The following is a 143095-nucleotide window of genomic DNA, read 5'->3' as shown; positions in this document are numbered from 1 at the left end:
GCGGAATGAAATTATGACATTAAGTGATGTGCTTCCTCACACTTGTTGCATGCTGCATGCCTATATTTGTTTTTTCTATATGTGGTTGCTTGTCAAACACCAACATAAAGTCACACTGTGAAGGATTTTTCGAGGAATAATATAAAGCTCAGGTTTTGAAAACGGTCACAGTGCGACTTTATCCTGATGTTGTTTGTTCCTTCACGTGCGCCATGTTGTGACATGACCTTTGACCCTCTGCTATGTGGAATTGCATGGTTTCCTCATTGTTTATGTGGCAGTAATATTTTAATCCAATGCGGTTCTGGTAAATGATTACTTCTCCAGTTAAATTATTTTTGCTATTGATTAACCTGCCATTTAATTTATTCAGGTTGATAAAGAAATCTAAACTTGCCTCCATTACTGCCTCATAAAGCCTCACAAGAAACTAAGAAATTAGTGAAACATCCTGTTTACTGACCTGCATCAGAAACACCGCAGTAATTTGATAAATGTTCAGTTTTGTTGTGTTGTATGTTGATCCTATGTGGAGAGTCGACCTTTAACTGTAAACTGAGAGAGACAGTTTTTTGATCTGAAGTTAAGATTTAATCAAACTGTTAAACTGAATTTGTTCACATGCAGAATTTTGACATAACATTTAAAGCTGTGATTAGGTAAAACAACATCTTCCAGTTTAAGGTTCACTCTGATGTTAAATAACAGGGATGGGAATTATTAAAGCCAGTATCCAGAGTCCATGTTAAAGTTGATCTGTCCATCTGGATACATGGAGTTTTGTCAGACTTGGTACAGTTTTTGTCTGCACTGCCATCATTGCCTCATAGAGAAGCATGTGTATGTTATAACTCTGTCTAGCGTCAAATAAACAGCAATTATAAGACTAATATTGTCATTAACAGTTTCCTTAAACAAATGGGCCAGTTTGGTCGTGTGTGAAATGATTCCCATCCCATCTGGAGGCCAAGACAGGCTTGATCTTTCCCGCAAATGAAAACAGCCAATATTTTACTGTTGTTTGTCTCCTCTCCTGTTTTCTGCTCCTTTCCTCCTGAATGTTTTTGGCCAATTATTTCTGTCTGGTTGCACTCTTCCCTTTCTCCTATTCTCATGTTTACCTTCCTCCTGGCACCCTTTCTTTCTCCTCTTCCTCCTCCACCCTGTGTCGTTGTCTTCACTCTTCCTTATCCTCCTCTCCCCCCTCCTGGTGGTTACGGGTGAACAGCTGGCGCTGCTGCAGTACCGCCTCAGTATGTCCAGCATGCCGTGCCAACCCCACGCCCCACCAGGCTCTGGGACCCTCCACACCTACCAAGTACTTTTACCTTTTCATTCACCCCCGCCCCTCTGGGGCCTCCTGGAGGTAAACCTCACTCAGTTAAGGTCAAGTCAAGGGTACTTCTCTCTCTCTCTCTGTGGTGAGACATTGTCCTTCCAATCACCATCCTAATGCACTCACACGTTGGTTTGCATGTTACTTTATCCTGCTTTTCCACATAACCAGCCATCATGTGAATGTTTGTTTTCCAGCAGCTAGTGAGAAGGTGAAAGTGGTTGGTGGATTGTGATGTACAATATATTGTCACCAATACTAAAACAATAAGACAACCCAGACTTTGGCCTGTTTTTGAACCTTTACATCAAGGTTTTATTTGCCTTTTGATGAGCCTGGTTGTTCATACAGATTTTAGAGAGGAGGTTTATGGTCGGCTGGCACCAGTCTTGGTGTTTAACCTACGGATTTTTACAGAGAAGTACCCTTGACAGAAGTAATCTGGAATGAATCTTTGTTACTGCTTTAGCTGTGGCTCGTTTTTGTTTTTTGTTTTTTTTTTTTAAAGGCATGTCTCTTAAAGTATATCTGATGTGCTCTCTACATGTTGCCGTGGTTGTTTATTGCTTCTTTCTATTGCTCTTTGCAAAGCAAAAGACACCACTCACTCACAACATCTTATTTTACATTCCAGTCATCATCCAGGAGATATTTGACAAAGCAGCTTTGCTATGAGCTGGTTACAGAGCATTGAGGTCCCGCAGACTAATTCCTTAAATTATACACTTATTCTTACATTTTAATAAATCTACTTGTGATAATCTTTAACTAACTTTTATATTAGATATCAAAATAATGATGCTCAGCCATTCATTAACCTTTATTTATTCACCATGTAATGTGTTGGAGGTTTGTTGATTCTCTTTAGTCAGTTCTTCAGGCGTCAGTCAGTATTTTGACAGCTAACACGCTAACTGCCAATATTTAGCTCAATCCCAGCGCAGCTAACTGTTAGCTAACTGCTAGCTTGGGTGAGGGATTGAATTCATGAAAGTTCATTTTAAAGTGAAAGCAGCATGTAATCCTGAACGGCTCAGTAGCTCAGCAGTCACTCTCACAGTTTGACAAAGGCAAAATTAATCACACTGAGAAAAGGTGAGCAATGACGCCGTGCAGGATTTTCTTTCATTTCACTAAAGTGAGCAAGAGAACTAAAATAACTCACCACACAGAAATGAGTGTCACTCCCAAGTTTGGCTGAAATAATTCATGTAAAAAAAGGAGAGAAGAAACAACCAGATGTGCTGTTTAATATCTCTCAGGTCAGACGGAGACTGTGACTCATGTGGGACCTCGGTACTGCGTCACAAAGACAGAGCTCTGAGTTGGTGATGGCCGCTTGGCTGCTTTTGGACTGGGGTGCATTAAGACTGGCTGCTTTTGGAAACGGGAGCTGAGATGGTGTTGGGGTGGGATGGGTGGGCGGTCTTGTGTGTTTTGTGTAGCACTGTGTGACCGCTCGTTTTTTCAGGAGCCCTTCACTCCAACAGAGGAGCACGTGCTGGTTGTGCGTCTCCTGGTGAAACATCTGCACGCCTTCTCCAACAGCCTGAAGCCGGAGCAGCTGTCGTCCTCACCCTCGGCCCACTCGCACACTCATCCCAGCCCCCTGGAGGAGTTCAAGAGGTCAGTGCAAACCTCCCTGAATGTGGGGAACGTTGCAGGTTAGCGGCTAGCAACCTTCCCCGCCTCAGGGCCCTTAAATGTTGGTAGCTGACACCAGGCCGACTTTGCTGACCTGTCTGTTTTTCCTCTCAGAGTGGTGGTGCAGCGTTTTGTTCAGCAGAAGCTCTACCTGTTTCTCCAGCACTGCTTCGGTCATTGGCCTCTCGATGCCTCTTTCAGAGCGGTATGTTTCACTCTGCTCTGTTGTTCACAGTCAGAGCTTGTCTGATTCCTTCATCTCCAGCGATTGGTTCAGCTCAGACTTTTCCTGCAAGGATTTGAAACCAACAATGTCTTTTTCCCTTTTAGCAGCTTTGGTTGTTGCATTAGATCCATAAATCAGATAGGTTGCTGCCTTTTTAACAAGTAAATAGTTTATTTAACATATAAACTTACAGAAAGAGTACCTTGGCTCGGTGTTGAGCTTGTTGTGTGTTCAGGTGTTGGAGACGTGGCTGAGTTACATCCAGCCATGGAGATACACAGGGGAGAAGATGAATCCTCAGCCGGACCAAAACCGAACAGTACCTGAGAAATGGTGAGTCTTTTGACACCATTTCCAACATGTCTGCGAGGGTGTGTTCTTAATGACAGACACAATAAAAGGCTGCTTAGGACGACTCCTGAGTGTGACTTCTGAAGTTGTTGTTTTCTGTTGTGCAGGGAAGTATTTGTTCAGGAGAACCTGCTCATGTACACCAAGCTCTTCCAGGTCTTTCTGAACCGAGCAGTGAGAACAGACCTGGTCAACGCCAAAAACGCCCTGATGGTCTTCAGGGTGGCCAAAGTGTTCTCTCAGCCAAACCTCGCAGATATGATCCAGAAAGGTGAGGGTGTCTCTTTTCCTCCAAAGCATCTACCTGGATCCTCAATGTGAGTAAACCAGCTAATAAAGGTCCGGCTTTCTGTTCAGACTGAGCTATAAGCCGTGCAGCAAATTTATGGCTGATCATGTCTCATCTCTGTGAGAGAACAGGTGAAAATTAGTGTGCTCGATCTGAGCTGATCAACACTTTTCTACTGCAGAGTCATGTGACCAGGTTAACAGGTCTGAATGCGAATTGTCTTTTACATTAACAACAAAAACCAAAATGAATGGATTTTATAACCAGGAGAAAAGACGCTTTGCTGTAAGATGGGAAATTCGCATTTTATTATTATTATTTTTTTATTACTTCATTCAAATTTTAGTGCATATGATGTTCGATGATAAATTCGATCTAAATTCAAATATATTTATTTGTCACATGCAGTTGCACAAGAACACTGGCAGTGAAACGAAAAGTGACAGGTCTGACTGAGCGAGGAAAGAAAAAAGAAAAAATACACAAATTAAATAACTAAGAGGGAGGAGAGCAATGTACATTATTATCTTAGTGGACAATTACACAAGACAACAAAGATTATTTGGGCAAAACAAAGAAAGTGTGAACAGAAGGTAACACAATTAAAGCAAGCTGACAGTATTAATGAAACAGGAGAAACGTTTTTCAGGCTTCTATCTGGAATGTTTGACTCACACTAATCCAGTCATCTTCCTCAGGTGAGCAGCGGTTTCTGGAGCCGGAGCACGTCCTCCACCACCGGCAGCCCCGCGGTTACCTGACGCCGACACAAGGAGGCAGCTACCTGTCGTCACGGCAGAAGGTGGTGACTGACATGGTGTTCAGGGTGAAGAGCCACGTTTACGCCCTGGAAGGACAGGACTGTCAGTACAAACAGATGTTTGGCACTGAGCTCAGAGGAGCAGTAAGCGGACCCTTTATCATAGATTTAGGCCAGAGTTGATGATGCAGCAGCACCCAGAGTGTTTGAGATCAGCCACAGAGTAAATGTAGTGGCATAGTTGATGGTGTTTGTGGCTGCTAATCTCTCTCCTGTCTATTTTATAGGTGATGAAGTTGATCCAGATCATTGCGCAAGCCCGACAGACAGCGAAGAGGATATCAGACCACTCCAACGACATGGCAGCCAACACCTCCTTCCTGTCCTGGTTCAGTTTGGGCTCCTCTGACTTTAGTACCTCCTTCTCTGGAGCTGAACTCGACGAGGGCGGGGAGTGTCTGAAAAAGACCCACGAGTACCTGGACCGAGCCCTGGAGAACCTGTGTGAGATCTTCAAGGTCAGGTCATTTCATCTGGAGAGGGTTCCATGTCAGTTATGTGTTTTATTGGCAGCGGTCACCGATTTCAGAATCAGTTCAGTTATTCACTTATTTTCCAGTTTCTCTCTGAAGAATAGAAACATGACAGTGTGAACTCTCTGACTGTTTGTGTTGATGAACTTTGTGTGTCTTTGTGTTGTAGCTGACTCAGGGGCAGCTGACTCAGCTCATATCAAACCTGGGTTCTTCCCAGGACGACGGCAACTGCAAGCAGCTTCCTGACTGCATCCAAGGAGAGAACGGACTCATCCTGACCGATCTGGGCAGGAGGCAGGTCAGTGTTCCAAATGGGAACGTGAGGAGTTAGAGCTGTGGGCCAAGCAGCAAACACTGAAGCCCTGACACCGCCTGTGTTTTGTGTGTGTGTGCAGATCATTAACGGACTGCGCAGGTTTGACATTCAGTATCAAGGAGACCCGGAGCTCCAGCCCATCAGGAGCTATGAGAGCGCCCTGCTGGTCAGGCTGTTCTACAGGATCTCGTCTCTGGTCAATGAGAGGGTGAGTGATGCAGCTCACACATCAGTCTGATTTAGAGCGAGATGCTCTATGTTAATAATTCATGTGTTGGCTGGTTTCAGCTGTAATTTGTCCGTTTTGAGTTATCTGACCTGTACTGCTTGTCGAGCAGATCACCATGTTTAGTATCGTCTGTCAAATCACATGTAGCCACGCCCCCTTATCCATCCCCTGCTTAACTATAAACATGTTGTATTGAAGACTGGAAACTAGAGACTGAGCTGATGAATTGGGGAGGTGGAGGGACATTTTCCCATAGAAACAACAGCTACAACAACAAACAGACCTGTATCAGTTGATAAACAGCACAGCGTGACCTCTCTCTTTTCTCTGTCGTCCTTGCACAGTTCGGCGTGCACATGAGCACCCTCTGCTCCCGGCCGGACTTCCTGGGTCGCCTTTGTCGTCACTACTTGACGGATCCAAATTCCAACACAAAACTGAAGCACAGCCCGATGTCCCGGCGGGAACTGGAGAGGAGCCGGCAGCCGAGGCTGAGCCTGCGCCCGCTGGCCAGCTACAGGACGATACTGCTGCTGCTGCTCCTCTACGTGTTCGGGGCCCTGCTGTCGTTCGGCCCCGTGTCCAGCACTCTGGTCATCCTGGCGGGGGGCTTCCTGTACGGACTGGTGATGACGTTGTTCAGTGACAAACTGAAAACACACTAGCAGCAAAGACACATAAGATGAATCTGATAAATTCCAATGTTGACGTGTGAATATTAACCAACTGACTGTTCCTTGGATCCAGACACACATAATAAATAATGAAATACTCTTTTGGTAACTATTAATTTCATTGTTAATTACTGAATTTAGTGACGCCAACAGTGATGTCATCAAAAGTCCAGCCAATCGTTTACTGAAATGTAAAAACAGGGAAACACAGGAAGTTCTAACATTTGAGAAAATTAAACAGTCTGGTTCTGCTATTCCACTAATGATTCACCAGTTGCCATTAAAGTTTAATTCAGTTAATTCAGACAAATTAATTAATCAACTGATTGTTACAGCCTTTTATTGATCCCAGTAACACGTGATCTGAGCTCATGTATTTAAAAAAGGACGGACTTTCATGTGCAGAGATGCTGTATGTGGAATTGAACTGGCAGCTCTGTGGTTACTTAACATGCTATTTTACTTTTTATCATGATCGCTGTGGAAATAAATACAGCGTTGCTGCTGTTTGTAATGCCATGCTGCAGCTTTGTTTTGTGTTTTTTAAACCAGCATCTAAAATCAGGTGCAGTTCACAACATTTGAAGTTGATTTTTTTTTTTCTCAGTGAGAGCAGATTTCATGTTTGTCCAAAAGGCTCAATAAACTATTTGCACTTGTTTGTACCTCTGTGCTCTGATTTATTTACAGGAAATGAGAACAAGCCCAATGATTAATCCAACATGTCTTTATTGAGAGAAATAGAAATGCATTTCACGTGATAAAAGGTAGATTTGAAAACAAACTTTTAAAACCAAATATTAGAGGCTTTTATCTTGTTTGATTTGTTTGAATCCTGGGGAATTAAATTTTGAATGATGTTCTGTCTCACGTATATTCAGATTTATTTGATATTATGTTATTCGCTTTTCAACCACTGAAAGATTTAAAATAACCCAGTTTTCAAGGTTAAACATGCATTTCACTACCCTGTTAGCTAACTGCCACCAAAAAGGTGTTTTACTTCTAATTAAAATCAGTTTTGGATCCAGAACTCAGATGAGCAAAGGGTACGAAAAGTGAATACTCATTTTGAATAAATATTTTTTCCTTCCATCAGATCAACCAGAGGAGTAAACTGACTTCATGTGCTTGATCATCTACAACTGTACATTATCAGGATTAATATGATTTCAATATCTCCAGTAGAGTTTAATGATAATTTTGATTACTTTCACTAACTTAAAACGTTAAATACAGGACTTTTACTCTGTTACTCTTTAATTACGTTTCATTTTGAAACTCCAGCGATTGATAACTGTCGGCCATTTGTGAACTACAACTCCCATGATGCTGTTCGCCCCCCGTCGTCATATAACGTCGACTGTTGTCCGTTGACGTAACGTGCGGCCACCGGGAGAAGTTTGAAAATAAACGTGAAACTTTTTTTGTTGGTTTTCTCTTCCAGGTTAAACCTGTTAGAGTCCGGAGGTTTTCTTCTTTCTCAGTTTTTCCGGTGAAGCCTGACGGAACTTCTCCGGGGTCCGGCCGGCCGTTAGCCCGAGGTGAGTGGACCGGTTAGGAGCGGAGGGAAGCTGTTAGCCGGAGCTGTTTGTCCGCTGACATGAGGCGGTCGGCTGTCAACACGCTGCTGCCGCCCCCCCACAGAAAAACCAAAACCGACAAACCCCCACCTTATCTCCGGGGACAGGGAGGCGGGGGGCCGGGGAGGGGGCGGAGGGCGAGGCCGAGTCCGAGTCTGGGGACACTTAACGGGACACATGAGGGCGAGCGGAGCCGAGTTAGCTAAGTTTGCTAACTGTCACCTTCTTACCGCGTTAGCTCACACACACACACACACACACACACACACACACACAGCTGTCCCGGGCCGGAGACACCTGTTGGTCCGGACTCTCTCACCCCCTCCCAGCCGTCTTCAGCCCTCTCTGACCGGCTGCTCTCATGCCGAGACGCCGCCTCTCAGTGAGACAACAGCGGGTGAGTGTCAGGAGCCCGAGCCGGTCCGAGAACCGGAGAAGTTAAAGGGAGAGAGTCTCCTCCGTCCTTCATTAAAGGTTTAAATCTGATCCTCTGTGGAGCTGCAGCTTCATTAATCTTCATTATTATCGTTAATCAGTACACAATATTTCCCCCTGAGACCAGAACCAGGTCCAGGATGGACATCGGCTTATACTGCTGGAGTTAAAAGATGGAGAGAGAACAAGAAAGAAGTCCAGGACTGGGACAGAATGGACAGTATCAGCTGAGCTGAGAGGTTCAGGAGATCAGACTCTTTAAAGCCAGAGGCAAAGGGAGAAGCTCATGAGTTGGACCAGATGTAAACTGAGCTTCAGGACAGTTTTCAGTTTCCCCCCTGGGATTAATCAAGTATTTGTATGACCAGATGGATGTTCACCGCTGTTTGTTTTTGGACTCACAACAGGACAATTTACATACAAAACCATTTTTTGACAATTTTTGATAAATTGTGCGAAGAGATCTGAGACTCTGTTGAAAGTCTGAAACAACAGAATGACTGTCCAAAAACAATAGATGACTCTGAACAGGAAAGAAAAACAGTTTTTATTCACTGGTTATAAAAAGTTTTATGGACAGTGAGAAATGAAATTTTTTCTAATGAGGCATCTTGAAATGTCATTTTTCATTTTCTTTCACCAAACACAAAATGTTCACTTTTCAGAAAAGAAAGTCAGCCGATTGATTGATTGATTGATTGAAATAGTTACAGATCAGTTTCATGTTGATTTCATCCTTGCAGCTCAGGAAGCTGATTTGTTTATTCAGCTTCTTCTTCTTCTTCTTCTTCTTCTTCCAGGCAGCGATAATGTCCCAAGAAGAAGAACCGGCAGTGGCTGTGGGTGTGTCAGCTGCACTGTCGTCTGCGTTGTCAGCTGCCATGTCGGCTGCCATGGCGGTGGCCATGGCCGTGGACGCCAAGGCGGATCTTACCGTGTTACTGGAGGAGTGGGTAGAAGCGCAGCGCGGCCCCACAGAGCAGCTGGTGTCCGTCCTGACAAAGTCAGCAGTGATCTGTTTGTTTGTCACTTTTACACTGTGGATAAGACGCTCTGACCGTCTGTCCGTCTGTCTCTGATGTGTCTCCTCTCTGTTTTCTGCAGAATATCTGAGCTGATTGAACGTGAGACAGGAGATTATCACAAATCAGACCCAGACCCGTTTGATGATCGACATCCAGGTTCGTCTCTTTACACTTTCACAACTGTTTGGTGTTTTATTCTGACTCCATCTCTGGCAGTCTTTCAGCATTTTCAAATGTAAAAAAAATAAACCCTGAGCTGAAGCTTCTGTTAATGTTGACACTCTGGTCTAACTGCAGGACGGGCGGACCCAAACTGCATGCTGGGACAACTCCTGAAGATGCTCTTTATGAATGATGACTTCACTAATGCGGTGAGAACAACTCCAGTGATTTAGAGGCCATGAGAAAAAAATTTCCTTCAGTTCTTTACTTATTATTCAGCCGATTATTTTCAATATTGAGATCATGATTATTTAAAAACAATTGATTTCTTTTTGACTTTGGAAAGAGCACATTCTTTTACTCCTCAACAATATGGACACAGATTTCTTTTAAAAACTTATATATATTTCAGATTAATAATAAATACCAACTCAATGTAAATGTGTCTGTCTGTGTGTGTGTGAATACAATTTGTAATCGTTATTTTTCCAGCTGTTGGACACGTACATCATGACCAGCAGAGAGCTGAACCTCAACACGGCCGCCTGCCGTGTGTTCCAGAACATCATGCCGGGTCTGGAGACCGCCGTCATCTTCCAAGAGAAGGTGAAGCTGTCGTTTGATGTGGAATATCCAAATGCTTGTTTGGTACCACAAAAAACCAAAATGACATCATCATCATTTCACACTTTTTAACATTTAAAATAAAACACAAAAACGATCTCTCCGACTCAGACGAGGAATTAGTCGTTGACAGCTACGTTAATAAACGTGATGGTGAACAGCAGTTTTAAAGGAGAGTTCTCCTGATGCTTTCATTGACCTGTGAGGGAGTCTGTTCAAGTTGTGTGTTTGCGTGTGTTGTGCGACAGGAAGGTCTGGTGGAGAAGTTGTTCAGCTGGGCTCACGAAGCCGAGCGCCCGCTGTGCATCTACGCCACGGGGCTGCTGGCCAGAGCCATGAGCAGTCAGGAAATCGCCACCAGCTACAGAGAGGAGAACACTCGGCTGGTGAGCGTCACAAACAAACATTCCGCATTCACACCTTTTTTTACCTGCAACTGTCGGGTCGCTGCGTCTCGCAAGAGAAAACTTTTTGTTTTAACTCTTAACAAAAACATTTTGGTGCTATGACATTTCAGTTGGATGTTCACACAGTGTTGATTTCAGGCATTTTTGAGCTTTCCCCAAACATTTTTCATCATAAAACTAAGCTGATACAATGCCAATTTCTTTTAGCTTTTAATCTGAAAATCTGTCAAAATATAATGACCAAAGAGGTATAATAGCTAAAATTAGTACTTTAAATTAGTAAAAATAAAAAGTTGTTGACAACATTGAACCAGAGTGAACAGAGACATGAATAAAGCATTTATGCGTGTAACTGTGATATGTACAGTATGTGTAGAAAACAATAAATGATATAATAGAATGATATAGTTTTTGAATGAAGTAATTATTGAGAGTTTATTTAAGAGATTGTGGTTTTAAAAACAAAGATGTTCATGAGAGAATATGATTTTTATTTTATTTATTTTTTTCTTTCTCCCCCGTCCAGTTGCCGGTTATGATTCAACGCCTGCATGAGCTGCAGGCAGAGGAGGCCAAGAATCATTTAGCTCCCACAAAGACCCCCCAGAATCTACCTCAGGGTTCTCAGGTTGAAGCCACTCAGACCTCAAGCATCTCTCAGGACCAGCCAGACAAGACAGATGGGGAGGCGGCGGGAGAGGAGGCGGAAAGGAAAAGGAGAGACGGAGAGAGCGGCAGGCCGGCGACGAAGATCAGACCACCGTCCCTGCTCGGGTCAGTACAGAAGAACGGATCCAGCTCCGCCCGACTGCTTCCAGACTTTGTGTGCCAAGCGAGCCCGGACTCTGCCCCGAAAGAGACGGAGGACAGGCAGGGAGGAGGGAGGAGACGGGTGGCCAAGGAGAACGGGAGGAAGGCTAAACAGAAGCTCAACTTCACCTCCTCCTCCCGGACTGACGTGGAGGCAGACAGGAATGACGCCAATGACCCACCGGCCAGCAGCACTTCCTGGTCTGAGATGAGCTCAATGGTGATTGGCTCTGACTACTGCCTGTCGCCGCTGAGCCCGGCCATGGAGCAGAGGCTCATCCTGCAGTATCTGACGCCCCTCGGAGAATACCAGGAGGTGAGATCAGCTTACAGAGCATAACACAACACATCACCAACAACAAAGCCACCACACAGATATTTACACCTTAAGATTTTCTTTGATGCCTGTTCTGGTCTTAGTGGTGACGTTTTCCTTTGATACTGATGTCTTTTCAAAAGAATCAAGTGATGAAGAATTTTTTGTCAGTGATGTTCGGAAAAACAGAGGATGGTTTCAGATTAAAGTTTCTATTTATCGTTTTTATCGTCTCTGTGACTATGAGTTGAAAGCTAATGCTAACCCCTAAATTTAGAAATAGAGCTCATTATTAATAATCAGTAATCTTTGTCTCCCTTCCAGCTGCTTGCCATCTTCATGCAGTTGGACACCCGCTCGCTGCTGATGAATTACATCGACATCAGGCAGATCAGGAACGTCCAGCTCACCTTTGACGCCCTCCTGGTAAGACATCCGTCCCCACAAACCACCAAAGGGGACATTTGATTCTTTTTACCCACAGATTTAATCCAGTCAGCAGCACTGATCTCAAATCTAAAGGAAAACATTGATGTAATCGGATAGTCTGTTTGAGTCAAATGAATAGTGTCGAATTAAAACTTGAGTGATGTTCCTAAATTAAATGTCTGGGGCTCTGACGGAGCCGTCGTTTATCTGAGCGCCCCTCCCCTCACAGGAAGCCGTCTGTGTGCAGAGGATAAGGGGACACCTTTGTGGGCGGAGCCGTACTGAGCTTCATAAATAATGAATTCCACAGCTTTACTCTGCGATGCTTCTTATTTTACATCACAGAACTCATTCAGTCTGAGCTCCCAAGAGAAATATCTGAAGGAAAAGGACACAAAAAAGATATTTTTCCTTTTTGTGCCTCACTGTTTTTGTTTTTGGTTGGATGGGGAAATGTTCCAACACTGGACGCCATCGGTTCAAAGCCCCTTTTATGTTGCAACCAGCTTAGTGTTAATTAATCAAAGTGTAATTGAAGAGGCAACATCCAGATTGTGGAAGATGCATTTTTTTTTTTTTGGTCAATTGCAGTTGAAGTAAAAATGTATTTGTTTTCACTTTTTTATTTTTCTCAATTGAAAATGAAGAAAAAATTGTTGACTTTCATCCTGTCATGTTTCCAGTTCTCCTCACTTTTCCTCACATTAACTTCAGAGAGTCACTGATGATTTGAAGTTATTTTCATAGACAGTTTTGTATTTTGATCAGAATTCATCTCTTCTCCTCATCAGTATCTGGCCTCGCTGCTCCTCCATAAAAAGTTTGCGGCAGAGTTCATCGCTCACAGAGGAGTGCAGAGACTTCTGGAGATCCCGAGACCGTCAATGGCGGCGACGGGAGTCTCTCTCTGTTTGTACTATCTGGCATACAACCAAGACACTTTGGAAAGGGTGAGGCAACACACATACACAAGACACACAAGAGACTTGGTGTGAGTTTATTGTATTGACAGAATAAAGACAATCCGATATTTGTAGCTGATTTTTCATCATTAATGAGCAGAACTCCTGATCAGATAAAGACAGAAACAACCCAAACACATAAGGATTTTTTTTTGTGGTTATTCTGCTTTACACAGTTTATAAAAGGTTTTATGGTCCGTGTTAATTTGTTAATAGATAAACCTCCATGAATTTATTCGAAGTGTCGCTCTCCTTCATCTCAGCTGTGTGTGTTTGAAGGTGTGTATGCTCCAGGACGGCGTGCTCTCAGACATGGTGTCCTACGCTCTGTGGCTGCTGGAGTCGTCCCACGCCTCGGGCGTCTGCCACGCCACCATGTTTTTCTCCATTTCCTTCTCCTTCCGGGTGGTGCTGCAGCTCTTCGACCGCCAAGACGGCCTACGCAGGCTCGTCAACCTGGTCAGGGCTGAATATGTGACCACTGATGATGGTGATGATTTTGACTTTGATAAAAGTCTGAACATTAGTCAACCTCTCTCCCTGTAGGTCAGCACTCTGGAGATCCTCAACACAGAGACGGAGGTGTCCATGATGAGCGACGACCAGGTCTTCTCCAGCCGACAGACGGCCAAGCACACTTGCATGGCCATGCGCAGGTACAGACGCCGCGATAAAAGTTTTTATTAAAAAGTCCCTCCTGTTGTTTTCCAAACTCTGCCTCTTGGTTACAGACATATTGAGCACATTCTTGATTATTGGTCGTGTCTTCATCTCTGTTCAGGTACTTCGAGGCTCACCTGGCGGTGAAGTCTGAACAGGTGAAACAGTCCCTGCACACGTCAGATGAAGGCACCATCGTTCCCCAGCAACCATTTTACAAGGTCTGTGGTGGATTTAAAAAGGTTGTCCTGTGAAAGGCCAGACGGCCTCAAAAAATTAAGACCAATACAAACATTTTCCGAACTCCTCTCTGTGCTGCTTCTTGTAAATCTTTCTGCTCTGAAACAGGAAAAAGAACTTAATAACCAGATAGTCAATTCAGTTTTTATTGAAGTAGCTCCAGTTCACAACAGAAGAATTCTCACCCGCTCAATATAAAATTATTTACAGAGACACAACAGCTCCTGCTAAGAAAAACACATCCAGATGGAGAGAATCACTTGCAGTCATACTAATAACAGTAACAATAATTGTGCAAGTGGAAACTGAAATACTTCATCATACACTAATATAATAAAATGACAGGCAGTAACAGTAGGATCAGTGGGCCTCAGCTGATGTTTGAGTCTGAACTTACACACAAATGAAGTGTGTGTGTGTGTGTGTGTGTGTGTGTGTGCAGGCGTACACGTACACCAGAGAGCAGATTATCGAGATGATGGAGTTCCTCATCGAGTGTGGACCTCCTCAGCTCTACTGGGAACCAGTTGAGGTGTTCTACAAGCTGTCCTGTGTTCCTCTGATGCTGCAGCTCATTTCTGCAGCTTGTGACTGGAGGACTTACTACGGCAGGTAACGTTGGTGATGTGTTCTCTGATTCTGTTGATACGTAAATGATTAAACTGGTCTGTCTGTCCAGGAGCGACACGGTGCGTTATGCCTTGGACATCCTGGCCATCCTGACGGTGGTTCCCAAAGTGCAGCTGGTGCTGGCAGACACTGTAGAGGTTGTGGATGAAAACAGGTCGCCTGTTTCCACTGTCGGTCAGTACAGGTCTTTTGTGTTTGAAAATGTTTGCATTTTGAGCTTTTGGATCATTTTGTCCTGGATGTGTTTCTCTGCTGCAGGTATGAGCATCGTCCTGGGCGTCGCTGAGGGCGAAGTGTTTGTCAATGATGCTGAGATACAGAAGTCTGCACTCCAAGTAAGCTGATGGCTTCAAAGCACAAAGGTCATACTTTATCAGGCCTGTTTAAGGTGTAATCAGGTTCTCTAACCGTGGAGACAAAACAAACATTAAATGTGTCTCATGTGGAGGCTCAACCCAGAAAGTTTGTCACAGCTCTGTCGTCCTCCCATCGTGGTGCTGTGCCCTTAGTATGATTATCCATCTGTATATTCTAATAATGATGATGATAATGATTTTTTTTTATTTATTTAGAGTGCTTCTGCATCCTGCTGTGACCTGCTTTCTTTTCACCCCCCAGGTGATAATAAACTGTGTGTGCGCTCCAGATCGGAGCTTGAGCACCGTTGGGGCTTTTGCCGTCACTCCTCTCAGGCCGTCCCTCCACCCCCAGCAGTCTCCGGCCCCCCACAACAAGGTGTTGGCTCACATGTGGCAACTAGTGCAGAACAACAACGGTATAAAGGTGAGAATGCTTTATCAAGACAGAGACGTGCTTTAGAATTCCCTTTAGTTAGACAATATGAAAACAAACGTTCTTCTGTGCTTCTGGATTTTCTACCTTCAGGTACTTCTGTCCCTGCTGTCGGTGAAGATGCCCATTACAGACGCAGATCTGATCCGCGCTCTGGCCTGCAAGGCTCTGGTTGGACTCTCTCGCAGCTCAGCCATCAGACAAATCATCAGCAAACTACCACTTTTTACCAGCAGCCACATCCAACAGGTGAGCACAAGATTTTCAGCTCAGTTAAAAAAAAACTGCTAACATCTGGGCCCAGATCTCACAGCATGGCTTCGGAGGTGTCGAGGAGTCCAAACACAGATCGGTGCTCAGTCTAATGTCAGCATTCTTCTTCGCCTCCACAGCTGATGAAGGAGCCGGTGTTGCAGGACAAACGCAGCGAGCACGTCCGGTTCTGCCGCTACGCTGCGGAGATGACGGAGCGGGTGTCCGGGAAGCCTCTCCTCATGGGCACTGACGTCTCATTGGCTCGTCTTCAGAGGGCCAACGTGGTCGCCCAGTCGCGGATCACCTTCTCTGAGAAGGAACTCCTCATGCTGATCAGGAACCATCTCGTGGCTAAAGGGTTGCACGACACGGCCAACACGCTCGTTAAGGAGGGTAATTTATCCATATCCTCCCTCTGTCCGAGCTCTTCCTCCTGCGTCACCCCGTCCTCCTCCTCCTCCTCCTCCTCACTGATCCACAGGACTTGCCGGCTCACATGCGGCATCGCAGCTCGCACCGTCGGCCACATCGGTTCCTCTCCAGTTTCCTCAGTCTCAGCCATCTCCGCTGCTGCCACCCCTTCCCCCTCTCGCACCCTAGTCAGTCCTCATCTGCCATGCTCCTCTTTGTCCACCCCCCCTCTGCCCCCTCCGGCGCCACCTCATCCTCACGGGCAGGGGTCACATCCTGTCAGCCGGATTTTGTTCACGCGGGAACGTCCAGTGACGAACTGCAACTCAGGGAAAAAACTTAAAGCGCTGAAACAGAAGTCTGACCACGGGGCTTTCATCCAGGTTGGTGATGGCTTCGGTTCATTATTACTCATTTAATGTAGATACTGCAATTTACCTGCATACCCTGAACGCCTCACATGCTACAGCTGAATATGTACCCTCAGCTTATACACACAAAAGTAATCCAAAGTTTATCAACGTTTAGTTTTTCTGTCCTGCTCAGACTCCAGCCATGAAGAAGCAGCTGGAGCGCCAACTTCCTTCCCCCCCGACCCTCGACAGCATCATCACAGAGTACCTGAGGGAACAACACGCTCGCTGCCCCAACCCTGTCACCACCTGCCCCCCCTTCTCCCTTTTCACCCCCCACAGATGCCCCGAGCCCAAGCAGAGGCGGCAGGCGTCACCCAACTTCACAGCCCGTCTGGGGGGCAGAGTGTTGTACCCGAAATATGGAGGTGTGGACAGGGGGTGTCTGGACAGACATCTGATATTCAGCAGGTAACAAGCAGGCACTCAGCTGTTCGGTCAAAACTTTCACTCACAAATAAAAAGTGAAACTCACCGGTGTCTTTCCTGTCGACTCAGGTTTCGTCCAATGTCGGTCTTCCACGAGGGCGATGGCGACGAGAGCGGGTTCACCTGTTGTGCCTTCTCAGCCCGCGAGCGTTTCCTGATGCTGGGAACCTGCTCAGGTCACCTCAAGTTCTACAACATCTTCTCCGGAGAGGAGGAGGCCAACTACACCTGCCACACTTCAGCCATCACACACCTCGAACCCTCCAGGGTACGTTGTGCTCCGTCCTTTCCAGATTTAGAGTTGGAGTTATGTTGAAATGATATATTATTTTTATCAGATTATTTTATAAATTCATAAAACAGTCTCGTGAATGTTGTGTTTTCCTCAGGATGGAAAGCTGCTGCTCACCTCTGCCTCCTGGAGCGTCCCGCTGTCGGCCCTCTGGAACATGGACGCTGTCTTCAGCTTGAAGTAAAACTCCAACACTCCTTTTTTTTTTTTTTTTTTTTTTTTCCCCCCCTCCTCATTCTCGTGTTTTCATCTTTGATGTTGCTAACTTATTTATTTATTATTTTCATCCCTAGAAACTCATTTGTAGACGATCACTACGTTGAGTTCAGCAAACTCTCTCAGGACCGGGTTATCGGCACCAAAGACCAAGTTGCACATGTAGGTTACCCACAATGCTCCTGTGACAGTTCATTGCAGCTGGTCTCAGGTCTCACTGCGCTCTGTCCTTCTGTGCTGCAGATCTACGACATCCAAACGGGTCAGAAGACTCTGACCCTGAACGACCCCGCCCTCGCTAACAACTACAAGAGGAACTGCGCCACCTTCAACCCCACCGACGACCTGGTGCTGAATGACGGCGTGCTGTGGGACGTTCGGGCGTCACGGGCCATCCACAAGTTCGACAAGTTCAACATGAACATCAGCGGGGTCTTCCATCCCAACGGCCTGGAGGTCATCATCAACACGGAGATCGTATCCTAAGGGATGCAGCTACAGGCTGGGCCGGTGTCTAATGAAACAAAAGTGAAAAGGGGTTTTATTTTCTTCTGCCTGCGTTGATAGTTAAGTTTTACATTTTATCTAATTTACAACTAAATGAACTAATTAACCTGGTCAGATTACAGGATTGGAGTAGTGATTGTGTTGCGGTACAAATACTCGTGCCTGAGGTGTTGTGTAGTTGTGGGCCTTGACAGGAAGTGACAGTGGGACCTGAGGACGTTCCATCTCCTGCACACGGTCCCTGCCCTGGACCAGTGTAGGGTGGTCTTCAACAGCAACGCCACCATCATGTATGGAGGTACAGCTGTGTGGGAGCAGGATTGTGTGATTACATTGTGTTGTACAACAGTAACATGCATCTCACACTCACTCCTGTACAGCCATGCTGCAAGCTGACGATGAGGATGATGTGATGGACCAGCAGATGAAGAGTCCCTTCGGCTCGTCCTTCAGGACCTTCGACGCCACAGACTACAAGCCCATCGGTCGGCTGCACTAGTCTTCTTTACCCACAATCCTTGACTGTCACCTCCTCTCTTGTCCGTGTCGTTGCCAGAATTTAGTTTGAACTTGGACATGTTTGTTTGTTTTCAGCCACGGTGGATGTGAAGAGGAACATCTACGACCTTTGCACCGACAATAAAGACTGTTACCTGGCAGTCATTGAGGTACCTTCATGTTTTTAGTGCAAAATGAACTCACATGTTTGTGTTGTCACAGAAAATGTGACACTTCATCACAGTCAAATATGAGTTAGTTTGTTGATCATTTAGCTCTTTTTCAAATGAAACAGTACATTTTTTTTTTGACTGTAGAATCAGGACACGGTGAGTCTGGACATGGTGTGTCGTCTGTACGAGGTGGGACGACAGAAACTGGCTGAGGAAGGAGACGATGATGATCAGGTGAGACAACACTTTGATCTGTCCAGGACAGAAATAAATCTGAAAGAAAGGACCTGTTAAACTACAGAGGTTGTTGTTCCTTTCCAGGATGAAGATCAGGATGATGATGATTCCTCAGACACAGATGATGACGATGATGACGATGATGATGATGATGATATGGACACAGACCCGCTCATAGAGGAGCTGACCAATAACAGCAACACAGAGAACGGGGACCGAGAGAATTCCCCCACAGATGAAGAGGTACCAGTCCAGTCCTCAGCCTGCAGATGAGTTAAACAGTACTTCCTCTTTGTGTTCTCTGGTTCTGGAGATACTTTCAGTGAAGTCTCTTCTCCGCAGATTGCAGAGCTTCTACGAAACAGCGATGATGACAACAACAGTGACGACGACTCGGTGGACTCGGATCGTTCCTACAGGTCTGATGACGGATCTGATTCGTTTGATCTAGACAACCTGGATCGTGAGTCATGAAGTTCGAATCATAAATATGGGGGGGACAAAAATATCTGAAACAGTTTACTTAAAATAAGTTTAGAATGATTTGCAGATTTTCTGTCTTACACAATGAAAATGAGATCTTTTGATGTCACTTTGGGAAGTAAGTCTTAATCTGAATCTTCCCAGAGCGCTCCTCTGATGAGGAAGTTGAGCTCCTGAGGTCCATGCGGGACAGATGGTTTTCCTGACTCCTGAGACACTCAACTTCATCCAGGACTCTTTTTTTTTTTAAAAAGCATCATTTCTCCTTGAGTCAGGAGTCGACTGTGAATGCACCAACATGGCCGTCGATGTCCAGAAGGAGGAAACTAAACCTTCAGTCTCCCTGCAGATATTTTTTACACTTCAGAGATGATGAATAAATCCTGGAGCGCAGATGGAACCTTCCCCTTCAGCTGTTTTCTGCTTCTTGTTCAATTGGCAAACATTTTGCCTGAAAAGTATTTGATGTTTTATTCTGGAGAGAACATTGACTCATTTAATTTAATTCCTTTTTTCCCATGCTTTATCAGATGTTTTTTGTGACCTCACTGTTTTGCTCAGATTGATTTTGAGCCGCTGAAGAATGTGAACTGATGTCATGGACAGTTTATAAAAGAATTTTGCGGTACAGCTCCACCAGTAAAGAATCTTCTAGGTTCAGTTTGGAAGTCATCGGACTGAGAGCTGAATTAAATTTACATAAACCGACTGTCTGCTTTCTGTGTGCTGCCAGAACATTTTGTGAATGATCAAAGTCAATAATCAGACAAATGGTCAGCATCTCCTCATCTCACATTTATTACTAATGCACAGATTTAAAGCTCTGAACATAAACGGTTTACCCAGAAACAGCAAAATACTTTTTCAAAGCACAAATTGAAAATTCTGCAATGTATAAAAAAAGTTTCGATCTGTTCGTCTGTTAAACAGCAGCAACATTTCTAAATCGCTCTTTTAGAACAGAAGAAAAGGTCGTAGCTGTTCAGAGGAATCATAACATCTGTAAACGTGACAATCACTGCAAGTTCAGCGTTACAGAAAGTATAGAAAACAAGAATCTGTGTTTTCAGACAAAGTCAAATGATTTAGTTTAGCTGATATTTGCTTTTGTTTAAATTATTCAATTCTTTTTCTTTTTGAGAGAAACAAGTTGTGTCATTAGATGTGACACTTTCCGCCCCACGTTTCCTTCCTCCGTCCGTCTCCGGTGAATAAAACCTGATTTCTGTTGGATTAAATTCACACTAAACAGCAGCTGACACTTTAAATGTGAGTCACTTTTGTTCGATCCTTCTGAAAACATCTGCTCACTTAAGGAGGAATAAACTAATTACTGATGAAGCTGGAATGATCCGGTTCATCATCATCAGTCTGACATTTGTTTTGTCACTTTCTGGACCTCTAAGATCCAGATCTGACTGCAGCAGCTCAGGTTAGAGTCCCAGTCCTGGTCTAACTGTCTGTGATAAATACCTAAAGACCGGAGCAGGACGCTGATGCTCCAATGAATCGTGCTTGAAACTGATAATCTGCAGCTGCTTTTGAACACACGTGGCCGTTAATGAAAACATCATGAGAGCAGTTTTACTAAACAAGCTGTTTGTCACTGTGGACAAAAGACGACAATATTTGATTGACATGAGTTCTGTCCAATGTTGTCAGTGATTAGAGACAGTGGCTTTTTACCATTGGTCCATTCCCTCTGATTGCACACTTGATTCAATACGATACCAATACTTTTCTTTTTAAAATCAAAATATCACACTTAAATAAAGATCACATGATAATTCTTATCACAAAGTGCCTCACCTTTCACTATAAAGACAAAAACAGTAAGAGCTGACTTGAGTTCTCTTCTGGTCACGTGACGTGCGGACTAGTCCAAATTTATGCTGCCGGGGGTGTTTTGGCGCTAAAACCAAGGAGAAGGTTAGCCTAAAAGATTCAGTGACACGTGTGGTTTTATTTCTTATTTTAGAATTAGTATTGATACTTTATTACAGTAATCGATACTCAAATGAGAATGACGCCTCCATCACTACTGAACCTCGGAGTTGGCGAACATCAGGCCGAAGTGGAGAAAAATAAAGAAATGTTTATGAAGGAAGCAGAACGACAGATTTGTTGGTCTGACTGGACTCTTTGTTAATGATAATAAAGCCCTGAAGGCTGATGATGTGTTTCCTGTGTTACTCAGATTCAGTCCGATTTTTATTGAATTGGGCTGGAAAACTGTCACAAATAAAAATAAATAAATGATGACTCAAGAAATAAATTCAACTTTCAATAGAAGCACCAAAAATATTTTAAATGTATGTCGATAATTGATCAAATGTGCAAATATAGGCTGCATCGTTATTGGATTTAATTGCACATTCATTTATTTATTAGTAATTTCTGTCTTTTTTGGCAGCATGCAGGCTCATGTGATCGACCTCCTGTGAGCACAGCAACACATTTGAGACTTGTTTGTGTTTTTTCCCCAAATTGCTCAGATTTCTGAGTTAAAACACTTGTAACAAGCTTTAAAGCCATTTTCCAGGACTGAGGGGATCCTCTAATTCCTTCATTTATATTTATTAATATTTTCCCCACTTCAGCATGACGTTACCAAACTCCAAGTCACAGCACAGACATTTCTTTAATTTCCTTTGTTAAGAAAGAATCCCTCCACCTCTCACACCGAGCTGGGCCCTCAGAGGGAATGGACCAATAGGAAAAAGCTTCCATGTCTCTAATCCCTGACAACTTTGGACAGAACCAGTGACAAACAGCTTGTTTGGTAAAATTGCTCTGAAAATATTTCCGGCTCCAGCTCACCTTCCCCACAGGTGTGTTCCTCAGGCTGGGTCCTGTTCTGTCAGGAAGCTGCTGGATCTCCTTCCAAACTGTCTGACCTGTAGCTCCACCGAACGGAGTCTGAACTTCCATCTAAACACACCTGGTGCCATCATCCGGGTCTCTGCTGTCTGACGTCACTACTGACGTACAGGTGAGCCGTGCGTCAGTTTACCTGCAGGTCAATCTGTAGTTCATAAAAAAAAAAAAAATCAGTTCTATATGGTATAGAATTATGGAGATTCTTTTTAAGAGGAGGGAGCTGATTAATTGGACGGCGTTTCCAACTGGGGACTCCAATAACTGTAAATAATAAGAATGATTAATAATTAAAAAAAGAATAAATAACTGGAGAACAGACAGAAAAGGACACAAACATGTGGCCGATGAATTGTGTAGTCTGAATTTAAAAAGTGTGAAATAAATAAAGAGAAAAGCGAACCAGAGGAACCAGATCCATGACGGTCCTCATCAGCTGATCACACTGATGACGTGAACACAGTTAATTCTCCTACACAATAAAAGCAGCTCTTCGCCCTCACTGACATTTAATCTGTAGCTGCCCAGAAAAAAAGCTAAGCTATGTTTCTTACTCTTAAGTGCTTCAAAGGCTTGTCTTTTGTTGTGTTTATTCTCTTGTTAAATGTTCTCTGTATTGTGTTGTGTACATTTATGACATTTTAATAAAGTTCTTTTGAAAAAAAAAAAACTTCCGGTGTGGGCGGGGCCAAATCCAGACTAGCGACGAACTTCAAAACCATCATAGCTAGCTAGTTAGTTAGCTAGCTAGTTAGTTAGTTAGTTAGGCCCCTTAAGGGCTGCTTCTGATAGTTTGACCCGTTAATATTAATTCAGTTTCTTGTTTTGAACTCGCTGATATGAACCAGACTGTCAGAGTCGTTTTACTTTCGGTTTTCTCTGTTAATTAGCTGCTAGCTAACAGAGCAGCTAAAGGTGATGTTTGGTCCGAAGACTCGGACTCTTCTGTCTGTCTCCATCTGTCTCCATCTGTCTCTGATTGGACAGGCTGTGGGACAAAGGCCCGGTAAGAGCGGACAACAGCTCGGACACAGTCGGGACGGGGGGGGGGGGGGGGGGGTGTCGGTTAGCAGAGAGCTAACTCCGGCTAACTGTCCTGAGGAGCTGTAGATAAATGGACATTCACAGGATTTTTAGTAAAATGCTGCTGGTGTGGTTCCTGTTGGAGCTTCAGCACACACAGCCCTGCTGGTGTTAGCTGGTGTTTTCACTGTTTCTGTGTTTCTCACAGTGATGGGAATATTTCCCTTCCCGTTTCAGAGTCCCCCATTAAAGTGATTGCTCCGGGCGGAAATGACGTCATGTTACCCTGCTCTCTCGGGATGGATATCCGGTCACACAGCTTTGACTGGGCCAAAGACGGCCTGAAGGTGTTTGTGTACACTAAATCCGGTTATTACTTAGATATGGATAAGAGATTCATGGAACGGATATCACATTTTAAAAATCAACTTCAGTCTGGAAACGCCTCCATTATGATCCAAAACACAACGATGGCTGACAGCGGAAACTACACCTGCAATTTTCCAAAACTTCCCCAAGGCCAAAAAACATTCCACGTTGAGCTTGTAGTTGGTGAGTACATCACAAATGTGGAGAACTGTGTTTGAACTGATATTGTGTGTTCTCTGAAGTGTTGATCATCTCAATAAATTATGAATATTATTTTATTTTCATGATCACTTACAGATAATGACAACTTAAAATTCAGTATATCAGAAAATTACAATATGAATTTAGGCTTTTTAACACAGAACTCAGCTATCAGTCTGTGGCTCTGATGGCAGCCTTCATCATGCCCCACAGATTCTCTACGGGGTTTAGTTCAGGTTAATTTGTTGGCCAATGCCAGGATCCTGCTGGAAAATGAAATCTGCAGAGGGAAGCATGGAGTGCTCCAACACGTCCTGGTTGAATGCTGCACTGGCTCCAGTATTTAACGTTTTCCTTTCTAGTCAAGAAACATCAAATCTAAACTGCTTTGTTTAAATGAGACAAAGCATCAGTCGGAGTGTGTCAGAGACAGACTGCTGTCAGTCTGACTTCCTGTTTGTCTCCACACCGTTCGGAGTAGATGATCCTGTGAGCCTCCTTCATGACAAACCACTTGGATGTGTCTTTTAATTAGGACATCTTACACAGAGGTTTGTCTCCAGAGACCCGACAGGGGAAACGAAGATGTCATAGTGCTCTGTCTGTGTTTTATGTGTGCCCCTTTTGGCCTGAAAGCTGCAGGATGGTTAATGTGCTCATGTTAACTAAGTACGTGTTTGACAGCAGAGCTTCTGTCTGAATCAACCTCCACCTGTCTGACTGTCCTCTCCTAAATCGGTTGAAGCGTCCTGCTGAGCAAAGTTAAATGTTTGAATGAACATCCTGCCGATCAGATTAGCGTGGTGGTGATTCACTCGTGACCAAACAATAATCAGCCAATAATGTGATCTTTTTTTCTTCCTCTTCCTGTCTTCCTTCCACAGCTGTGTCTCCAAAGCCGCTCATCTCCATTGGTGACATCACAGGCGTTGGCGTGGAGCTGAAGTGTCGGGTTGGTGGTGCTTTTCCAAAGCCGACGCTGCAGTGGCTGGACGGAGATAGGAATCCTCTTCCTGCTAAGGGGCCATTGGTGTTGGAGAGAGGAGGCTGCTACAACGTGACCCTCCAAACTGTGGTGACCTCCCCCCAACAGTTCTGCTGCGTGTCCAAGCAGGCCAACATTGTTGTTGAAGCTCAGTTCTCTTTACCAAGTGAGATCTCAGTGTTTTCACAGAAAGTTCCACATTTCACACACAATGATTCTGAGAGATTTTATCATGTTTCAGAGGAACTCTTTGATCGCGGCCGTGTCTACATGTGGATCCCACTGGGAAGTTTTTTGGTCGTGGCAACAGTTTTAGCTCTGGTTCAGTTCTTTCTCATCAAGGACTCTGAAAATCACAGGAAGAAAAGTAAGCAGAAGTCATTTCAGTATAACTGCTCTCTTGTTTCCTCAGAAATAAAATTGAAAGTTGAATAAATGAATAAATGTCTTTTCTGCAGATCCTGATCAGATGAATTCCTCCAGCAGACCTGCAGAGGAACCACGAACTGATGATCACATCTAACAGCTTCACAAGGGGAGGAAAAATACTGAGAGTTACTGTTGGAGCTAAAATGTACTCTGGTACAAGTACATGCACAAAGATGAAAGTACTGCTCCGGTGAAAGAACCCAGAGTATTCATGAAGATGAAGTACAGATAGTACTGCTCCGGTAAAAGAACCCAGAGTATTCATGAAGATGAAGTACAGATAGTACTGCTCCGGTGAAAGAACCCAGAGTATTCATGAAGATGAAGTACAGATAGTACTGCTCCGGTAAAAGAACCCAGAGTATTCATGAAGATGAAGTACAGATAGTACTGCTCCGGTGAAAGAACCCAGAGTATTCATGAAGATGAAGTACAGATAGTACTGCTCCGGTAAAAGAACCCAGAGTATTCATGAAGATGAAGTACAGATAGTACTGCTCCGGTGAAAGAACCCAGAGTATTCATGAAGATGAAGTACAGATAGTACTGCTCCGGTGAAGGGTACCGAGAGTATTCATGAAGATGAAGTACAGATAGTACTGCTCCGGTGAAGGGTACCAAGAGTATTCATGAAGATGAAGTACAGATAGTACTGCTCCGGTGAAAGAACCCAGAGTTTTCATGAAGATGAAGTACAGATAGTACTGCTCCGGTGAAAGAACCCAGAGTATTCATGAAGATGAAGTACAGATAGTACTGCTCCGGTGAAGGGTACCGAGAGTATTCATGAAGATGAAGTACAGATAGTACTGCTCCAGTGAAAGAACCCACAAGTACTCTAGAAACTTAAATGCAGATAGTACTGCCTCAGTTAAGGTATTAAGAGTACTCTGGAAACTGGAAACTGCAAGTGCAAATATTACTGCTCCTGTAAAGGTACCAAGAGTACAGTAATATATAATGAGAGTAATGTTCAAATTGTATTTTTCTTTCCCATCAATTTCTGTTTCTTTCAAAGTTATTGAGGTTCTTGTTTCCAGAGTTTTGATTAAATCAGATGTGTCTTTGTGTTGCCATCCTGGATGTTTGTGTCTCGTATGATACAGCATGAAGTCCGACAGACTGAGTTTGGCCCGGTGAATTCTGTAAATTTCAAATTCTGGCCATTGGTGTATGACTAACTAAAACAAAAGTGGGAAATTAAGAAAGCCTGGGTTAGTGGTCGCTAACTGTTTTTTGTTTTTTGTTTTGGTGTTGTTGTTTGAGCTGGTTTTGTTTTCAGCTCTGGTTTCTCAGTCTTTGTGCCTGCAGTTAAAAGGAGAAATAAAATGAGGCCGAATCAAATAAAACGTTTGTTTAATGTTCATCATTAATCTTGATTCCACAACACAGCAGTTTGTTTTAGTGAGTACGAAAAAAAAAAAAAAAAAAGAACGTGAGTATTTACATCTACTGTCGTTCACATCACAGTTTATACCCATGCTAACACAATAAAGACTTTTATATACAAGAAAGACTTATTAGCATCATCGTACAAAGGAATATCTCCATAGTAACTCAAAATACACAAAATAAAGACAAACCCACAGCTGCCCTGAAATTATCTGAATCATTAGACAAAAGGAACTTCTTTGTTGTTGTCTAGGTTTAAAAAGAGTTTTACATCAGCAGGTACAAGGCAACACAATCACAGTCTACATGTATACAACGTCTGCCCTTTATGGTGATGAACACACTTTCTCCTTGTATGTACACAAAGTCAGCCCGTCTCCGCCCGACAATCCTGCACCAAAACACAACGGGCTCAGTGTCTCACAGCACTCACTGCATCACCAACACAAAGTCAAAGTCTGCCACGTCGAGCCGCCCTTCATAAATATCTGTTCTGAGCCACCGCCGCTAGAAGACAGTTTAAATCAGTGAAACATCTGATTTTTGGGAGCGTTGCATAGTTTATCCAACAAAAAGAGTCTCAGAATGTTTCAGTGAAAACTTGTTTGGAGGTGAGGACGGAGCGACGGTTTTATCATCAGTCTGCTAAAAACGGTCCATAAAGTGAATTAAGTTTTGTAGATTTTTAGAAAACTTTATCGATCCAAACGGCCAAAAAGTGTAAACTATTTCTTTTCGGTATTTTGGGGCCAATATGACGCTAAAACAATCTTTTACTTTGATTGTGACACTGAAGCAGACTGTCTGTAAAACTGGATCAGCAGGCGGCCAAAACAAGAAGTCAGACTGTATTGAAATCTATGGGAAAACGTCCCTCCTCCTCCCTGATGAGTTGATGGTCTCAGTCTCTAGTTTACAGGCTTCATTACAACATGATTTTTTAAATGATGCTCCATTTAAAGGGAAACAGAGCAGGAAGGAGGGGAGGGGTTAGGAGGGCGGGGCTACTGTGTGATTGACAGATGAGCAACAGAACCAGGAAGTGATCGCAAAGAGGCTAAACCAGACAAGCTAACAGCTGATCCCATTTTAGACCAATAGGAAAGGAGGTGGTTTATAGTGTGTGTGCAGTCTGAGCTGACATCCGCAGTTAAAACGATTTCATATTTAGAATAATAAACACAGTACCGTCCTTCAGTGTGTCACACATGAATCCTCGTAGCTTTAACACTTCCTGCCTCTCACCTGTTGGGTGAACGTGTTTATAAAACAGGACCCTGATTAAAAAATGTAAAGTTTGTTACTTTCATAAAAAATGGCAGAAACTGGACATTTATTATTGTTAATATTTTCTATAAATCATCTAAAGTCTTTCACACATCTGCTGCGTCAGTCTTTTTCAAAATCTGAACCTTAAATAAAATCTTTTCTTTAACTCTCATTTTTCTGGATTTGTGTCGTCACATCAAAAGTCATCATGCGTCATCCAGCACCGACTGGCGGCTCAGGAAGCTGCTTCACTTGCATATTTCTACGGGTATGACCTTCGAACAAAAGCTTCAGGATTAAATATAAATGATATTTACACACGTCTGGAATCTGAGTTACATTTATCTACACGCTTTGATATAAAGTCTCTGCGGTTGTTAATGTGGTCATCAGAATGAAGTGACTTCCTGTCTCCAGCAGCAACATGAAGATGTTCAGGTGGAAGAACTTTAACGTCTCGTGTCTGTGTCGTTGAATTTTCTTTGTTTTGGTCTTTAGTTTTCAGTCACTACATGTTTGTGCGTCATGTAGATAATCCTCTGATTAAATCTTTCTGTATTTATAAAAACTAGATGCTGCTTGTGTTTCCTTCATCAGACGAGGTATAAACAGGACATCGTGTTGTTTCCCTTCACGAGTGATCATCTGGAGGTTCGACTTGATTGATTCATTTAACCGGGCGGATGACGTGAGGTCATGAGGTCACAGCTGAGGTCAGATCATGTGACTCATTAACGTTACTGTTTGGTTGTCGGAGGTGAACCACAGAACTCGTCTTACTCGTCGCTGACTCCGTGCTCCCAGGCCACCTTTGCCTGCTCATCCTTGGTGGCTGCGATTATGGGCTGGGAGATCTTGCGGGGCATTGGCCGGGGCACGGGGGGAGGTGGGGCAGCAGACTGGGCGTTGAGGGCGTCTTCTTCAGGGATACAGCCCTCCCTGAGGTAGGGTTTGGGGGGCAGGGCTGGGGGGGGCTCGTGGAGGTGATAGAGCGGCGGGTGGTGGGGGATGTAGTGTGGGTGGAAGTGGTGGTGAAAGTAGTGGTGTTGTGGGTGCGGCGGCCCGTCTGGCTGCGGTGGTTGTGGTGGTGGAGCGATAGTGGAGGTCGAACCCTGGGGCTGGATTTGTCCCCCCGCCTGGGCCGGAGCGACGCCCCCCGGGGCGGACTGGCTGCGACACGGGGGGGGTTTGGCTCCGTCCAGGACGTCGGGCTCAGAGACGCTGTACCTGACAGGCTGGTAAGGCGAGTCGAGGTCTTCCTGGTCGGTGGTCCAGGCCTGGCTGCTGGGGACGGACTCCAGGGTGTCTGTGCGGCTGGCTGGGGGGTCAGAAGACGAGGCCGGGCCGCCAAAGTTGCTCTCACTGAGGGAGGAGACTCCGGAGCTGGCACTGCCTGACAGGGTGGAGTTACTGCCATCCAGGATGGACTGAGGACTGGTGGGTGAGGCAGGTATAGGGTGCAGGGGAGACTGGGGGGGGGCAGAGGATAGGGCTGTTTTATACATATCATGTTCACAAATATTTAATCTGATATGATGCAAACATTGAACTATCATAAAGCTAAACGAGGACATAAAACAATTAGATCGCTAAAAGACGCTGATATTAAGAATAAATAAATTAAAATAAATTTTAACCAGGCTGATGGCAGCAGGTAAATGTGTTATAGACTAAAAAATAATGGGAGACGATCTGGGGAACATCTGGACACGACAGCTCGTGATGCAAACACACAAGATGTGAGAAATCACAGGCAAGAACCAGAAATCAGGACCTATAAAAGACTGAACGGGAATCAGAGACACGAGCAAAAGCACACAGAGTGTAAAATGGATGACACAGCGATGAAGAGGAGCACGTTGTGTTCATCTTTAACCAAACTGTTGTTTCACTGACACACGCACACAACCTAAATTAACACTATTTCATCAACAAACGTTGTCCTTCCCAATTTTGACGGACGGACAGACAGACTGACAGACAAGCATCCAGACCAACAGCGGGATGAGCATGAGGAGGAGGAAGGGTACCTTTCTTAAGGAGCGCGCAGGGAGAGCTGGAGGGAGGTCGCTGACTTGGTGATGGAAAGCGTCAAAGTGCATCGACAGGTGTTGCCCTACAGGGGGGGACACAGCAGGACTGACTGAGAGAGGCACACTCACACTTCAGACCAGAGAAGAAGAAGAGCAGGAGGAGGAGGAGGAGGAGGAGGAGGAGGAGGAGGAGGAGGTGAGAGAGAGAGAGAGAGAGAGAGAGTGGGGAACAGAAGGAGGAATAAAGGGGGGGGGGGCTCTAAAGTCCTTTAAATAAAATATTGATTGGTTGGTTGTTAATGTAATTATTATTAACTAATTAATATTAATGATTATCACTATTAGGCAGCAGGAAATTGACTTTTGTGTTGTTTTTGTATCTCTGAGATAAATAAAGGTTGATGATAAAACTATTTGTTTCCATCACAACATTTTACAGCAGCTTTCAAAAAACAATGATCAAAAAAAAAATCAGTTCACATCGAAAACACACCAACAGGAGGTTTTCTGACCTGAAATCACAACAAAAGCACAACACACATACACAAATACAAACACATTTCTGAGGGACAAAAGGGGAGCAGTATACACAGACAACATGCAAAAAATGAAACACTTTATATGAAAAACAAAACAAAAGAAGAGACAGACTGACACACAAAAGCATGCACAAACACAAAGACGAACACAGAGGACACACACTGCAGTGTCGTACCATGATGCAGGTTGCGTGGGGGAACTGGAGGCACCATGACACTGCCGACGTGAGCGGAGAGGAAGGGGAGGGCTTCTCTGGTACCGCTGTCCAAACTCCAACTACTGGGGGTGGTGAGGACTTTGGGGGGGCAACAGGTGGAGAGGAAAGGAGGAAAGGAAAGGAGAGGAGGAGAGGAAAGGAGGTGGGGGGGAGGAGGAAAGGAAAGGAGAGGAGGAGAGGAGAGGTGGAGAGGAAAGGAGGTGGGGGGGAGGAGAGGAGGAAAGGAAAGGAGAGGAGGAGAGGAGAGGAAAGGAGGTGGGGGGGGGGAGGAAAGGAAAGGAGAGGAGGAGAGGAGAGGTGGAGAGGAAAGGAGGTGGGGGGGAGGAGAGGAGGAAAGGAAAGGAGAGGAGGAGAGGAGAGGTGGAGAGGAAAGGAGGTGGGGGGGAGGAGAGGAGGAAAGGAAAGGAGAGGAGGAGAGGAGAGGTGGAGAGGAAAGGAGGTGGGGGGGGAGGAGAGGAGGAAAGGAAAGGAGAGGAGGAGAGGAAAGGAGGTGGGGGGGAGGAGGAAAGGAAAGGAGAGGAGAGGAGAGGAGGAGAGGAAAGGAGAGGAGGAGAGGAGGATAAACGGTGAGGAAAGTGAAGAAAGAAATGAGTGACTATTTTTCCACACATTGTGTCTTTTATGTGTGTCTGTTGTGTACCTTTGTCAGCCACAGACAGGTTGGGGTCACTGCAGGGTTTACACGGGCCGATCACTTGGTGGAATAAAGCTCTCTGAAAGTTCACCGGCTGAAGATAAACACAGACAGTCACACAACTCAACACACTTCATGATGTGTAAAGACACACAAAGTAAAGCTATCACACAATTCATCCTGAATCCTTTTCTTCCCCACACAAGACTGTACAACAAACACGCAAAAGAACTGACAAACTCACCAGGCACCACAATATCTGCTGCTACATTTAGACGGACGATAATATCAGCGTTAATATCTAATGCATCACCGCTGCAGCCTCACCTGGCCGTTCTCGGTGATGTTGGTGTACATGGCGCTGCTCGGCCGCTCTCTGTGCGGCGGCAGCAGCATCAGCATCTCTCTGTTGTGTCTGTATTTGTCTGGTAGAGAAGGAGATCCGACTGCAGGAGGTCAGACGAGAGAACAGTCAAACATGTCTGACAGCTCATGTGACCTGATGAAACCTTTTTCTGTGTGAATGGTTTGTGTCCGTGAAAAACTGAACCCATTCACATGTAACGGACGGGTCGGTGTGAGAACGTGTGAGGACAATGGACCTGCTCACCTCTGATGGCGGAGGGGGTGGAGTTTATCATCTGAGAGGGTGCAGAGTGGGTGGAGCTAAGGCTGGAGGAGGAGGGGCTTGCCTGCACAAAGAGCACGTTGTATTTGGTAGAAATCAGCAAAACAAAACAAAAAGCCTGACTGAAAAAGAAACTACCTACAAATTAAACCTACAGCAGTGACATGAAGAGAAAATAGATAAACTCATCAGTCTGAGTTTTTAAAAGCATATTTAAATGTTTCTCAGATGTTTTTTTAAACTACTATATTTTCTTTGTCATGATTGTCTAAAATTTCGTTGTTACAACCTGAATGATGTCTTCTTTTCTAAGTATCATAATTATCTACGCTCGCTGAGGCTATGACCAAAAAGAGAACAAATTCCTCCGGCCTTTTTTGTTTCCTTCTCCTGGCAGGGTGGACGTTCACTCACCTGCATGCGGTAGAAGTCCTCGGCGTGTTCCACCACCATGCCGTCAGCCAGGATCAGCAGGTTTCCAACGTTCCCCATCTCACTGGAGTTGTGAGAGGAGAGAGAGGAGGAAGAGTTTCGTACTGGAGTCAAAACAGCTATGGGACTGGGAGAAGGGAAGGAGGGAAACAGTGGGGAAAAGAGGGAGGAAGGAAAGAGGAGAGGGAGAAGGGCGTAAAAGAGCAACGGAAGAGGAGAGGAAGGGAGGAAAGAAAATGTGCCGAGGGAGGAGCCGTGCAGAGAACATTCCACCCAAACATGCATTGTGTTGTTTATTAGGAATGAGAGTGATGCAGGTGAGAGGAGGCACACGATGGAAGAAGGAAGAGAGAGAGAGAGAAAAATGGGAGAATGTCAGAAAGCATGACATGATGAGTGCAGAATAAACAGAAGACAGAAATGCAGAAAAGACTTTTGTGTAAAATTATTCAAGACTGTAAAGGAGACAGAGCAGATGAACGATGAGTCCAGTGAGATAAAATGTGTGTGACATCGTGAGTATGAATGGATGAATGCTTGTTCATTGCAGATAAAGCAGCACATTCTCTGTGCGTCTTTGTGTGTCTGTGTGAGTGTTGCTGACCTGTGCCGGTGCATGAGTTTGAAGCTCTCGGGGCTCATGGGGCTGTGAGAGGCCAGGATCCCTCTGGGAGTGTTGGCTCCTGAGCCCGTCTTATCTAATCCTGGCAGACCCTGCAAGGCCGCAAAGAAACACTGATGTGAATGTTCCTGCTGCCCACACACAGTAACACACTTCGTGCGTCCAGACTAAAGATGTCAAACAAACAGCGTCCTTTAACACAACTAAGTCTTCGGAGTGTTGAAGTTGAGGTAATGGTGGATAAACTGATGAAGGACGTTAGTTCAGCTCTGATCAGTCCGACTCTCTGACTCCTTCTTTGATAGTGACGTCTGGAGTCACGTCTGGAGTCACGTCTCTACATCGGACACTCTTATTGGCTCTGATGGGTGATGTCGCACAGCCAATCTGTTTCTGAGTCCTGAGTGAGCCCACAGAAGCATATACACCTCCAAATACTACGTTGGAAAATAGACTCTCTGATACATAAATCTACTATGTCAACTGCGTCATAAGTTAAGTTTCCTATTGAGTTCAATTGCGGAGAGATTTGGTGATTTGAATTATTCTCTCACTTGTAATAAAAGAATCTCGAACTACATTCCCGAGTCCAGCTATTGTTTAAATGTTTATTGACAGTTTTTTGTGGCATGCACTCACGTGACAGAGGCTGCTTCGCATCATCTGGAACTGATCGATCAGCTTTTTGTGCAGCGGGCGCATTTCTGGGTGCACCAGCTTTTCGTGCACCGCCAGGCCGACTCCCAGGATGTGAACCTGTGGGAAACAAACATTTATAACAGCTAAAGACAGCCAAATCCCTGAGTTTCCTGGAGAAATCTCTATTTTCTCCTGTGGCTGTGAAAAAGCGAAGGTCCCTGTAGATTTTCTGGGTCTTCACAGAATTAGCCCCTGCAGCCCCTCCAGCAGCACTTCTGTTTAGAAGTGATAAAGCTTGTTTATGTTTCTATGGGGTTACAACATTTTATTTTTCACTGCCTTTATTTGAGAAAAACCTTCTTTAAAGTACAAATTTTGTTAGTATGATGTCACTACAACACAAATACAAAATCACATTTTGTTTTGTGATTGTTAAACATCTCTTTTTCCACTCTAAAGAAAGATTCTTATCATCATTCATAACAGTTCAAATGGTTTAAGGTAGATGTTGAAGCTCCGACAGTCTTTAAGAAAAACAAACTTTTCTGCCACAACAAGGATGAGTTATACTTGATATCTATATATATCAGATTAATTATTTAGACTTCTTTTGTTTTTTTAAGGCTCATTATGATCTGAGTCTTCGGTCAAAACGCAGTCAGGTCAAACTTTTTACCATTAATATGCTTAAATAAAGTCTGACCTGCTCCTGCATCAGGTCTTTGAGCTGTGTGATCTTCTCTGTGTCCTCAGGGTGGCTGGTGATGTATTCTTTATCAAAGAAAGCCTGCAGTCACAAAGACAAGCACAAACATACACATCAAAATACTAAATACCATTTTAATTTGTCATGTTTAACTATGAAAAGGTCTGAACAGTGATAACAGGTGAGCATAACAACTCCAAGCTTGAAATAAAGACTATCCATCTAAAACTGAATGATGCTAAATATAATGTAAATATATAATTGAAAAGGAAATAATTCTCTTTTAATGCAGCTTATTCAGCCTCAACACATTTGATAAAAGAATTAACGCTGCTTTAGATCTGACTGACTCATACAAACTTAATTAACCTCTTGGTATCTGGCGATGCCCCCGTTGACGGCGGCGTCGATGACTCCATTCAGGGTCATGCTGAGCAGGTTGATGTTGCCGTGCAGCTGCTTGTGTTGATACTGGCTGATCAGAGTCCGCAGCTCCTGGTTCTTGTTTTCCACTACGGAGATGGCGTTTTCCAACGGACTCACCTCCACCTGGAGGACAGTTACATGTAAGAATTCTCTGGAGAGCAGGAAATATAACAGTTTTTATTTAATTGTGCAGGCTCACCAGCTCTCTCTTGTCCACCTCAAACCAACGTGAAATCCCGGGCAGAGGATGAGTCAGGATCAGAGTGGTCCTCTCGATCCACAGACTCTGAAACACACAACAAGCAGCGACACACCGTGCTGTTTATCTTTGCTTTTATTACAGAAGCTCCTATATTATCTACCTTGTATTTAACTTTGATCAAACCTGGTCTACCTGGACTCAGGTCGTTCAAACTCATTTCACTGGCACTTTTTTACTCAAACTGTTTATAGAGGGTGAAGTCATCAAATCTGGCTCTCTACTGGATGCTAATATAAAGTGAATTAAAGGTCTGATTCCAAAGTCTTGAAATCAGAACCAACTGGTAGAAGCTCCAAAGAGCAAGCGCTGTCCAGCCCACCTTGAACTCGTTGTCTCTGTCTTTGGGGCCTTTGTGGAAGGGCCGGTCATAGCGGAAACGTCGAACGTTGTTGACTCGATAGAAGCTCTTGATGCGGTCTGGCACTCTGTCCATCTGCAGCACGGTGACGCTATCTGGGACCGGAGTCACTGCGTAGATCTGCAGGTCTGAGCCGAGGAGGTCAAAGAACTCACTCAATAAACTGAACACGATTTCTTTCCTACTCGATAAAACATGTTGATTCTGTTTGGATCAACATCAAACTTGAATTAGTATTCAGCTCAATCACATCGACACACTTTGGAGAAACACCACTTTTCTGTAGGATACACTGAGCGTCACACTGCAGAATGGCTTCATCGGGCTGATTGGGGTGCTGCATCGCAATAGCTTGTGGGAATTCTCCCAGCATCCTTTGCTGAAAAGCCTCTAACCTTTCATAGTCGTGGCCACGGCAGACAAACTCTTTGTTCTGCAGCGAGACAAACACAGACCAAAAAAAACTTTCAGTAACACTTAAGGTCTCTGCTGCCTCAGATCGGCTTTTAGCCTTCAACTGTTTTATTAATTTCATGACTTCAGAGACGACTTTGTGCTTGAATTGTAAATATTTAAGAAACTCTGACCCACATTTTGGCTTTTCCCTCTTTTCATCCCTTTGTGTTTTTCCTTATGAAGCTGTCAAGTTGTCAAAATGTTAAGTCTCCTTTTCTCCCTTTGTTCATTGTAATTGGGGATAGTTACTCATAAAAAAAAAAAAAAAAAAACACATTTTAAAATTATTAAATTATTTTCCAGATAAAAACGGTGTAAAGCAGAATAACCAGAGAAAAGTTCCTCTCGTGTTTGGGTTGTTCTAGTGCTGATCTGAAGTTTCTATCTTTATCTGATCAGGAGTTCTGCTCATTCTTTGGAGCAGTAATGATGAAAAATCAGCTCTAAATATCTGACTGTCTTCAGAAACATACAGGACTGATCCAGAGACTTTGGCAGCTCGGCCTCTGAGTGAGACACTTTGAAGAACGGCTGTCGGAGAACATCAGTAACACCCCAAAGAAAAAGTCACATCTGGAGGTGTGAATTCTTCTGTGGGCTTGAAAAGGTTCACTCACTCTGAGGAAGAAGGGAAACTTCCTGCCGTAGAATCCGACCCTGAAGAACTCTGGCTCCAGACGCTGCTGCTCCATAATGTTGTCATAATAGGCTGCCTCCATTTTCTCCACACACATACACACCACAGCAGGAAGACGATGAGGAGGAGGAAGAAGAGGTCACACAGACACTGACCTTTCTGTATAAATGTATAATTCCTACAACCTAGGTTGATGTCAGCAGTTGTTTCAGTGCTATTAACACAGTGAACATACAGAATTACTGACTCGGATTTCTCATATTGTCGGCTGCTAACTTAAGATCTTTTTGTATAGCTGTGTCCTCTGAGTTGTGATATCATTAATTTTATAGTGTCAACATTTTGTATTTTCATTACCTACAATATGATGAAATGATCTTTTACTCTGAGCAAATCCTGTTTCCAGCCTCAGACTCGCATTAGATTCAGAAGAACGTCTCACAAATCAGAGGGAGCTTTATTCACGTTAGACTGAGAAGACCGACAGAGGTGATGTGACGGCTGTGTGTTAGCAGCTTACCCGAATCCAACTCAGACTCTGGTAGTCATACAGAGACTCATACTGGAAGGCCAGCTCTCTGCAAAGAGGTATTCCATACTCCCAACACTGGAGCGTACGGACACACATAAACACAGACATGCACACAAACACACAGGCAGAGAGAGACGCACACTTCCTTAGTGGCTTTGAGGAACAAAGTTTCTTCATATAATGCATTCCTATTTGAAACAGAAGAAAAATTAACGATGGGAGATAGAACAAAAAATTACTTCAGCCAAAACGTCAAAGAAATGAAAATCTGCAGCTTCACACCAGGCTGCCACCTGCTCCGTCTTCCCTATCGAATGCTGGCTGGCACATTTCCTCCTTCCACCAGCTCAGGTGAGTATGTGGGTGAGCCAACCCTTCAGTTAGTGCTGCCAATTCCCACAAGATACTGCAAAGTTTCACCCCCATCTTCCCACATACTCAGTCCAGTCTCACTGCTAAGAGGTCCTGATGACACACACCTGCCCCCCCAGCAGCTGAACAACCCCCACTAACATAGACAGAGACGTGAAAATATTACAAATAGGCTGAATCTTCCAACATTTGAATAACTGAAGGTGGAATATTATTAAAAACATGAAACTATAATAAGGGAGGGAAAATGAACCAGCCTCTTCATAGACCTTTGTGTGTGTCTGTGTGTGTCCGTGTGTGCGTGTGCTTACCTTCCCCTTGTTGAAGTAGTGGATGACCTTGCGGCAGAGCCCCTCCTTGCGATGCCACTCCGTCTGAGCAGCATAGTGCAGGAACTCTTTAAGAGGCCTCTCATCCCAGTGCAGCAGCTCCCAGTACAACAGCAGAGTGAACGCAGCCTCTGTGCACAAACAAAGGCACACAAAGACAACAGTCATTCGTGTTTTACACCACGTTCACAAGGTTGTGAGTGTGTCTGTGTGTCTGTACCGGTGTAGTTCTCCGCCTGTAGATGCATATCACACAGTTTGTGGATATAGCGGATGTACATCTCCTCCTTGTTGATCTCTGACTTGTAAAAGTTCTGAAAAGACACAAAACAGACACACATTGGCATTTCTGTTGTGAAATATAAGAGTAATTTGTGAGTCTGCGACTGACTGGTTGGTGAGCGAGACATCAACATGACCTGAATCTTACCAGAAGGTTCACAGTGCAGCCAATCTTCTTGTTCTCTGTCTCATCTCCCTTCATACAGTCTCTAAAAACAAATTCAAAATAATCATTTAGCAAACAGCAGCTGTACAGTTAAAAGCATCGACACGCCTCTTCACATAACAAGTCTCAGCAGCTCAGTGTGCTTTTTCACCAAGCATTTCTGTCCCGCCGATTCCTGAAGTTTTATCGTCCTGACTGCCAACTAGAACAGGACACTGAAGACATTTTTCTACTGTTCCAAACATCTAATGATCCTCGATTATCAAGACAACAGATGAACATGTCACATAACTGCTGCTGAGAGAAGAAAGCTATCTGCTAAGTGTGTGTGTGTTGACTACAGAACGTTACCTGTAGTCCAGCAGTCGCTCCATCAGCCGTGTGACCGAGGTAACAAAGGAAATGCCCGTCTCCCTCCACGTTTCCTGCTCGATCTTCTCCAACAGACTTCACAGGAAACAGAAAAATCAGAGGCCAAACACTTTTTTACACAAACAGTCAGTTTGTGCTTAAAACATGTTTACATCCTTAAAACAGATTCACATTGTCACTCCAACGCAGCCGTCTGGATGAAAAGAGCAGTTCATGTAAAACAGAGCTGGTTGGTTAGTAGTTAGTTTAAGAGCTCAGCTGGTATCAAGAATAAACCTGAAAATAATCCATCGTGTAAAAGAAGAAAACTTTCTGTTGATGTAACAGTGACCAAAGTCTACTAAACAAAAATATCAACATTTATTTTGCAATTGCTCCAATTTTTCATGAGTTGAAATTAAAAGCCTTTTTTGTCAAATCTGGTTCACAAATGTCTCTATGAGTCTATGCCCATCTGACAGGGCTGTCACATCCAGCAGCCAATTAAAGCATATGTAATCTAAGGTGTCCACATTAAAGGGCTCAGCAGATGAATGCACAGCCAAACAACTGGACTGCTTTCAGCTTCCAGGAATTATGAATATGATGCTGCCATTTGAAGTGTTAGTGGCAGATGTCTGACAAAATAAGGAGCCTCAGGATCTCAACAGGTGTGTGCGTGTTTTGTGTTTACAGAAAAAGACTCAACTGTTTAATTTGAACGGAAAAATGGAGCAAAAAATCAACCAATTGGTTCAGTATGCATTTGGTAAAACCTCATGAACAGTGTTTTATGATAATGTATGATTGTTTCTGTTTTTATGAATTTTTATGTATTTATATCGAGTTTGGTTTCAGCACATGAGGAAGGAAATCAGAATTTTAGTCTCCTCAGTATAGACAATCTGTCCTGACTGACACTGTCAGGGGCGACATAACCCTGAGCGCTAATATTACGTATCCCTGTGTATGATGTCATAGTGATGTCATACCTGGGGTAGGGCCCAAACAGCTGGGTTCTAGTCCCGTAGCACAGAGCAAAGCAAACAGACAAGAGCAGTGTTAGAGCAGAAAATCAGAGTTAATCTGTTAACAAAGAGAAGCAGAAGGATTCAGATTGGTTCACAGTCAGAGGCAGAAACAGGACGAGGAACCGAAGAACTGTCTGACTGTGTCCTTACAGCAAACCGAAGAGCTCTCTGTAGTTCTCGTCACCTTTCCCCTCAGAAACCAAACTGTCCAGCTTGTCGATCAATTCAGCCTCCACCTGCAGCGCACACCAGGAAAAACGGTCATACACAGGTGATAGGGACTTGAAGTTTCAGTTGTCTGTAAATGTCTGTATGTACCTGTTTGAAGTTTCCGTTCTTACGTTGCTCCCAGTCCATCATGTCATGGAAGATGGGGATCATGATGTTTCGCACCTCCACCTGAGGAACCAGCGTCACTCCCAGAAACGGGCCAATCATCCCAGGGATGAAGTGTATCTTATTCTCACCTGCAGCCAAAGATTCAGCTCATCTTAAATCAATCAACTAACTAATCCAATCTATGTCCAATCGCACCATATCAGCAGAGAAAAGGACTGGACGTACAAAGTGTTGATGTGTAGTGAGAGAGGTAAAATTTCAGGATTAAAATTTGACTTACCCAGGTTCTGCCACATGCTGAAGAGTTCGTAGGTCATCATCACTCTCATGTCACCGTATCTGCACAGACACACACACAAAGTAATAAGTCCAAATCTGGAAAACTACGGAAGTCCAGAGTTCTGGAGCTCCGGTGTAAAAAATGTGAGGCTGGGGAGCATTTGGTAACAAGAAGCTGTTAAAGTTCACACAACTGATTCCTTCGGTGATGAAGAAAATTAATCTGGTTTGCTTCAACGTGATCATATAACCAGGAAATCCATTAATTAGGTGATCCTCCCTCCAGGTACACTGTCTCGTGTGTATTGTCATATTATTGTTTATTATCAGTAACATTATCGTGATTCTCTTTATGTGGAAGCTGCACTAATACTTATGTAAGCTTTCCTTCCAACTGCTCGCCCTTTATCCCTGAATACACCCCCCCACCTCTGCATCTCTGTATCTTTCTCCTTCAACAGATCGATGGCCGCCCACACAGAGACCAGGTCTTCTCAAGGTTTCTAGTTGCCAGAAAATTTTCTCTTGTAACTGTCACCAAGTCGTGCTCAGAGTGAAGGTTGGGTGAATAATATTATGAAGTTTTCAGCATGGACCTGCTGTGCCTGAAAAGTGCCCTCAGATAACTTGTTATGATTCAGCACTGGATAAATAAAATTGAATTCCTTTTCTTTCCCTTTAAACATCGCAGTCTACCAACTGTGAGCTGTGTCATTGTGCGCACCCCAATCCAGGCCAAAACTTTTGGATCTGGAGTTTTCCAAGTTTTCACAATTCTTCAGCCGCAGAGACTCAGCAGGGGTTGTGGGAACTTCAGGTGCCTGAGGAAATTCACTGAGCCTCCGCTTTCCCGGGACTATTTGGTGGAGAAGGCATAGTAGAGAAGGAAATGAGGACTGAAAAAGTAGGTCTCCGACTTTGTGGCGCTGCTGCACTTCAAAGAGGAAAATGGATTCTTTCAACTTTGACTCTCAGCATTTGGCTGCAGATGACGCATGACTCTGACAACGGCAGCGTTGATGGCAAAGTCTCCAAGAGCTTGTATGTGTGTGTGTGTGTGTGTGTGTGTGTGTGTCTTCTGGTACATGCTCTATGTCTGTATGCTCATGTATTCTTACTTGTCTAAAACCTTCTTCCTCTTTGCAGGACTCAGATTTTCTAGCTGTAAACTGGGCTGGTTGATGTACAGCACCGCCAAACTGAAGTAGGAGTTCCACACCTGTAGACACAGACACACAAACTTATCACAGCATATCTGTACCTAATACTTAGTTAGCATCTTTCCATTTTATATATTTGTCTGGATCTTCCTGTCATAAATCTATCCTTTGATATTTCACATTTTGATGCTCTCTAAAGCACTTTGAATTGCCGGAGTGCATTAAATGTGCTGTCCAAATAAAGCTGTCTGGCTTTGCCTTTCTTTTTCTGAATATGTCAAAGAGACTCATGATGATTCACGGTTTTCTCTCTCAGTAGAGAACCAGGCATCGAGCAGTCTGGGATCACACTGTCCCTCATACTCTTATACAATCAGCTCGTTCCCTTAAGGAGATGTTGATGGTTCTTGGTCTGTCGTTGCTGTCTGACTGCCAGCAGCCTGTGGAATGATCTGGTTTTCAGTCTCTTTCTTGTAGCTGAATGTTACAAGCTTTAGAGCGGGAATGAGCATCAGATTTTTGTTTAAGTTAAAAAGACACCAGCAGCATTAACTGGACAGAGAGACCGGGGGGCCTCATAGGCTGCCGGTGGTTTGACGTACATCAGTCGGTTTGTGTCTCAGTTAAAACCGCGTACCTTAAAGTCAAATTCTGCCTCTGTGAAGTTCTTGTGCAGAGCAGGAGACAGATACTGAGCTGTCGTCAGGATGATGCTGCAGAGAAGCAACGGAAACAAAGCAAATACAAAACAACTATTGGTAACAAAAGCTGTGTCTGAACTCCTCTTCAGTCAGTGATACATGCAGACACCGTTAGATGTGCGTCCATTCTATCTGTAATTAATGTCTTACTTGCTGGTGAGGAGTCTCATTATATTCCAGTCGCGAGGGAAAATACTGAGCTTCATCAGATTTCTGAACACACACAGGATCTTCAACAGAAACTCCTGGAGACAGGAGACAGGCAGGTTGCACAGCAACATGACTGTATGCTGATAATAATGTATTAGTGTGTTTTGAGCTGTGTGCTGGACGTCGGCTTCCTGTACCTTGATCTCTTCCTTGCTCTGGAAGTTCTCCATCAGGTGCTGGAAGTGGATATCTGTCATCTGTCGGAGGAGGGACAGGAGGCAGGACACATACTCTCCCTGCAAAAGGTGGGGGGCAGGGATGTGAGCCAATCACACTGAATCACAGCAGTGGATTAACAGTGAGCAGTGAAAACATAATGACAAGACGGGCGGACAGGGCTTTCAAAATAAAATGAGTTGAGCTGGGTATGTGGTTTTGGGGACTTTGAAAATCTCCAGTTTTGTGTGGACACGAGCAAAAGAGATGCTGTTCAAACTTAAATGTAGACATGCTGTAGCCAGTAGGGAGGCATACACATCCTGACATTCATTCAAGATGTGTGATAAAGCCCCCTTAATAAAATCCAAAATAAGAAAAAGACAGAAGAAGAAAATGTCTCAGAATTTATGTTACAACCAATCCTCAGAATACACCAAGAGGAACACCTGAGGCAAAAATCATAATCAGGTACATGAGGTATAAATACAGATGGAGTCCGTTCTTCTCCACAAATTGATTTACAACAAAGGTGGGAAGCAAAAAGGTACAAGGAACACAACTTTTAATACTTATTATTAAGGCATGCATGACAGCATTCACAAGGAGCAGAAGAGGATGAGGAGGCAGACCTGTGGGGCGGGGCTGAGGGAGGTGACATCACAAAGGTGGCCTCAGTCTCAAGAAATCAGAGAAACCCAGTTTATTCATTCTACTCTGATTGCTATTGGTGGGATTTGTTGGGTCTCTGTGAATAACTTTGTAAACCTGCTCAACTTGAAAAGTGGCTTGAGATAAATTCTTGTGAACAATTGATATACAAATAAAACACGACTTAACTTGAATTATAATCATAGAGGGCCTGGAGGTCAACCTTTACATATATGAAACCTTTATCCTGTTTTGGTCATTTATATGAAGGACAGTAAATGCTAATTTTGTGATGTTTCAAAGTGAAAACACACAAAACCAATTCATGCCATGGGAAAAGCAAACTGGCAGACAGATACTGGATGGACAAGGGTAGCGGGAGGTGTTGTAGTAGTAGTCGTATTGTTAGTTACTAACAGTGATCTCCGCGGTGCACTGCGGACAGCGTTGACCCCTTACCGCCTCCTGCGATTGGCTCTTGCTCATGATGGACAGCAGGGTCTGCAGGAGGACGTCCAGTAGAGACTCAACCATCATCTCCACCTCCTCCTGCACTGATGTGTCCTGGAGGAAGTGATGGGAGAAAGTCATGAGGTGAAGAAGGAAGCACAAAGCAATGATGGAAGGAGAGAGCGAAGAAAAGGAAGAAGAAAAGCAGACGAGAGAAGTCCAGTGAAACATCTTTCATTTGAATAGATGCCTGTCGACGTCTGTGGGGTTAAATGAACATCAGGTTTACTGAGGAGAAACAAACTTCCCAGTTTTAAATCTGGCATTTGATGCTTCCTGACCTACCTGATTACTTCCACATTAATTTTCCAAACTCTTAATACTGGATCAGGGTGATTGTATCATCAAGATTTCTACATAAAAAACACAACTACATTCATGCTCTGCAGAAGAAGAAACTCTGTGGTGTGTGTGTGTTACCAGAGAGCTGCTCTTTATAATAGAGAATATAGAGCTGAGTATTCCAGAGCAGATGAGCAGCTCTTTCTGCTGCCTGAGATGGAGATGGATGTGATGCAGGACTACAGGAAGCAGGATCCTGCGAGATTCTGAGGACACAAAAACACTGAGACTCATTTGCATGTGATTTTGGTGCTAGTTTTGACAGAACCACGCAGAAAAACTGTGGAGTGTGTTTACTGTTTTTACTGAAACCTCACCTGGGAAAGAGAAGAGTCTGCTGTCCACAGTTCGGGCTATGGACTGCAGTTTGACCACGTCCATGGACTGTCCTATGTGGACTGTGGATGGCATGCTGCCCAGAGTGCCACGCACAAACTCTGCCACTTCTTGTACTGTGAACATCTGCAGCAACTCATCAAAGATCGCTGGAAATGAGTTCAGCAGAGCGGCCTGAGGAAGAGAAGGCAGATAGAAAGAGGTGAGCGACAGGAGGAGGAAGATTCACAGAGCGAGCAGAGGTGTTTTAAGAAGAGGGACGCTGAGTTGTGTTGTAATTCAACATATATTTGGTTGTAACACCATTCTGTTGTACAGTAGAAGACAGTGGAGCCGAGTTACAACGAAAAACATAATAACATAATGTGAAAGCGCACAATGAAAAACTCAGTTAATTCATACAATATTATTATTATTAGATAAGAAATCACAGCAGTGTTAAAAAGAACGAAACACAGCAGAGAAAGGTTAGAGGTATTAATTTTGGAATATTATTAAAGACACACAGCTACACATATTAGGAACGGCACTGGAAAGTGTAGTCCGGGTTGCTCAGAATGAGATTCACTGTTTTATGGGCAATGTTTCCAAGGGGAAGAATGATGGACTGATCCATCATCAAATACATTCACTATGTGTGTAAATGTGAGAAAAATCTTTTTGAATGTCCTTCACACTTTATTTTTGTCCAGATGAAAAATAGATGCAGATTATTTCTACTGATGAATTGATTCATTCCTGTGTTCGCATAAATTAAATCCTTAAGTATCTGCTGATGTAAAAAAAATGAGGTTTTAATCTGCAATCACCACATGTGATTGAGCAGCCACTCAGGATTTCTCTTTGAGGTGAAATATGTGACTGTGAGTGCAACAGGGCAGCAAGCGGCTGTGACGGGGGGGGAAGGTGTGTAGTAGAGTGGGGGGACGGGGGGAAGAAGGCAGTCCAGGTCATGTGAGGCATGTCAGGGCGTGAATGTGAAAGATCCCCAGTGTGTTTGTGTGTCAGAGGTTAGGCTCACGAACAGCTGAACAGGTGAATGAGGACTCAGGGCTTCACACAAAGAACGGGGTGCTGTGGTTTCCACCCATTAGTTTACTTACTGACAACGGAGACGGCCGCAGAGCGTTGGAGCTCCAGGCCTGACTGCAGTTGGCTTGCCCGCTGCCAGGAGCCAGTCCTGGGGCAGGGGCCTGGGCTTGACCCAGTGCGGGTACTAGTGCTAAGGGAACGGCCGGCACAATACCAGGGCCTGTCGCTTGATTTGTGCCTGGACAAGGCTGGGAGCCCTGCGGTACATAGGCGTGGAGGGAAAGGGCCCAGGAGGAATAATAGGGACCCGATGGATGGCGCAAAGAATAGTGGAAGATTATGAGAGAAGATGAGGGAAGGAAGGAAGCAAGGAAGGGTCCAAGGTACAAGTAGAAAGATATAGAAGATAAGAGTCAGATTAAAGCAGCTACCTGAAGATGGGAGAAAATCCCAGGAAAAACTAAACTGGAAGCAAATAATTCAATTATCAGGGGATTTTGAGTCAGAGCTAATGAGTCTCACAAACTACAAAGACCCAACAAGAAGCTGTTACATCTCTGATGTGAAAAAAGATGATTACTTCAAACAAGAGAGAACAACAGAAACCTATTATTTTCTCTAAAAAACAAAAATAAAATAAAATAATAAAGAAATCACTTTGAAGAATCCATCAAACCCGTGTGTGACCTCACCTGCGTAAAGATGAGGGTCTCTGAGTTGCGGCTGTCGAGGCTGAGGACGAAGCGGATTGACTGAAAGAGTTCCTGAATGCTGGTGCGAAACTGCTCCTCCTCCATACCACAAGTGGCCCGAGAGTAAAGGATTCGAGACTGGACAATGAATTTAAACAGATACTCCAAGGCCTGTGTGGGGGGGGCGACACATTAACACAACAGACACACAAATATGGTCAGCTTGAGGATTTATCATCCAAGTCACTTGTTTTTATCAATACAGTACAATTTGGGGTGACACAAACAGTTTAAAAAATGAAACTGTAAAGAAAACTGAAATTAAAAAGGATAAGACAGTTACAGGCTGAAAGTTGGTGGGCATGTACAGACACACAGGCTTGTTTAAGATGGATTAAAAAAACTCCCAGCTGCACCATGTGTCAAAGCCATCTTCAATAATTCACACTGTCCACTTTTACATGACAGTGTTACCCACTTGAGATGGATGTTTGAGTCTGATAAATATTTCAAAGAAAGAACATTTGTCTGCTAAATGTGCTGCATCTGCTTCAGATGGTACATCTATTCTGAGCTCTGCCTACAATGTGATGCAATGTTGAATACATGCACATGTCAGCGTTTTGCTGGGAGACTGAATGAGGGGATCCAGCAGGAAGAATGATAAAGGTGTAAAAATGTTGACAAAACAAAACTTTATTTTTGATTTGAATAATAAAAAAAAGTAACACTGTGCATATAAGTCACTGAGGAGATGAGGAGAAGCAGCATGTCAACCATCAGAATACAGATTAGGATCTCTGCAGCTGTTTGCTTGTAGGTAAACACACATTTGCAGATGCAGCCGGTTTTGTTTTGTTCAGCAGGTGAATGTGAGACGCCTCCCGTCAGAACCAATCTCTCTTTTTTTCTTTGCATGAATCATAAAAACTAAAGAAAATGGGAGATTCACATTGGCAAAAAAAGACGGTCAAAAATCTGTTTTGGAAACAGATTTGTATAAAAAAACAAACATAAAATCAGCCATAAAGTAACAGTGGATATGATTAAACTTGCATTAAATAAAGGTAGACACTCGATATGGGTCACTACTACACCGACACCAGACTTCACTTTTAAATATAGATGTTACAGGTCTATAGTCTAAATGTTCACCTTTAGGTTCCTCTAGGTTCTATATTAATACTGTGAGGAATTACAGTGTTCAGGCCACACAGAAATGCTCATAGCCTGTATTCAGAAACTGACATTTAAAATAAAAAGAGACTCCGATCCACTGACTGACTGGGCCTGACTTGTTGTTACATTAGAGCTCCAGAGAGAAGCAGAAAGAAGTGATGTAAAACTACACTAATATATCTGCTAATGGAAATCAACACTTGAGATGAAACACCGGACAAGTTAAAATATGGGACCTTTAATGTATTTGACCTCTGCTGAGTCATGAAACAGTCAGGTTGCCATCTGATAATTGAAACTCACTCTTACCCTCATGGCCTCCTGTATGTGGTCCTGCCTCACCACCTCAGCAGAGCGGTCCATGTACCACTTTAGACAGCGGATCAGCTCTCTGTAACACAACAAACACTGAACACATGAGAATGTAAAGCACACAGCCCTGGTTTTAGACACTTAAGACCTGATTTTTTTTTTCTGTTCACTTGGCTGCAGGGGAACCAACGCTGACATGTGCACAAGTTAAAGAGCAACGTGATGATTCATTTGTTGTTGGTACTTGTATGTCCTCAGACGTCTCAGCCCAGTGTTTCCTCTCTTTAGGCTCTACCCCTAACCCGTCTCCACCAGTTTCTCATGAAAACATGTGGCTCTTAAGTGGCTAAATGCTTATGTATGTTCACAAGTTGCCCTCTGAGTGTGTCTGCTGTTTGTTGATGACCACGTAGTGGTGAACACATATTTAAAAAAAAAAAAAAAAAAAAAAAAAAAATACATCAAATCTGCTGTGGCTGATGAGTGAGTCAGGACAGTAAAGGTGTGAATTGTTGGGGAAGGGGTGTAGTTGCAATCCATCTGTATGTAATGTAGAATGAAATCGAATTAAAACTTGTCCAGGACTAGTCAGTCAGAGTAAAGCACTCACTTGTAGGCCAAAGCACCAGCAAAGTGTTTCTGGATGTACGTGTCCATCACTGGTCTGAAGTGGTAGTATTTACTGTCCCTGAGCAGGTTGATGATGAATACCTGAGAGAGAGAGAGATTTTTATTAAGGTTTGAGACACGTTCAGTTTTCAGTGTGTTCTCTGGAGTCTCTTACCAGTGACTGGAATACCAATGGTCCATATTTGTCTGTGTTGTCATCCAAAATGGAGAATAAGGTGTCCAGAATGTCTTGGAGAAACTGTAACACATTCCCACACACATAAAGTCAGTTACAGGATGTATGACTGAGGCCCCGTTACACCCTGAGCTGACCTCCTGTGATCAGATCACTGAAGACTCTGATCAGGTCTAGATGGGACCTGACGCAGATCGATTTATCAGACAGGCAGGACACAGAGCTGTGAGTGAGCTCACACACAGGTCGGTGTATGTAACCTGTGATTACCTGCTTTAGAGCGGGTTAACCTGACTCTAAACATATTTATTGTAGCAAACTAAGACATTAAACTAACGCTCCCCTGCACAGTAAAAAGTGTACATATCATGAAAAGAACATTTCTCATTTATGAAAAACAGGGAAAATGGACTCCCTTCGAGTCAGATCAGTACAGATTAGCTGAAAATTTCCAGACTGGGAGACAAATAAAGAAATCTTATTCTTTTGTCAAAAGCAACGGGACACCCTGGTTGATGGTTGGTAGCCATCAGCTCGGCTGTGTAAAATGTGTTTACCCACACTGACATTTTGATGTCACACAACAAAAAATGTCGATTACTTCACATGGTGAGACATATGCATATCCAAATGTGATATTTCTGAGTAAGCACCTGATTCTGTCGATCCTGCTTTTCACCCTCCAAAAGAAGATTACTGAAGTTTTCAAGAAGAGACCAAGAACAGCAAATGGACATCCTCACCTTCACTATCTCCTCTCCACTGACATGTCGTAGACGGCCGAGAATATCCATGACTCTTTCCGGATGGGCCTTCCACTTGAGCAGAGCCAGGAGGTCCACTGACAGAGAGAAATGTCAGGAAAGACTCAAATGTGGTGACAGGAGGAAAATACAAATAATGTTCAGACCCTCTGGAGGTCATTACAGCATGAGGGTCAAGCATCCTTACACAAACATACATGGATAAATAAATGAAGACATTTCTATGACTGTTAATGTATGGTCATGTCTCATGACAGGGCTTAAAGAATGTCCATGATCAGCTGAGTACCGTTCTGAGTGAGCTTGGTGGAGGAGAGCTGTGTGGAGATCCAGAAGGTCTCCTTGGTGCTGCGCTGGAAGATGAGGCTGGAGGGAATGCTGGGACAACTGTTGAAGTCTTCTTTACAGCAGGGAAGGCCCAGGTAGAGAGCGTGGTTACTGAAGGTTGTGTTCTCATCACACTAAGCCGGACGTGAGAAGGAGACAATGAACGGTAAATGATTTCAAGGAGATTTAAAATAGCGATCAGTAATTAATTGTTTTCTGTGTAAATAAAGTCTCTCCCCTCTGTGGTTGCTGTTCATTGGTTCAGGAAATGTTGCTATTGCTGCTTGGCTGACCCTCATCATTGCTGTGGGCGATGGAGGATTTATCCTGCTCTGAGATGCTTAAATCAAAGTGTTACTTTGCAGTGGCCTCACATAGTGGTGTGACTCCTGTAAGTCTAAATGTCAGGCCTTACAATAAAAAGACCAATGGTGAAAAATACGAGAGGGTGTAAATAAATCATGCTGTACATTAAAATATAAATCAAATATAATATATATAATGTAAGATATTTAATAACATAAACTCAAAACCACTGAAGCAGAAAATAAGTATGCAAATTTTAGGCTCTTAAGGTGGCTGACACTGTGAGAAGAACCCACAGGATGTCAGTTTGTGGTAAAGATCTGTTGTCAAGTACAGCAACAACAAACACACAGAACAACAGAAGCACGAGAATTATGTCTGACCTTGTAAATGTAGAGTTCATGGCTCTCATCTGAAAGAGTGGTTCCATCCTCCCTCATCAGAGGAGTGAAGGCAAAACCAAACAGTTTCTTCTCTCCTTTGTCTTTTGCTGTGGAGAGAATGAGGAAGAAAGAGAGAAAATGCTCTACTTCTATTCCTTGTTTGGCAAATATGTAAAATGTCTGAAATCGGGACAAGAAAAATCACATGAAATCACACAGACAAACATCTCCACCCACGTATCAGCTGCTCTGGTCGTCATTCAGTACTGCAAACGCATTGTGTGAAATCACAAAACTACTCTCAGCAACATACTGTTTATGCAAAAAAAAAAAAAAAAAAAAGTGAACATGAATAAATGAGTAGCCTCTGTTCCAAACACGTGGGCCCAGGCCCACCGATGGACCTTGAAAGAAGTGCGAGTAAACGTTTGGAAAACAGTAAAGTAGAAGTTTAACGATAAAAATAAGCATCTATGAATCATTAAATTGTGATTTTAAAGATTGTGACAGGAATTGAGCTTTAAAAAAAACATTTGAAATAAGATGAAATAGCATTTTTTCTTCATATCACCTTGATAGTAAAATGATATGAACCTTTATGCTGTTGCTGGCCTGAACCACTTTTCCAAAAGAGCACATCTTTTATGTATTCACGATCAAAGTCTGTGTGCTAAAAGATGAAGTTCATGGACATACTGGACAGCTGCATCATACTACGCCACCTCTTCAAGAGACATGAAGTTACTCACTGGAGCAGTGTCTGAACTCAAAGCGAAGGTGGGACCCTCTGAAGCGGTCGATCGGTATAGGCAGTTTAATCACTTCACTCCAACGAGGGCTGTTGTTATGGTAGAGCACGAAGGAGCGGTGCTCCGGCATGTTGGGCTCACCTGAACCTAGGCTGATGCAGTCCTGCACAGGGAGTGCAGTAGGTATGGGCGACAGGGGACACACATAGATTAATATACAGCCAAATCCATGTAAACCACGTTTTTATTTCAGGTTAAATGTGTATCGGTATTTTGTCTCTTCCTAACAACATCTCATACTCTGCACAGACATGATCAGAGCATGAAATGCTGCCACATTCTCTCCCTTTGTTGCGCCCTGTGTAAGGACAGGTGTTAAAGCAGGACCACATCCCTACCTTGAGGATCTCTCCATCAGCATAAAGCACATATATGGTAACTTCTATGTTCTTCTGGACACTCTTCCCACCTCTCTCAAAATCCCCTCGCTCCAGGGTCAGGTACAGGTCATTACGGATGTCACCTGGGACCAGAAGAGACAAGACAATAAACAAACAAACCTTGCGTGTCCTGGAAGAAATGTTGTGTTAGCTGCAGATATAAGTTTGACAAAATCATTAACATTTCTGAGAATTAAGGTCCCAGATGCACAAACAACCAAAGAGGAGATTATTCACTCACAATAAGTTTTTTTTTTTTCTGTAAGATGTAAGTGGTACAGCCAGATAATATCTGTGATTCATTTGAACAGAAAATACATTTCCTCTGTTCTGGTGTTGGTCACTAATAACACGTCAAAGAAAAACCAAACCACCACAGATACACACAAAAAAACAGAAAAAAAACAGCTTTACATTGATGTCAACACACATCGCTGCAGCAGATATTCCTTCAGTGTTTCACTGTCAGACAATAAATATTTAATTTTTTACTGTTTGGAAATGAAATTACAAGCTAACACCGGAAGTGAAAACGCGCTAGCTTAAAAACTAGCTAACATTAGCATTTGCTCGTAGTTAATTTAAAACGTGCTTCAAAAATCTGTTGAGTTTTTATATTTAATTTCTGCTGGTTTTGCAGGTTTTTCTTTATTTTGGCAGCCAGGGGTGGACAGCAACGAAGGAAATTTACTTAAATTCATCTTATGAGTACCTGTACTTGACTATTATTTTGGGGGATACTTAATAATATTGTACTTTTTACTCCACCACATTTCTGTTGATGCTCTCGTTACTCACTCCTTTTGTCTAACATTACTCGATAATTGTTGTTGTAACACACCTGTGTGTGTGTTCCAGGTAACAATATGTCCACGGTGTGTAATCCTCATCCTACCTGGATTATTCTACATTACACATCGCGGCCGTGAACACGCATTAGCTTGTAGCCAGAGTTTGGATGTCTTCCGTTGACATCACTACAACACGGTCCAACTCCTCATCAGTCACAGCTGAATTCAGGTCTGTCTTTCTACACAACCACAACAACAACCACAACAACAACAATAACCACAACAACACAAAAACATAAACAACGAGTTACGTCCCGGTGCCTTTCCTGACGGACGCTGAAAAAAAATGGTATGATCCATTTTCTCAAATCGATATTCTTCTAAGTATGAATTTCGGAAATATAGTGCAATTCATATTTTTTTTAAATGATAGTTGTGATTTTAAAATGTTTTGAATTCTCCAGATGGTTACTATGAGTTCTTTAGGTGGGTTCAAATGTTCAATCACCTCACCCCCACCCCCCCATTTTGCGACGCTTAGCGCGGTCCTGAACGGTGGCTGTATATAAAGACGAACAAAGATGGAGGCAGCCGGCGTTCCTCACACGTTCAGAGCGAAGCCTCCTGACAAACAGCGGATTAATGACCTGTGTTAACGTGTGCAGATCCATTTATCATGTCCGCTTGTCCTCATAGAGCAAGTGTCGCCCTTAATATATCAAGATGGGACGTTAATACCTGCTCCCTCACTGTCCAAGGGGAGGAATGTGCACCGTTTAATGCATGTGAAGGACACTCATACATAGAGGGGGTGACCATTGGAAATGCAGACTACTGGAAGTGTTAATCACATCAGCTAACTGGAGTCTCATTAAGATTAAATGCGTTCAGCAATATGAATTATAAACATTTAATTGGTTGTGATTTCTTTTGGAGGAGAGCAAATCGCTACAGCAGAAATTAGAGCAGTGTTTTTGTGTGTTTTCAGCATGAGAAACATTTTAATTCAGGTCTGTTATTCTATGTGTGCGGCAGAAGAGCCAAAAGCTATGCAAAGAAAAGTAAGACACATCCTGAACCAATAATGTCAGACAAAACACAGACACAGCAGTGTTTGTGCACAGGCACATCATTGTCTGTGCTTTAAATGGCATGCACCAAGTACCCACTGGTTCACAAATGTTGATGCTAAAGAGACAGAGAGAACAGGATTGTGACACGGTACCATGGAAGTAACATAATAAGATGCAGCCAAATGCTGGCTGAGATGACAATTTGCAGGACAGAAGCCACTCAGTAGAGCAACATGTTTCAGAGACATTAGCATCTAACTCAGAAAATACGGGATGTTTTGAAGTAGAGGCTGCATGCATAAAAGCAAAATGGCTTGTTTGCTAAATGTATTCATTTCATCTTCCACTTAGTGGTTTTCTCTTGCTTTGAGTCACATCTGTGGGTAGAATTTTTGCATCACATTAAAGAACCAGATTACTCAGACTTTCTTCTGAGCAAGAATATGCGTCTTCTTAAGGACAACATTTTGTGTTTACATCTAACAGTCTGTAAAAAAGACAGGTACTATTTGCTCCCACATCAGTCACTAACAGTGCATATGCAGCTGTTGTGGACATAGGCGCCTGTTCCCTCTTCAATGGGACACATTGTAGAGAGGTTTGTGAAAATGCTCCATCTTAACCCTATTGAAGATCTTCTCCAAGTAGATCTGGCTGAAGAATTCCACCAAACTGCTACTGTAGTTTGGACAAAATTGAAAAATGTGTCTGAGTCTAGAAAAAAAATATATTTTGGATGTCAGCTTTGACCCATTCACGCATAATGACCTCTTCAGACAACAGAGTTTATCACCGTCACCTGACGTATTGGACAGAGCCATTGGACTTTGAAAACAGGAGTGAACAGCTGAATATCTGCAATGTGACTATTTTCATGTGGGCAGAAACGCTGAAAAATTATTTGAAAGGTGACAGAACACAGCTTTTCTACTGCCTGACCTTTTCTGTATCCGGAGAAGAAAACAGAAATAACAGAACAAAAACATCCTCCTGATTTACTGAGCAGTTTCTGCAAAGTGCAGCTGTGTTGAACTGTTGAACTGAAAAGAGCTGCATGTGCCCAGTGGACACTGACGCTTTGCTGAGCGATGCTGTGAATATAAATCCATGCAGTGTCTCAGTATGATATATGGCCTCATTCCCCAGTTACACACAGTCAACACACTCGTGTTCAAGTGTCTGTTTTCATTGTAGAAGAACTTCTTCAGTGTCTTAATCCGCCTGCGGTCAGGTGGAAACGTGGACATTAATCTGACCAAGAAACTGAGCCTCTGTTCAAAACAGGAAAACCGATTTTCTCTAAAATATCAACAAGTACATAGAAAGGATTAGTGTTATATAAACACCCAGAAAATGTGACTTTTCTCTGGTGAAAACACACGTCCATTATCTCTCCCAGTGCAGTAAGAAACACTGTCTCCATATTGAGTCTGCCTTTGTTGGCTAGTTTTATTTGAATATGTGCACAATGCCTTTCTGGTAAAGCACGTAGAGCCAAATTCTCTTTGGCTCCCTCTTTATTATGGGCATTTTATTCTGAGCTTTAGTGACAAAAGAAAGAAAAATGACTTTTATTATGAAGTAAACAACATTTGAAGTCACATCTTTTACAAACTATTGAATTACATGAAGACAAATCTAAAATAACAATTATACAACAAAAAAGATTACACTTTAATATTTTCGAAGAGAGAGAGAATTTTTGGTTTATTTAAGTGAAACCACTTGTATTTGTGGTGCAAACAATGCAACAGAACTGGGAAATAAACTTAAACAGTTGAATTGGTCTTTGTGGGAAAAGTAGATGGAAGGTTGGTAGAAGCTGGATAAATGACTACCAGTAAGTCAAGTGAGTGGTTCACTTTTTCCTGTTTGTTAACGTTTGTTAAGTAGAGCATGTCACTCACCTGGCATGATGACGTCTGGGAATCCCAGTTTGCGGGTCATGGCCACCCCCCGGCTGAAAATGAGGGGGTTCTCCCTGCGGACCTGCTCCATGTCGCCTCTCAGCAGCTGCAGGGAGATGATCAAACCTGAGCAGAACGGAGGGAGAAACATTGAAGGACAGAGGTGGAAGGGACAGAGATAGAAAATGAGTGAACTGGCAAGCAAGAGAGGAGAAAGAGAGAGCAGCACACAGGTGGAGGTGAAGAGAAACCTGGTTATTTTTCCTGCCGCAGACTGAACAGAAGCTCCAGGCTTCCTCAGAGAGTCAAAATGAACTGAGTTCATCTACTCAACCCTCTGATATGACCTGTGGTGTGCCCTGAACTAACCAGCTGGTGAAAACACACGTCCATTATCTCTCCCAGTGCAGTAAGAAACACTGTCTCCATATTGAGTCTGCCTTTGTTGGCTAGTTTTATTTGAATATGTGCACAATGGCTTTCTGGTAAAGCACGTAGAGCCAAATTCTCTTTGGCTCCCTCTTTATTATGGGCATTTTATTCTGAGCTTTAGTGACAAAAGAAAGAAAAATGACTTTGATGATCTCTGATATGACCTGTGGTGTGCCCTGAACTAACCAGCTCCCTTTTTGAAGGGAGGGGGGGTTAATACAGAGTCCTATCAGGGAGAGTTGGAAAAAGCATCAATAGCTAAGACCTGCTTATTTCTTTACTTGTGCATATTTATCTCCCTTATTTCCCTCTCCATGTCCCTCTCCTCTAAATAGATAAACTGCCATGCTGCACATTTCCCTTTAGGTTCAGTTCATACACTGTGATATGTTGGTCCAGCCTCTCAATCTACCTGAGCTCTGTAGCTGGAAATCATTGTTTTTATGTGCCGGAGATAATTGTAGATGAGTGTGTTGGAGCGAAGTCACTGGTCCCTAACTGTCCTGAACACGGGAACACAGGAGCCAATTAAGACGATTTTCCAGCTGATGTGGAGGGATGAGCGTGGCGCTCCTGGGTTCGTTCTGTAGCTGATGTTATACGCTGTGTGTGTGTGTGTGTGTGTTCTTTAAATGTGTGAGGCCATTCTCACTGAAGCAGCAACAGGACTGAGTGATTGCTGCCGGACTGTGGTGTCTAGAACCAACAGAGCTCCGTCATCAAGGTGACTTCTACTGCAGCTAAATATGGAGACAGCAAACACACAGGATGCAGATCCGGCTGAAGCAGACTGTGTGTGTGGGACCTGGTGACTCATTTGTGTTACCAGGGATGTTTAGCAGTAACGTTAGAGTGACTCTAAACAGCTGACTGAATTTGACATAAAGGACACAGATGAGGTCATCAAAGCAGATAAGAATAAACAATTTGTTGAGTTTTTAACAGAAATACAGACCAGGGAGTATTATGTTGACACAAACAGAATTCAGATTAACACACACAGTAGTCGTACCATAGTTGGTGCTGGGTGCAGTGTATTTGTTGCTGGACTTGCGGATGATGTTCTCGTGGATCTGGAACCACTCGTTCTCATTGTTGCACCTGAAATGAAATGAAATAAAAACAAAAGTGAACAGGCTGAAAACTGAAATAAAGAATCTGACAGTAGCACAGTTGAAATGAGGATGCAGGCAGATGCACAGATCAACCTCAGGTGGTGTTAAACTCAGGAAAAATTTACCGAGATAAAAAAATCAAAGGAGAAGGAGGGAAATTTTAACAATTATAATTATACAGCACCTTACCCTAAAAATGACCCCTGGAAGGAAAGGAAATCCTTCAGTTATCACACAAGCTAAGAACATGAACTATAAAAGGCTGAATTTAGCTCCATATGGAGGAGAAACAGCCCATTAATTTGACTTAATAATACTATTATTATTATTATTACTGGTGAATCTCATCATCTTCCTCTGGAGTTCAGGTGAGGTTGCCACACACACACACACACACCGAAGTTGCATCATGTTGTGACTGTGAGCTGTTGAGGGCTCCTGGAGGCGAGTCTTCAGATGTTTCAGCCCAAGGGGGCCCACTAACTCTCCTTCTGTGTGTGTGTGTGTTTTTGTTTGTCTTTGTGTGTGTGTAGAGTGCTGATGGCATGCAGACATCACACGGTGGCAAAGAGGCTGTCTGCAGCGTCTCTCTCCTCAGAGAGAGCTGAAGTGTCACATGAGGTGAAGAATAAAGAGGTAAAGGAGAGAGTTAAAGGAAGAGGTCGCTGTTTGATGAAAAAAGAACTGAAGATGTGAAAAGAAACGCATTTCTGCTCAGCTTTAATCTTTTGGTTTTTCTCTGTGATTTTTTTCTGCCACTTTCAATGTTGAACACGTCTCGCTGACGACTTTTTCTCTGTTCAGTTACGATACACCCAAACACAAACACACATACAGTACAGGCCAAAAGTTTGGACACGCTTTCCTATTCATTTGAATGAGAAGGTGTGTCCAAACTTTTGGCCTGTACTGGATATAAAACATGACTGTCGGACATCTTGTTGATTCTGTTTTTTGTACCAGAATAAACCGTATTTGGAGGAGGTGGTGGATCTGTACTCTATCCTGATTGGGTGGTACAGTCCGTCACTCACGTTATAAGGAGGATTTGTGGATCTGTATGTTCCTCTTGTGAAGAACCAGATTCCTGATGGCTTCATTGGGAAAACTTGGAGTTTGTGTGTCACGGCCACTCACGTGTAAACTTTAAGCACAAAGTCTTTCTCCTCCTTGAGCTCAGAGATGGTCTGCAGGACGTCGCTCATGGCCAGGACAGCACAGCCGTACGGTCGGCGGTACTGAACATGCGGAGGGCCTTTTTTGCTGTCGTTCAGCAGCATGCGACCTGAAACAGGAAGTCGGTTACGCACAGAGAAGAGCAGTTCAAACACGAAGCTCCTCTCACATTCAATCAGCAGCATAAATAAGAGGATTGTGATTTTGTAAATAATTCACCACAGTCTGATGGAGCAGCTCTAAAACCACCGGCCCCTCTATCAGATTCAGATTTAGTGCTCTGGACTGTGAGGTGCTCTGTTTTCAGTGTCACCTTTACTCGTCTGTCATACCTGTTCTGATCACTTGTGAAACGATGTAGAGGTCTCGCTTCATGTCTTTGTTGCTCAGGTCCTGCCGAGTCCAAGAGAAAGAGAAAATAGAGTTAGACCTCAGACAGACAACATGAACAGTCCAGATGTCACCCCCTAACAGTTCTTACTTGTGTATTGACCTCGGGTCAGAGGGAGTGGGCGGGGCCTGGGCCTGTCTGTGTGTAACAGTGATGCTGGGATTTGTCAACTTTTGCATTGATGGTTAATCCTCCTATTATCACCTAATCATAGAACTTCTTCTGTGAATTGCAGCTATAAAAATAAAAGAGACTGGACTGGACTTGAAGTTGCTGTTTGTCTGGTTGTTTGTTTGATTTTTCCTATTTGCTGATGGAGGAGCTTTGGCCCAAAAAGACTCTTAAGACATCAACAGAAACAGTCTGCTGGAGGTTTCCTGCTGAGACAGATGATTCTGTGACGGAGCGATAGGGGGCAATGCATCCTCAGTTATATTCAGTTCAATCACCTGCAAGCCGCGTGTGTGTGTGTGTGTGTGTGTGTGTGTGTGTGTGTGTGTGTGTGTGTGTGTGTGTGTGTGTGTGCGTGTGTGTGTGCGTGTGTGTATTACCGTGAAGAGTGCGCACAGCCTGTCCACCTTTTCTGGGTTTTTGGGTCCTCCATTCTTGTTCAGTCTCACCATGAACTTCTCACTGGAAAACACATTCAGAACATGTTCCTTAAGCTCGAGTGCAAAGGTGTAATCCTCCTGGTCTTCAGGTGGTGTTGTGTTGTCCTATACTACAGCCAGGTGCTGCTCTGAAGTTGACCCTTGACCTTTCATTAATAATGCAGTACCCAGACCGACCCCAGAGACAGAGATCTCTGTTAGAACCACCGGCAGTTCACCTCGAGGGGAATCTCTGGAAAAGATTAAATTCTTTCAGCTCTCAGCCTTTTTCCCATCAGGGAACTGCAAGGTGTTGACCTCCTGTGGCAGCCACGGCTCTTTAACTCATATTTATCCAGAAGGACGAGAACAAACTGAGCAGCTTTCATCCAGTAACAATCCTCACACAGGTAAAGTCCCGTGGTTTATAAAGCAGTGTTTTATTTTGAAATGTTGATATTCATAAGAAGACGTATTTGCATTTTTTTGTGACGTCACACAAAGTTCCATATGACCTGAGCGATGGAAGTTTAGACTGTGTGGACTCGGACAGTTTCCACCATTCAGTTTATACTCAGAAAAAACAAACCAAGTCTTGGGTTATTGCTATAGTTTAGACCATCCCTGCAAACAACAGCAGCGAGGACCCACAAATCCCTGCGACGCACACTGTGTCTGACTCTTTAAACTAGACAATTTATTCTAATCCCCCTGAGATACTAAGGAACAAGCAAACAAACACGCCATAAAAGAATAAATATGTATTTCTCCCTAAGCTGAAGGAATATGTGTAGGTGGGTGGAAGATGAGGGAGGAGGGACTTTGTGCTACTGTTTTGTTATTGCATTTGTTTGTTGTTTTCATCAATTAAATAGTGATTCACAAAGAGAGAGAGAGTGCACGCGTGTGCACACACACACACACACACACACACACACACACACACACACACACACACATTTGTACACTTTTATGGTTGGATCGATATGAGAGACACAACAGCAAAAACAACACTGATACAATCAGAAAATGTCCTGCTGGATATAAATGTGTTCAAAAGGGCAGATTTTCTGTGGATGAATGTATGCATGAGTGCGCGCACACACACACACACACACACACACACACACTTTGATGGGGATGCATGCGGAGCACTCTTTCCAGTCCATTGCCGTTGGTCCTCTGGATGCAGCACATCTGCAGCAGAGCCACGGCTGAGGAGAATCAGCAGACGGCAGGATGACCGGGCGCTTTCATCCTTATTTACCCAGAAGGCCTCGTCTGAACACATACACCACTAAAGTCCACATATGGGAACTGACCGGACCAACAAGAACGTCGGTCCACGATCAGGCAGAGAGACGATTCACCACATGGAGGAGGAGGGACACGATCCAGCCTCTCTCTCTCTGAAGGCCTTCCACATCAGACTTCCTGTTGAACCTGACCTGACACCACAGACCCGGAAACGAAAGGCCCGTCCAGGTCCAGGTTCCGTCCGGATTCAGAGCCTTAAGACCAGAGATCTTTCAGGACTTGGCTTTTCTCAGTGTTTTACCTGAAATCTGCTGTATTTTTATTGGTTCGCTGAGAAAACAGTCGGCCAATCAGAGAGCACTTTAATCTGCTGTCTTGGTCTCCTCTCCCCCCGTCACCTGAGCCTCTCAGAGGACCAGACTTTGGAAACTTTGGAAAGGTATTTGTGGGCTGTGTGTGTCTGTGTGTGTCTGACCTGATGGTCTTTCCCTCTCTCAGGTCATACAGGGAGAAGAAAATGTCCGTATCTTCTCCGATGCTGTTGTAGGTGAAGCTCTTTAGGTTGACCAACAGATGATGCGGCACCGGAACTCGACATGGCTCCCCATGACGCGGCCGTGTACCGTCGCCCTGGAAACCACAGCAATACCAACACCGTCACCGACAACAACAACACCAACATGTCTTCTGGAAAGTGATGTTTCAAAGAATCTAAACTTAAAGATCAGTGTCGCACTTTCTCTGGAGTGACTGATTGATTTGTTTGGTCGAAACATATCGTGTTCATAGGAGTTTTCTTTATATTACCTCCGACAGTCATTTATTGACAGAGAGGATAAATATGACAACAGAACCTTTACAAACACACACGTCTGTGACATCACAGCCGACATCACAGGTACTGGGATGATGTCATCAGTGCTTTACCTGTGTGGTGCTCTGCTGGACGCTGTGTCTGCTGGACAGGTGCTGATGAAGAGGAGGACACAAACACATTAACCATCATCGTCTTACATTCACACATTCAGTCTCAGTTTTTTGGTGGGCTTAAAAAGGTTGTGTGTTCGCTGTCTTCCTGTGTGTTTACAGAGTCTCGTCGTGCTGCTGATGTAAATTCACAGAAGGGATCGATAAAGTTTAATTTCATCTTCTCTTGTGTTTTCTCTTTTTGACCTTTTCCTGGTCGACTTTAACACCAGAGCCTCGTGCACACGGTGCGTCATCTCCATCTCCAGATAATGTATCAGATGCTGACAGTTATAATTTCAGTCTGTGTAACTGATAGTACACACTCATATCAGCGTCACGTGTGTAAACAGAAGATTATGGATGTGAAACGGCCTCTGATTTATTTCTCTTTCTGCACCATCTATAAACTTCATCGCATCGTGTCTCTTTCCTCCTCTGTCTCTGTCTCTAGGCAACAGAATAAAAAAGGGAATCACCACGGCCACAGAGTTTGACTGGAACAGCTCAGCTATTTAAAGCTGGGCTGATGTAAGAAACAGAACATCCAGTATAAGAATACTCAGCTCACACCTACTTCAAGAAGCCAGACAGCCGCAGAAATCGGACCCAAACTGACCTGCAGATTATCCTTCATATAGACAAATGGATGTTCTCCTGGAATTAATTATGGGATTTAATCCTTCTCAGAAACTTCAGCCAGAAAATGAAAAGTGTGTCTTTAGACTGTATGGACTTTTTAAAACCACTTCGTTGTGAGGTGGCTTCAGGACGATTCAAAATCTGGATGGTCAAAATCCAGATGTGAAGCTCAGAGAAGATCTGGAGACGTATATCAGAGATAAACTGAGAGAATCCAGACGTGAGATATAAAGTAACAGGAGAAACCATGAATGCTGTTGATGACCAGCAGGAGCCTGAATTAGAGCAGCCTGGTGGCTTTTAGCCGTCAGCGTCCCGTCTGTGAATCTGCTGCTTCCCGCCAAGTGTCATTTCAACATGTTCCCAAACACCAACCATCAGTCACCACTTCTGATTGTTACAACCAGGGTGTAATAACACAGCGTGTGGTGCAGATTATTGATCTACACCTCAGCTGGGATCCCTCCGCCTCCATCTGTAGAGCTGAGGAATAAACTGAAAACTTACCATTTTATAAAGATCTGAGACGCTGATGTGCTCCTCGTCCACCATCTCAAACTCCTTCCTTGGCACCAAGTCCAGACCGAGGTGTCTGAGAGAGAAATAACATCAGTGTCAGGAAGCTTAATATCACACACACACACGGTGTATTGATGTCATTTTAGCTGTGGCCTGCAGGAGGGTTGTTCCTGAGCACGTCCTTCACCTGCAGACCATTGACCTTGGACGGCGCAGAGTTTTCTCAGAAACGGTGAAATGGTCCTAAGCTGCGAACGAGGGGTTAAATAACCGTTGTGGTGTAAACGGTAGATTTTCTGTAACCACAGATCAGATAACGTTTACGACGACATCAGAGACGGTCCAGTAGGTCGTCAGCGGCTCCTGAACTGAACTATCCTGAACTAACTATTAATGAACTATTGTTTTTATACATCGATTGATAGTTTTGTACATAAAATATTACAGAATAATCTCAAAATCACAGCAATGAAAATCCAAAACTCATAGATGCTGATTTTCTTACAACAAGCGACACATTAAAGCAGAAAAACGTCATATTGAAGAAGCAGAAAGCAACAAATGTTTGACATTTGTGCAGGCAAAGTATCTGCTGAGTCATTCGATCGGTCACAAACTGTCAGATCGATGGAGTCACGGATGAAAATCGAACCGACCATCAGATGTGTGTGTTTGTCCACAGTCAGACGCAGCCGGGCTTGTTTTCCCATCATGCAACCTTTCAGTGGGAATTAGCTTTCGGGGAGCAGATGCTGCAGCCTGAGCAGCTGAATTAAGAGTCGTCTCCTGGACGTGATGAGCGTCAGCTGAGACTCAGGCTGCCTGTAAATCCAGCAGTCACAGCAGCAGCAGCATCGAATCCGACTGAACTCTGGAATAATCAAAAAGCTCCTCTTCGTCCTCGTCCTGCAGGTAACCCCCCCCCCCGACTGTCTCGTCCCCACAGATCTGGAGTCCGGCCCGCCTTTCATTTCTCCAGCTTTAATAACTCAAAACCAACTCTGGCCACAAATTCATCTGTTTCTTTCAGCCCCTCCACATCTTTTTAACCGCCGGTGCTCGGCTTGATCCGCCTGCTTCCAAACACACAGCTGCCCCGGGAGCTGTCGGGGGCAGAAAGTGTTGCAAAACATCAACACAAAAAGGAGGATCTCTGCTCTTCCTCAGAAGTCAGTGAAATTATCAGCACGTATGAAGACGTCAGAGCGTCAGCTGTTTTTATTTACATCCATCTATGTATCTACAGATACAGATGTTAATATCTGTGTGTATCTGTGGATACACACAGTTTCTGATTGTGTTGGAGGGGAAGTGTGGAGGTCAGAGCAGTTGTTGGTTTATAACATCAGCGTTTTGTCGCTCTCCGTTAATCTACTTCGGCTTCAAACATCATAAAGCTATAGATAGTCTGCTGAATAAAACCTGCTGGTGACAGATCTGATGCTGCGTCCATCTTCCTCTGCAGACTGAGTAACAGACGTACTGTCTGAGTGTGTGTCTGTGTGTGTCTGTGTGTGTCTGTGTGGGCGCGCACTCACTCGTTGCCCCAGTCCAGTCTGACGGTGATGTGTCGTTTCACGTCTCGGCTCTGGTCCTGGGTCAGGTGACCCGACAGGAGCTGCCTCCTCAGGTCGATCAGCTCCATCATCACGTGGCGAACTTTGTAGAACAGGTCGACCTTGTGTCTCTGAAGGAGAGAGAGAGAGAGAGAGAGAGAGAGAGAGAGAGGGAGGGAGAGAGAGAGAGGAGGGAGGAGGGGAGAGGAGAGGAGAAGGGAGAGAGAGAGAGGGTAGAGAGAGGAGAGAGAGAGGAGAGAGGCGATAGAGAGAGAGAGGGAGAGGAGAGAGAGAGGGAGAGAGAGGAGAGAGATAGAGAGAGAGAGAGAAAGAGAGAGAGAGGGAGAGAGAGAGATAGATAGAGAGAGAGAGAGAGAGAGGGAGAGAGAGAGAGGAGAGGGAGGGAGAGAGGAGAGAGAGAGAGAGAGCGAGGGGGGGGGGGGGGACAGAGAGAGAGAGGTTACCTTTACCTGTTGTTGATCGCCCACTCTCGCTCTCTCTCTGAGGTGACTGTAAACTAACAGCTCAGGTGAGCCAGTTTATCTCAGATCAAACACCTGCTAGTGCCAACACCACACACACACACAGAGGGCTTGATTGGGGAATCAAACCGACAACCTTCTGTCGGCTTCACTGTTCCACGGAGGACACTGACATGATGAGGTTATCTCTGTACAACGTAAAAACATAGTGAGACATTTTATTTAAATGTGTGACTGACTCTGAGACAGGACAACAACTACGCCAACACAATCATCAACCGTCACAACCCACAATGCACCTCTCCTTGTAGCTGGGTCTATTGTTAGCGCCATAATTCACCCCGCAGACGTTTCCACAGCAGTTGCTGGGGTCAAAGGTCGACTCAATGGAGACACACGCCCATGTGCACAAACACAAACAGGAATACACACTGAGTCAAAAACTCCGCCCCCACACCTCCGTGAAGGCCTGATGAGGATCTGCTCAGACCTGGATCTGAACGTGGACCGGTCCACCTGAACCAGCAGCCGCTCCGCGCTCTGCACATCAGAAGGTTATATAACTCCGGCTGCAGCGGAGGTGGAGCTGTTTTTGGGAACCACGGCTCAGAAAGATGCATCATGGGAACCTGGCGAACATCAAGGCGGCAGCTCCGGTATCGACCGGCGGCCTGCTGCTCCCCCGGTGCATCCTGGGACAGACCGGCCCCCGGCCCAGAGACTGTTTATAGACCTGGACTAGAGCGAAGCTTAAACCATCGTTCTGCCTGCTGACCAGCAGGGGGCGACTCCAGCAGCAGTCTACGGGAAATGTTCCTGCTTCTCACCTGACTCATCAGCTCACCTGCTCTTTTGTGAGTCTTGTCTGGCAGCCATATTGATTTTATGAAGGTGGAGCTGACCTGCTCTGTATTCTGTTCTGATTGGGTGGGAAAGGCTTTGAATCACATAGCAGCCACGCCCCTTTACCCGATTAGTTCTAGCAGTAATTGCGACCCAACAGAAAGTCCTGATCTGGACCTCAGGACTTCCTTTCAGGACCTCTGTCCTGACAGACTGAAGTGTTTTTACCACTCAGAGAGTGAACAAGGTTAAAAATACCACAACTTTTAGCCAAAGAGTGCCAAACGGGTTTCCAGTAGTTGCTTAGCAACAAGAAGAGTCATGCACCACACTTCCCCTCAGCATCTGTTTAGTGTTTGTTTTTAAGGAGAAGCCCGATGGACACTGGAGCTAATGCTGTTTGATACAACTCTGCAAGAGTCCACATTAAAATTCAGCCGGAAACATGTAAGTATTAATGATGCAGGACGGCCCTTCAAAGTAAAAGCTTGAGCACATTATCTTAATGGGCGGAGAGGAGCGTCTCTTTATTTTCATTAATAATTCAGGCAGTGAATCTGTTTTCTGACTAATTAATTCTTCCATTTAATAAATTGAGAAAAACAAGAGAAGCCTCTTAGAGTCCATCTAATTTCAAATGGAAAAAAAGAATAAGCTGTATTGACGATTTAACTGATTAAATTAAAGAACATCTAATGATCATAACCAAAATCAATTCATTAATGTGCAGTAGAGACAATTTAAGATTTTAAATTGACAGCAGAGGAGCCAGGAAAGCAGTTCACACCAAGCGTGCTGCCTTCACTGACCAAAGATAAGTCCAAGAAATCAGCACTACGGCAGAAAAGAGCAATCGGCAGCATCAGTCCGATTCAACAGAACGTTTCACCACTTAAAGTCTGTCGGTTACTGCAGAAAACTCGTGAAGTCATAACGTAAACATCCTCCACCAGCTTTGACGGTGAGCGTGCTCAAACAGCTGACCTCAGCTTTAAATCCAGGAGTGGACATCTGCTGGACCACAGCGGGGACCATCTCAGGGAATCAAACTCTGGTTTCTCCGCTCTTTTGTGGACTATTTGTGGATTTAACATCCCTCCCTCCCTCGCTGCGGTGAATAATCACACCTTCACATCCTACAGGGACACACACACATTCACAGTGTTTAAGACTTCTTTACCACCTCAGCAGCATTAACACCAAACCTATCGTTTCACGATCCAATGAGCCAACAACCAAACACAACATTTCAGCAGAGCCACACAAAGAAGACAACTGCTCATGTTTGGCCTCACAAAGCGGCATCCAGCTGAGCTGCATCGGCTAAAACAACAATTTACTTTCCTCTTTATTGCTGCTTTGGCCTTTTGCTTTTCAGCGTTAGAGCGACATAATATGAAGATCTTAATCACTCCGACAGCCCAGAAACAGGAAGGTCCACACAGCCCTCCATTAACGAACACCCCCATGTTGTCGACCGGAGCACACAGCCACATCAGCACATATTCAAACTGCGGGTCAGGGACCAAAGGTGGGTCTCCAGAGGGCGACATACGGTCACAGCTCGGCATTAATATGTAATAGGATGTTATTGAGCCTGACAGCTTTCATGTTAATGGGACTTCTGTTCCATTAGCGACACCCTGCTCTGTTTTCACACCTGACAAATGAGAAAAGGAAAAGGTGTCGCGGTGTTTCAGGGCTTGTGTATCCGACAGGTTTTAAATGTTGCCTCAAGATATTAAACCCAAAATGTTTCCAATTTCACAACACAGCAGACGATTTGTCGGCCGACCTGCTGACCGGAATCAAACACAGAATCAACCCAGTCTGAACAGTCTGCGGTCAAAGTTGTAGCTCAGATCAGGATAAAAACTAAAATATCTTTGGGCTGTGGAAGAACAGGAGCTGAAACAAACTGAGAAGCTGCTCCTGTTCCCAGCTATCATTTTATCGGCCTTATATATGGTGTAGCCTCTATAAGGTCAAAGGTCAAAAAAATGTGGAACTTTGGGATAACGGCTGCTGGTTGGCCAGCGTTGGTGTTGGTGTTCCTAATAAACTGCTCCATCAAAGTGCAGCGTATTACAACATAACAAAAGATGAGCACCGACCAGTCAGCAGTGAAACACCTGGACTGACGATGTAATCAGGTGACCTGTGATGTGTAGCAGGAAGTTACCGTTTCAGGAGTTCGTCTGGTGCGCCCCAAATCTGAGTTCCTTTCTGGTCTCAACTATTATTGTAACAAGCTGCAGCTCAGTGGCGTTCACTGACGGTTTAAGAGCTCCACCTGCGAATGTGAACGTGTGAAGTTGATCCTTCAAAAATAAAATAACTAACAGGGTTCTTTGATCAGACGCAGCTGACCTCAGCCGCGTCGCCTCATCATCAACATCAGTCTCAAAGCTTCAGTTCTTCAAAGGTCAACATGAAAAAGAATTTCAGAAATAACAGAACTGGATGTTTTTCAAACTGACTGTGGCTCAACTTCATCAACGCTGATTTCAAATATACGATATAATATCTCCCAAATACATATTGAGTTTTTTATAAATGTGCATGAACCCTTTTTGGAGCCACATGAAGGCGTTTCAGGTTTCTCATCCCTGTGTGGTTTTTTCTCATTTTTAAAATCTCTGCTCAGACTCAGCTGATTCTGTCTGATCACTTCACACTCTGAATGTTTCCTCCTTCTCAAAAGAAAAGTTCCTCTCTGTTTGTGTCGTTTTTATCTTTATCTGATCAGGAGTTCTGCTCAGTGATGATGAAAAATCAGCTCTTTATTCTGTCAACACAATAAACTCAGAAACATTCAGGACTGATCCAGAGACTCTGATTGGCTGTGACATCACCCAGCGGAGCCAATAGGAGCGTCCGATGTGGAGACGTGACTCCAGATGAGTTAGTATATTTAATTATTGCTTTGTAATGTTGATGTGGGCTGTTTATCTGTCACGTGTGGGTGCTCTGCACATTTCTGTGTTCGCTCCTGGATGCCTTAGTTGTCCTTCAGGATGAATAAAGTGTCTGTCTGTCTATCTAAACCTGAACCCTAAACACCGGACCTTTAATTGTGTTGTGCCTCTTCATAGTTCCAGATAAAGTCGACTACACAACAACGTCAGGGCAACAAAAGCAAATAAAACAAACGTCCTTCACTGAAATTTAAACCCTCTCTGCTTGTGAGCTGAACCAGCAGCGAGTCCAAGCTGTCACAGCCCGACACCACGCAGTGTGTGTGTGGGTTGTGTGTTCATTAGTTTTGTCGAGCTTCCTCCTAAATCTCCTCATAACCTCGTGTGAACTCTGAGAAGCTACACTGAAGATCCTCCAGGAACGTCTGGATAAAAACTGGATGGGCTGGACAAAATAACGGGAACGGATTCCGGAGGATCTTCAGTCAATGAGTCACATCTGACAACGTGCCATTTCAATGTCCATCGGAGTTTTCAGGCCGATCGAATCTTCCTGCATTGCACCACTCTTCAATTTCAGATGAGACCCAAACGACAGAGGGGGGGTGTTAATGGTGTCCCTGCAGCCCCCCCCACCAGCTCCATCTCATCCTCCAGATATAATTACTTTTCCATCTGCAGGTTTGGTTGTTTTGGGTTTGAATGTGGAGTTGAAGTGGACGTAACTGGGGGAGAGACTCAGAGTTTGGAAGCCCCCCCCCCTTTCATATAATTAATGAAGAGAAGACTTTTCACTACTGACAGTAAACATTTTGGAAGGACAACCCTCAGGTGCCGTTTGATGGTGCAGAAACCGACACTTTGGAAGGACTTCCACTCCATTTTGGAAGGAGATGCCCACCCCCCACCCTGCAGCCGCCCAAACAGAGGTCAAAGGTCATGGTGTCCAAAAGGTGAAGTGCTTTTAAGTAAAAGCATCTTCCCAACGGCGTGAATGTGTCCCGGACCAGATGAGACGAGCTGACTGAATAAAAATCAGTATTCATTATTCATCATTAACTGAGAGAGAGACAAACTCTGAGCCAGCTCTGATTAACGACACCCTGACAGTCCTGTCCTCTACAGTCACACTGTACTGAGGTCTATGGGAAAATGACTTTGTTTAATGTGTTTCATGTACAGTTACTTTTATTGCTGTTAATCAATAAAAAGTATGAAAACTTGGCTGTCTTATTTCTCAGTCCCTGCAGGTGTGATCTCTCCAGTTAAGATCCGTCACTCTTCACTTCACAAATTCCAATATCTCTGTATTCTGTGTTAACTTCACTTTGAACACAAAGTTTTGAACTTGATCTGAAGAAAAGCTTTTGGGCTTGTTGCTTTTCTTTCAGACAGTGGAGGTCTCTTGGTGGGATTTGAACCCAGAACGCTGTGACTATGTAGCTTCCTCACTAACCGCTTGACCAACTGCCGACCTGGAAGCGCCCTAAACGAGCAAGATAACTTAAATACAATGAAACATCAGCAGCTCTGTAAATCTGCACCGAAGGAAGAAGACTAATAATAAGATTAATAATAAAAAAAGCACAACAGCTACTATAGTATATGCCAATAATGGTGTCGCCATGGCAACGAAGGATGAGTCACCATGGAAAACATATGACACTGCACTTATTGAGTCCTCTAGATCAGAAATGGACGATAACGCTCAGATGAAACACACGTGAAAGAACAAAAACACACTTTTGCCCTCCGTGGACAACTCTGTTGCACACACAGACACACACACGCAGGAGATGGCTGCAGCGACTTACAGGTGAGCGCTGACGATGAATCCACTCGTTTCTGTCCTCTCTCTTCCTGTTCCTCTGATTTTCACACTGCGGAGCCGTTAGACAGCCGTCCAGGAAAATCACAGCCTGTCAGACTTCACATTCACTCACAAAGCTGTGTGTCAACACGAGCTCGCTCTCTCTCGTACGGACTGTACCTTCCTCTTCCTCTCTCTCTCCTCCTCTGACCTGCTCCCAGTCACCATCTTTCTCATCTTCCTTTATCGCTCCTCTCTCTCCCACCCACCCACCCACGGGCCGGTCTGCAGCAGTCAGCTCCTCTACACTTTTGCTTCGTGAGTGGAGCAAAGACGGGCGAAGAGGTGTGTGTACAGTGAAATATGACGTACTTGACGATGAAGATGTCTGACAGAGTTTATATTCTCAGGCTGCTGCCTTGAAATGAAATGTGTGACAGAGAGAGAGAGGGAAAGAGAGCGAACAGTAACTCTTCCTCTGCACTGACGTCCAGCTTCACCTCATTAACTGTGGCGACACCTCAGACAGACGACATCTGACGGACTTATTTTGGTTGATTGTTAGCTGAGTATGTTTAACTTAGAGGTCACCTAAAGATGATCAAATCAACGTTTTAACAGGAGGTGAAACAATAATTACGCTTCAGGATGAACAATCCAACAGCTGCTCCTCCTCCAGGTTGGTTTTAAGAACCAAAATTCGTCATCTGTGCAGTTTTCCATTTCCAGGGACAACAGGTCAGTCAGCCAATCAGATGTTGAATGATGTTGGATAGTTGGTCCAGGTGGGCGGGGCCTCATTGTGACATCACAAAGTTCCAGAAGTTCTAATGACTAATGAATCCAGACTGAGAGCATTTCCCTGAGGACTGTTTTAACATAAACCCTGGACCTGATTTAGGGTTAGAATCAGCACCTTTACAGACTTAAACAGCTACCTACAGACCGTATGGACCTTTAAAAAACTGAATTTTCCGTTCATGGTCTTGAACTTTTATATTCTTCTGGGGCTTCTATATTAATATTATATGGGACCATTAAATAGAAGACAACGCTTTCTGTTCCTGTTTGTGAAGCTAATGAGGTTCATTACTGAGCTCTTTGCTATTTCTGTAACTCTCCTTCCAATGAAGTGAAAGAAAACCTTTTCTGTCGTAATGTAATTGACCAGCTCAGACAATGATTAAATACTAAACGGGGTGAAAAGGCATTCATCCCTTCTGCTGCTGGAAGCGGCTCGAATGGAAACCTGCCGAGGCCAACGGGCTTTAAAGAGCTCCGTTCTGCCTTCATTTCGTCCGTTAATCTCTAATTAGATATTAAATGTGTACACTGCTTTCTTTTTAAGCCTTTCTTTCATGACCTCAGCCACCAGAAATAACACACAACAGCCAAGACAAACGCACACACAAAGTTTTAACTGCTTCCAGTTGTGTTTTCTCAGTGATCTGAGTCCAACTTGAGTCTTCTCTCCATTCCCTTCACATATAAACTTCAGTAACTGTTGGCACTTGGACAGTAAAGTGGGGACCTGAACAGGTCCGAGGAAAATCGCCCAACTTCACAAGTACTAATAAAAAAAGTGTGATTTGGAGGTTTTATTTCCTGCCATTATAGAAAACAGGTGAGAAAAGATGAGACGACAGTGAAGGAAACAGCCTGAATGTTGTTTCTGCACCAAAACACCAAAGAACCTGAACAGAGTTTAGAAGATGTTAATCAACTGTGTCACACTAGTTTCCTCCACAAAAGGACAAATCACTACATTGTCTTTTGGGTTATTACAGATTTTCTTTTTATTTCCATTTATTATTTTAATGAATGTCTCCTGTTATCCTAACACCTATTAAAGACAGATAAAACCTTCTGGGATTATTTTAGCCAATGCCAAAAAAAAGCCCCGACCCCAGAGACTTCGGTCCTGCTGCTGTGCTCCAGCGGACGTGACCTCCTTCACACTTTTCCTTCACCTCTCACTCCGACAACATGTCAGCTGCAGTTATCTGCCTCTTAAACGACGGCCTGATGAGCCGACTGATGGCTGTGGGGCTGGAGGTGTTATCTGAGGCGCGTCTCAGCTCCACACACAGACTCACAATCCATCACAAAAGTATCACAACTACAGTGAGACACACACAAGGGTCAAAGGTCATAACCAGAGACGGGGTTTGAAGAGAACAGAGCTGTCAGTCAGATCAGGAGATCATTTTAATGATCAGGGACATTCATTCTTTAAGATCCTGCTAAGATCATTCCCCGTCATCCTCCTGGATATTTACAGGAGGAGTCGTTGTCTTTGGCTTTTTAATAATTTAATAAGTTATTATTAACTGGACTTTGTGTTTATAGTTTATTTTTTATTCTGCTTTACGACACCAAAAGACCGTGAAAATCAACGAGGATTAATTTATAGATGCTGATTTTTTCTGTCTGGGCTGAAACACTTCTGTCCTTTACTGAGGCCGACATCACGGCTGAAATTGGCTCATCAAATTTTTATCAGTGTAAAACGGCCGAATGTGTCCAGACATAATGACGACAACGAAAACAGAGCAGAGGCTATTTGTGAGGATGATTTCAGTGTGAAACGTTCCCCAGAGAGGGAAACTGTCAGCGTTTAACATGTAAAGCTCAGCAGGCGAAGGAGAAGATGATGAAATCAAAAACAATCATTCCAGCTGAAATAATAATCTGCTGAGTTTTTGCATTTCTGTCGCTGACGGTTAAAGACTTAGTGGAGGCTGTGACCCCTCAGCTGAGGACGAATTAAACCTGTCGCACTGAAGGCGAGAACACGCAGCTTTGGACAGCTTCAGACTTCAGACAGAAGCCCAGAGGAAGAAGCTTTTCCCCCACGTGGCATCGAGCGCCTTCGACTCGATTCCAGAGGAATCACAGAACATCGAAAACATCTTTCCGTTCCTCCCAGTCTGCGTCTTCTATTTGTGCTTATTTTTTGGAAGCTGTGCAGTAAAGAGCATAGCAGAGTATCTACAGATGTTTTCGTTAGATGGATTCAGAAACCTTCTGCCTCTCAGTACACTGTGTGCTTGTGCGCGCTTAGCTTTGTGTGTGTCTGTACCACACAGTGAGGGCCGCGTCCCATCATGCATTGCTGCTCTTCCTACATTGTCCAACACTCAGTCTTAACTGACTGACTCTTTTAAACTTAAATTTGACTCATCGGTAAATAAAGACGCTCAGCTCTAAACTCTGTGTGTGTCTGTAATGATTGCTTTGGAAGTGTCATCTCAGCCACACACACACACTCACACTTGTCGGCACATTTCACAGTAAAGAAATGTCTCCCTCTGTGTTTATGCCTGTCTCCACATCCCTCCATCATTGTTTGGTTGTCACGGCTCCATCTCCTCCTCCTCCCTTCCTCTTCACACATCCACCCTCCAACAGGGAGGAGAAAACGACAGAATGAGGAAAAACAAAGCAGCAGAAAGACGGTAAAAGCAGAACAGGAGCGACGAAGTGACAAAGATACAGAGAAATAATCTGGACAAAAAACACGGCAGACTGAAATTCTTCTCCTTCTCTTCTGAGATGCAAACTCAGCTTCTGATTTTTGTCATTCTTCCATTTTGTACCTCTCTTCCTCCTTCAGCTTCACTCTGATTGTGTGATCACAATAGAACAAAGAAGGTTCACAATGTATCTGCCTGTAACACAAATACACACAACACTGTACAACTGCGCACTAATGACAACATACTGATCAGGATCTGTATTAACGGGCCAAATGTTTAGTCATCTCAGTTTAAAATGTGGTCAGTCATAATCAAAACTCTGCTCAGTTTAGTTTGCTTGCTCTTCTTTAGTTTTAACGTTTTGAGCGGTAACATTTATAACCATCGTTACCGGAAAAAGTACGGAAGGTGTGCCATTCCCACGTTTGAGACGGAACGCAACCTACATTCCTAAAAATCACTGATCAGTTCATTAATAATCTGATTCTGATTGTTGTTTCTCTTCCTCCCTCATCATCTCCCTCTGTTGGTCGACGCAGCTCAGGATTTCATTTGGATTCTGTCTCTGAGCCACACCTTTCCTCCTCTCGCTGTTTCACACACACTCTGACATCCAGCTGTCTTTAAATTCACTATCATGGTTTACACTGGTGGGATGGGGGGGTGAGGGGGGTGAGGGGAGTGAGGGGGGTGAGGGGGGCGTCTTGTCCTGTCTGCCTCTGCTGATCAACATCCACCAAGAGTTCAACGAGTGTCCTGCAGGATTCATCCGTTTGTCACTGCTGAAACACACACGCTCACCGTTACGCCCCGTCTCTGTTGCTGCTGCATTTCCTGCAACATCCAGCTCTTTCTGCTGACAAACCCGAGTCTGTCAGGATGGAAATGGAAAATCTGTCAGGCAGAATCTGACAAAGGCCATGTTGTCTTTCATCTATTGTCTGTTGACGACAGAACTGGAAGGACACGAGGACGACGAGCGTCAGAGCAGAGACAGCAGACGGATTCAGATCTCCGCCAGAATCCGTCTACACGTCCACGCAGATCAGCGTGAGACAGAGAAGACGAGAAGACCGGAGACATCAAAGGACGATAAGAAATGAGGGAGAGAGGTGAGAAGCGTTTGTTAGAAACCGCTGTGTGTGTTAATGGCGCCTCCATGTTTCCTGCTGCAGGCTCAGCGGACTAACGCGGACTCACCCCCGATGAGTCTGACAAAAAGCAGCAGCAGGTTGTGTGGATGTGTTTTGTGTTACTCACCACATAGAGCTGCTTCCACAGCGAAGCCCATTCCTGCAGCGTCGACGTCACCTCCGTCGCTATCGGGTCCTCCAGCGGCACCACGGTCTCATGAGGCCTGAACGAAGACACAACAGACACACACAGGCTGCCTCACAACTGCATTTAACAGGAAGTAGTCAAACCGCTCGGCCTGCAGCACGGAGGTAAAAACAGCCTGTTCGCTGATACGATCTGTGACAGCAGACATTTCATTAAAGCCCACGTCGGGCGAACTGTCTTATATCGGTTGTTGAGGTGGAGTTGTGCGTCTGCCTCTCTCTACTGTTCATGTCTGATTAAGTTTACTTTGAAGGGTTTGAACCCAGAACGGTGATGCAGAGCTGCGGCCTACAGAGCGAACTGCTCCTCCAGCTGAAGAGCGCTGAGTCACCGTCCCAGCCTCCTTTCTTCTTCTTCTGCTCCCTCCCTCGCTCCGTCTCATGACTGATTAATTAATAAAAGCCTGAGTGCCAGATTAGCTGATCCCCCAGCGGAGCCGTCGCTGGCGGCCGCCTGATGAATTCACTCACATTATTTACACTTGTATCTCAGACGCTTCTCCTCTGTTCTATTTCTCATTCTTTTAATCTCTAATCGCTCCGTCCTTTTTCTTCTCCCTCCTTCTGTCTCTCTTTTGCTTCTCCAGAGTCGCCGTTTTTTCCTCGTTGTGTTTCCTTTCCTTCCTCTCCTCCACTTGCTGCGTTCTCGCCTTTCACCTTGTCTCTCGCCCTTTTCACGTCCAGACGTGCGTCCCTGTCTGTCCTAATGTTATAAATATCCTAATATTTATCATTTCTTGCACCCAAACAGTCTCTCGCCTCGTTCTTAAACACACTTCCCTCTCTGAAGACAAATTTCTGCAGACTTTGTTTTCTTCTTCCCAAAACCTCTAAAGCCGACAACTGTGTTCAAAACTGTACAAGCATTTAAAATTCTGACTTCCAGTCTCATTTCATTTATTATTCAGTGGACAGGCCTTTCAGTAATTTTACTTGGATGATATTTATGTGTTCATTTATCGAATTAGTTTGATGACACTTTTGTCTCTGATAAACTATCAATCGAACGATCCAAACGGTCTTTTATTTGAATATTGTCAGTTTTGCTGACTGCATATCCAACATCAACATACCGTACGCATTAGCAGCTCTTTATTTACCAGATATTCACACAAATGTTTTCAGAAAAAATTACTCACAAAGCAAGAAAGTTTGTTCTCCACTGCTCAGTGAACAATGTTAGCTTCAGCTACGTCGCTCTTGTATGCTAAATACTAACTAACACACACACACACACACACACACACACACACACACACACACACACACACACTTGGACTATCTCTCTGAAGTTCAGTCTCATCCATATTTTGACTTTAACCTGAGGGTCAAAAACAGGACGTGGTCATTTGGCCAGTCTGATTTTAATGAGAGCTGATGTCCGCTGCACTGCATGAACACGAACACACACTTAGACACACACACACACACACACAGTGAGTCCAAAATGATTTTCCCTCCAGGGGCATCAGCTCTCTAAGTGGATGATGTGACACTGAGGTTTCCATCTGTAACAGTTTTAACTCCAAGTCGATGGGGTCGGCCTGCTTTCTGCATGGAGACAAATTCTGACAGAAAAAACGGATATTAATAATCCGAGGTGATGGATTCACTGAACGTCCTTCAGAAGGAGCTCACACAGCTTCAGGTGTTATTCAAACCGATACATGTTGTCCTCTGAGTCTGAATGCGGAGTGTGTTGTGTGTTTGTGATCCTGAAGTGGGGGTGTTGTGTCTGTCTGATATTTCTAAATGTCAGCTCTTCCAGTGAATTCATCCAGCAGAGAAGCAGACAGCTCTTCACGACGCCCTGACAGCTCGACGCTGCGGCACGTTGGCGTTTTATTCACCGAGCAGAGCTGTCTGGTCGACACGATGGAAAATATTTAAACAAAATGTTGATGTTCACGTCCAAAACGACGACCTGAGAGCGGCTCAGGACACTGTGACTCTGCGTGGACACATAAATCTAAAATATACGGGAAAAGTGAGAAGAGGAAGAGGAAGAAAACTTCCTTTAATCGATCCTGACAGTTTATTTATCTGTGACAAACATGACAAATCTCTTCAGCTTGGCCGGCCTGTTAGTTTTCTGTCTCTCGTCCTTAAATAATGTCCAGTTGAAGGACGGCGTCTCAGCGTCCAACAGTCTGGACACAGGAAAACTAACTGATTCATCCGAGGGGTTGAAGTCTGACGCAGCTCTAAAGCACGAATTCTAACACGAATGGCAGATTTCTTCAGCAGAAGAAAAGAAATTTGTTCCTGTTTTGCTTGGTGATCTTCAGATACGTTCATCTCCGACTCAAACTGGACTGCTGGATATTTCATTGTCAAACCTGCACAGCGGTTTTAAGGCGGACTTGCTGTCTGCTTGTTACAAAGTGGATGGTTAAAGCTGAGACACCCCCTCACGCAGCCGCTTCTTTCAGGCCCACTTGTTATTTGTCATCAGGCGTCAGTAAACGCTCATCTCTCTGTTTGCCCTGGAGGTCTACTTAAAACAGCAGATTCACTAATTCCAATTAATTTACTCTCTCCCTTTAATTAAAAAAATCTCATGCAAATCAAGACACACTATATAACTCAGATTATTCAGGAGTTAAAAAAAAGCTTTTCCAGTCATTATGTAAATGCATTAAAATATGTATTCTTGAACTTGGAAGAGAATCAGCAACAAGGAAGTTCATATCTTATTTAGAGAGAATGAGCCTCAGCACTAAATGAGATTTCATTTAATTACCCCTAAATGGGTTTAAACGCAAGAAGAGGAAGACAAATAAGAAAACAAATAAGAAGAAGAAGAAGAAGATGAAGAGGAGGAGGAGGAGGAGGTGTCATCCCAAACAGACCTCAGTGACTTCAGTCTGTCACTGACGATCAGATCAGCGCTGCGATGACATCAGAGTGTGACCATTAACACCTCGTGTGTGTCGAGGCCTGAGAGATCAGACTGATTCTTCCAGAAAAGGAGGGAAGGGAGCGATAACGTGGTAAACACGGAGACGTCTGAGGGACGACCAGCGCAGGAAACAACACGTTGAGTTAAATTCTGCATTTTAACGCAGACTGATCCGGACCAGGACACGCAGTAGAGATGGTGATGATGTGAAGTGTTGTGTTAGAGTCGGTGAACTCACCCCCGGTTGGTGACGACGGCTTTCTTCAGGTGAACGTAGCTGGCCGGGAAGACTCCCTGTAGAGACGGAGAGAAGAGAATCAGATCAGCTCCCACAGAGAGCGGATGTTCGTTTACACAAAATGGTCAGTTTAGTTTTACATTTGTAATCAAGGCTTTACAGCAGGAGTAAAACCATTTAGACTCTCTGCTCTCAAATAAACACCCATGATGCATCTTTTATGCACAGTGGCAGAAAACTGGAGCAGAACCAACAACAGACATCCACGTAAATGTCACGACAGCCCGGTTAGCCTGTCCTGGATGACCTGCTGACCTTCTCACCTTCTGCTCAGGAGGCGAAGATCAGTGATTTAACGTAAAGCAGCCGGTTCGCCCACACAACCTGAAGAACATCAATAATTTACGGTTAAAACGGTTAAACGGGAGCTGGCAGACTGAACATTGACGACACGCCGACTTTTTAAATCCTCTCTTTTTCATTTCTGGGTAATTGGGGTTATAACCAGCAGGCGAAAGAAGCTGTCAGGAGTGTGTGTGCTACCAATTAGCTCCGGCGTCGGGATACTTTCCACAAACTTGGTGTTTTCACGTTGACTTTGTCAGCACCGCGTCCTCTCAGGCTCAAACTCAGAAGGTCTGACGTTTTTGTTTTTTTTCTGCAGCATGCTCTGAGCTCTTTTTCTTTGTCTTTACGATCTATAAATATGCAACACAGTTCTCTCTCAAATGTAGAAATGAATAAGCAACATCTCTGTTCCTCCGGTGATGATGTTACAGAGACTGTGGGAAAATAAAATTTGTGTCATCGGTGCTGCAGCTCTGCTGAGGAAACCTTCGGATTCATTCCTTTTCATGTTTTACAAAATGATTCAGAGAGGAGGGGATCTATTGTAGAGGGGTTGTGTGTGTGTTTGTGTTTGGCTCTTTATTCATGAAAGCATCCTTCCGTAATGTACATGAGTTATGTTGCGTGTGTTTCTATTGATGTGTTTCATCAGCCTGCAACAAACGCACAAACTGGACGTACAGTGTTGTGTGTGTGTGTGTGTGTGTGTGTGTCCTACACACGCCACGTTCCAGCTGCTCAGCTCTGCCTGTCAGGAAGCCTGTGAGGGTCAAACTACATGATGGATCAGAGAGGAGCTTCTTTTTCTGCTGCTCTGAACGAGGCAGAGCGAACTAACTGTGGCCAGCCGAGCGTTCAGTTCTGCCTCCGAGGAGCTCAGGAACGACACAACTCTGCTGCTGTCGTTTTACTCAACAGTTTGGAGGTCTTTAAACTTCCACTTTACGGCGCTGCAGCAGATTTATTTGGCAGCTGCTCCCTGGTTGCTTTGCAAAGTAAGATTATACATATAAAATATTTATGTAATTTCTGCATCACTGTGGATTTAACCCGGCGGCGGTTTGGAAAATACTGCACTTCCACATGAATGCCATAAAAACTGCATAATAAAGGGCTGCAGCATATATATATAAAAAAAAACAAAACAACATACAGCTATTACTTTGGTAGATTTGTTTTTTTTTTTTAAATGAGTTTCACCAAACGAGCATTTCCCCTTTCGTCGGCAGAATATGTTAACGATCTACAACAACGTTGTGTTACACTTTCACTACATCAAAAATTGCAGGTATTGAATTTGGCCTAATTCAATTTTAATTATATTTCGATGAATTGTGCAGCGCTGATAATAAATAAGGAAAATAATGATTTTTCTTTTGTAGAATGTTTCATTAGTTAGTTTAGAGTTTATTAACAAAGAGAACAAAAGTCCACTTCTGAAGAGAGACGTCACATAAACCCGATGACCATCACCGGACCCATTGGCCATTTTGGTTTATAAAACCAAGAAGAGAAAGCAGATGAGAGGTGACCTCTGACCTCTGGAGGCCATAAACCCATCAGGAAAACGTTCACTGAGCTGATAAATTAGGGAGGAGAAGGACATTTTTCCATAGACTTCAACACAATCCGAAGTTGAGTCGCCCCCTGATGGTCAGAAAGAAGGTTTATTGACGGTCGATGATGAGATTTGATGAGACAGTAAGAAAATATCTGAAAGAGCAGAGTTCAGCTGCGGACCAGGTAGCACACACACACACACACACACACACACAGAGTACATCCTGTCCCTGACTTGTTATCTGGGGATGTTTGTTGACAGGTCAGTGCATTCAGGACACCTCAGGCACTTCTGTGATGCTACGTATTTCAAAGTGTGTGTGTGTGTCTGTGTGTGTGTGCACGCGATGGGCAGGAGGCCATCTTTGTGTTGTGTCGTTCACTAACACAGCAAAACAGATAAAAATAAACCGACGAATCAACGAAGACAAAAAGAGAAACAGCAGAAATCAGGAAAAGTGTCCCCCCACACACACACACACACACACACACTGCCCCAGACTCCCAGCAGAAACATCCAAATCAGCCACCGCTGTGTGACTCTGTGTGTGTTATTGTGTTATTATTCAGGATTTCCAGGTCTGTTGTTTCTGTTTAACTTCATGGATTGTTATGAATGAACCTCCAACTCAGTGATCTATTTTTCCTGAGCGTTGGACACAAAACAAATAAAACTTTGACTTCTTCTTCTTCGAGGATCTTTACAGGATGATCAGTGGTGTATTCTGAGCCAATCAGATGTTCTCAAACTTGCAGGTTATTTCCTGACGATGGCCTCTCCAGTTTGATGTTTCTCTGCAGCGGTAAATTATTCAACACGTCCCTCTGACCTTCATGCTCCTCTGACTTCACAATCTGACACCTGAGGGCAGAAGAAGCCTCTTAAACTAAACATCAGTGAAAAGATGACCAGCGTCTTCTCTAAAGGTGACGTCCTCTCATAAAGGGAATTTAAAAAAGATAAAACAATAATCAGTTTGAGGTTAACAGAGTGGAGCTGTTTTCATTTTCCAAATATCAGGCTTCATAAGCTGCCTCCTTTTCCTTTTCTCTTTGCTAGATCATTAAATATTTGATGGTCTTTGTAACCTTCCTGCTGACCGGTGTTATAAATGATTGAACGAAACACACAGATGCTGATTCAGCTTTTTTTGTTTTTTTTTTTGATACTCCCCAGATTGTGAAAAGCAGTTGACACCAGTTTTGACCTGGAAATTGAGGCAATCGTGACAGTTTGTTCTAACTTCAGAAGCATCGCAGACCAACGAGCTGTCGGATGTTGATTAGAATAACGCTGAAAACTGACACCTCCTGAACAGATTCTCTGCACACGTGCAGTCCAGTCGGATTAATCTGAAGAGTGCGGCTCATTTCAGCGCTCAGCTGCATCAAATCTCCACCAGATTATGTCTGAAAAAAAAAAGAGTCCCAGCGACAGAGCTGACAAACTGCTTTTAACATCCCGTCTGTCTGCTTGGCCTTTACTGTCTTATATGTTGTTCTTTTGCACCTCACTTTTGTATTTGAGCGCTTTTTTTATCTGTACCTTGGCACTTTTTGATAATTTTGCTATTTTGTCCTCTTAAAAGTGCTCAACCAATAAAATGTATTATTATTAAACTGACAAGGTGACAAGGCTCAGGTGAACACTGATCAAGTCAAATAATGACGACACACATGAACGCACAAACTCCCCACAGCAGGCTGCACTGAACGAGTTTGTGTAATAAATTAAAGCACCATTTTAGTCCGGCACCAGGACTTTGGCTGCCGATGGAACAAAGAGTGAAGAAGACAGTTATGGTGAGTGATCGGCCACGGCGGAGAATTAAAGCACCTCTGAACTCACATCCATCAAACGGCAGAAAAGTTCGCGTCAAAGTGAAAAACGTAACCTGGCTGCTGCGACTTCAGCGTTCAGTGCTGAAGACTTACGCCTCTTATGCGTATGTGTATGTATGACTTGGTGTTGCTATAGCAACCAATCCACCTATTAATTGTGTGTCTTTTGAACTCCTGCGGGTCGGAGCACTTTGTGTAACGGTTTTCATGGAAACAGTCTTCTCTGATATCAGTGGTCTCTTCCAGCAGGATAACGCTCCCCGTCTCACTGCAGCAACGAGGAGCAACAACCAGTCCAGCATCTGTGGATGAGCCGGACCAACAAGTCCGGATCCACGTCTTGGTCCAGATCCCACAGGTGAGCTTCAGAGGTGTAGAAGAGCCCGGACCTCCAGAATCAGGACTTCAGAGGTGTAGAGGAGTCCGGACCTCCAGAATCAGGACTTCAGAGGTGTAGAGGAGTCCGGACCTCCAGAATCAGGACTTCAGAGGCGTAGAGGAGTCCGGACCTCCAGAATCAGGACTTCAGAGACATATGGGAGTCCGGACCTCCAGAATCAGGACTTCAGAGGCGTAGAGGAGTCCGGACCTCCAGAATCAGGACTTCAGAGGTGTAGAGGAGTCCGGACCTCCAGAATCAGGACTTCGGAGACATACAGAGTCCGGACCTCCAGAATCAGGACTTCAGAGACATACAGAGTCCGGACCTCCAAAATCAGGACTTCAGAGGCGTAGAAGAGCCTGGACCTCCAGAATCAGGACTTCAGAGACATACAGAGTCCGGACCTCCAGAATCAGGACTTCAGAGACATACAGAGTCCGGACCTCCAGAATCAGGACTTCAGAGACATACAGAGTCCGGACCTCCAGAATCAGGACTTCAGAGGCGTAGAGGAGTCCGGACCTCCAAAATCAGGACTTCAGAGACATACAGGAGTCCGGACCTCCAGAATCAGGACTTCAGAGACATACAGAGTCCGGACCTCCAAAATCAGGACTTCAGAGACATACAGAGTCCGGACCTCCAGAATCAGGACTTCAGAGACATACAGAGTCCGGACCTCCAGAATCAGGACTTCAGAGGCGTAGAGGAGTCCGGACCTCCAGAATCAGGACTTCAGAGGCGTAGAGGAGTCCGGACCTCCAGAATCAGGACTCTGAGTGGATCTCCTGTGAGCCGGGTTCTGGAGGAAAGGTTCTCTGCTCTTGTCACTAATTAGTCTCTTTTGTCTCGCTCTCATTTCACCTGCTGATGAGTTTGTGATAATCTGTCCTTGATTGTCAGCTGACGTTCTTCTTCTTGTCTCCCTCTGTACTCCGCCGTCTTCTTCTACTGTCCTCGGCGAGTTCATCTTCTAACCCAGACGCTCCGTCTCCTCTCGTCCATTGTGCTCTGCTCATTGTCGTCGCTGGAAGGAGGAATAAAGGGATTGTGTAATTCCCTCATAGAGCTCCGTGCAGGATCATAATGCGCTCCGCTCTGCATTTTCACAGAGCCGCTTTGATTCGGCCCGGACAACAAAATAACAGTGATTACATCACAACCGCACAACTTCATCTTTTGTCTGACTTCCCAACAATGAGGCTCTTTCTGAAAAGCCTTCTGTTCGCTCCAGCGCTGTGATGAAGGTGTTTCGGGCTTCACACCTTTTTCTCTCACTCTTTCTCTCTATCTGAGCTTCCAGCAGGACAAACAGAAACAGCTGACTTTCTGTTCCGAACCCATCGTTCACACACTTTTGTGTGTCATCTCATTACCTTGTGTATCTTTTTCAGACTCGTTCGACCTCCAGGACAAACTGATCGGACGGCTGTAAATACATGTTTTCAGAGAGATCAACGCTTCAACTTAGAGCACGAGGTCGAGTGAAAACTGGGAGCGCTTTGAATTTATTAGTTTATGATCGAATTTTCTGGAGTCTCTGCCAACAGAAAGATTTTTCATTGATCCTCTTCTGAAAACTAAAGACACACAAACACACACTTACAGAGACACACAGAGGAGTGTTTGTTTACTGCCAGGTATGATCTCCATGCATTGTGTGTGTGTGTGTGAGCGGCTGACATTCAGGTGTAATCAGTTTGGCAGATAACAGTCATCTGACACACAACGTCCTTCACTGTGCTGCAGCGGGACACACAGACACACACACAGTTTGATTGAATATTACAGTCAATACATTTTTTTCATCAGCTTGTGCTTCCTCCTGCGTGTAAAGTTACAACAAACACACAGTGTGTGTGTCTGTGTGTGCTGCTGCTTTTATTCTGAAATGTTCCTCTATTTAAAGGTCAGGATGGAGCGATGGATAAATGTGAGCTTTTAAAGCAGCAGATCCAGAACACCTCAGCGACGGATTACACGTTAACCGCTCATCATCATGAATCGTTCACGTCTTCAGAACGTGTGGATCAGGAGTCACGTTTCATCCTTCAGTCGCTCTGAGTATTATTTCAGTCAGTCTTAAGACGAGGCAAACAGCTAATCTGTCATCAGCCGGTTAAATCAACGTTAAATTGTTATTACAGCAAAATGTAAACAGCTGTGTATCTGAATGGAGGGAGATTAAGTGCTGCTGCTCTTTTATTTTGAAACCTTGAGCTCGTCCTTGGCTAAACTGTTTCTGCAGTGCTCTGAAATATGAAATATAATTCACTGCTGGCTCACCAGCTAGCTCCTCCACTCGTCGCTAACAGTCGGCTTTCTTAGCATTACAGTTTTAAACCCTTTGAGCTGAAAATGTATTTTCTACAAATTCCAACAACCTGAGGTGAAATAAAGCTGAGGTTTCTGTCGCCTGAACAAATGAATAAAATCCAAAATAATCCAGTTCCTCCTGCTGATTGGACGACTCGGCTGACGCTGCTGAAATGTGTGAGCGAGTCAGAGCGGGAAGATGTTCCCGCGGGGAGGCGTAATGATTTGTTTTTGAGCGGCGGAGCCGAATGTGAAGAAACCAGGTGATTCGAGTGGAACTAACAGGAGAGGGCGGGAAGACACACACACTTAGACTCACAAAAACACAACAACAAAGTCGTGAAGTGAATTCTCATTGAATCCTGAACACACTGCTGGGTGTGTGACAGTGACAGAGATTTCAACACAAAGTGATTCAGCGTGAAGGCAAACGAGTACGTCAGTTATGCACCTTTTCATCGTTCCTGTTGGCCAACCCAACGTTTTGTCCTGATTGGATGTCAATCACACAGTAGCCCCGCCCCCTAACCACTCCCCTGTCCCGCTAAATGAACATCATGTTGTGTTTCAGACCAGAAACTCATCAGGGAGGAGGAGGGACATTTTCACATAGACTTCAACACAGTCTGACTTCTATTTACAGCCAGCAGAGCCGCCCTCCATTTTGATAAACAGACTCAAACTCCAGAATAAAAACACGTCCATCCAGCTTTGTCTTTGGAACCTCCTCTTGTTCTTTTTGTTCAATAAACATTTTGTTTTCTCGACATGCAGCGCAGCTTTTTCTGCTTCTTTTACAGACAATAAGCTGATTAGTTTACCTAAACACACTCTGTTTGTGTGTGAGGCCTCTCTTCAGACTGCAGTAACATCTAGTTTTCCTTTCAGTACTGAAGACACGTCCTTCACAGCGGATCACACATCAAACCGCCTGCTGGCTCACGGCTCTGATCGGGCCCAGAGGTGAACAGATCACGTGAAAGGAGGATCTATTTTCTGAATCTTGCTGCTCTCCTTCACTGTCTGTGGCAGCTGAGGGGAAAGTGAGCAGCCTCTTTGTTAATCACTGCGGTCCTCTCAAGTTCCCTGACGTTTGAGCTGCGGAGGAAACCTGAACTTCAACTTTCTCCTCCCTATTATCCCCGCTGTGCTGCATCCCATTGCCCTCGCTGTAACCTGCAGTAATGAATGGCAGCGTGCCGCCCACAGCCAAGCTGTTGTTTAGGTCCACTATGAGCGGAGGCTTTCTCCGGATGTGCAGTCCTGGAAGCTCTCGGAGATCTAATTTTTTGCTGGCAAGCAGAATTTTCTTCACAGCGTCAACCTTCGAAGCAGGACTTTTAAACTACGAGGATTGTTTTCATCTGCAGTCTGCGTACAACACCTCTCCATATAACTGTGCAGTTGTCGTCTACAAATGTTTTCAATTTCAACAAGTTTATGTTTGTAAAGCCGGGGATATTTTTTACTGACACTGAAGTCATGAACCAACTCAGCTGTTTAAGGTTAGAAAATAGTCACATCTGTGTGCTGTTGAATTGTGTTCTTAGATCATCGCAGACGTTTCCATCAATCCTCAAGCCAGAAAAACCCTTTTTCTCCAGTTTCAACACACATTTTTTTACATCTTGATCATTGTTAACTCTGCATTTGACCCAAATGATGCAAATTTGCTCCAAACAGAATCTGATTATTTTTTTAATGTGGAGCAAATTTGTTCGTCAGGCCTGTTTATCATGGTGCTGAGGAGAAATCCAGTAAAAGCCAGCTGAAGACTAAAACCTCTGTGACGTCTCCAATTAATGTGAGCTGTCTTTATTATCTTTTATTATCATGTCGGAAATAGGAAAAAGACTTATCATGCATTGAAAGCGTAACCCAGCGGCTCCGGCCTGCAGAGGCGTCCGTCGTGTCTGTGCAGGACAGTGAGAGATAATCCTATTTCTGCATCGATCGGAGGCTGTGGAGTCCAAAGTGCTCATATATCAGGCAGCAGCCGCAGCAGCAGCAGCAGGAGGCCGACTGGATACAGCGATACGTCTCACGTTATTTAAAAAATATATCGTTTCAACAGAGACACTGGTGTATGGAATATATGATGTCGTCCACGTGAACACCGCCGTTTTGTTTTGACCAGCAAATGTAACCAAGCCTCCTGGTCTCTGGTCCAGATCCTGAGTGTCGCTGCAGGATGAGCCGTTAACGAGAACAGGACAGAAAAGCTGCAACACCACAAATCACCTCCGGCAGCGAGAAACCTCTGACCGAGTTCAAGTTATTTATGAAACATTCGAGGTTGGGCCAGTCTAATGGCATCAAACCATCAAACTTCACAGGATTCTGCTTTCTCTGAGTGTTTTGAAACGGTCAGCCAATCAGAAGAGAAGATCAGACTCATCGCCTGCTGGAGCTCAGAGAGGAGATTTAAAAAATGGAAAAACAACATTTACAGATAACACACGGCAGAAATGTGAAATATGTGACCTTTAACTGCTGGAATATTTCAGACAGTCTCAGAGAGCTTCTTTTTTATTTTTAGTCACCTCTTATCAGACGAAATCCAAAACCCCAGCAGATGATCTCTGCTGTGTTAAAGCGCCTCCTATCTCCAACACAGAACACCCAGCTGGAGCGCAAAACAACAGCTCGAGGAAACGCCGCCGTCTGGATATAGTAAAGCTAGACAGCAAAGCCTCTTATGGCCCCGCAGAGCAGAATAAAACAGAAGGCTGGGGGACGAGGACAACGGGACAGAGCGGCACAACACACAAAAGAGCAGAAACCCAGAAGCCGAACAGAAGAGATGATAGAAAGCTGTTAGCATGAGTCAGAACCAGCACGATACAGCAGCAATCATCAGGCAGCAGACGGGCTCATAAATTTACCTTCAGATTTATGAACGCAGCTCCGAGTACATGAAATTAATGTAGCAGTCACACGGGGCCACATTCTGTCGGTCCTATGTATATATGATAATCATCTACAACTGATGGACATTAAAATGTATAAACCTGGAGAGCCTGGAGGTTCATTTTCCACTCAGATTATCTGCCCAACATCCTGCACACAGTCTGAATTATGCAACGACAAAAGGCTTTCAGCTTTCCTCTGAGGCCAAACGGAAAGCAGCACACTGCAGGTCCATATTTCACACAACTGAACCCTTACAGCGTCTTCCTGGTTTAATGTGGAGGAGAGGAGTTCCTCCTGAAATCTCATGCAGCAGAATATAAAATAACATAAACGGACAAACTCAAACTGTTTCCACGATCAGACCAGATCAGGTCACTCCAGAGACAAATATATTTTCATTTGCTTGGACTTTTTCCTTCTTGCAGGTTTTGCTGTTTTTAAACTGACAGACAGGACAAACTTTTGGTGAAATTGCAGTTATTTTACATTTTATTCTGAAGAATCGAAATGAGACGGGAAAATCTTTACTTAATGATTTACCTTCATGTGTCTTTTCTGTGTGAAGTGCAAAAGAGAAAGGGAAACTGGGGAAAGTCTCCTTCCCATCAGACGCAGTCGGAGATACTGACTGAATAAATAAACCATCTCAGCACAACAGAGACGAGACAAAAGAGAGCGGAGCGTGTGGGGAGGAAGAGAAGGAGGACAGCTCTCTTACCTTCACATTTGGCTTCCTGGTGGAAAATCCTCTGAACCATCCTGAAAAACACAAAACACAGACATCAGTGACGGACCAGCAAACATCCAGAGAGCAAAGATTTATTTTTAATCACACAAAGATCAATGTGATGAAATCGTACCAGAAGAGCTCAAACTTTAAAAGCGCAGAATAAAGGAACTGCTGACATTCATCACTTCATTTAGTCCAGAACGGTCTGACCGGTGGACTGGACTTTGGTCGTCATGGTTACAACAAAAAGCAGCATCGCCACGGCGGGGTTGTTGGGCTTAGGAGAAGATGCTGATTTGGGTGAATCTGAGTTTTGTAAAGCTTCCTGTTTGTGGACAGACGGCCTTCACTGGATCACTGAGCGGCTGAAGGAAATTTAAAAAGCGATGACTCTCAGACTCTTTGTTTTGCTTTCAAAGCAGATTCATTCGTGATTAAGGGAGAAGAGGACAATGAGTGAGTCTCAGGGGACGTTCAGGAGGTGCTGGGACACCTGAGTGCACCTGCCCCTCCCGGGGGGGCAGATTAAAGCCCCCTGTGTCTGCATGTGCCCGACGGCGGCTCTTTCCTCAGCGGAGGAGAGAGCTGTCAGCAGAGTGGACTCAAGTTGAAGCAAAGTCCTTGACAGCTGAAGACGACGTGTGTCTGGGGACTAAATATGGACGGGAAAACACTGGGACATCGCCTGTCTCCGTCTGAGTGGGAATAAAAGTGATCGTGTCTCATGCTGGACTCAGCTGACCGATTTCTGTCAGACAGAGCGAAGGAGGATCAAAACGACTAACACACCTTATTACTGATAAACATTATCTCAACCAACACTTTCTGACATTTCTAAAAAGGAAAAACCATTCTGACAAAATCTGACGTCACATTCCAGACTGATTTTATTTGGTTGTTCTTGAGATAAAAACTGAATCTGATTCAAGATCCTTCATATTTATTTCCATCTTCCTGTAAGATCATGAGCTCCATTTCCTCAGTTCATCTCTGTAATCAGATGTAAATATGGAGATGGGTGATTTAATTGGCTGGTTAATTAATAACCAATCAAGATCCATTTATCCCTCGTTACGGTGGCTGTTTTCTCCCCAGCCTCTCATCTATATGATAATCAGACTGAGGCTGGACCCGGGCCTGCTTCTCAGGATGTGTGTGTCTGTGTGTTTATTGGAAAAACTCAAAAGTGGCGATGCATTTGTGTGTATGTGTGTGAAAGCAGAGACGACGAGACGAGCAGGCGTTCGTGTCCTCAGTCATCAAAACAATTCACCAACCTGATCACTGTAAATAATAATCATAAATAAGGAAGAACTGCAGCCTCAGACTGAACCGGTTGGAAATACAGCGTTATAGAATAAAAGCAGGTTTCATCACGCTATGCTCCGTCTCCCCGTGGAGAACACCTACTGCTAGTTTATGAGAGAAGAAATTGCTTGTTGATGCAGTAATAGTTCCCAAGAGGCCGTTTTCTTTGCAGTTACAGTTATGACAGTGATTCAGTAGAAGTGTGAGCTGCAGCTGAGCTCGGTCCTCCTCAGATCCTGCTCCTGGTCTGACGGTCTGACGGATCAGCTGTGTTCGTGTTTAAGGTTCTCGGTTCAAACAGCAGAAGTCTGATGAATGAACGCTGGGAGAAGCTGGAGCAGGAGGGAACCTGCAGGAGTTTCTCTTGGTCCAGGTGGAACAGTCAGAAAGTCTCTGCAGGCCTGAACAACACATCTCTCTTTGGCCTTCAAACTCTAAGATGGACCTGACTGTGGACTCAAGGACGGAGTTTAGTTGAGTTTAGTTTATCTTAGCTTAGCTTAGTTTAGTTTAGTGTAGTTTAGTTTAGTTTAGTTTATCTTATCTTAGCTTAGTTTAATTTAGTTTATCTTAGTTTAGCTTAGTTTAGTTTAGTTTAGTTTATCTTATCTTAGCTTAGTTTAGTTTATCTTATCTTAGCTTAGATTAGTTTAGTTTATCTTAGTTTAGTTTAGCTTAGTTTAGTTCAGTTTAGTTTATCTTAGTTTAGTTTAGTTTATGTTAGCTTAGTTTAGTTTAGTTTGTCTTAGTTTAGCTTAGTTTAGTTTAGTTTAGTTTATCTTATCTTAGCTTAGTTTAGTTTAGTTTATGTTAGCTTAGTTTAGTTTAGTTTAGTTTATCTTAGTTTAGCTTAGTTTAGTTTAGTTTATCTTATCTTAGCTTAGTTTAGTTTAGTTTAGTTTATCTTATCTTAGCTTAGTTTAGTTTAGTTTAGTTTAGTTTATCTTAGTTTAGCTTAGTTTAGTTTAGTTTATCTTATCTTAGCTTAGTTTAGTTTAGTTTATGTTAGCTTAGTTTAGTTTAGTTTAGTTTATCTTATCTTAGCTTAGTTTAGTTTAGTTTATGTTAGCTTAGTTTAGTTTAGGGTTAGTTTATCTTATCTTAGCTTAGTTTACTTTAGTTTATGTTAGCTTAGTTTAGTTTAGTTTAGTTTATCTTATCTTAGCTTAGTTTAGTTTAGTTTATGTTAGTTTAGTTTAGTTTATCTTAGTTTAGCTTAGTTTAGGGTTAGTTTATCTTATCTTAGCTTAGTTTAGTTTAGTTTAGTTTATCTTAGTTTAGCTTAGTTTAGTTTAGTTTATCTTATCTTAGCTTAGTTTAGTTTAGTTTATGTTAGCTTAGTTTAGTTTAGTTTAGTTTATCTTATCTTAGCTTAGTTTAGTTTAGTTTATGTTAGTTTAGTTTAGTTTATCTTAGTTTAGCTTAGTTTAGTTTAGTTTATCTTAGTTTAGCTTAGTTTAGTTTAGTTTAGTTTATGTTAGCTTAGTTTAGTTTAGTTTAGTTTATGTTAGCTTAGCTTAGCTTATTTCAGCTTAGTTTAGTTTACTTTAGCTTAGCTTAGTTTAGCTTTGCTTAGCTTACCTTAGCTACACTGTCATGATGGTCCTGTAAAGTGACTGATCTCACCCACATCATGATTTAACAACAGGTTTGCTCCTCTCAGCCTGATTGGAGGCTGGATTAGCTGGCTCCGCCCTCTGGGCACAGATGGAGCTAGCTCATTGGTCCATCTTTCCACCTCATTGGCCTTTATGGTGAGCGGGCAGTTTTACCAACATAGAACAACATCTACATACTTTGTGTTGGAGGAAGTTTCCTGTAGGTGGCGCTGTGTGTGTCTTCTCACTTTCCCTCAGAGTGATCATTAAAAAGGTAGACAGCTGAAATCACGCTCAGTGTTTGTCTTCGGGATTTTAGCAGCTTGGACATGAGCTCCGGTTAACGCTCATGGATCATATTTGTTCTGTTGTCTGACAACTAAAAGAGGAAAACGTGGAAACAGAGTCTTCTTGATGGGGAACTCAGCTGCGAGCTCAAAGAAGCAGATAAATGCTCTCAATCCTCCACCAATCTCTCCAACAATCTGTCTCCCGAGCGTCCACAGTCACAGAAGATTCGTCACACTCTCGAAAATAAAGAGAAGCTGTTGTTATCTGTGATTACAGCCACTCACAGCCGTCTCCACATCACTGAGGCTGCTCTCATAAAGAGCAATCTGACTTTAGATCGCACGGAGAAGTCCGAGCCAACGAGGACGCAGGAAAGCTTTTAAGGAAGTCTGAACACTGAGGCATTCTGGGTAAAAGCTCTGCAGTCTTTCTGCAGCAGCTGGATGGACAATGACACACACACACTGTTCATCCAGAACTTAGTGAGCGTGACTCAGTTTTTTAAAAACGTGTTTGCATCCATACGAACAGCATTCACATCCTCGTTGTTGGAGGAGATTTTTGAAAATGGACCTCTACGTCCACATAATTCCAGTCCACAGAGGTCCGAGACCTCCAATAAAAATGGGACCTGGTCGCGGGCCAAACTCAATATTTAATGAAATATTTACTGCCATGATGAATGTTTTCCTTCTCTAGATGTGTAATGTGAAACCTTCTCATTTGGAAACTTAATTTTTGAAAAGCTTAATATTAGAAGGCCACATCAGCGGTATTCGTTTCTTATTCAGATCAGTTCTGAAGTCTCTATCTGTAACCTTGTGAGTTCCTTTCGATGGAAATGTTTTTTCACAGGCCAACAACAACGAGGTGTCTCGTTTCATAGGCCTTCTTACGTGACGCTCTTTCATTACGTTGGCTACGTTGGCGTTGGCTCAGGTCTGTGTTTTACAGTCGTGAACAGATCAGCTCTCTCCCAGCTGTCTTTCCTTTGGCCCTTTTTGAGAAGGAGTGGTGAAGTTCTGCCAAGCTGCTAATGACTGTGAGGAAAAAAGGACGGGACTGCTTGCCAGTCTTGATTGACGCACCAACTCATGAGCAAAGCATTCTGGGATTTTATAGTCCATACCGGCGGGCCAGCTCTGAAACACATTTGATATGATCTCGCAGGCCAAATGTAATTACATATATGTCTGAGACCAAAACTGGCCTGAGTGTGGAAAGATAAACTGAATTCAGGGCTCCTCCTCTCTGGCTCCCATCAGCCCCGGGCACAGGATGGACGCTATCGGGCCGTCCAGCTGTAGCTAACGAGGCACAAACCCTCATTATCCACCAAACACAACGTTTCCTCCTGCAGGTGAGGCTCCGGTCCGGACCAGGACTGAGACGTCTGTTTCTACGGTGGGTTTGTTTGTGAGAAAGCGGCCACAACAACACAATGTGGACACAAACAGAACGCACTAACTGCACACAGTAACTCAGGAGAAGGAGCTCAGAAACTGGCAGCTGGCTAATGTGGCTGATCGCAGTGGTTTTTTGTGATTTAATTTTTCGTGTGGTGAAGTTAACTGAAAGTCTCCATCTGGTCTTACCTTCACATTTCTCCAGAATCTGAACCGTCTCTCCGACCTCCAGAGCCAGACCCTGAGTCACCGAGCCCCGGAAGCTGCAGATCACTGTGGACAGAAAGGCAGACAAGGTGATGTTAAAGGTTTAAGGATATGCAGAACTTTGTGATGTCACAATTATATGGCTGTTGGCCCCGCCCACTCAGAGCCACCATCCAACCAGCAAACAACTCTGCTGCTTCTTCCTCCGTTTGTTTCTGGTCTGATGAGAACATGTCGGATTTTCCAAACATTTTCACATACAGAACGTAAGAATGTTTCAAAAGATTCAAAAGTTTGTCACAGGGAGCAAAAATAAAAGGTACAAAGATGATATTAACTGGTAGTTATAAATAAAGAAATACCTGAATTAATGATAAGAAAGGTTTCTGTATTTTCTTTATTTCATCCTTTTCCTATTTTTATATGACTTGATTAATTTATTATTTCCAGTATTGTTGTTTTATGATACTCTTTTTTGTAATGATAATTGTGAAGGCCTCACCAAAGCGTCTATCTGACTACAAACCATTTTCCTTCATCATCTGTAATGTTTTAGTGCTGATGTAAAAAACAAAAAAAAAAACAGATGATGGCCAGAAACAGTGAAGGAAGGATGTGATGTCGATGTTTCTCCAGCGGCGGAATATAGAGCAGATTCATGAGAGCTTTAATCTTTGCTTCTCTAACTCCTAAACATCCGCCGTGACGCTCACAGAACGGCGACCTTTAAAGGTCCCACATTGCTTTTAAAATAACACCCAGGAAGCTCCGCCCACTGGGACCACCAACCTTTCATGGATCGGCCAATCAGAGGAAGGAGTCAGAGCCAGGTTTGTAAATACATCATGGCTGAAACTGGAGGCTTCACATCAGCAGCTCAGAATCTGAAACTTCTGTCAAACCAGCCAACTCGTCTTGACACAGATACGATGACTTTAACAGAATAAAGTCGGACTTTTAATTTGATTCAAGTGTTGAACTAACAGAGTCAAATCAGCAAAACCTGAAGTCACTTTTCAGAAACGCAGAAATTCAATAAAGCATCAGAGGAGCCAATCAGGGACTGCGGCTGCTGCCATGACAACAGCTGAGAGAAGAAAGGAAGGTCTGTGTAAACGAAGCCAACAGGAGGAGGTTTATGATCAGATTCATGTCTGTTTACAGAGATGTGTTACCTGATGGCAGCGAGTGGAAATCACAATTCATCACAAGTTCGGATATCGATGGGAAAACCGTGTTTAATCCTCCAGATTACGTTTAATCTGCTTCGAGATCGAGCCCTCTGAGAACTGCTTTCTCTTTTTAAATATAAAACTTCCAAATGAAACTTTTCTTCTTCAACGTTAAATCACACGTGCAAAAGCCGCCGATGAAAAAACACCAACTTTGGATTTCAAACTGTCGAATCGGATGATCTGATATTTTAAGAAAAACACAGCTTCAGACTTCTTTATTTGCCACACAGATTAACGCTGCTCTGTCCGGCCTGCAGTGACGTTTAGTTTCTCCGGAGGAGAGCTTCAACAGTCTGACGGGATAATTCAGTTTGGGGCTCCGCTTTGAAAGGTTTGTCTTCATGTTTATTCCCTGCGGCACATTCAGCCCGAGGACGACGTTTCAAATGAAGTTAAAGTCGATGTTTAGGTACAACGAAGCACAGCGATGCTGAAAACAACGAAATCAACCAATCAGAGGAGTCAGACACCAACTTCAACCTTCAGCTTTTCTTCTGAATCGACTTCAACTTCATATTCATCAACATTTTAAAACATTTCACTCGAACAAACTCACTGAATGTTAAAAGGGCCATCAGTTCAGTTCTAGTCCTGCACCTGAAGAACCTTAAACCTTCATTCTGTCTCATGACCACTAGGGGGAGACTCCAAGGGTGGTACAGAGTCAGACAGCTATAATTGTATCGGGTATTGAATCTATAGGAAAATTTCTCTACTTCTCACTTGATTGATCAGCTCAGGAAACATTTTCCTGCTGAGTTTATGGTAAAAAAAAAAAAAAACTTTTAAAAACTTTCTTTTAAACAACACACAACTTTTAAACAAAAAACAAAATGAGTGATTCCCAATAAAGTTTTTCAGTATTTTAGCCAAAAATATTGAAAGTTTTAGAGAAGTTTTTCTGAATTAAAAACAGCAGTGGAGAAAAAAACTGTTAAAATATGTAGATTTTTGGAGCCCAGAAGATAAAAACAAAACCTCAGTTAAAGCTGTTACAGTAAATCATCTCACAGAGACACACTTCACATCAAGTTTGATCGGATCAACACATAAACACACAAACACTCGAAGTTTGACGTCAATTCTTCATGTTTTTTATTCCAACTCATTTTTTTTTCTGTTAATTGGTGAATCCTGAGGAGTCACACGTCTGAGCTGGTATTTTCCTTTTATGACGGAGGAGCAGACACAGATGTGATGACCTCCTGTCGCTTTACCGACCTGAAACAACCTCATTAAATCACAAACACAGCTCCTGCATTTTCTCAGGACCGCATCATCGAATCAAAGCTTTTCAAAAAACAGGAACAGAAACACGCCAACCTGCGCTCTGCATAAATCATCTGTGCAGCCACGAAAGCACGTTAACAGTTTAAACTTTAAAGGACAACGTGACACGACATGAGCAGAAATACTAAATTGCCCTCTCTCTGGAAACGGAGCAGGACAGATCGTGCAGCTTTTTCTGGAACTTGTGTTCATGTTTTATTTATAATCTGCTCGCTGCTGCAACACGAGACCGACAACATTCAGCAGCTGTTTCCATCAATGGAGCCAACGTGAACCTGAATCCTGCTGATCTGAGTGTGTGGCGCTCCGAGAGGAAGGTCAGAGGAGGGAAGTGTGTGTCTGTTTGTGTACACCGTGTGTATGTGTGATGGGGAGAGAGAGAGAGCAGTGTGTTAATGATTATTCCCTATAAATGAGTTTCCATGTGTGTGTTTGTGTGTTTGTGTGCCATCATGCCCCACAAACAGATCTCATCCTAATTAAGACATGAAGTTTGTCATTTTAACATCCTCCTCGGAGCCCGCAGGCTCCTGCTAAGTCTCAAGTGCACTCAGCGTTCCAGCAGATGGACTGTGTGTTAGTGTGCGTTTATGTTTGTGTGTGAACATGTAACAGGAAATTTCCCCGTCGCCTGCAGTCACTGCGGCAGCACAGCTGATGGGGAGGACGAGGTTTCCTAAGTGTGATGAGCCGAAAGGACTCGGAGGCAGGAGAGGAAGGAAACGAGAATCAGATCCAACGATGGTGATTCAACACGCATGTTTGTTTCCTTTTCTTTCCTTTTCATTTTATTGCATCTGTGTGTGCAGTGATTGTGCGTCAGAGTGTGGATTCCCTGTGAGCTCCCAGGCTGCGTGACAACACACTGAGATGAGATGTCAGACAGGGGAGGGGAGGTCTTCCTCAGAAGAACTAGGCCACCTCCGTGAACCACAGATGGGACGCACAGCCTGGAGATCTGCCCTGATTGGCTGAAGGAGCTCCATCAAACCGCAGACTTTCCAAACGCTTTGTTAAGATCCTGAGATGCTCCCGGACCTCCAGTGAGTTCGGGTGGAGCTCAGGAGGCTGGTTCTTCTCAACACGAAGGAGCAGCTTCTCTCCTTGGAGGATCGACTCCCTCTTCACCACGACGGTCCAGTAGAAGATCAGACAGCCTCAGAAAGGATCTGGTCCTGAACCGCAGACCAGCACAGTCTGGTTGAGACTGCAGGGAAAACAAAAACATGCTCGATATAAAACAATATGAAATATCCGTCTCATTGATTCCCACAGCGTCGGCCCGGCACCAGGAGCTTCGCTGCCTCTGGAATCGTGTTTAGTCGAGCGGAAACCATCACAACAGAATTTAGAAACCAGTTTTGTGCTGAAATTATTTCTGGCTGACAGCATTTAGCTCTGGGAGAAAGAAAAAGCTCGGTGAAGATCGTCGCCGTCTCTTGGAGGAAAATTCTTCAGGTTTTGAGTCCAACGATCGATACACGGTGGGAACTCGACTTCATGATGACGTCTGCGTAACGAAACTCCCAGCTGACGCCTGTTAATGTCAGCATATTGTTCACACACACCGACTTAAACTGATCTGAGAACACTCACGATGAAAGTTGGATCAAGGAAACAGCGTTCACTGAGGCGTTAATGGGCGTCGGCCCTGTTTGACGTCTGACCTGAGCAGACGATGGACGTCACGCCGCTCCTCCTCCTGATCACGTGCCCAGTCCTCTCACTTCCTGCCTGCTGCAGAGCCACGTTCTGTCAAAAGACAGCAAAGGCCAAATGTTCTTTGAGGTCGAGGCCCTCGCACATTTAGCCACAGGCTGACGCTCTTCTCTCAACAAAGCCGCTGTCATTTCACGTTAATACCAAGAGTTTATTTATATTCGGAGTCAATGGCAGAAATATGCATGAGCTCTTAGAGCCGCGTGAAGCCGGGACATGTGAGCTGCCTCCTGTAGTGAAATCAGCACAGCAGCGGTGACCCGTTATTGTCATATAATAAGAGCTCTTTGGTGGCCCAGCAGGGTCCATTAGGCTGAAGGTTATTTCAGGATGGGGGAGATTACACAGCTGAACATCTGCAGCAGCCTGAACGTGAACGTGAACGTGAAACCAAAAATCTTTCTGTTCCTGCCTTCAGTCTGAACGGGGGGGGTCCAGGAGTCTGAGCGAAGAAAAGTGAAAACATCAGTTCATGTGGTTGAACTTTAATTCTACAGATTTTGCATATTCATGACAGTTGCAGCCCCCCAAAGTGGACCGGACCATTCTTTAACCTCGACGTCCTCACAGGGCGGGATCCCAGACAGAAAACTGACCCCGACCATCGAGGGAGACAAAACCAGGACCATCCAGAGACACTTCACTGTCCCTGACGATTAAAGTCAGTACAGAAGACTGATGGACAAATGAAAAACACAACGCCGTGTTTGTACTAATATCAGATTCTGACTGCAGCAGAAACTGCTGACGGTTTGATGACCGAAGTGAACGAGTGAATAAATAAATAATAATAAAATAAAGATATCTGAGGAACCGACTGACCGTTTATAATTCTGGTTTGATTATTTGTCAAACCTGTAAAAAAAAAAAATACTTGAAAGCCGCTTAAATAAATAAAGCTTATGATAGTTAGCCAGAGCAGCTAAATGTTGGTAGGTCACATCCAACCGTGGAAACGTGGAGCCGATATAAAAAAGAAATATTCTCATTATTTTCCGTTATTGATTGAACGTCAAGGTGACACAGCAGCAGCAGGCGAAGGAAGGATGTGAAACACAATAAGAGCAAACACAGAATCTGAAATGAGCCAGAGTCAGAATAAAAAGTCCCAAATGAAGTTGCCTTCAAAGTCTCGTACTGATGCCCAATAAACTTCATTAGAATCTTCATAATAACAGTCACAGGAAGAGGCACCTTTATTTTGTCAACGAGAGGCTCGTTGGCGTTTCATCGGTAATCAGTTGGAGCAGAAACTGGAGCTCTGGGCTGCAGCTCACATGTAACGATAATTACAACCATCAGCTTTCATTATACACAACTCACAAGCCCACACACACACAGTGTGCTGTCCCCATCCAGGCCAGCATTAACTGCTGAGAGTGCGAACACGTGCGTGTGTGTCTGTGCTGACAAAGGGGACACACAAAACGCACACTGTCATTTCTGCTTCCTGTGTGTTGCCTTCTCCTGACTCGGCAGAAAAAAGTGTGTGTTTGTTGTTGGGGATGTTTGTCTTCTCTTTGTATCAACATCTGACTTTTGTCAAATATTATTATTCAGAACAAACTCTCTCTGGGACTGAACATTTATTTCTTGGTGTCAGCGCAGCAGGTTGATTTATATCTTATTTTTACATTAGGAGCAGCAGCGTTTACTCCAATAACACAAAATTGGCTGAAACCAGAGGCGCCACAATTAAACAAATGGAAGAACACAATTACTGAATCGTTGAAAGTGCAGATAAATCACAGGATTAAGAATCAGGCAAAACTACATGATCCAAGATGGAAGAGGATCCAGAAAATGAATATTCTTAATAATAGAAAGACATGAAAGGGAGAGAAAGTAATTTAGTCAGATCTCAAAATTAACCTGTTTTATTTTTTAATTTTTTTGTGTTTTTCTATTTTTGGGAGTTGTGGATTTATATTAAAGATACCAGCAAGTTTTATTTCCTTTTGTTGTTTGTTCTTTTCTGAGAATGACTATTGTAGGAGAATCAATTTAACACACAAAGTCTATTAAAGCAAGGCGGAAAAAGATTGAAGGCCACATTGAAACAGAAGAGAAGAAGAAGAGCCGGCAGTGAGCTCATAAATCAGAGCGTACAAAGGACGTCCTGCTCTTCACTCTGAGCTGATAGATGTTAAAGCTTAAAAATCTGAATAGTTAGAAGAAAGTTAGACGTGAGGAGAGAAGAGCTGAAGTGGAGGGAAACAAGCCGGGCAGAAACGTATGTGCAGGCCTGAAGGTGGGGGGGGGGGGCAGGAACATTTCAAGAATGACGTGTCCTGAGACGGAATAAAACAAGATGACTGATGAGACGACTGCTGAGGGTTCAGTTCACTGAGACACAACAACAACAAGCTCAGCCGGATAAATCAAGTCACACAAGAAGCACAAAAACCACCACAATTAGCCAGCATTCAGCTAACGCAGCACGTGGAGGAGAACAAACCTGGATCAAGTCTTATGGATTCATAAATGAGGGGCAGGCCGATTTAAAAACGGTTTAAAAGGAAGGACTAACACACACATTTCCAGACCAACTGCTGTTGGTGCTGCAGTTACTGTTTTTATTAAAGAACCTTTAAAGGATTTAAGATGAGTGAGTTCACTTTAAAGGTGACAAACAGGAAGAAGAGGAGGCAAGCAGGAAGAATACGAAGAGAGCTGCTGCTGCTGAAAAATGTGTCCTCCCTCCGTCCGCGGCCTTCCCGTCAAAAGTCGCTCAGGGTGCAGAACAGAGCTGCTCTCGGACGTTGGCTCCACAGCTGGCCGTCGAAAAGCAAAGTTAGAGAAATTCAGTGTGGCAGAGAAAACATTTTGTTTGTCGTGGTGTTTTTTGAGCTTTCACTAATTCTGCCTTCGTTTCTTTACGATAGCTTTTTACGCTGTCACTTGGACTTCATCCCTCCTTTAGGTAGAGATTGAAGGAGAGGACGACGAAGTTGGCTGGACACATCCGCACAGGGCTTGAAGTAATTGAGCTAATTGAACATCCCGAAGACAAAATGAGACTCTATGCATCATGGCAGCGCAGCGGAGACGGGATAAAACATTAGACCAAAGATCCACTGATGGAGGTTTGGAGTTCAGTTGGAAGGAAACAAAGTTCTGCCCATCAGTCTGCATTTTAAAAAACAACAACAAAAACAGGAGAGAAATGTCTTTGTTATTGTTTTCCTCCAGCAGCACAGCCGACTTCCTGTCGCTCTGCTGCGTCCGTCAAACAATAATCCGACAGAGAATAAAGTACAGAAGCACTGACACATTTAACCACACCAACAGCTCTGACTACCCCCTGCTGTGATGCCCCCCATCCAGGAGCCACCACAGAGAAAATGCCCCATTCCTTCATCCTCTCAACAGTAAGAGACAGCTAGCCAGCGCAGCTTCCTACCAAAATGCCACGGCACGCCCGGGGGTGGGGGGTGGCATTTTGTTTGTGCAATAACAGAGCTGGACCGAGTCCACGGCAGCCGACAGAAAGCCGACTTCATTTATTTTATTCACCGGGTTTGGTGAGCGGATGAAGCAGCGAAGCTCAAACTACGACGGAGTTAACGAGGGGATCATCTGTTCTGCCCTCTGCTGGGGGGGCACAGGAGAATAATCCATACAGAACATTCATCTACAGTCTGTTTCTACGTGAAAGACTGGAAACATTTCTTTGAAAAATCACTTCTGATCACCAACCGATGTTCATATCCTGAGATTTGGGAGAGTCTGTCCACTGAGTGTCCCCGTCCAGCCTGGCAGAGACTGAGGACGGGTTGAGGACGGAGAGATTTTCTCCGTTCTAATATTTCTTACGTTTCCATCCGAGATGTGCCGACATCAGCTTTTAGACGCTGATGGGACTGAAATCGTCCAGCGACAGAACCTGAGAGCATCAGTCACCGATCAGACGCCGGCCCTGTTTGCTGTCAATAATAACGACCTCGGTTGTCACGGTTACAACACTGAACACTTCATCGTCATGGTTACAGTGATAAAAAGTCGTGACCTGGTGAGCTTTGATTTTGGGTTGAAATCATCACTTTCCTCAAGATTGGACGACCTTCGTCGTCATGGTTACAAGGATGTCAAACGTTACAAACAAAATGTACAAAAACGAAACAACTCTATCACCTGTCACCTTCACCTTCCTGTCACCATGACTACGGCCACCGGATGTCGCCTGGCAACAGAGCCTCATCCCTCTACAGGAAGAATCTGGATATATTGATCATATAGGCAGAATATTCAGTGAACAGGTTATAGTCTGATCGGTGAGTTCGGATTAAAGGAAGCTCAGAGGAGCTCTGTCTTTTTTTTTTTCACACGCTGACGAAGACACAAGCAGACGAGGATGTTTGAGTTCCTTCCACATGAAGGATTTGTAGTAAAGTAGCGTCAGGCGGGACGAGGAGACAGTAGGACGGCTGCAGGACTGTAAATCTGCCTGAATTTATTTCTTCATCCTGCTCCGTCTCCATCTGTAATTGAATTTTCTCACAGCCCCCCCAGCACTCCCACATCAGCAGCCATTATTTACAGAAACATGTTCATTTGTAGGGGCCTGACTGTGTTTGTGTGTTTATTAAAGTGGGGGACCCTCGTCCACCTGAAGGTCGGCTGGACGACTTCACACCCCGACACTTCATATTTAAACTGTTTCAACAAATCACAAACACACGAGCTGCAAATGAATTGTGATATCTTGGTTTTTGCTCAGAGAGGTGGAAGCATTAATACATCAATGGCATTCTTCCAACACTACAGACGAGCGTTTCATATCAGAACAAACATCCACGCTTGGTAAAATAATCGTTACAGGTTACTGATATTTTGACGTGCTGAGAACTAACGATGGAGGAACAGATGTCTGATGGATCCATCGCTCCGACTGCGTGCGTGGATTTGTTTTGGGTTTTATCTTTTCTTTGCTGGATCCATAATCCAGAGTTTCCCACAGAAGTAGATTCTGGAGGTTGGACCTGGTCCAGGAAGTGGGTGGATTCTCCTGTGCTCCCATTGGCTGCTTGCAGAAAAGGGGCGTGGCCAGGAAGAAGCAAGAAGAAGCCAAAAACACAACATTGGAGATTGTTCATGTTTTCAAACCTCCGACCTGTCGGGTCTGGGCTGATGTTCAGTCAGTTCTCTCGTTATTTAGGAGGAGAAGTTGCACATTTAGTCAGATTGTGCATAATTTAGTCTCTGAATGTCGTCTGTGCTTCTCCGTACAAACGATTTAAGTCTGCAGAGAAATGAGCTGAAGAAAACTTCTGTTTTTAACTTCATCTGTCTCAAACTGTGAGACTGACAGGTTGTTTTTCAGTGGCTCCATAGAAATGACTGAAGTTCTTTTTCATGAGTTTCTCTCACACCATTTGAACCCAAAACAAGAGACTTCCTGAGCTGAAACCGTCAGACAGGGGTCATGGACAGGGACAGGCCAAACAACAACATCATCATCTTCATCATCTTTTTTCCAGCAAAAATAAAACAGCAAAAGAATGATTTCTCCTGAAATCACGATCACACAGTCTGACACAATGATAATTATTTTGCATATCCTGCAGTTGTACTCCACAACACGCTGTGAACTTGAACTTTTGCCTTTTGGCTCCATGCTCATTTTAATTTCTGATTTGAATTTAAAATAAAATGTTCGAAATCGAAATGACTGCTTAAGAAGAAAAACTGTGGTCTGTTACTGCAGCAACATATTGGTTGGATGTGTGTGTGTGTGTGTGTGTGTGTGTGGGCTTCATCCAGCTGAGAGCAGTCGAGGATTTGATGAGTGAAATTGAAATATGAAATGGCTTCATAATCTCTCAGCCAGACAAAGACGGAGGAGCTCGGGGTCAATCCAGATTCAGCAGCTCTTTGTCGTCGAGAGCGACTCTAATGAAATTTGGTCAGTTAAAAAAATTCCGACTCCAAGAGCACTCTGGGAAATAAACATTAGTTGACTGAAGTCTTTGCTTCTGGCTCCGGATTTGGAGAAGCCTGATATCCCAACAGAGATGGAAGGAAGAGGAGAGAGAGGACGAGTCTGAGGGAGGGAGAGTTATTAAAGCGGAGCCAGCAGACAGAAAGAAGGGAGGAAGGAGGAAGGAGAGAATTAGGAAGTAAGATGAGGAGGAAAGGAGGAAGGAAAGGAAACTGTCAGATGAAGATGGAGGTAAAAAATGAACCGAAAGAAAAACAGAAGAACCGCTGGAAGGTAGAGCTCTTTTATTCGTTCATTCATCTTCTACCGATTATCTGTTTCTGGGTCCATCACAGTCCAACACACAGACACACACACAGTTCAGAGTCAGGACCACTACGCTGATGCACGTTCTGTAATTTATTCGACACAGAAAGTGAACACACAAAGCCAAAACAACACGGCAGTCTCACACACAGTGACCCACAACGAACAGCAAAGCATGAGGAACAAAAAACGCTCCCATCAGCCTTTAGATCATCTGTCCACCTTTAGGACGCACACAGAGACGGACATGGGGACAGACATGGGGACAAAACAAAAACACACTTAAAAGATGTGACGCTTCAATCTAAAATTAGAAGTAGAGGTGGACAAAGAGAGATGGAACACAATTTTATATCAACTATTCCAGAGTTGCCCTGTACAGACCTTTAAAGTCCACCGCTGTGTTTGTATTTGTTGTGTCGTTGTGCGTTTTCTCAGCTCACAGCTTAAAGCGTTTGATGGAGCGACTCGGCTCTGTCATTCTCTCTCACTGAGCCTTTAATTACATTTGAGGCGCAACGCAATGAGAGAAAATGAATCGCAAACAGCAGTTACACAACAACACTAAGCCTCCACGATGTGATTGAGCGGTTAAACAACAACGTCCTGTTCTTAGCGTCGTTTTCCGTAGTCGAGTTTACGCTCCACCTTAAAGTTTTCTCCTGCTCATCGTCACTTTTAGTTCCACTGAGGAAACATTCATAAACCACAAATCGCTCCCTTTGGCTTAAAATAACTCCAACTCTAATTAAAGGTAATAACCTGATTGCTCACAGTGACAGTGAACTTCATGGAGTCAGTAATCTGCCTAAATGATCCAGAATACTGACTTTACTGCGACGACCTCTGATATGGAATGACTGACTCAGCACTTTGAATAAAACATGTGATGTGGGATTGAAGGAGCCTCAGAAGGACGCTAACATGGATGAGCACTTCGCCTCAGCTCTCTCTCTCCCTTGGTCGAACCTCGCCCGCCCCTCCCTGTGTTTCACTATTATCACTGAACGCGGAGTTAAAGTTCACAACCATCCGCAGCAACAACCAGCTGACACGTCAGCTCCTCATGAGAAATTTAAATGGCCATCGGCTGTCCACGTTCACCTTTCCAGCCTGCATCTACATCAGAAACAGTCCAAGCCTCGTTTTAGTTTTTTAAATTTTCAAGGTTGCATCGCAGCCTGGAGACCTTCGGAGACGAGGACGTGGACGCAGAAGCGACCCGCATTTTGTGCGTCTGCTGCAGAAATCAGTTGTTCAGTTATCCTGGTTGTTTATTGGTGTTAAAAATTAGCTCCACGTGAAATATTCACAGTCCTGCAGCATGAGAATAGTCTTTATTCCACACTGGTCTTTTTAGCCTCTGGAGGCCGTCAAACGGGAGTCTTCCTGTGTTGTGTGCAGGACTGTTGGAAAATCATTGCTCATGTATGTGGGGGGGCTAAAGAGCACCGGTACTTCCTCTGCTGTTTAAAAGCAACTCCAGAGGATGAAGAGAATGAAGCTCTGCTGACCTGCCTGTGGACGGAGGCCAGCTGAAAGACGATCCCCTTTACTGGGATCAATATGGCACCACATTATCATTAAAGCAAACATCCTGCTAACGACGCTCTGTTCAGGCTTTGGCTCATAGAGCTGAGGATGGTGCCTCATATTAAAAGGCTGAAATCTCAAGATCCCCGAGATAAATGGTGCTGCATAAACATTATCAGCCGATGCTGATGGACCTCACGCTTCTTTTCGTTTTTGTTTTAATCTTCTTTGGAGTTGTTGTGTCATTAATGGGATGGGAATGGACCGTGATGAGCCACATCACCAACCTAAGCGGCTGATGTGCTGCATTAATATGTCACACACACACACACACACACATAGACAAAACTTGAAGGCTTCAAAATTTCCCAGAAAGCCAAATTGAATGAAAAATGAAACTGCAGTTGTGTGTGTGTTTTACCAAAACTCACAGGCAGAGAATAATCAGCCATCTGAACTCTTTAGTTCAGCTGGCAGCCTCTGGTGTTCCACTGAATCATTCATCAGCTTCTAAATGTGCCGGCTACTGTAACCCCCCCACTGCAGGCTTTGTCTCTTCCATTTGGGTCAGAGTAAAGGTCTCTCTTACATAAGCTTGGCCCCCGTCTGCAGCCACTTCCTGCGCTGGGGAAACAACCCAAGGCATCCTGGGAAAGCAACGCAGCTGCGTGGGAACTCCGGTTCTCTCTGGGTCATTAAAGTCCTTTTCTGAAGGTGTTAGTACGTCTTTATCCAAAGTATCTGTCTGCAAAGACAACAAAAGCAGGTGAAGAGTGCTTTTGTTTGAATCGAGTCCTCCCAGTTGCATAAGTGCATTAAGAGGAGCGGCCTCGGGACGCCTCAGAAAGCTCCGCCCTGTGCTGAGGTCTGTAAAAGCCGGACTCTCCTCAGGCCACCGTGGAATTTCATCCTTATTTCAAACATTCACACGCCTTTCATACGTTATTCTAAATTTACTCTGACTGTCCCAGAAGTTTTATATTCATCGGCTCTCCTCTACAATCAGGCAGCGACAACGTTAGCACACGAGCGACACACAACAGCTGAAGAAGTTAACCATAAAAAATGAAACACAACTGCAGAGGTTTCACCAGAAACTGCTCTTCATCTTCACGACGACGTTTTGTCTTAGAAAACACAGACGATTGATCCTTTAGCCGGCACGTCGCCCTAAACCATAAAACCAGATGGTCCAACGACAAGAAAAACACAAACTTTCTCATTAATTATTTGTCATTAACAAATGGTCTGACAGCTGAAGAGGACCAGGAGCTCTCGTCCTTCCTGAACAGAGTAGGAACTGGAAAACGAACAGCCCAGAGACAGATGCCGCTTTAGTGTGCGGCCTCTGAAGGGCTTACGGGCGCTTCTCTGAACGACTGGGGGAATTATGAAGCTTCGCTGTGGGCACATATGGACCAATATGGGAGGCTGACAGTCTTCTCAGTATTAGTGAGGGAGTATTTCAGCTGTGAGCAGCTGCTGCTCAACCTGCTGATGTCGGTGATTATATACGTGTGTGTGTGTTTACTGTTCATCTAAATGAGCGACTGATTAGTTCTTGTTGTCCTTCCTGCAGTAATTGATTCGTTAGAAGTCAGACAGGAGGAGACTGAAGCGCCGTGGTTATGTCTTTGGACAAAAAGAGGCATTAGCCAGGATTAATCTGGATTATCGTGGGGGAGATTCTGATGGACAGACCCCCCCCCCCCACCAAACAGATTAAAATTTCACTTGTACTAATTGGCAGGTGGAGAGAGGACTGTTAGTGTGTCTGTCGCTGATCCTCTGTGTGTTTGTCTTCTTGAATGTGTGTGTTCATGTGGATTTCCTGAGAAAAGGCCTCCACCCTCTCCAACGTCCAAACTTTGAGTCATTCTGGCCAATAAACTCAATTTCTGTTGCAACACTCTGTGTCTGTGATTAGTTTTAATATTATGGAGAAAAAATCTGCTCAGTTTGTCTCCTGAGTCAGAAATTAGGAGAAAAATGAAGCTGACAACTTAAACTGTGACGACTGACTGTTAAAATATCCAAATGTTTATGTTTAAATCTTTGTTTTTCCGAACTGGACCGCTCCACAGTTTCTGACTGTGACGTCATCTCAATTCCCCCAACACTGCAATTAACAGAAGGGGGGGGGGGGGGGGGGAGAGAAAGAGAGAGAGAAAGAGAGAGAGAAAGAGAGAGAGAAAGAGAGAGCCTCAGGCGACTGTTAAACTGACTTAATCAGATCAACTTACTGACCTGGATAAACTCTGCTTGACTGGAAAACACAACTACTCACACAACAAACCGCCTCCCGAGAGTCCACAGTGTGTGTGTGTGTGTGTGTGTGTGTGTGTGGACAGACACTAGTTAGAACATCAGAGATGAACATGAAGGAGGAAAAACAAAAACATTCTGACTCATTAACGTGAACAAGATTTAAATACAGCTGAGCTAACAGCGTGTGGGAGGCGGAGCCTGAACAGACCGCATCGGACCACCAAGTCCGAAACTGTCCGGTCTGAACCTCCAGCTCCATTTGTGGCGCCGCTCCGCTTTCAGGTGCTCACGTGGAGGAATGAAGATATCAGAGTGCTGAACGACACCTCTGTCTCCACATTTGGTCTTCGTTGGTCTCACAACAACAAAGAGAAGAAGTCTGAAGTGAAAATCTTCATTGAATGAACCGGATCCGAGATTAAAACAGTTCGATCGGCCCATTAAAGCTGACGGGCCACAACCAAATCCTGCAGCGGGGCCCAAAGGACAGAGGAAAGGAGACAAGGAGATGGTAGGAAAGGAAAGGTAACAGGATGAGAAGAGGAGATGAGACAAGCGAGGACAAGAAGGGAAGAGTAAAGGGGGCAAGGAAAGGTAAAAGGAAAAGACATGAGGAGAGGACAGGAAAGGAAACAAGGACTGAAGGGGAGGTGGACGATTGGTCCGCCTCAGCTGAGCCTGTGAGGTCACTGGGTTTTCGTTTTTCTCGCCTCCGTTCATACATGAGTTCACGGATCACGGTGTAATTGTGTGTGCATGTGTAGGTGTCAGGTTTTTGTGTGTCTGTGGGGGGGTTAGGGGGGGAATGTGCCTGTTAAGCATCATTCCTGTCGGTGTGCAGGTCCGTTGTGTTTCCTGCATTGTTGCAGGACTTTGTTTTGTGCCGCACAACACAAAGACAAACAAACCTATTTATAAAACACAAAACACAACACGGACACAGTGTTACATCACACAGAGCCATCGGACCGCACAGCCAACATGGTGACCACCAATCATTTCAGTCTGTCCTGATCCAGCAGTGAGCCGGCCCTTTAATCATCAGCTGGTTCTCTTCGGGGGCCTTTCACCTCATGATGGGAAACCTTCAGAAGAACCTGCCAGTGTTTGGGACCAACCCAGCATCCATCTGCTGCCCGACACCTTCCCGCTCTACAGCAGGAAGCAGAAAGTCCTTGATGAAAATTACAGCTCTCTCCTTCCTGCCTGGCAGCAGCTCTCTCAGAGCACTCAGCTGATTACAGCTCCACCACAGCAGAGCAATCCTGCAGCCGCAGTTCCAAATGAAAGAAAAGGAAACAATCCTGTTTTTCTTAACTGGACTGTGGTGGTCGCCTCGTAGCTCTGTGTGTGTATGAGACACACACGATGAAGACGATTCACTGCGACGCAGGACGGACTTCAGAGGCCTCGGGCTCCAGTCACGTCACATTGTGTCACCAAACGCCTGCAGCTCCTACACATGATACAGTTACACAACTTATTCCTCACTGAAAACGTTTCAGACGTAATGTCAGCAGCGACAAAGCGTGACAAACACTGGCTGAGGAATGACCCAACATTCCTGAGTTTTCATGTCAGGTTCAGAAACGAGCTTCAACATTATCAGCATGAAGTCGTTTCCATGCTGATTTTTTCTGGGACCTTCGCCACCTTGACCTGACTCTTCACTCTCTCACCTGTGAAAGAGGCCACGCCCTCAAATACACCCCAAGTCTCAGCCCAACATGACGCAATCCATCAGTCTGTGAGCTGCTGAAGAAACTGTCTGTCCGCCATTTTGGCTTTTTCAGTCTGTAACTCACGCAGTCGCCCCGCCCCCTAACCCCGCTCCTCCTTCCTGGTATGTTTTCCTCTAAATGGAGCTTCATTTAAAAAATGAACACCGTGTTGTATTTCAGACTGAGACCATAAATGCATCAGGAAAACATTGAGGAGGAGGAGGGACATTTTCCCATAGACTTCAACACAACCAGATTTCTCCTTATGACCAGTAAAAGAAGATCTGCATGTTTCATCCTGCAGCACCAACAAAGAAGAAGAACTCATGTCTCTCCCTGAAGTTGATTGGTAGAAGAACAAACTCCGAATGTCACAGAGTTTAAGTCATAATAAGAAATCTCCCAAAACAAACACAAACACAAACGCATGCCGAATAAAGAGCGTAAGAACAGAATGAATCTGATCCAGAGTGAGGAGCATCGTGGGACTGCAGCAAATCTGCAGCACACAGCTGTTGCACATTTCTGCAAGCCAAAAAAAAAAACCAACAAACCACACAGGACCTGACCAGCATCAAACCCACACTGAGTGCTCTCACTAGCATTAAGAATCCGTTTGCTTTCTGAGTGAAACTAACACGACACAATCTCACAGCGAGCACAGCGGCGAGGAGAGGCCGAGCAGCAGGACGCCGCACGAAGAGGAGCAAAACGCAATCCAGCTCACCGTGTAAAACTGCAGGGTTTATTTTTCAGTCCTACCAAAGTGAGACACTTCAAGCTCAAGATTATTTTCCTGCAGCTGTTTTTATTTGAAGGAAACTTTAATTCAGAGCTTAAAGAGAACATTAACATGAGCTGTTGTAGAAACTGTTTTCACAATAAAGCAGAAACGGAAAGTGACGCAGGGCAGTTTTTGTGTGACAGCAGCAGACTAGAAGATAAAAAACAAAACACACACCAGATGCATGATGGGAGTTTCCACTGCGAGAGATATTCAAACGGTCGGGGTTGCCTCTGCGACATCTGCCAACGGCTGAAACAAACAGCGGGAAGAACAAACAGATTTTCCAGCTGAAGGTTATCTGAGCTGCTGGAGCTTCACACAAACACAACTTTTCTCAACTCTTCAATTTTAGCCTCAGTTTGACGGTCTGCATCTGGCTGATCGTTGGTCGTGTTTTCTATTTGATGCCTATAAGAGAGATTAAAGTTTTAAGATTTTAAGTTTTTACGGCCCAAACTGACAGTGAATCACACAGTAGCCCCGCCCCTAGCCCCTCCCTAGCCCCTCCCCTTTCCCTCTAAATGAACATCATGTTGTATTTCAGACTGAGACCAGAAACTCATCAGGGAGGAGGAGGGACATTTTCCCATAGACTTCAATACAACCAGACATTTGTTTACCATCAGCAGTTAATAAACAGTAAACACGTCACACTGACTGTGACATCATCGGCCTTTAAATGAACCTCTGACCTGAGAAACAGCAGAAAAGAATGTAGTAACACAAGAACCTCCACAAAGAACCGCAACGGCCAAACTTCGGTTTGCAGATAAAGTACAAACAGGAAGCCGACCGATGACATCACGGTGGGCTCCTCTCCTGTTTCTGCCATCTAACAACACCAAGGGGAGGAGGGAAGGAGGGGAGGAGGGAAGGAGGGGAGGAGGGAGGAGGGGAGGAGGGAAGGAGGGAGGGAGGGAGGGAGTGAAGGAGGGAGGGAAGGGGAGGAGGGAAGGAGGGGAGGAGGGGAGGAGGGAAGGAGGGGAGGAGGGAGGAGGGGAGGAGGGAAGGAGGGAGGGAGGGAGGGAGGGAGTGAAGGAGGGAGGGAAGGGGGGAGGGAGGAGGGAAGGAGGGAGGGAGGGAGGGAGTGAAGGAGGGAGGAGGGAGGAGGGGAAGAGGGAGGAGGGAGGAGGGGAAGAGGGAGGAGGGGAGGAGGGAAGGAGGGAGGGAGGGAGGGAGTGAAGGAGGGAGAAGGGGAGGAGGGGAGGAGGGAGGAGGGGAGGAGGGAAGGAGGGAGGGAGGGAGGGAGTGAAGGAGGGAGGGAAGGGGAGGAGGGAAGGAGGGGAGGAGGGGAGGAGGGAAGGAGGGGAGGAGGGAGGAGGGGAGGAGGGAAGGAGGGAGGGAGGGAGGGAGGGAAGGAGGGAGGGAAGGGGGGAGGGAGGAGGGAAGGAGGGAGGGAGGGAGGGAGTGAAGGAGGGAGGAGGGAGGAGGGGAAGAGGGAGGAGGGAGGAGGGGAAGAGGGAGGAGGGAGGGAGGGAAGGAGGGAGGGAGGGAGGGAGTGAAGGAGGGAGAAGGGGAGGAGCTGGCGAGCTCGTCGGGCTCCTTTGGTAATATCTCACTCAGAAACCAAACTCCAAACTCCAGCCTGTGTCGCCCATATTCGCCTTTTTCATGCTGGTGAACTCACCTGGAAATATTATTTTTGACAAAATAACAAACAGCTCATCACAGCAGATATTAAAACAATCAAAACCCAAAGAGCACAAAATGGCTGAACCATCCGACAGATGATCGTAAACTCTGGAGAACTCGATGAGACCTTTGGAAGGTGGAGACACGTATACCAGGACAACAACAACTATTCAGATATTTTCAGCGAAGAATTTCAACAGATCACCTTTAAGAATGGTCTGTAAGTGGGAGGATTGTCAGAAGGAGGGGAGGAGGGGAGGAGGGAAGGAGGGGAGGAGGGAGGAGGGGAGGAGGGAAGGAGGGAGGGAGGGAGGGAGTGAAGGAGGGAGGGAAGGGGGGAGGGAGGAGGGAAGGAGGGAGGGAGGGAGGGAGTGAAGGAGGGAGGAGGGAGGAGGGGAAGAGGGAGGAGGGAGGAGGGGAAGAGGGAGGAGGGAGGGAGGGAAGGAGGGAGGGAGGGAGGGAGTGAAGGAGGGAGAAGGGGAGGAGGGGAGGAGGGAGGGATGGAGGGAGGGAGGGAGAGAAGGAGGGAAGGAGGGAAGAAGGGGAGGAGGGGAGGAGGGAAGGATGGAGGGAGGAGGGAGTGAAGGGGAGGAGGGAAGGAGGGAAGGAGGGAAGGAGGGAAGGAGGGAAGAAGGGGAGGAGGGGAGGAGGGAAGGATGGAGGGAGGGAGGGAGTGAAGGGGAGGAGGGAAGGAGGGAAGGAGGGAGGGAGAGAAGAAGGGAGGGAGGAGGGAAGGAGGGAAGAAGGGGAGGAGGGAAGGAGGGAGGGAGGGAAGGAAAGAAGGAGAGAAGGAGAGAAGGAGGGGAGGAGTGAAGGAGAGAAGGAGAGAAGGAGGGGAGGAGGGGAGGAGAGAAGGAAAGAAGGAGGGGAGGAGAGAAGGAAAGAAGGAGAGAAGGAGTGAAGGAAAGAAGGAGGGGAGGAGAGAAGAAGGGGAGGAGGGGAGGAGGGGAGGAGGGGAGGAGGGAAGGAGGGGGGTAATGAGGTCAGTAACACTGACAGATGAAGGGGACGCTCTCGGCTCTTCCTGCTCTCTCTCAGACTTCCTGTTTCGGTCCGTCCTTCTTCCTGCTCCGTTTCTGTCACCTCGTGTTAAGTCTCCTGTTTTGCCTCCTCCTCGGACACTTCAGGAGACATTTCCGTCCCGTCATCCCTCCGTCCTCTAATTTTAATAACAACCTGACTCCTGTGTTCTTTTTTCTCCTCTTTCGAGTTCCTGAATTTGTCATTTCCTTTTCCCGTCATTCCCAACACTTCCCTCGGATCTCCGCAGTCTTTTCCCGTTCCGTCTTTATTTTGCAGATTTCTCTGTTGTCTGTTTTATTTTCTGTCTTCTGAGCTCACTGCATACTGATTTTCAGTTGGCTGGGTGTGAAATGCGTTTCATCTGAAGTAAAGAGCCGTCGGTCCGTCTGTCTGTTTCCAGCAGCTGGGCTGCAGTGAAGTCTGCTAAATGTCAGAAAGCCCATTCAGGAGAAAAATGGCGAGCTCGTCGGGCTCCTTTGGTAATATCTCACTCAGAAACCAAACTCCAAACTCCAGCCTGTGTCGCCCATATTCGCCTTTTTCATGCTGGTGAACTCACCTGGAAATATTATTTTTGACAAAATAACAAACAGCTCATCACAGCAGATATTAAAACAATCAAAACCCAAAGAGCACAAAATGGCTGAACCATCCGACAGATGATCGTAAACTCTGGAGAACTCGATGAGACCTTTGGAAGGTGGAGACACGTATACCAGGACAACAACAACTATTCAGATATTTTCAGCGAAGAATTTCAACAGATCACCTTTAAGAATGGTCTGTAAGTGGGAGGATTGTCAGAGTGACGGGACGTGTGTGGTCGTGTGAACGTAAAAACACGATTCGCAGTGACCGCCGGTCGTACCTGGGACGGATAGCAGACGGCGAAGTGACACCTGCAGCTGAAACACCGACTAAGTGAACCTCCTGACGTCCAGCCTTCCCCTCATGTGGCTGTTCTTCTGTAATCCGCTCACACTTTGAGCTTCATTTTTAAAAAACAGAACAGACATTTGGAAAAAGAACGCTCACGTTAACGTCCTTTAAATCTGAAGTCCCAACACAAGTTTTCCTCCACCGAACTTCTGCTTTGACACACACAGACACACACAGACACACACAAATCATTAGCAGCAGATGTGAGATGACAAGCTGACGACCACAGAAACACCTCCACGGTCAGAGTTCATGAGTGTGTGTGTGTCTGTGTTTCATGGTGATCGATGTAAATGTGTGTGTGAATACGTCCACAGAAACTGGCGTACAGTCAGATGTTGACACGACAACACTAATGTTTTATGACACACACACACACACACACACACACACACCTCCCCCAGCACTCTTCCACATACACACTAATAATAATAATGTGGGGCAGATCAGCCAGATGTTTGTTGGTACATCTCGGTGCGTTACTGTGTGTTACTGTGTGTAGCTGTGTGTGTACCCAGGAGCAGGTGCATCACTGTGCGATGTCCATCCATGCATAAGGGACTCTGTGTCTCTGACAGGAAACCCTTCCACAATAAGAGCGTCTTCTGTGTCTGAGTGGTTTTACTTTGTTAAAACTTGTCAAGCGTTTTCTCGCCTCTTCTCTTTGTTTTGTCTTGTTTGTCATCACCAGTCGCTCCAACACGTCTGTCGGTGTCACGTGGTGTTTGCTGGGTGTTCAAAGGAAGCAGGATGGTGTGTGTGTGTGTGGGGGGGGGGGGGTTGCCCTTCGTGCTGCTGCGTTAGCGTGAAACAGCGTCCAGATGGCCCTGAAAGTGGAGCACTGGGCTAAGCCTCCATTATACAGGCTTAAAAACACACTAATCACCCAACAGCACTTTGCACTGCTGCTGCTTTTAGAGGACGCCGCCCGTGTGTGTGTGTGTGTGTGTGTGTGTGTGTCTACTTTTAGCTCTATGGCCTGGATCTAAGGAGACAGTCACTGACTGTTGTCATGACTATTCCAGCTCTGAGCACATCACATAACTCCACATCTCATCATCTGAAGCTCCTCGCGGTCTAAAGATAGCAGTTAAAGGTCCATCTGACGGTCTAAAGACCTCCACGTGGTCCTGGATTCTAAATCAGGTCCAGGTTCTGTATTAACACAGTGAAGGAGTTAAAAGTCTCAGCCTACAGCCAATCAGAGGAGAGGCTTTGACCCCAAAGGCTGGAGAAGTTATATAACAGCATATTATACATTTAGATGGTTTCCAGCGTTTTGTGAGGATAGTGGTTTCATGCAGAAATCATTTTTCTGGACAGGAAATGTCCTCGCTCCATCAGGTCACAACCTGAGGCTTAACTCGTTCTGAATCCTGCTGCTGGACTGGTAACAAAGGATGACTGTGTGGTGAGAAAGGAAACGGGGAGGCCTCCTGCCCGTTGAGTCCGGTCCAACACTTCAGTTTTAACGTTATTAACTAACAGTCTGAAGTCGTCGGCCGCTGGCAGCAAATCAATTAACACATTAACGAGCGAAGCTGCCACGGGGGAACACCCGACGGCCGTTGGCAGAGCGGCCAGCTGCCTTCATCTGCCATCCGATTCCCCAGGTGCCAGGACCAGTCTGACATGTTGGTCAGAGACGGGCCAGAATCAGCTTTAATAAACTTAAACGTGTTTGTGATCAGACGAAATAATTCAAAATTTAAAATCTAATTTTCAGTAAACTAACACAGCGGCCAAACTTCAAACCTGCAGATAGAAAAGTTGGAAACCGCCGTAGAAAATGTGAGCGTGAGGAATGTTTGTGACATCAACTCCCTCACTGTTTCTCAGACAAACCGACTGGATGAATAAGATTTCCGTTTGAACAACAGGTGGAGACGTCTGTCCTCGAGCTAAGAGGCTCATTTTCTCTAACACAACAGATGTGGAGATATTTGTTCATTCCAACTTATGAGAATACTTTGGAAGCCTCAGAAACAATAAGTCAGACAAAAGCTCGATGAAAAACAAAAAAGCGACTAAATAAATCATCAATATTGATATTTTATTTACCCTCCATTCAAACAGATGCTGGCTTGGTCTTGAAATGTTCTGGATCATTCTCTGATACGCATTTAAACTGTAAAACTGGCTGGTTTGGTCCAAACCGGAAGTTTCTCTTCACCTGCTGCTTTCTGCTGTCGCTCCATTATCGCTCTGCTGTTTCAGCAGCTTTAGACCTCCCTGGATACAGACACACAACAGACACACACACACACCACCTGTCTGTGCCTCCAGCTGTCTCAGGGGCTTCTCCTGTTCTCAGCTCTTTGTGCGTTTGTTCATCTGTTGACTTCAACTCGTTCTCTGTCACACTGAAGACGCTTTAATCAACAGTTTTCCCTGAAGGACGGCTCAAACGGCTAACATGACCAAAATATTCCACATTCCTCCGCCCGCCTTGCTGCACACTTCGATCTGAATTTTAAAATATAATATTTTGTTTTCCATTTATTCATGTTTGTGTTTTTGGGCTTTGGTGCTTTCTGTGTGTTTTTCCTTTTTTCTTTGTTTATTGTTTTGCACCAAAAGACCGAAGCCAATCCCATCCATCCATTATCCATACTGCTTATCCGTACAGCGCTGTGGGGGGGTTGGGGGGGGGCAATCCCTGCACACAATGGAGAAAGAAAAGGAAACAAATCCTTAACAAATTCCTCACTTGTGAAAACTGGCTTCCATTTTGCCGCAGCCTTATCTCTTTACCGCTCAGCTGTGATTCCGCCTCCATTTCAGTGAAATGTTCCAGATGTGATAATTTCACTTTAATGATTGAAGACGAGTTTCCTGAGTTGAATAATCTCTCCTCCTCTTCGCTGTTGTGCGTCTGTGTCGAACATCAGCACTGATGTGTGCGAGCGTGTTCCACTTTTCCTGAGCTGTCGACGTCAATGTGTTTCTCCGTGACCCGGCGGGACGTTAAACCCCGCAGCTCCACATTGTTGGACATTACAGGTTTAACAGTGTGTCGTCTCATCCCTCATTTAAAAAAAAGCTAAGTCAGCTCAGTGATGTCACCTTTCATTTATCCTCCTTCCCACGATGCACTGCAGCTGCTTCTCCGGGAATGATGGGTGTCTGGTTACACATCCCATTGATTGTGAGTGGTTAGTTTAGCGGTCACAGATGACTCAGCTCACGGCGTCAGGCCCGGCGGCTCATCCTTCATCCAGGAAGACAGATCCTCGGCTCCTCAGGCCCGGAGCTAAATTATTCAGCACTCTGTTTTATTTATACTTATATGGCGACGTGGACCGAGCATCAGCTGAAGGAGGTTTCCATTTCTTGGGCTGTCAGTAAACCTGAACCTGAAGTCAAACCCTCATTGAAGGGCCTTAAATCTTGGTTCTATATAACGACCATCACTGCACACAACAGGTCTGCAGCTGACGGACTGAAGGGTGACGCCAACGTCCAGTCGTATTTATAGCTTCTCCTTAATAGCATGTATTGAAGTTTAATTGAAGGTAAAGAGGGAAGAAAATGACAGAAGGCTCGACGGGAAACATGTCCAGAGACACAAAGAGGACGGAACAGTTGGTGATCAGGCTCAGAATCTGGACTGACATTCAAATAAAGATCACACCACAAGAAGGTCAACTTTCAGAAATCAGCTGATGGAGAAGGCGGCAAAACACAAACAGACTTAAAATGCTGCCGATCCAAAGATGCATGAGGAGAAACAACAGCAGGAAGAAAAGGCTGCAGCAGAGTCCACATAAGGAGGCAGATCTGTTGTTCGTACCCGAACTGCCCCCAAAACACCGACAGTAAACATCCGTAACCGTCTTTAGAGCAGACGAGTTCAGGTTTCTGCTGCCGCTGGAGATCGGACAGTCAGAACCGAACACTTTTAATGGTGTGTGTGTCTGCTGAGCCCATAAAGACCAGAACCACGAAAACCTGGTTATGTTGAAGTCTATGGGAAAATGTCCCTCCTCCTCCCTGATGAGTTTCTGGTCTCAGTCTGAAATACATGATGTTCATTTACAGGGAAAGGGGAGGGGCTAGGGGGCGGGGCTACTGTCTGACTGACAGACTGAACCACCCAACAATCAGAATGTGTTTTCAACGATCAAGATGGCGACTTCCTCTCCTCTACGGACAGTTTAGAGTCACCAGTGAACCCAAACGTGATGTCTTTGGAGGCCCCAGGCCGGGAATCGAACACAGGACCTCCTTGTTGTGGGGCAGCAGAGCTAAACACTGTGACAGCGTGCGGCCGCTTCTCCCATAATTCCAGTTAAACCGTTTAAAATTGAAAATAATCCTTCAGCTCCAGTTCATCCTCCAAAAGTCGGTCCACTCTGTTCTCCTTCCGTTTTCACATTTTTAAGAATTAAATTTTGCCAAAAAAAACTAAGCAAAATAAGAAAAAAAGAGTCTGAGAGTTAGACAGTAATCCCACTGATGATGTTTATCTCTTAAGAAGCTACAGAGACGATTGAGTCATCCTTCCTTCGCCATCTGCTCCGCTGTGCAGTCGGCGCCGCTCACACGGAATCAAACTCTTCACCGCTACACGCTATTATCTGCTAATATGAGCAGATGAAATATGAAACTCCTTCAGCTCATGAACTGGACAGCTTTATGATGATGTTCAGGATTTTCTGTTATTTCATCTCTGTCTGGTGTTTGGAATCAATCAGCAGATTTTACTGCCGCACAAACTCACCACACATCAACACAAAGACAACCACACACAGGCAGATCCAGCCTGCAGCACGAACGAACACACACTGTCACACAATGTGAGCTCACAGTTACTGTCCAAGTGTGTGTAAGACAGAGAATCAGTGTGTGAGGTGGAGACACTGGGACATCTGTGCACACAGTCGGAGGCTACGTGTGAACGTGTGATGACACAACAGCATGAATGAAACTCCTTCATTCATCCGGATGAGGTGTGTGTCTGTTAAAATCACGCCTGTCCGTCCATCAGCGCCCACCAAACCTTCACCTCCATCTTCTTGTGTTTGTGTTGTTGTTGTTGTTGTTGAGCACAGCGGGCGGCAGGAAACCCCGGAGAGAATCGGCTCTGAAGTTCTTCAGACCATCAGCTCTGTTCACCGACTCTCTGATGTGTCAGTTATCAGCATTCACCACCGTCTGTTCAGATTCTCAGAGAAAAAATAAAGAAACATTCCACTTCGTCTGCAGAAGCTGAATCATGAGCTAATAATAATATTCCACGATAAATCCCATTAAATCTACTCAGGCTGCTGAACCGGCGCGGATATTTTACTACATTACAGTTAAACTGCTATCAAACAATATTTTTATAGAAGATGGTCCGTCCACTTTTAAACAGTCCTTCATTATTTTGGTATTTCCGTCATTATTCTTCAAAATTACACAAAACTGTGTCCAGACAATGTGAATCTGATCTGAATGAGCTGCATGTAAAAAATGGAACACACTTTTTCTCCAGTTGAATGTACGTTTTCTGTTAATTCTATGAATTACAATCAGTGAATACACCGACTGGCTGAAGAAGACAGTCAACGAAATGTTTTCTTCATCCATGTTGTTCTCATGACTGACCTGGTTTTTTCTAGATGTCGGACCAGTACTCATCCTCGAGGTGTAAAATAAATCCTTCATGTGTTTCTGCCGCCTGACCTCGACAGCCACAAGAGCTTTTTATTTATAGTTCCTGCCGTCAGAGTGGATCATCGCTCGGACGCATCCAGATCTCTGAATTCTGTGTGGCCTGCTGTTTTGACATCTGTCAGCGTTACAACAACATGTACGAGCACACAATCACAAACGTATGCACAGAACGCACAACTCTGAACTAGATCATCATCCTCATCCTGGGTTTTTATGGAGACACTTTAAAAAAGAAAGAATCAATAAATGAAGACGTTTATTGTTCAATAAAGTGAACAGCAGCATCTCTGGTTGAAGTTCTTTTATGAGATGGTTATGGAGAGGACTTATCTTCCATAGCTGGACCGGAAAACATAAAGTCACATTAAAATCTGCTTCAGTGTTGTGAAGCACTTTACGTTTTACGAAGCACAGACAGACCTCCAGGAAACATCAGCGGTTCAGCTGCACTCTGGGTAATGTAGGCAGCCAGGATTTACCACATTCAAAGTCAAATTTAGCACTTTTCTTTCCCAGAATGTGTTCAGGTTGAGGAATTAAAGTCATCTTTTCAGAAAGAGCCGCCGCGGTCAGGATTTGAACACTTAACTTCTCCGGGACCTTAAACTGTCCATCATGAGTCAGATAAGCTGAATCTCCTCAGTCTCCTCCGTGTTTGGCCGGTTTATCACTTAAGTTTTAAAGCAGGAAGTGAACGGATCAGTCTCAGAGAGGACGAGTGTATTAATCAGCACACTAACACCACTGAGGACATTTAACACACACCTACACAAAAATAATCTACACACACACAAAAAAACCAAACACTCATGCTAAGATACAGACACACACACACAAACTCGTCAACAGCCATTACTGCCAGACAAGCGGGGCCTAATCAGGTCAATGGAAACGTCCATCAGTGCATCAACTGGAACTACAGAAGGAGGGAGGGGGAGCGATGGCGGGCGAAGACGATGTGAAGGATGACAAACACGTTGATGATAGATGGAAATGGGAGCTTTATAATTTATGTTAATTGATTTTAAATCTGACCCGGCTGCTCGCCCACTCACTCAGCCTCGCTGTCCTCGACAAGCAGGAACAGCTGCCTCCTGAGACCGAAACACAACGCTGACAAACATTATTCTGCTTCGAGCTGCTGATTTCTCATTTCAGTTTAGTTCCTTTATTCCTGAAGGTGTAAAGGTCCGCACGGTCTAAATGTAGTTCCAGGTGCTCTTTGGTTACCAATCCGTCCTAAATATATCTCCTTACAGAAGTTAACCTTTCAAAATAAAAGACTGGAGCAGGTAAATTGTGGTGTTGATAGTTTTTCTGATTGTTGTGATGTTGAGGTCAAAGCTCCTGCACATGCACAGAGGTCAAAATGCTGCTTCAACGATCCCGAGGAGACATAAAAAACAAAAACGTACGGCCTTTTATTTTTCCTTTTTATCTAAACGTTGAAGCGTGACCAGCCGGACTCAGCCTCAGACCTGGCCGACCTGCTGACACACAGAAAACACCTGCCGGCCCATTTTTCACCAACAGATCCTATTTCCAGGAGTCCCAGTCCACTAAGCAGAACAGCTATTTCAGAGAAAGTTCCCCCCATTAGCCCCGGCGGCCCCGTAAAACGCGTCCAGCCCACAGACGGGGCAGCTCATTGACCTCTGCCACCCAGAGAGGCCCATTACCAGCCTGCAGCTACCACACACACACAATCATAGTCGGACATTTATTTGTATGTAAATCATAAACGTCACATTAAACAGTTTTGGAGATGGACAAGAAGAAATGAATGGAAGAAGTTTCTCTGTGTAGAGTTAGTTAGAGTCGACCCCCACGTGACCTCACCCATCAGTTCCTGAGCTGCGTCGGCCATCTTGCTTTTTTTAAAACACTCACTCATCTTCTCTTCCTCTCATATGTTTCCGGGTCACGGGGGGTTCTGCAGCCAATCCCGGCCCACCCTGGACCACTCAGAGGACCAGATTCTGGATTTCATTCATTAAAAAGACTCTTTCAGAGTTCTACTAAAAGCTGTGTTCTCTGCATCACTGAATTGTTTACACTTGACTGCGAAACAGCCTGAAGACATCAGAAAGATCTGCAGAGCGGCAACAACTCCCCACAAACTAAAACCAACATTTATCTGGAGTTCTGAAAAACGCTGCTGTTTCTTTTGATTTCATCAGCTTCGTCTCTGAGGTCCAGTTTGGTCTTTGTTTCTGTAAAAAAACACACACACAAAGCTTTAAACACACACGAAAATGAGCAAATGCTCATTCTTCACACTGACATGCTAAAGACACAAAGGCACACAGGCCGAAGCCTGGATTTAGACCAACAACAGCCACGGTCAAGCATGCATTCGACACTGCCATCCAATTTATGTGAGTGAATGAGCAGGCAGTGGGGTGAATAAGCCCTAATGGGTTAAAGGGGGGTGTAAAGAGCTCAGAGCCTGGAAGGTTTACAGGAGGGACAGCTCATTCACAAAACAGAAGGATAGGTCGGAGGGATGAGAGCTAAAGAACGGTCGGTTTCATCCGAATCATCGTTTGGAGAAACAGCACTGAATAATAAATGGCTGCTGTGAAGTTATTTCTCATTTCACTCTGACATTAAAGTGCAGCCTGCAGCTCGACAAAATGAATGTGTGTTTTCCATCAAATTAACAGCAGCACCTAAAACGTGCTGCAATCCCCCCTTTCCTCCCAAAACTAGCAGAAAAACTTGGCGGTCACAGAATCAGGACTGTGGTTTTATATCAGCGAGTAAAACCTGACAAAAACCTGATTTCAGCACAAAAACACATTCAGCTCTGGGAAGGGTGTCTAAAAACAGTTGGCAGCTTCTTCTTCTTCTGCTAACAGGGAGGATCCCGAGGGAAAACACCCTTCAACAGAAGTTCAGAACGAGAATTTTTCTTCTCTGACGAAAAACATTAATAAAAGATGATCTGTGATAAAACTAATTAGCCCGATCTGTCGCTTCTTGATTAGTGACTGAAAGGAAAACTGCTTCATTCTTTCAACCGACGATAATTGAAAGTGACACGAAACTCGACCTCGGCCCGATAACGGCGTACAGATGAGAAAACCGAGCTTGATGGTTTGATGGATGGACCGATGTCATTTCTATAAATAGCAGCCGCATCTGAAATATTCATTAGACTAAGTGAGAGCTGGATGGATGGAGGCGGGAGGGAGGATGGCGGGAAAAAGAAATACAGAATACAGCGAGAGGTTAACAGGAAGGAGGGCGTGAAAAGGATGAGAAAACAGACGGATAATTGGACCACACTGCCCCAGCGTGCCCCCCCCCCCCCACCCCCACCAGCCTTCAGTGTCATCCACCATTTGTCTCCTCTCACATCCAAAGTGAGGGCTCAAGGCTCAGAGCGAAGCTGATAAAACCTTCCATCTGCAGCACCGGAGTAAATCCACAAACACAGAATAAATGAGGAGGCGTGAAACTTTCTTCAATCCGCTGCCTGAATAAGTACCCTCAGTACGCTTCATTAAAACGGAGCTCCGTATGTGGAGGCCTCGGCAGGCGTGAGTCTCTGAGGAGGACGCTGCGGGAATACACAGAAACCCGACGTACAGTCGGCGGCGGGTCACGGATCATCTGTCCGACAGGAACAAAACAGAAAACAATTACACTAACGTCTGTGTTGACATTCTGACTTTTTCTCCTCCATCGACGCTTTGGTGATGATTTATGATGTTATTAGCTATTTAAGATGAACCGTATCTTTATTTTTCCTTCCATGGAGCTGAATAAAAACTTTATCTGCTGTTTTATAACAGAAAACGGCTCTGTGAAAACCATTACAGGAGCAGGAACCCAGCTGGCCTCAGACCTGCACAAGCTGCTCACAAACAAACACATAAGAACAATAAATACGAATAAAGAAAATCATTCATAATGATTTCACGTCTCATCTCTTCAGGGCTCTTGAACTGCACCGGAGGCCCCTGAAGGCATCATCAGCCCTCTGCAGAGGCATTTTGAAATGTGTTTGACTCTTGAGCGCACTTTGGTCCAGCTGCAGGACCGCAGACCTCCTGAGCCAACAGACAGTCTTTTTTAAGCACCAATCAATAAGAACGGAGACGGACCGGCTGGCCTTTCATTTCAGGAACGTCAGAGACGTTTCCCACAGCTGAGAGAGGGATCGAAGAAACAGCACAGAAGTCTTGCTTCTGTTATTCAACTTTATCAAAATCTGAAATCACGTTTTGTTCTGAAAACCACAAATACAACTTCTTCTGGAGATCAACCCTTCAAAATTAAAGCCTGGAGAAGTGCAAATAAAGGCCTTCCAACCATTTAAACACTGAAGTTGCAGAAATTTGAGTCAATTAAAAAGTTTGTGAAAAGTTAAAATGTTCAGAAGGTTAAAAGTCAACGGAGAGGAAGTTCTGCTGCTGCACTTTGAAAACTCAGCCAGCTGCTTCCCAAAGTTCACCTTCATCGTCCTTCACGAAAACTCCAACATCTCCAGCTGCTTCGGTTTGAAGTCGCAGATCCCAGAAAGATAGAAACAAACACACACAGGCACTTCTGCCAAATCCAGTTTACAGCTGAGCCGAGAGGCTCCAGTCATTTCTACTCGCTGTTTGGAAACGACCCAATCGGAGGCGGCGGCAGCTGGAGGGGAGCTGCAGACAAACTGGGAGATTAGTTTAATTTCAGATGATCTGAGGATGACAAACACTTTCTGCTCTCGTGAAGAACGGCTCAGCTTTAGCCGGCAAACACAAAAATATTCATCTGTTGTTGGAACAATGACAATAAATCTTGTCTAACATGAAACATCATGTCAATCAATTCTAAAAAAACTGTGATGTCATAACTAGACAGCTATTCTAGCCCCGCCCACCAGAGGCACCATCCATCGTTGTGGGTTTTAAATGTTGTACTTTAATTTGTAATAACACAACAACAAGCAGGAATTCTGTCGCTGAGCTTCCTAACTTTGTGTAGACAAACAAGATGGCCGACAGACAGATGGCAAACTGGAGGTTTCAAACAGCTGCTCACGGACTGATGGCCGATGTCCGTGATGTCATTATGACATCATACCAGCAACATTACACGAAACTGACACCAACGTCATCTCCTGATGAGGGCTGTAGCAGACAGCGACATGTTAGAGACACTTACAGTCATCAACTAATGACAGCATCAACATCACAGCGTGGATGATCACTTCAGATAAAACAATGAGCCCTTTTAAGGTGAAATCATGTTATCAATATGAGCAGACTGATTTTGTGGAACGGTGGAATGGACTCCTTTATGAACTCTCTGTTGTGCGTCTGACTGACAAAGTTGTGCTGTTTGTAGCATCTCCGTCATCAGTTGTATGCACATTTTTGCGCGTGCAGTCGATGCGTTTGTGTTGTGAGTGTGACGTGCTGATTGGCTGTTTGTGAGCGTCCTCCTTCGCTGGAAGGAGGCTGAGGAGTCGGACTGTTGTTATGGCGATGGTCCTGCCAGGGTGTCCGCGGAAACAGAGTGTAACCATAACAACGACGGAACTCTCCTCTAGAACGCTGTTGTGTTTGAGACCCCAGAGACACACACGCACTCTCTGGCTGACTGCCAGCTGCCCACATCCACACCACAAGCTGAAATAATAAAAAAAATGGAGAAAAAGTTTTTTCTGATTGATGCTCAAATTAAAACTGAACAACTTTTATAACTAAAACTCTCCTGGTTCAAAAGACGAGCCACAACTCTTTGTGCATATAAAGTGTGAGCTTCAACACGAGCCCGACTCCCTTTTCCCCCCACAGGGGGGGAGACGGAGAGAAAGATCGTTATCCAGAGACTTTCAAAGCTTTTTCTCCGTTGCAGTTATTTTCAGGACGGATGAAAATGTGTCACTAAATGTGTGTTAACCTGCCACAGTCAGTGTGTTTGGTTTGGTTTGAAAGTGAACATGATATCAGACGGAGACCGGGAAGTCGGAATCTTTCATCTTTAACGCATATTGTAAAGCCAGTGAACTCACCACAAGAAAAAGTATGTCGATGACAGACAACTTCCCTTTTCCCTCCAACTTTTTGCCACCACTTTAGACCCCCTTTAAGCATTTTCTGTTTTGAAAATGTCTCCAAGTCTCCGAATCAGCAGCACTCTGAATGTTTCCTCCTTCTCCAAAGAAAAGTTCCTCTCATGTGTTTGGGTCGTTTTTATTTTATCTGATCAGGAGTTCTGCTCAGTAATGATGAAAAATCAGCTCTTTATTCTGTCAACACAATAAACTCAGAAACATTCAGGACTGATCCAGAGACTCTCTGATTGGCTGTGACATCACCCAGCGGAGCCAATAGGAGCTTCCGATGTGGAGACGTGACTCCAGTTGTCACTATGAAAGATGGAGGACGATGATGGACGGATAAACACAGAAGGAAAGCAGCAGGCAGAGCTGAAGCTGAACTAACCTTCACAAACCGACTGAAGCATTTTGAGCTCGGCATCATCAGAAGAAACAGAAAACAAAGACATCAGTAATTATTTTTAAAGATTTAAAGTCTGAGCCGCTGAGGACTGCTGGAATAAAACCTCCGAAGACCTTCGAGGTCAGACAAAGAAGAAGACAAGGGACCAGAGCTCGGGGACAGAAGAGTCAAGAGATGGTGGGTTTTCAGTTGAAGGCGAATAAAAACAGGAGGAGTCGCAGATGGAGGCCGCAGACTGAGCTTCAGAGGGAAAGGCAGAGAGGCAGCATGACGGCGACAGGGACCGCCATTAAAGTCTGAACTTTAAAGAGAATCTGAGAGCGGCGGGAAAAGAATCCCCTCCAGAGTCAACGGGGGGTCCCCGATGTCGAAGCTTTGGACGGTTCAGTTTGGACCGAGGCCACGTCTACTGGCACCGACACAAAAACGACAGACACTCACAAATACTGCAGGAAAAACACACACGGTACACAAAAGCCTGCATGCACACACACAAACACACAACAGTAATTAAACACACACACTAAGATGAGTATGAACGATTTAGAGCAACAAGATGCGATTTGATGCATGTAAACTCTGTTAAACTCTGTTTGTGTTGCATTGTGTTATGTTGTGTAATGAAGATGTGGAAGTTGTGGGTTTCTGGTAAAACCAGAAACCGCTCTCCGAAGCCTCCTCCTCTGCTCCTCCTCTGCTCCTCTTCATCCTCCTCATCATCCTCCTCATCATCCTCCCTGAGCTGAATACTTCACTGACGAGCACACGTATCACTGGATTGGACTGTTACAGCCTCTGATCGACCTCCTGACGTGACTCAACTGTCAGCTTCACCCAGAGGAGGAGGAGAGGGAGGAGGAGGAGGAGTAGGAGGAGGAGGAGGAGGAGTAGGAGGAGGAGAGGGAGGAGAGGGAGGAGGAGGAGGAGAAGGAGGAGGAGGAGGAGGAGAGGGAGGAGGAGGAGGAGTAGGAGGAGGAGGAGAGGGAGGAGAGGGAGGAGGAGGAGGAGTAGGAGGAGGAGGAGGAGGAGTAGGAGGAGGAGGAGGAGGAGTAGGAGGAGGAGAGGGAGGAGAGGGAGGAGGAGGAGGAGAAGGAGGAGGAGGAGGAGGAGAAGGAGGAGAGGGAGGAGGAGGAGGAGGAGGAGTAGGAGAGGGAGGAGGAGGAGTAGGAGGAGAGGGAGGAGGAGGAGAGGGAGGAGGAGGAGGAGTAGGAGGAGAAGGAGGAGGAGGAGGAGGAGGAGTAGGAGGAGGAGAGGGAGGAGGAGGAGGAGGAGGAGTAGGAGAGGGAGGAGGAGGAGTAGGAGGAGAGGGAGGAGGAGGAGAGGGAGGAGGAGGAGTAGGAGGAGGAGAGGGAGGAGGAGGAGGAGGAGGAGTAGGAGAGGGAGGAGGAGGAGTAGGAGGAGAGGGAGGAGGAGGAGAGGGAGGAGGAGGAGAGGAGGAGGAGAGGGAGGAGAGGGAGGAGGAGGAGGAGGAGGAGAGGGAGGAGGAGGAGGAGAAGGAGGAGGAGGAGGAGGAGAGGGAGGAGGAGGAGGAGTAGGAGGAGGAGGAGAGGGAGGAGAGGGAGGAGGAGGAGGAGTAGGAGGAGGAGGAGGAGGAGTAGGAGGAGGAGGAGGAGGAGTAGGAGGAGGAGAGGGAGGAGAGGGAGGAGGAGGAGGAGAAGGAGGAGGAGGAGGAGGAGAAGGAGGAGAGGGAGGAGGAGGAGGAGGAGGAGTAGGAGAGGGAGGAGGAGGAGTAGGAGGAGAGGGAGGAGGAGGAGAGGGAGGAGGAGGAGGAGTAGGAGGAGAAGGAGGAGGAGGAGGAGGAGGAGTAGGAGGAGGAGAGGGAGGAGGAGGAGGAGGAGGAGTAGGAGAGGGAGGAGGAGGAGTAGGAGGAGAGGGAGGAGGAGGAGAGGGAGGAGGAGGAGTAGGAGGAGGAGAGGGAGGAGGAGGAGGAGGAGGAGTAGGAGAGGGAGGAGGAGGAGTAGGAGGAGAGGGAGGAGGAGGAGAGGGAGGAGGAGGAGAGGGAGGAGGAGAGGGAGGAGAGGGAGGAGGAGGAGGAGGAGGAGAGGGAGGAGGAGGAGAGGGAGGAGGAGGAGGAGGAGGAGGAGAGGGAGGTGGAGGAGGAGGAGGAGGAGGAGGAGGAGGAGGAGGAGGAGACGCTGATCCTCTGCTGGGTGTGTTTCATCCTGTTTTTAATCTTTCAGTCTCCAAATATCACAAATCCAACTTCAGGGAAGGACGGAACAAAAACTCTGCTGGGTTTTTGGATTTTTGTTGTGTTTCTTGTACAGTACCCCCCCTCCCCTCTCCCCCCTCCCCTCTCCCCCCTCCTCCCCCGTTGCTTGAAGGAAACACTAGTTACTGTTTGTGTTAACAAGATGCATCGCCTTCTCACTGAGCGTAGTAATATTTAGACCTCTCTGTGTTCATCAGGCTTCGACACACAAAGCTGAATCATCTGCCTGCCAGTGAGGCGTTCACTGTCATCAGGCCATTGGAACTGTTCCTGACTCAATGCTTCACGTTAAGGTGTATTTATTGAGCTGGAATCTGCCTACACGGAGAATAAGACATGAGCTGCTCAGTCAGCCGTGGTCAGCCTGAACCTTCGCTGCCCTTCCTCACTTTGGCCACCAAAAGGCCACAACAGGAATGAAAGACGGAGCCTCAGTCGGAGGGCTCGACTCAACAGGTGAGTTCAGATGTGCTGAGCCAAAGACTGGAGATGAAAACGACAAGAACTCGTCTGAAAACTGAAGCCGGAAACTTTCATTCCATCCAACGACCATCAGGGAAAGTCTGTGGGGAAGTGACCCGACTGCCGCCTGGATATATTCGCTCCGTCTCTAACGTGACGCGTTACCATCCTCACAAAAGACAACAAGAACTACCAAATTACAAATCACAATAACACAAGTAAAGAACCTGATTAAACACAAAATCAATCTGAATTTGACAGGTCAGAAAAAAGCCTACTTTTATTTCAATAATCTTGTCACAGGTGATTTCAAATGTTGATCGTGATGTTCAGCCTATTTCTTTTTTTTACACTAGAAATGAATTTTTTTGTGAACACAAAGAGTGCCGGTGCCATTTAAACGGTATCCGTTCAGATGTGAAGTTTCCAACACAAACTAAATGGACGGTTAATTGTTGGTGTGAAACTTGAGCACAAAGCTGAGCTGAGATAAATGAGAGTCCAACTGTTAGCAGCGATTTGGTCAGAAAAACAAGCTGCCAGTGTTTGTTTTTGTTGTTGTTGTTTTTTTTTACATTGTGCGTGTTTGGTTGTCTCAGTGTTGTGAGTTCATACACAGTTACACATGAATATACACACTTCAGAGACGCCCACTACCACACACAGGGCGAGGACGGGGTGTGTGTCTGTGGCGATGACTTCACCCGCTGTGTAGTGGTGTAATCCTCAGCTGGAAACACAACAACAACACATTAGCAGCTCAGCAGCTCTCTGCCTTTATTTTCTGTCTCTGTCTGTTTCTTTATTGGGAAAACGTGTCCGATACGACGTTTCCCTAAAACAGACTCAATCGATAGAAATGAACGAATGAATAACTTATGATGTTGCGCTCTGACTTCAATTCCCTCATCACGGGCTGTTTTTATACGTGTTACATCAAAATGTCGTTTTACTGTAACGAACAACATCTCCCTTCAGAGGACTGACCTGCTTAGACAGCATCTGGGGAGAAACGCTGGCTCTTCACCGTTACAGATTCCTCTCCTCTGGGAATAGCTTTTATTTTAAAGAAGCTGTAGGATTAGAGCTTGAAATCTGGGTCAAAATAGGCTCAGTGCATTTTCACAGGACTCATCACAGTGTGCTCCGAAATGACGGGAGGTTTTACGTTTTTAAAAGTTCGGAGCAGCACGTGGAGCTTCAGCTTCCTGCTCCAGGAGGTCAAACACGAGACTGAAGCTCCTTTATCAGAATATTTAAATGATGGACTCAAATGTTCAGACAGATATTTGCCCCATCGTGGTTTTTTCCTGCAGGTTGTAACAGACATCAATCCCCCCACAGGATGAGATCAACCAGGTTTCAGCTCAGAAGCACAACAACGGCGCGTGAACAGTTTTCTGCGGGGTGGGGGGGCATTCCCACATTAGTGAGGGCCAAAACACAAACCTAAATTAGCAAAGAGAATCTGTGTGATGTGCTCGTTGGCTCGCAGCTCTGAGATGTGATTAAACGGCCAAGCCGAGCAGGGGGGGGGCAATCAGCTTGATTTGCTGTCAGTTTCCATACACTGTGTGCGTAGGACTGGAGAAATCTTCTCGCCTTAATTGTGCGCCGCTGGGGGAGTCACAGCTGAATCCGGAGAGGATAAAATTCCTCAGAGACATTTCTTGGAGTGCGTAAAAGCTGGAGGCGGGAGCATCAGAAGGTGAAGGCAGGACGACTGAAAGAAGTCTTTATTACTGAGACCAATGAAGGTGAAATACTTCAACGCTGGCATAAAGATTTAAAATACATAATCAAGTTTTAAACCTAAGTTCAAATCCTGTCTTCTGATTGGCTGGAAAGTGTAAGATATAGAATAAGAGCTTCAGATGAGCCTGAGCCACAGACAGGAAATAGATGAGCGGTCATGGAGGTCATTAAGGAGCGTTTAAGGGGTCTGGCAGGTCGCTCTGTAATCCGTGAGGATCCATGATGAAGTGGAAACTCAGAGCATCTGTCTCCGAAACGCCACAACACGACAGTGACGGACGAACTGGAGCTGCAGCAACAAAAAGGAAAACTGGTTCGGGATAAATGGGTCAAAAAAAAGGAGGTAAAAACAAGAAGAGGTGCCGAGCTGGACGTTCACACATCTGTCACTTTCACTGTGACCCACTTTGTGTGTGTCCTCAGAGCAGCATGGACATTTCTCTTTAATGTTGTCGTGTTGCTGATTAAACAGCAGGTGCGTTTCATAACGAGGGTGACTGTTGATTTGTGTGTGCGTCCTGTGTCGTCTGTGAGTGTGAGAACTCGGTGCTGTGCTGTGCAGCCCTGGGGGAGGTAAAGCTGCTTTCAGGAGCCTCCACGGCTCCACAAAGCTGCATTCATCCAACTGAATAGCTGTTTTCTACAACCAGGCACTAGTCATCCCGACTCCATTGGACGGCTCTATGAGTTACCACTCTCCCTGCGTTGGTATGCAAAGCCTCATCCAACGCACAAAAATGCTCGGATTAACAAGAACAACACAAAACACACTTACATGACACCACAGAAGGGAGACGTGACTCTGCAGCTTCTCCTTCCTTTTTTTAGAAATGAAGGAGGAAGGATTTCCTTTTGTCTGCCCCTTCTCCGTCATTACTTCGCCTTTTTCTTTCCCTCCAAACAGCAGCAGAGACACGGACAGATTCTGCTGTCAGGAGTTTAATGAAAATGAGCTCATTTTAAGCTTCTGTGTGTTTAAGGAGCTGACTGATGGTCTGATACGGCTGCACCTTCAAACAGGACTCTTCTAAAGGTCCATCTTTTAAGCCTTTAAGTTCTACATCTCCAAGAACGACAGACAGCCAATCAGAAGACAGATCTGAGCCTGTGACGTCATAAATTGGACCTTAAGTCCAGCTCTCAGCCCAAACTTTCATTTTTAACTGTATCAAATTCGATATTACAAACTAAAGAAATGGATTTTCTATCGCGTCGGACTTGTAAGTGAATCGTCTGCAGAATCAGAGCAGATTTTCCTCTCAGCAGGAAAAACTGTCTTCCTGCAGAGTGAAGATCGGTGAAGTGCATCGAGCTTCATTTGAACTCCTGCTGTTTAGTGTGATGCAGACGCTCTGATCGTGATGGTGTCGTCGTCGTGCCAGGGTGGAGACTGAAACCTTGTGAGCTGTGATTCGATTCTGTTTCTGATGCTAAAAGGAATCAATCAGCGACCCGGAGTGTGGAGTCACAGCCGGAGACCACGAGAAAAACACACAACAAACAACACAACGCCTCTCCTTCAAACTCAGGTGATGTTTCTGCCCGATTAACAGAGTGCAGGAGTCATGATTCTGCTCATTGACTTCCTGTCAGCCCCCCCACCCAACCCCACTGTAGACATCGGTGGGAGATTTGGCCTCATCGGTCAATCCACGAGGAGCAGCTGCCAATCGATGCCCCTGGATGGGGGGGCACCAGGCTCAGAGGCCTCTTTTCCACACAGAAGTTTCACAACAACAAAAGCAGAACAGATCGGACGTGAAGACGTCTCCTCAGGACTCGAAGGACGCTGCGGCTCCATCCAGACAAACGTGTTAGCTCCAAATCAGAAACAAACTCCACAGGATGGCGGACTTTTGGACAAATAACCGGCTGAATGTGATTTCCTGAAGAGTTCACTCACTCTGGTGGTGAAAGAACCGATTTAAGAGCTGAGAAGAGTTCAATTATCGGTTTGAATTTAGCTCCGTTACCTAAGCTGGTTTTTCCATGCAGCCGCTGGGATGAAGGATGTGAGCAATCAGCAGGCAAGTTTCCATCTTTGCCATCATCAGCATCACTCTAAAGGAGCTACCTGAAGGTGGTCATCATTTCAGGGTTTCAATAACGATGGCACAAACGCCACAACGTCAACACAACGTCAACACAACGTCTGGATCAACAAATCTGAACATGACAATGAATGTCATTTTTAGACTTGGACTCATTAGCGCCACCTCATGCTCACCCACACCTGAAATACCATTTACATCACCGCACACCTCATCTGGCTCCTCCAGGAAACGTCACAATCAGTCAAAGTTTCATCAGTCGGATCCAAAAAACACACAACAGGCCTGAGTGAGGCACCGCCGATGACAGCCTGTTCTATTGTATTATATTTCTACTGCTTCATTCTATTTATCTGTTTTCTATTTTCTGTGTTTGGCATTCAGAAAGAGTTTCACCGAACAAGGAAACTTGTAGAAACACTAATAATGATAATAATAATAATAATAAACAAAATAAACAGATTCACTCTCATTGTGCTGCTACACACACACACACACACACACGCACACGCACACGCACGCACACACACACACACACACACACAAACACACACACACACGCACACACACACACACACACACACACACACACACAGTTCCTTTTTCTGTCTCAGCTGCACACACACAACCACAACAGAGACCCCAGACCAGAACAGACCAGAACAGACCAGAACAGACCTGAACAGACCAGAACAGACCAGAACAGACCAGAACAGACCTGGACAGACCTGGACGGACCCGGACAAACCTGGACAGACCAGGACAGACCAGAACAGACCTGAACAGACCAGAACAGACCTGGACAGACCAGAACAGACCAGAACAGACCTGAACAGACCAGAACAGACCAGAACAGACCAGAACAGACCTGGACAGACCTGGACGGACCCGGACAAACCTGGACAGACCAGGACAGACCAGAAGAGACCTGAACAGACCAGAACAGACCTGGACAGACCAGAACAGACTTGAACAGACCTGAACAGACCTGAACAGACCTGGACAGACCTGGACAAACCTGGACAAACCTGGACAGACCAGGACAGACCAGAACAGACCTGAACAGACCAGAACAGACCTGGACAGACCAGAACAGACCAGAACAGACCTGGACAGACCAGAACAGACCCAGACAAACCTGGACAGACCAGGACAGACCTGAACAGACCAGAACAGACCAGAACAGACCTGGACAGACCAGAACAGACCAGAACAGACCAGAACAGACCTGGACAGACCTGGACAGACCCGGACAAACCTGGACAGACCAGGACAGACCAGAACAGACCTGAACAGACGAGAACAGACCTGGACAGACCAGAACAGACCAGAACAGACCTGGACAGACCAGAACAGACCTGGACAGACCAGAACAGACTTGAACAGACCTGAACAGACCTGAACAGACCTGGACAGACCTGGACAAACCTGGACAAACCTGGACAGACCAGGACAGACCAGAACAGACCTGGACAGACCCAGACAAACCTGGACAGACCAGGACAGACCTGAACAGACCTGGACAGACCAGGAAAGACCCGGACAAACCTGGACAGACCAGGACAGACCTGAACAGAGTCAGACGGACCCGAATAGACCAGAACAGACCTGGACAGACCAGAACAGAATCAGACAGACTTGAACAGACCAGAACAGAGTCAGACAGACCCGAACAGACCCGGTCCTCCTGGTCCTCTGACTGACAGCTCTGATGTGATAAATAAGAAGAAATGGCAGCTAAAAGCCGCTCTGGTTCTCGACAGGTCTCCTCAGGACTCAGTCCTGAGACCAGCAGAATTCTGGAGTCCACCGGACCAGTCCTCTTCAGGTCCGGTATGGTGCCGCAGCAGCTGAATGAGTCTCACTGACATTTATGATCACATTAAACTTTGGAAACATCAGATCCACATCGGACCCGGACCGGGACCGGGACCGGACCGGACCGGACCGTACTCAGAGTAAACCCGCATCCAGCCAGCAAGGACAGATAACGAGAAATCAACAAACAAACAAACAAACAAACATCACGGATTCACTCACCCACTCCGATTTTCTCATCCTCCGTCGGAGTCCACATCATGTCCGGACCACAGAGACCAGAATCCGGATCACAGAAAGTAAAATCACCCGCTTCATGGAGACCCGGAGGAGGTCTGAGGAGGAGGGGGAGGAGGAGGTGGAGGAGGAGGTCTGAGGAGGTGGAGGAGGTGGAGGAGGAGGAAAAGTTGTTCGGGATGAGGAGGAGGAGGAGGAGGAGGGTCCGCCTTCAGAGGATGAAGAGGAGGCAGGTTGGACCTCCCGGCGGCCCGACGAGAGGCGCGATGTGTCGGTCCGTCATCTGCTGCCGCTGCGGGGACAAACCCCGCACCGCCCCCTCCGCGATGCGGGGCAGAGATGCGCGTCACCAAACCAGCTCTGGATGTTGCAAAGTGCCACAAACACAAAAACACAATGAAGACAGTGGACAACACAAGGCAGCCCGGACTGAGTCCACCTGAGTCCACCGGGATCGGTCCACTGTCCTCGGTCCAAACTGGAGCAGGAAAAATCCTCTTTTTTAAATCAGTGACGTATCTTCAGTTTCTCCGACTCTTCTTCTCTAATTAGATAAACTCAAGCTTTTCTGCTCTCTCCTCTGGTCCTGGTCGGGTCCAGGTCCAGGTCCGGGTCCAGGTCCAGGTCCAGGTCCAGGTCCGGGTCTCTGGAGTAGCTCTGAGCCGGAGGACGTGTGTCGGCAGAGTCCGGAGCGGCGGCGGGGAATCCAACATCAGTGTAAGAGGATCAGAGTGTGTGTGTGTGTGTATGTGTGTGTGTATATGTGTGTGTGTGTGTGTGTGGTGTGTGTGTGTGTGTGTATGTGTGTGTGTGTGTGTGTGTGTGTGTGTGTGTGTGTGTGGTGGGCCGGTCCGCTGCACCACCGGATCATTAAAGGTCATCACCAGAACATAAGTGGCACCTTCAGCTGATCCATCACCGGACGATTACGGGGGACGAGCGTAGCGTGCGCATGCGCGTGCACACGGACACGCACAATACACATCTGGGCTACAAGTGAGGACACACAAACACACCTTTGGACTGTAGTCTGTGTGTGATGGAGCTTTTCTGTGAACTCCACAAACACGGCTCTGACGTGCAAAACACACAACTCTGACACACAAACACGCAAGTCATGAATTTCTGCAACACAACTGTGAGTGACAAGACATGAACACACACAGCACAGAAAGTGTGCAGTGTCTATTGTGCCACCTTGTGTACACTCCTGAGTAACACACAATAGAAGAGATGATAAATTATAATCTGTAACGGTTCACAGATTGTAGGAATACACTTTGTTATTAACTGTGGAGAGTTTGAACTGATGAATGTTTCTAAACTGAGCTGCTTTAGTCATCACATTTTTATTTCGATGGATCGGATCAGTGAGGATCTGTCTCAGGGTGAGTTTATTTCAGGTCATGGGGACGTTCACAGTGAAACACTGACTTCTGCTGGCTCACTGAAGTCACCACATGGCAGCTGAAACTGGAGAAACTTTACAGAAGTAGATTTACTGTAATCCTGATTTATTCGCTGAGGCCTTCTGAGGGAATTCAACCGTTTTTAACTCAAACACACAAAAACAACAAACATGACTTTTACTGAAACTTTGAGAAAAGCTGAGCTCTCCCAGCCGGATTAGTTCGATCCTTCAGGATTCAAATGAAATCCTCCAACAGAGCTGCAATTATCCCAACATGTGTTCAGACCCAAGACCAGAAACACAAACCTGGAGGATCTACCTGAAGCTGTGAGACACTCACCCCTCCTGACAATTTCACAGATTTCAGTTTGTCCAAAATGATCAACAACAGAACTTCACTGCAGTTTCTAAAACACGTGAAAAGATTCAAAGAGCGTCTTTCAGAATAAATCTGTGAGCTGAAGAAGACCTGAAACATTAAAACAAACATTTCCAGGAGGATGAATGTGTTTGTTTTTTATAACCATAAATCTAAAACACAAGTGGAACTTTTCTTCTTCTGCAGAAATAGGACTGTCTCAATGATGGCAGTTTAGTCTGATGGAGGTTTATTCAGATCCTGACTCACCTCTGATTTTCTTTAGTCTTTTTAAAAACAGAAGGGACGGACTGACCTGGGGGGGTCGGAGGTCGGAGGTCGGAGATTCACCAAACTCTGAGTCTATCCCTGAACTGTTCCAGAACAGCTGATCTGAGTTGGTTCACTTTGAGGTGTGCGCGTGTACAACCTCATCAAAAAGCCATTATCAATGGAGCCCCGATACCTCGAGTCACCAAGACAACCGATTAAAAAAATCCATTTACTTCACCCTGATGGAGGTGGAGGTCTGAATTCACTCTGATGGAGGTCAGAATTCACTCTGATGGAGGTCTGAATTCACCCTGATGAAGGTCTGAATTCACCCTGATGGAGGTCTGAATTCACCCTGATGGAGGTCTCAATTCACCCTGATGGAGGTCTGAATTCACCCTGATGGAGGTCTGAATTCACTCTGATGGAGGTCTGAATTCATTCAGGTGGAGGTCTGAATTCACCCTGATGGAGGTCTGAATTCACTCTGATGGAGGTCTGAATTCATTCAGGTGGAGGTCTGAATTCACCCTGATGGAGGTGGAGGTCTGAATTCACTCTGATGGCGGTCTGAATTCACCCTGATGGAGGTCTGAATTCATTCAGGTGGAGGTGGAGGTCTGAATTCACTCTGATGGAGGTGGAGGTCTGAATTCACCCTGATGGAGGTCTGAATTCACTCTGATGGAGGTGGAGGTCTGAATTCACCCTGATGGAGGTCTGAATTCACCCTGATGGAGGTCTGAATTCACTCTGATGGAGGTCTGAATTCATTCAGGTGGAGGTGGAGGTCTGAATTCACTCTGATGGAGGTCTGAATTCATTCAGGTGGAGGTCTGAATTAACCCTGATGGAGGTGTGAATTCACCCTGATGGAGGTCTGAATTCATTCAGGTGGAGGTGGAGGTCTGAATTCACCCTGATGGAGGTCTGAATTCACTCTGATGGAGGTGGAGGTCTGAATTCACCCTGATGGAGGTCTGAATTCATTCAGGTGGAGGTGGAGGTCTGAATTCACCCTGATGGAGGTCTGAATTCACTCTGATGGAGGTGGAGGTCTGAATTCACTCTGATGGAGGTCTGAATTCATTCAGGTGGAGGTCTGAATTCACCCTGATGGAGGTCTGAATTCACTCTGATGGAGGTCTGAATTCACCCTGATGGAGGTCTGAATTCACTCTGATGGAGGTGGAGGTCTGAATTAACCCTGATGGAGGTCTGAATTCATTCAGGTGGAGGTGGAGGTCTGAATTCACCCTGATGGAGGTCTGAATTCACTCTGATGGAGGTGGAGGTCTGAATTAACCCTGATGGAGGTCTGAATTCATTCAGGTGGAGGTGGAGGTCTGAATTCACCCTGATGGAGGTCTGAATTCACTCTGATGGAGGTCTGAATTCATTCAGGTGGAGGTGGAGGTCTGAATTCACCCTGATGGAGGTCTGAATTCACTCTGATGGAGGTGGAGGTCTGAATTCGCCCTGATGGAGGTCTGAATTCATTCAGGTGGAGGTCTGAATTCATTCAGGTGGAGGTGGAGGTCTGAATTAACCCTGATGGAGGTCTGAATTCACTCTGATGGAGGTGGAGGTCTGAATTCACTCTGATGGAGGTCTGAATTCATTCAGGTGGAGGTCTGAATTCACCCTGATGGAGGTGGAGGTCTGAATTCACTCTGATGGCGGTCTGAATTCACCCTGATGGAGGTCTGAATTCATTCAGGTGGAGGTGGAGGTCTGAATTCACTCTGATGGAGGTGGAGGTCTGAATTCACCCTGATGGAGGTCTGAATTCACTCTGATGGAGGTGGAGGTCTGAATTCACCCTGATGGAGGTCTGAATTCACCCTGATGGAGGTCTGAATTCACTCTGATGGAGGTCTGAATTCATTCAGGTGGAGGTGGAGGTCTGAATTCACTCTGATGGAGGTCTGAATTCACTCTGATGGAGGTCTGAATTCATTCAGGTGGAGGTCTGAATTCACCCTGATGGAGGTCTGAATTCACTCTAATGTAGGTCTGAATTCACCCTGATGGAGGTCTGAATTCACCCTGATGGAGGTCTGAATTCATTCAGGTGGAGGTGGAGGTCTGAATTCACCCTGATGGAGGTCTGAATTCACTCTGATGGAGGTGGAGGTCTGAATTCACCCTGATGGAGGTCTGAATTCATTCAGGTGGAGGTGGAGGTCTGAATTCACCCTGATGGAGGTCTGAATTCACTCTGATGGAGGTGGAGGTCTGAATTCACTCTGATGGAGGTCTGAATTCATTCAGGTGGAGGTCTGAATTCACCCTGATGGAGGTCTGAATTCACTCTGATGGAGGTCTGAATTCACCCTGATGGAGGTCTGAATTCACCCTGATGGAGGTGGAGGTCTGAATTAACCCTGATGGAGGTCTGAATTCATTCAGGTGGAGGTGGAGGTCTGAATTCACCCTGATGGAGGTCTGAATTCACTCTGATGGAGGTGGAGGTCTGAATTAACCCTGATGGAGGTCTGAATTCATTCAGGTGGAGGTGGAGGTCTGAATTCACCCTGATGGAGGTCTGAATTCACTCTGATGGAGGTGGAGGTCTGAATTCACTCTGATGGAGGTCTGAATTCATTCAGGTGGAGGTGGAGGTCTGAATTAACCCTGATGGAGGTCTGAATTCACTCTGATGGAGGTCTGAATTCACCCTGATGGAGGTCTGAATTCACTCTGATGGAGGTGGAGGTCTGAATTCACTCTGATGGAGGTCTGAATTCATTCAGGTGGAGGTGGAGGTCTGAATTCACCCTGATGGAGGTCTGAATTCACTCTGATGGAGGTGGAGGTCTGAATTCACCCTGATGGAGGTCTGAATTCATTCAGGTGGAGGTCTGAATTCACCCTGATGGAGGTGGAGGTCTGAATTCATTCAGGTGGATGAACGTGTAGCACCGCTGTCTGAGTCAACGCGTCAGTTTGGACTTCCGTTGATTTGACCGTGAGGATCGTAGCTTATTACAGTAAGTTGAATTGTTTAAAATATATTGTGTAAATGGTCGTAACATGATATGTTAGACGTATATTGATGTTTCTCAAAGACAGTGCGAATATTTTGGCATTTTTGAGAGTCTGGTGAAGGGAGGTTAGGTTAGCACTGTTAGGCTATAGCCTTTAGCATGCGCTAGCAGACCACCCCGGTATTTGAGCAGAGTGAAGCTAATGGCTACTTCCGTCCAGGCGGTGTTCTTTACCTTAGCTACCCTGGGTGTCCTCAGGCCGAGACGGGGCGGGACGTGGCGGCTCCGGCTAAGGGCTAGCGCTAGCTAACAGCGCTAACAGCGCTAACTGTTAGCACCTGCTGCAGGAATTGGCGCTGAGTCGCCGGTTCAGTGAATCACAGCCAGGCTGCAGCGGTTTAAAAACATAAAAATTGTGTTATTTTAACGTTAATCCGAGTGCTGCTCATGTGGGCTCTCTTAACCTTCAATAAGGTCTAAAGTCGGCTGAGCTGCTTCAGAAGTGTTCCGTTACTGTTGACTTTTGACTGGAGATGTGGAGCCCAGAGAGGCTGTAGTTATCTGCAGGCCGCAGGTCTTTTCTGGTGGTTTTCCTCATAATCACTTTTTATGGCAATGTCATAGAATTTTTAAATGTTGGACGGCATATATAGTGATTATTTCTAAATAGTTCTTTCCAAATACACTCAAAGGAAGCAGAATATTAGAAACACAACATTAAAATGTCGAACAGCTCAATTGTACGACAGAGTATTAGGGCCACATTGAAATTTTTATTTTATTTTATTTATTTTTAATTTTTTATACTTTGAAAATAAAGTTATTATTAATGAGAAAAAAGTCGTAGTAAATTCTAACCTGTCGTTTTAGAGGAGTTGTTAAAATAAGGGCCGTGGATTGTAGCTATTTCAGTTAAAGTTTCACAAACAAGGAGATACTTAAACTGCTGGCACATCAGCATCACATCATCATTAGTATCAGGACTTTAGAAACAATATGCAAGAAAGGATGTAAAAAGAGGGCATGTCCAGGGAGTTTCCCAAGAAACAACCCGACTGATAATTAAGATTATTGATGCCACTGATGCCACAGAGCTTTATGCACGTGCCATAAGGATCCAAAATCTTGATTTATCAGTCAGATTGTTTCTTGAGAAACTACAAAACCCTTCTGAATGTCCCGCTGATGTATCCACCAATAGCCCTATAGTCCAGTTCTAGCCTTGTCCCGCTCCAAAAAAAAGCAGCTCCTCTAAAACAATAGGTTATATTATGACTTTATTCTCAGTAAAAATGACTTTTTCTCATTAAAAATAACTTTATTCTCCGAAGAAAAAAAAAATCTCAATGTGGCTCTCTGCTCTCTGCTTATTATTATTATTTATGTCATGTTTGAATTTACAAGTGAGTCAGAGTCTGAATGGCGTTCATGATTTCTGTTAGTGAGCTGTCATTTATTTGTCCTTGTGTTGAGGGAGACACACGTTGATTGAATTGAGCAGTTTGTGTGCTGGGCTGGTTGTGGCATGTCTTTTAAACGGTTCAAGTGCCAACACCACAGGTACAGTTGCATCCATGTGATGCAGACACATTTAAAAGTTACTGCCAGTAAAGTTTTCAGATCTACGCTGTGTTGCTTTATGATTTTAACAGGAGATAGGAAAGCATATTTGAAATGCATTACTATTGTATATATACTTATACACAGGGTTTATGTGAAAGTTCCCATTTCCTTTAAGTGAATAAACACATAAAGTTTATGTATATGTTTGCATTAACTTAATTTATTAATCAGTGTTAGAAATACTTTTTTCAGCCAGGTTGACCCACTTCCAAGTTATCAATTTCCTCAAATCAGTATTGTTAACCATTATCTTTTCTTCTAATTAACAACTTATGTTATCATTAAGTAAACAGAAAAGCTCTCAAAATGCATATTTTACTGAAAAATGCTACTTTCACATCTCCTCAGCCTCTGAGCCTGAAGAACTACTGCTGCTCCAATCAGACTCAACAGGCCTGTCCCTCTGCCCCGGCCCCCTGCCCCCGGCCCCCGGCCCCCTGTCCCCCGACCTCCGGTCCCTGGCAATATTATTCAGAGGCGCAGCATCAGTGAAACTAATCAGCCTTCAGTCTTACAGACTGGCCCTGAGCACCTCCTGCTCCTCTGTTAGGAAGCTTTTCCCTTTCTCTGACTGAAACATGAAGACAACATAAAAAACTAAACGCAGGTTAAAGTCAATTTTATTGTACAAAACTTGAAACTTTGTAGAAAATACAAATGTCCATGAACAGACGGCTTCTCCATTACTGAAATAAATCTACACTTTTCATGTGTTTTTGTTAATAAACCAGATATGAGAAATATTTAAGTTATTTAAAAATGGTACAGAATGATTCAAACAGCAGTGCTGTTGGATGAATGAATAAAATGCGACATTGAAAAAAAAAAAAAAAAAAAGTGTAGATACTACACAGGTAAAAAAAAAAATGCTGATTCAGCAGCATTAAACAACATTTAAATGGTTTAGAACCACAGAAGAAGAAAAATGAAGGGAACAAACTGATTGGTATTAAAATCTCTAAGAGATGTTAAGATGTGGGCGGAGCCCGTAGTAAGGAGGAGGAGCCTGATTTGTCAGATCATGTAAAGAGGTTCAAAAGGGCTACAAAACTTTGTACAATAAGAAAGAAATAGCTTCAATCCCTCATCCAGAGGATTTAATCCGTCCATCTCAGCGACAGTTTCCTCTTCACTTCTCACAATTTAACTTTTCTTAATACTGTGAGGAACAGAAATGGAGTTTAATTCAGTCTGGGTTCATCCAGACGAGTAAAACAAGCGCTCCTCTGTGTTAGAGGACAAACGATGCCTCACCTGTCTGAGGCTGTAGTGAACGTTTGTGGATATTTAATCCGAGATTGTCTCTTAGATTTTATTGTTTTGACCTGAGCTCCTTGTCAGAAACTGAAGCAATGAGGTAGATGAACATCTCACATGCGTTCACTGTCCTCATCACATCAAATCTCTCATTTCAGACAGTGTGTCTTGTAACAACACAATTTCAAATGTGCTTTGGAAACACGGGACTTGCAGGTTGTGCAACCTTCCTCCTGCATCAGCGACTCTGCCGCTCCGAGACGACATCCTGCAGCCGCTTGAGAAGCACGTCTGGGCTGCTGCCGTTCTCCGGACACGCCCTCTTACTGGGGGAGTCGCACGCCGCTGATGACATCATGACGTCGCCCTCCATGGTGAAGGCCCTCTTCCTGCTCACACAGCCCTGCCTGATCATCCGGTTGATGTCTGATAACTCCTGCAGAGAGCGAGTGACAGTGACATTCCATTAATGATCATTTATTATTGATTGAATGTTTATAAAATGTTAAATCAGAAAACAACTTCCTTTGAGAGTTCAGTTTTATTTGATTGATACAAAGGTCACGACCCCTAACTGGGAATTTAGGTTCAGGCTCTCTTTGTTATGATGGAAACACAATCAGCTATAAACTATGAACTGATGAAACATCTGAGCCTGGTAATGCAAATGACGACAAACCTGCTCCTTATAAACCCAGAGTGTGTGTGTACCTTGGATGGGCTGCTGTTGATCCTGTAGGTGTAGGAGTTGGGTGTGAGGCAGCTTGCTGAGTTCTTGTGGGGCGAGACGTAGAGCGAGTGTCTCTGAGAGACTCGGCGAGGAGAGAGAGGCTGAGCCCTGACTGATGGGAACGGCGAGAGGGGCGGGGCGTCCGCCTGCAGGATGGAAAACATCCACAGGTTTATTTCAGCACACGGAATCTGATTCACTGATTTATCACCACAGGAAGTCAGGCAGTAAACGCTGTACCCGGCTGTCGTGGGTGGCGTAACGCAGCGCGAAGCTTTTCATCTTCAGGACAAAGACGCTGTTGTAAAACTGGATGAGGTCACCACGCTCCTCCTCGCCCGAGTGGTCAGAATTCGCTTCTCCCAGGAACTGATTGGTTTTTTCGGCAGCTGAAGAAAAACAAGGATCAATTGTTGGATATAATTTACTAAAAGGATTGTTTTAAAGAAGCATCACTTTTGTCACTTCTTTTTAAAAGTGATTAAAAAGTGTGTGTGATCTTACATTCGCCACCAGAGACTGGATCCACCTCCATGTTTTCATCAGTCACCTGCTCCCTGGGAGTGCGGCGCAGCAACACACTGCGGTACACCTACACACACAGACAGTCAAAGCACATTTTCACAAGTAGTTTTACTTTTAATCACTTTAATACGATTTTTTTTCCCATTAATTAGTTCATGAAGATTCTGTTTTTCTACCTGATCGATTTTATCTTTGTCTCTGCATCTTGTGTTCTTGGTTGTTTGTATTTAAGTGATTTTTTCTTTTTAGGTTGTATCATACTCGTTTGTGTGTGTGTGTGTGTGTGTGTGTGTGCGTCTTACATGGCTGTTGGCCTGTGGTTGGC

The 143095-nt window shown here is 44.8% G+C and overlaps 5 protein-coding genes across 11 annotated transcripts in view; 3 read left to right on the top strand and 2 right to left on the bottom strand.

Annotated features, from left to right (window-relative positions):
* smpd4 (sphingomyelin phosphodiesterase 4) overlaps positions 1-7026 on the top strand; it is an 11047-nt gene extending 4021 nt beyond the window's left edge. Inside the window, exons 11-20 of one of the 4 annotated variants that reach the window (XM_029502847.1) lie at positions 1229-1366; positions 2808-2962; positions 3095-3185; positions 3442-3539; positions 3665-3828; positions 4545-4750; positions 4894-5124; positions 5309-5440; positions 5538-5666; positions 6032-7026. In XM_029502847.1, the coding sequence (XP_029358707.1) occupies positions 1229-1366; positions 2808-2962; positions 3095-3185; positions 3442-3539; positions 3665-3828; positions 4545-4750; positions 4894-5124; positions 5309-5440; positions 5538-5666; positions 6032-6352 (1665 nt within the window). In that variant the 3' untranslated portion in view covers positions 6353-7026. The remainder of the gene's footprint in view (positions 1-1228; positions 1367-2807; positions 2963-3094; positions 3186-3441; positions 3540-3664; positions 3829-4544; positions 4751-4893; positions 5125-5308; positions 5441-5537; positions 5667-6031) is intronic. The other 3 variants (XM_029502849.1, XM_029502848.1, XM_029502850.1) reach the window with 3 other exon arrangements.
* A 714-nt stretch (positions 7027-7740) lies between these two features.
* LOC115043904 (DDB1- and CUL4-associated factor 1-like) lies at positions 7741-19597 on the top strand. Of its 3 annotated transcripts, none has more exons than XM_029502680.1 (30): positions 7741-7905; positions 9180-9382; positions 9484-9560; positions 9702-9775; positions 10059-10172; positions 10439-10576; positions 11124-11723; positions 12048-12149; positions 12944-13102; positions 13394-13573; positions 13661-13770; positions 13896-13995; positions 14457-14626; positions 14694-14818; positions 14903-14979; positions 15263-15427; positions 15530-15685; positions 15829-16485; positions 16649-16926; positions 17014-17212; positions 17334-17416; positions 17530-17614; positions 17696-17929; positions 18164-18257; positions 18340-18444; positions 18554-18627; positions 18775-18864; positions 18952-19110; positions 19210-19330; positions 19495-19597. In XM_029502680.1, exons 2-30 carry the CDS (start codon positions 9189-9191, stop codon positions 19554-19556), a joined length of 4782 nt encoding a protein of 1593 aa, XP_029358540.1. In that variant the 5' UTR covers positions 7741-7905; positions 9180-9188; the 3' UTR covers positions 19557-19597. The 3 variants fall into 3 exon arrangements, with proteins under 3 accessions (XP_029358540.1, XP_029358539.1, XP_029358538.1); XM_029502679.1 differs by lacking the exon at positions 7741-7905 and adding an exon at positions 8208-8341 and having other exon boundaries at positions 9702-9772; XM_029502678.1 differs by lacking the exon at positions 7741-7905 and adding an exon at positions 8208-8341.
* A 3325-nt stretch (positions 19598-22922) lies between these two features.
* LOC115043852 (butyrophilin subfamily 3 member A2-like) lies at positions 22923-26701 on the top strand. 2 transcript variants are annotated; one of them, XM_029502599.1, is made up of 5 exons: positions 22923-23233; positions 23488-23802; positions 24705-24971; positions 25047-25172; positions 25264-26701. In XM_029502599.1, the coding sequence occupies exons 1-5, from the start codon at positions 23146-23148 to the stop codon at positions 25326-25328; spliced, it is 861 nt and encodes a 286-aa protein (XP_029358459.1). In that variant the 5' UTR covers positions 22923-23145; the 3' UTR covers positions 25329-26701. The 2 variants fall into 2 exon arrangements, with proteins under 2 accessions (XP_029358459.1, XP_029358458.1); XM_029502598.1 differs by having other exon boundaries at positions 24705-25172.
* A 1970-nt stretch (positions 26702-28671) lies between these two features.
* dock3 (dedicator of cytokinesis 3) lies at positions 28672-92782 on the bottom strand. The gene is made up of 56 exons (XM_029502495.1): positions 92728-92782; positions 92532-92615; positions 87728-87768; positions 77649-77704; positions 74429-74525; positions 63619-63767; positions 62069-62153; positions 60881-60922; positions 60429-60583; positions 58658-58739; positions 58048-58108; positions 57677-57824; positions 56437-56525; positions 54993-55118; positions 51180-51304; positions 50782-50944; positions 50033-50139; positions 49306-49477; positions 48996-49093; positions 48232-48315; positions 48058-48158; positions 47445-47526; positions 45957-46127; positions 45336-45521; positions 44214-44406; positions 43975-44102; positions 43462-43608; positions 42375-42473; positions 42178-42272; positions 41964-42039; positions 41285-41385; positions 40168-40226; positions 39867-40015; positions 39699-39784; positions 39510-39536; positions 38518-38613; positions 38149-38209; positions 37939-38032; positions 37701-37849; positions 37006-37092; positions 36466-36570; positions 35684-35825; positions 35354-35520; positions 34972-35058; positions 34716-34895; positions 34344-34427; positions 33641-33757; positions 32984-33114; positions 32362-32506; positions 31930-32011; positions 31647-31765; positions 31326-31413; positions 30644-30763; positions 29926-30011; positions 29007-29364; positions 28672-28961 (listed from the first exon to the last, which is right to left on the bottom strand). The coding sequence occupies exons 1-56, from the start codon at positions 92780-92782 to the stop codon at positions 28672-28674; spliced, it is 6507 nt and encodes a 2168-aa protein (XP_029358355.1).
* A 48085-nt stretch (positions 92783-140867) lies between these two features.
* The window catches only part of rbl1 (retinoblastoma-like 1 (p107)), an 8356-nt gene continuing 6128 nt past the window's right edge, over positions 140868-143095 (bottom strand). Inside the window, exons 18-22 of the mRNA XM_029502027.1 lie at positions 143073-143095; positions 142750-142837; positions 142486-142634; positions 142227-142391; positions 140868-141951 (exon numbers count right to left, since the gene is read on the bottom strand). The exon at positions 143073-143095 is cut by the window's right edge and continues 49 nt beyond it. Of these exons, the coding sequence (XP_029357887.1) occupies positions 141754-141951; positions 142227-142391; positions 142486-142634; positions 142750-142837; positions 143073-143095 (623 nt within the window). The 3' untranslated portion in view covers positions 140868-141753. The remainder of the gene's footprint in view (positions 141952-142226; positions 142392-142485; positions 142635-142749; positions 142838-143072) is intronic.

Source organism: Echeneis naucrates, chromosome 5, assembly GCF_900963305.1.
Source record: "Echeneis naucrates chromosome 5, fEcheNa1.1, whole genome shotgun sequence".
NCBI lineage: Eukaryota > Metazoa > Chordata > Actinopteri > Carangiformes > Echeneidae > Echeneis > Echeneis naucrates.
Note: the sequence above shows the minus strand (reverse complement) of the source record. Positions and strands in the feature narration are given on the sequence as shown.

What these genes read in the sequence shown, in the direction of transcription:
- LOC115043904 (XM_029502678.1), top strand. Translation starts at nt 8,306, where the DNA reads ATGCCGAGACGCCGCCTCTCAGTGAGACAACAGCGG. An exon ending in CACAGACTACAAGCCCATCG is followed by an intron (nt 18,445 to 18,553) that starts GTCGGCTGCACT and finishes GTTTGTTTTCAG; the next exon opens with CCACGGTGGATGTGAAGAGG. An exon ending in TGATCTAGACAACCTGGATC is followed by an intron (nt 19,331 to 19,494) that starts GTGAGTCATGAA and finishes GAATCTTCCCAG; the next exon opens with AGCGCTCCTCTGATGAGGAA.
- LOC115043852 (XM_029502598.1), top strand. Translation starts at nt 23,146, where the DNA reads ATGTTTGGTCCGAAGACTCGGACTCTTCTGTCTGTCTCCATCTGTCTC. An exon ending in GGCTGTGGGACAAAGGCCCG is followed by an intron (nt 23,234 to 23,487) that starts GTAAGAGCGGAC and finishes TTCCCGTTTCAG; the next exon opens with AGTCCCCCATTAAAGTGATT. An exon ending in CCACGTTGAGCTTGTAGTTG is followed by an intron (nt 23,803 to 24,704) that starts GTGAGTACATCA and finishes TTCCTTCCACAG; the next exon opens with CTGTGTCTCCAAAGCCGCTC.
- dock3 (XM_029502495.1), bottom strand. Translation starts at nt 92,782, where the DNA reads ATGTTCTCATCAGACCAGAAACAAACGGAGGAAGAAGCAGCAGAGTTG. An exon ending in AGTGCACCGCGGAGATCACT is followed by an intron (nt 42,474 to 43,461) that starts GTTAGTAACTAA and finishes CACCTTTTGCAG; the next exon opens with GGAGAGTATGTGTCCTGCCT. An exon ending in CCTGTCTGTGGCTGACAAAG is followed by an intron (nt 30,764 to 31,325) that starts GTACACAACAGA and finishes GCCCCCCCAAAG; the next exon opens with TCCTCACCACCCCCAGTAGT.